Below are 144,179 nucleotides of genomic sequence, written 5' to 3' on the forward strand. Positions count from 1 at the left end.
CTATGATGAGACGTTTGCACCAGTAGCTAGGCTAGAGGCTATTAGGATTTTAATTGCTTATGCTGCTCACATGAATTTTAAGCTGTTTCAGATGGATGTGAAGACTGCCTTCCTTAATGGCTATTTGAAGGAAGAAGTATATGTGGAGCAGCCACCTGGTTTTGAAGATGCACTGTTTCCCCAGCATGTATACAAGTTGGATAAAGCATTATATGGCTTAAAACAAGCTCCAAGGGCTTGGTATGAAAGACTGTCCAATTTCTTGATGGCAAATGATTACAAGAGGGGAACAGTAGACAAGACCTTGTTCATAAAAACCAGGGGGAAACACTTGATTGTAGTACAAATTTATGTTGATGATATTTTATTTGGTGCTACTAATCAAACTTTGTGTGATGAATTTGCAAATCTTATGCAGAGTGAATTCGAAATGAGTATGATGGGAGAACTAGGGTTCTTCCTAGGGCTGCAGATTAAGCAAACAAATGATGGTATAATGATTCATCAACAAAAGTACTTAAAAGAGCTGCTGAAAAAGTTTGGCATGGAGAACAGCAAAGCTTATGATACACCTGTTCCCTCATCCACAAAGTTGGATGCTGATCTTAAGGGAAAAAATGTTGAAGCTACACTTTATAGAGGAATGATTGGTTCTCTACTTTACCTAACAGCTAGTAGACCTGACATTGTGTTTTCTGTTGGTTTGTGTGCTAGGTTTCAAAGCAATCCAAAGGAATCTCACTTGAAGGCTGTTAGAAGGATACTTAGGTATCTTGTGGGAACAGCAGATCTGTTTTTGTGGTACCCCAAAGGCAGTACCATTGATCTCATTGGATATACAGATGCAGATTATGCTGGTTTCCTAGTTGATAGAAAGAGCACATCAGGTATGGCACACTTCCTTGGCTCTTGTCTTATATCATGGGGTTCAAAAAAGCAAAATTCAGTGGCCCTATCCACAGCAGAGTCAGAATATATAGCTGCAGCTTCATGCTGTTCCCAGCTACTGTGGATAAGGAACCAGCTGAAAGATTTTGGTGTTATTTATAAAAGTGTTCCTATTTTTTGTGATAACACTAGTGCAATCAATATTTCAAAGAACCCCGTGCAACACTCCAAGACCAAACACATTGAGATAAGACACCACTTTCTAAGAGACAATGTGGAAAAAGGATTGGTGGAGATGTTGTTTTGTAAAAGTGAAGATCAAATAGCTGATATCTTCACAAAGCCTTTATGTAGAGAGTCCTTTTGTAGGTTAAGAGTCTTTTTAGGTCTAGTTAGATTTTAGGAGTTGGCTTCAATTATTTCCTTCAATGATTGGCTAGAATAGGTATGCTTTTGTACTGATTGTGTATATAACTATGTTGCTTACTTACAAATTTTGTGTAAATAACCTAAGTGGATTATTGTTGTATAAGAACAGGAGAAGTTATTTTGAAACATGCTGAGAATAGAATGACTGGTTCAGTACAGGTACCAGCAAGAGGAAACAGCAGTTCAGCTCTGATATGTCATCCGAAAATATTTTATTTTTGGAAGATTACTATAAGATAATTTCTTCTTGCAAAGAATTATCTTATTTCAGTTATTCTTATCCTACAAAGAGGCAAATATATTTAATTGCCTAATTTATAGTTGGTTGATTTTTTTTTTGGTAAAAAGATAATTACCATATTTTAAATTTTCAATTTTTGAAATTATCTTTTCCGTTTATCTTGATTCTCAACCGGCTAGTTTTTGGAATTCATATGTTGTGCAATTAATATAAATACACACTAACACATTGATACAGTTTCACATCACATCATCATTGAATTCATCCTCTCTCTCGTTCAAAAGTGGTACCCTAATCACTGTTCACTCCGTTTTCATCTCTCTCAAATTCCTACTAAATTTTGAAGCTTGTTTGCTACAATGGTAAGGAAATCAGCCAAGGCTTCAGCTAAGAAAGGAAAGGAGAAGACTCAAGCAAGTGAGTCCACTCAATTGAAGGAGACCACCATCACTGAAACTAACCTTGCTCCGACTTTATCGAGCAATTCACCTCCTACTACCACAAAGAACCCATCACCAACTCAGTCTCCATCTTCTAAATCTCCCTCACCTCCACCTCCCAAAAATGCACCTTTACCCAAAACCCCTGAGGCTGATGATTCCATCATCAAAGAACCTGCCTCATCTCAGGGGGACCAGCCCAAAAGCGCTGAAGAATTCTTCAATACTGTTGGAGAAAGGGAAGAGGAGGAAGTTAGAAGTGAAGAAGCGGATCTACAGATTATTGGGCAGAAAAAGGGGACTTCAAAACCCTTGGTTCACAGCAGAGTGACTAGGTCTTCCCTGAAAAACATTGGCGAAGTAGTAGTGGAGGAACAGTCGATGGACTCTACTGGTTCCAAACGAAAGAGAACAGCACGGAAGTCTACAAGAGGTATGTCAGTAGAATCTCCATCTGTTGGTATGACTGATTTAGGTTCTAGGGTTGTGCTATCTGGTTGTAAAACAGAAGTTGGTTATTTTGATGAAAGTGCCTTAAGTGATGTGAAAGAGTTGTTAGAATATCAAGGTTGGATGGCTTTGTTTGATGTCTGTGATGCTAATATTGATGGTGTTAGAAAGTTTTATGTAAATTTGAAACAAATGTTGGATAGGTCGTTAGGTTCAGCTGTGAATGATGTTGAAGTAAATGTGTCTGTTGCAAGTTTGGCTGGGTTGTTGAATATACCCAGAGATGGTTTTGATGAGTATTCTGGAGATGGATGGCCCACACTTATTGGGTTCAGTCCAGATGAAGTGCATGACTTTGTGTTTGGAGGGAAAGTTCCAAAGAAAGCTGGAACTTTTAAAACTGGTAGCTTGAAGGAACCAGTGATGCTGGTTCTTCATTCTCTGTGTAACAAGATGATTATTCCTCGAGCACAAGGTAGGGGTTTTGTGCGCATCATGGAAATGGTGCTTATATATTTGCTGATGAATAAGATTAAGATAAATCTCCCTTCCCTAATGATAAACTATATGATGAATTGCTATAATTCCTCCCACCATTCTCTTCCTTATGGTTCTTACATAACTAAGCTTGTTAAAGAGAATAATGTTTCTCTTAGTGGATCAACTGCTCCTGTAATAGTGTTTACCAAAGGTATTCTGAAACAAAAGGGGTTGATCATAAGTGCTGGGGTGTTGAAGTTTAGGGAGGAGGAACCAGTAGAGACTCCTAAGCCTGCCAAGAAGAAACAGAAGGCAGAGGAACCAGCAGGTCAGAAGGTTATTCTTAAGAGGCTGGAGAGTCAGGAAGAGAAGATGAGTGCTGTAGGGGATCAGCTTAGCAAGTTAGTGACCTTAGTGGAAAGTTTATCTACTTCGTTTATTATGAGGATGAGCAAGTTAGAGAAACAGGTTGCTGGTAGTTCTGGAATTGAGAAGGAACAAGTTGAGGAGGACCAGCAAACAGACCAGCAGGAAGATGACAATGAAGAGGAGGAGAACCAGGATGAAGCAGTTGAGGAGGCTGACACTGAAGAAGAGGAAGAAGATGATGAAAATGATGATGATAATTGAATCTGTTTTCTTTTTCATTTAGCCTACCTTTATTATATTATATTCTGAATAACTGATTCTGTTGGACTGTTTTTATTCCTCCCAATCCATGAATTTGTTTTGATATGGATTTGGGCTCTATCGTTTACTTTTGATGGTTTGTATTAAACTATGATCTTTATTGTTGGCATGGCTTTACTTTGACTAATCTAACCTTCTTTTGCAGCACTTTATTTGTATAATGGTTGATGCCATTGGATGGTTTAGCACGTTCCTTTATGCATGAGAGGCTACTTTTGCATATCTTTTTAATGATGCCAAAAGGGGGAAAATAGTTGAAGTTGAAGCCTATAGTCTTTACTAGTTTAGATTGAGTCGCTTTTGAGTCTTTTTACTTTTACTTTGACTTTATTTATTTTATGTTTCTGTTTAGGGAACCAGTTGGCTTAACTGACTTGTTCCATTGAGTCTTGAGTCCTTGAAGTTTTTGACTACTTTCTTTTGAGTATGTTCACAGGTGCAGAAACTTCAAATGTTTGTCATCATCAAAAAGGGGGAATTTGTTGAGTCCTTTAGGTTTTGATTGATAGTTTTGAATGATGACAAATAGCTAAGGGAAACAGGTCTTTGAAAGTGTTCAATACAGTTGGGGAAACCAGCTAAAATAGAACACTGTTTCCCTAGATAAGTTATTACTTATATGAGATATTTGTTGAACTAACTTATCTTTATACAGGGAACAGTTAGATGATGAATGAGCTATGCACTGGTAGGAAACCAGTATAAACTGTTTTCTCAAACTGCTTTTATGAAAGGCAGTTACTTATTTAGGATTGTACATTAACTTTGTTGAATGTGCAGTATCTAAGTTGATTTCTAAGACTGGAAGCTTGAAAGGATTTTCGATCAACTTAAAGGAAGGTCCTTTGGTCAATAATTGAGTTCATTCATGGAAGCTTTCAAGACTTAACGAATGCATGAAGGAAGACTACACTCAAAGAGTTATTTAGGAACTTCATGTAAATGCTCCGTAGTATAACTTATATAATTGAGTATATAAAGTGCTTTTAGTATATTAAATATCGTTATGAAATTTGGTACAAGGTTTGGAACAAATTTCATAACATATTCAGTTCAGGGAACCAGGCCAGGGAACCAGGTTAACTGAACAGATTATTCAAGCTGCCGTTTTTACAAAGATTTTATAAAAAGATATTTTCCGAAAAATATTGATTTAAAATATATCCAAGCAGCTAAGAATAAGATGATATTTTTGGTTAGCTAAAAACTAGGAAGTATTTTATCTTAAATTGATTTTATCTTGTGATCAAATCAATTAAGATAAATACTTACCATAAATCGTATATATTTTATATGCATGATTTAAGGTAACTAGGGTTTAGCTAACTAACCTATAAAAACACATCTTATTCTGAATAATCACACACGACTCTCACGCATTTTAATAGAGTTTTATTTTTGAGAGCTAAAAGAACTAATTCAATTATTAAGTGATATACAAGAGCATAATAGTGTTTTAACGTTTTTCTCTATTTGACTTTTGAGAGTTAGATCATTAGAGAGTTCTTGATCTTGTATTAAGTCTTTGACAGAGGGGTTGAAGACTTGGTGAGTGTTTGTGAGTTCAAACACACTAGGAACTTACGAGGGTAAGTTTAGAGCACATTCGGAGTAGAGTGTGGGGTTTACTGGTTCCCGGAGTAGGGAAACAGTAGAGTGTTCTTTGTCTTTATTTTTCGGAGTAGATTAATAAAGGACTTAGGATAGGAGGACGTAGGCCAGAGTTGGCTGAACCTCGTTAAATCTGTGGTGTTCTTTATTGCTTTGTTTTATTCCGCTGCATAAGGGAACCAGCACAACTGGTTCCTTACACATAATCCGAAAAGAAGCAAAAATCGCTAACGATTACTTAACACTCAATTCACCCCCCCCCCCCCTCTTGAGTGCCCATTGAACCTTCACTCTGGCAAAGGGCTAATTTCATCATACCCTATTCTAAAACAATGTGTGTCAATGTTCCAATATTCTAAAGCGGTATGTATGAAGTCTATGTCTAGATCTACCTCTTTAATGCCATATATTCCCCCCAAGTGAAATAAATCCAATTCTTTTCTTACTCTAGCATTGAGAGATCGACACCATTCATGAGAACATTGGGTGAAGGCTTTACTGGATAAAGACATGATTATTATTTTTTTTTCTAAAGAGAAGAATAATTTTTTCGCTGGAATTATGTGAATAATCGGCTGAGCAGGGGGCTATTTATGCACAAATTGCAAGGAATTTCAACCTGACTAGAATACGTAGTCAGTGTCAACTGGAGTCACAAACCCTAAATTGGCGTCACCCATCTGCTATTGGCGCCACACGCTAGAAATAGCGCCTAGCGCCAAGTCAGCAGGACAGCCGCGCGTGCTCAGTTTGCGTTTTGATATTAAATCGGAGTCGGTTAATGACTTTGTGGCCCCGTTTTAATTTCTTCTAAATATTTTTTCTATCCTTCTATTAATTAATTAAATATAGCAATTATTTTTAGTAAATTTTTATTTTTTCTCGATTTTATATTAAAAAACTCAGCCTTTCTCTCCGTTTTATTTTTCCTTTTTATTTTTCCTTTTTGGGGGAGAGAGTCGGATAATACCCTCCATCAATAATGAAAATGACGAAATTTTTGCGCAAAATTATTATCACATCTGCACACACTAACATACACTAACATAATAATAGATTTACAAAACAAAGTGTCTAAATAACAAGTCAAAGGCAAAGTTCTATAAAAAGTCAAAATAAAATACATATACAGAAATAAACTATGGCGCCGGAGGACGTAGGCCCATCACGCCATAAAACTGCGCCGTCCGAGGAGTCACCTCTCCACCAGCTCCAGCCTCAACACCAGCTCCAGTCTCCGTAGGAGGAGAGAAACTCAAAACAGGACCGCTCCAGCCAAGGTCAACCTGAGGCTGAGACCGCGGAGGCTGCTGCGATGACGAGCCAACCTCGTACATCCCACCACCTCTGAAAGCCGAGGTAGCCTCTCCCACCGGTGCAGCAGGAGCACCCTCAGAAGAAGACCCTGAGCCCTCAGCAACGTCGGCTTGAGCAGCCTCAGAACGGCGACCTCTACCCCCTGACGAAGTGCGACGACGTCTCGAGCTAGACCTCGCCGGCTCTCTTCGCCCCTCAGGCCTCGTACGGGTGTGAGAAGCAATTGGCTCACCCTGAAAAAAGAAATAAATCAGAAACAAGGTGAAAACTGAAGCATAGTGCAGATACAATAAGTAAAGAAAAGTTACCTCTCGGACAGCGTCGTCTCGACGACAGGTAGCCGTGTTCCTCATCCGGACGAGTTGGCTCCGGAAAGCATCAATGCATCGTGCCATAGCCAAAACCACCTCGCGTGAGAACTGTCAAGGAAAGGTAAGTCAGTAAAAATGCATGATAACTGAATACAAGATTCTGAATTAGAGCTAGACTTACCCTGGTCTGGTGACGAGGAATCGACCGCTCCACGAAGCGCTCGCCCTTAGGAGCCGGAGAAATCATCTCCTCGATCGACCCGTACATCCCCTGGTAGTGGATGGACATACGGGGTGGCACAAACTCAGTGGGATCATCCTGATGGAACAGAAAGAAATCAGTAAGGTATTACTTGGGGGCTACTCAGCGAAAAACAAAAAGTTAAGAATCTTACCCTCACATCCTCGGCCGGCACGGGGGCTGGAGCTAACAAAGGAAGCAGCTCCTCAGCATAACTCCGCCCAAGGATCACATGGGACCGCCAAAGAGAACCAGGCTCCTCAGCCATGCTCGACAACTCTCTTTTGTCAAACATGTGGCGTGGTGGAGGAGTGGGAACAACAAAGATATCGCAAGAGTGCTGTCTAGCAACTCTCTCTCCTAAATACGCAACCGCTCCGTAGGTCCCCAGAAAGTAACGGCGCTCAGCAGAGTACTGTGCAGCTAATCTAGGGACTGTCCAACCGCCCCATAGTCGGTATACTACCTCAGGTCCCTATAAAAATACCAATCGGATAAGAACATGTCTAAAATGTCGCAGAAGAGCAAGATAAGCACCAAAAATCGTACCGAGATGATCTGACTCCGGACACGTGCAGTAGACAGGTCCACATGGTGGCCGCCCCAAGAGGCGCTCACCGGATACCCCCTCGGCGATGGTCTCGCCGGCGCAATGGAAGGAAAGTATTCATAAAACCAGATCTACAAAAAGCTAAAGCATGAGTAATGTTTACCTCTACAACTTTCCAGAAAGTAGACAAAGCGACATTCGTCCTAAGAGACCGGTGGCGACACGAGTCCCTCAGTGCGCGAGCGAAGTTAGTATAGGCCAAGCTGGCCCAGTCATAAGTCCCGATCCGCCGGAGATCGCGAACAGCAGGGAGATAGTAAAGCAACGCCCTACTACCCTGTTAGGGGAGAATGTCCCTGACAACAACATCAGCACGAAAATGCGCACCCGCTGCTCTCGGGTGGTCGCATCGTCATCAAGAGCCGCTGCCAGCGTCGAGCGACGGATCCCTCTAGCACTGAACTGAGTCGTCTCGACCTCAGCTCGGGCCCCGGACAACAATCAGCCCCAACAGTTCCTCGACCTCGGGAGAAAAGACGTCGATACCGCCATCGAATGGCAGCAGCACAGAAGAGAACTCCAGTCCTGTGATGAGATTGAAGTTTGTAGGAGTGACCATCATCTCACCCCATGGAAAATGAAAAGTGTTGGTGGTGTCCCAGAAGAACTCCACCAGAGCGCGTACTACGTGGTGAACCCCGCTGGAGGCAACCATAGCCTCGGAGGTCTCAAACAGGGCAACCAATTCGTAAGACTCTCATAGGAGTCTCGTCTCTCGATCTCTGGCGATATGCATCCTATACAAATCGCCTAGGCCATCGCAGCCAGAGCCATGATGTCGTGTCCTCCCAGGCTCGGTTCCCCGTCTCACCCTCTCATAAATGTGGTGGACAGGGGCAAAGAACAAGGTCTGCTCATCCCACTCTGGGAACTGACCAAGCGAAGTGGACGGTGTAGTGTCGTCTTCCACGGGCTCATGCTCCCGTCTAGTGTTTCGGGACCGTGAACCTGAGCCTCGTTGTCTAGCCATGCTACATTGTGCAGAATCGTCATAAATTAAGGTTCTATAGTATCTAAAGGTTTGCCTAGCCACATGATACTATGTTCGCAAAAACAGAGTACGTAGTACTAAAACAGAGCACAAATTCAAATTGAGCATGACAGCATTTTTTCAAGCAATCAAACAATTTCTTGCAACACTATAGTGATTATTGTGACAAATTGAACAAGAATTGCTAGCAAAAACATCAAGAACGAGTCACATTGTTTTTCACGACCTTAGGAGGTCCAACAATGGTGGATTGCTGATTTCTTCACCAAATTGAGTCAAACAAGTCTCAATTTACTCCCAAGGCAATATACAAACATAAACAAGCAATTTCATGGCATAAAATTTGATAAACAAAGCAAATTGAGCATCATAAGTTTCAAATTTTCATGAAATTCGTGAATGAACATGCCAAAATTCGTAAAAACCGGTGTGAGTTGGAGGAAAACTTACATAGATCGGGAATATGGATGAAAAGAGCTTCGATTTGCAACAAATTTGAGCGAATTCGGTCGAGAAACGAATGAGCAACGATCAATTGAAGTTTTGACTTCTTTCGAGCAGCGTTCGCAACAAACCAGAGCACGAAATGAACTGAAAACGGCAATTTAAAGTGATTCCCGTGCTGGCGCCAGTCCCTAGGCATTGGCGTCACATTCTGTGCTTGGCGCCAGACGCCAATTTCAGCGCATGGCGCTAATGCCATAAGTCTGGCACTGATCGATTTTCAGCGACGCCAAAGCAGCCAGCCACCTTCTGGGGTTGTGCTAGCCTTCTGCAATATATTTTGGGTTCCTTGGTACGCCAGTTAGCCCCTCTAAGAAAGTTGACATGATTAGGTAATCGGCTTGATTACATGAAGTGATCGAGCTGATGAAAAGATCGTCTCACTAAGCTTAAAGCGCCTAAGCATTGGCTCATTAGCAAAAAGCACCGACATACAGGTTCATTAGCAAAAGGCACCGACATACAGGTTCATTAGCAAAAGGCACCGACATATAGGTTCAAGAGCAAAGAGCGCCGACGTACAGGCATAGCAAAAAGCAAAGTTCAGGCGAACTTTTAAAGATCGACGGGCGTGGATCTTCGGTATTTTCCTTTGGGAGATTATCGCATCAAATGAGGATGACTTCAAGAGAAGATGTCTTCGACATCATTCCCTAGCTTGTGGAAAGTTGTCACAAACAAATGAAGGTAATTTCGGGCGAAATTTTCTTCGATCATAGTTCCTGAGGCATGGAAGATGATCATAATGCGGATGAGAATTATTTCAAGAGAAATAATTTTCGATGATATTCCCTGGGACGTGGAATATTATCATTGCGGAGAAGGTAGATTCAGGCGAAGCAATCTTCTAATTTGGAAGCAGTTACAAGGCGTAGCGGTTTTCAAGCGGGATGGCATTCTCTAGCTTGCAGGAGGTCATCAAAACAGATCGGTTACTTTCAGAGACGTGTGCTCGACGGTGCAAGATACGCGTTTCTTAACTCTTTTATCTGTTTAACTAATGCTAAGTTTTGTAGGTATCGGCGTTATAAGATTGATTTAGGATCGCAGAACGTTCTGAATCATTCTCCGTCCCTATCGATACTTTGACTTTCGTTTTCGAAACTTGCGTTTCTCCAAACTCAGTCAAAGTGGGGGCTTCTGTAGACACCCATTTGTGTCTCCCCAAAACCAAACCCAGTGATGAGTACCTTTCATGTCGAATCATAATCGAATGAAACGAAAGTGTGGAAAGGTCTGGTGTTGCGGAAAGTTTTATTTCTTTTTATTTATTTTTATTTCTTTTCTCTTCTCTCTGTTTTTGAAAACTTTATTTTAAGAAAACAGCCAATCCAGTTTGGTTGGTCCATGATATGGGACCAATAGTGGTGTAGTTGGATGGGGCTTGCAAAGACCTTTCCAACGATATATTATAAGCCCAATTTACTAAACTAGGCCCGGTTTGAGCTTTAAGTACGGCCCAATGATCTAGGGGAGGGCCTAATATGATTTATCATTCCTAATTGTAATTAGGAATGGTTTTGGTCTTCTAGAACATTCTAGAAGGTTTTATCATTCTTAATTCAATTAGGATTCTTTAAAGTTTTAATCAAGATCAAATAGCATTTTCGACTAAAATTATATTATTTTATCTTCCAGTACGGGAATTTTCGACTAAGATTTTGCCGTGGCACGGCAGTCAGAAGATCTGACTGGTGCCCTGTTTTCCTTCGCGCGCAACCAAGTTATCCAATTTTTTCCTACGGGACAGACCTGAAAGCGACGTTAAAACGCCTATGCAGATGCAAAAATGCCAAATTAATCACAGGAATATTTTTTCAAGAATCTTTCAAGTCTCATCCACTCATCTTAATTAAATACCGATCACTCAAATCGATAAATAATCAAGAATCCTTCCCAGTGGAGTCGCCAAATTTTAGGCGTCGCTCGAAGTGCACCTACGTTAGAGCATGTGGTGAATATGCTTGGCACTCATAGGAAGTGGGAATTGATATAATACGATTAGGGACAGATAAAGTAGGGAGCCGCCAACAAGTTTTTAAGGAACTTGTAAACCGTTCACGGATCATTTAAGGCAACCACGATAAGGGACAACGATAGGAAACAACGATTGGCCCGTGAAGGGTTACACCCCATTCATAATCCATGAGATTACTAACTCCATATGGTTCGGAACCACGAAAGGAGGATCGGAGATGATGGTACGAAGTGAGTCATGGAGTCACATTTGCCCGTATCGGCCTCTACTCGATTCTTATATTGAAAAGCATTCCTGTGATCTCAAAGGCATACAAACCAAAATATTCAATTCGCTCCAAACTATTATTTAACTAAATTGGTTGAATATTAATGCAAACATAATTCTAAAATATTTGGTGATCACTTGAATTAATTAACAAGATTAAAAAGGAACCTAAACCGGTTGTCAAAATTATCTTATTAGGCGTGATTTTCAATTACATATTCCCTTTAACATGCAATATGGTGATCATAAAAATAATAGAATTACCATTAATATTGGAAGCAATTTAGCCACAGTTCCAACAACATAAAATCGTTAGAAAAATAATAGAAAAAAAAGGAACATGATTCTTACTTTGATTCTGTTTGTTTGCAACTACAAAATAATAAACGAGTTAGTAACTTCAAGGAAATAATAAAACAATAATTAAATTAAATTAAATTAAGTAGAGTTGATTTGGGGCCAAACCCTCAAACAGTTCTACCTTTCACGCCTTGGTTTAAGGACAGAACCACGAGTAAAGTATGGACTCCTTTGAGCACTTGAAGAAGGAATTTTGAAGTGAAAAGGGTAGGCTAGTGTTTAGGCTAAAGCATAGAAGAGAGAAAAAAAAAATCAGAGAATTACTCCGTGCCCCGTACATCAGAAATGAGGGGGTATTTATAGGGAAAATGTGCTGAGGGAGCACACGGAACCCTAAAATGATAAAAACCCTAAAAAAGTATCCCGTGACACGGTACATTTTTGGTGTGACGCAGGAAATTTTCAGAAAACGGGAAAGAAAACGTGTTAAGGGTTTACGCGGAAAAGACACGGAATGTCTTGTGTCACGTCAGACTTCCCGTGTCACGGGAAATCCCACCGTCAGACGGGAAGGATTCCCGTGACACGGTGGGTACCTGCCGTGGCGCGGGAATTTCCAACCTATTTTTCCGTCTAAATACATTTTTAACCCTAATTTCATTCGGCATTTTAAGTGCCGATTGATAATTTCGGGCCTTTTCTGACTTATTATTATTTGGTCTAAAATAAGAAAATAATTAAATAAAAATAAATAAAAGGTTTGGGCCAAAATTAAATAATAAAACTATAAAATAAAAAAAGGTTTGGGCTAAAATTAAATAATAAGTTTGGGCTGAAATTAAAACCAAACAACAAGACTAATCCATGGACTGTTCAAAAGTATGAATTTAATCAAATACGATTTTTTAAGCACTCTCGGGATTAAATACTAAACCCGACCAATAGTGGCGGTGAAAGGTTGTTCACCATCGGGTTTGATTTTGGGGAGACATTTTTAGGTGTCTACAACGTTTGAATGGTTATCACATGGAAACCGTTAATGAATATAAAAAGGATTATATGCACCTCGTTAAAATAAAATCTGGCAATAACGAGACTCTTGAAAAATTAGAAGCATGCTTCTCAGGATTGTACTTTACTTATATCAGTCCAATTCAAACATATTTGGTGTCTAACCACAAGGTACACAACTAGAAAATGTTTAATATATGGCATGACCGCTTGGGTCATCCTGGAACAAGCATGACGATAAAAATCATTAAAAGTTTAAATGGACATCCGTTAAATAATATACGAATCCCACAATCAAATGAACTTCATTGTAAAGCTTGTTCACTTGGAAAACTAATCATTAGACCTTCAAAAGGTAAACTTGAAGGTGAAAATCTTGCATTCCTAGAAAGAATACAAGGATCCATGACGAGGGGTAAGACTAGGTCGTTGACTACTCCTCCCTAAGTGAAACAAAATTTATAAACAACTTAAAAAACATGAATACAAGCATAGAGGCAAGTCAAGGGTCGAACCCAAAGGAACGGTAATGTTCAAGCGCTCTCAATTATGCGCCTAAGCTAGGTCGAAGACAAAGATAAAGAGAGAACACTAACAACTAAGAAACAAAGAACCAAACAAATAAAGCACTAGGGAATGGGGATCAACAAATAATCATAACAATTGTAGCAACTCGGGAATAACATGCAAATCAATGTTTGCGAAGACTAATGGTAAGAGCAATCAAAAGAGCTCAAGAAGCTATCTCCTAGAGGTCTAACTAGCGCCAACTACGAGAAACACTAACTAGGAATATCACTAATCAAACTCAATCGACAATTGCAATTCCTAAATCAATGGTCCGTATCATTAGTAATTACAATGCAATCTAGCATAATTCTCAAGGCCTAATCGAATTACACACATGCACAATTTCCATTAATCACTTTAATCTCAACAATTAATCAACATAATCCCCAAATTAAGCACAATCAATCAATCATACAAGTTTTACCCAATCCCTAGCCAAACAACTACTTTAACATCATCATCTAATCAATTAATAACTAAGGAAATCATGAATCATAAAATATGAAGAACAATTACACTAATCAAAGATCAAACATCAAAATCAATCCAAACAAACATGAATATTAAACAAAGCAATAAAATGAGATAGATTTAGAAATGCTCATTGATAATAGAGAAGATCTTCAACACAGTTGTCACCATTGAATCTTCAATCTCTCAATCACCATTGAAATTCCTTACTTTCTCTCTCTAAATCTACTCCTAGACTAACCCTAAAACTAGAGAGAGAAGCTCTCAACTAAGCTAAGAATATGATCAAAGATTATCTCTAATTGCTTTCTAATTACTCCCAAAATCAGGTACAAGTAAATATAAATAGGAGGCGCGAAACGAAACCGAGCAAAGCAGGGACCCAGAAGGGCGCGCCCGCGCAGCCAAGGAGGCGCGCCCGCGCTCCTCTGGGTTTCTTCGGTTCTTCTCGATGCTTCGTGAATTCGCTAAGGGACTTCGCATGACCGCGCAATATGATGATGATGAACACTAAGAGTGGCAAATCCAAAAAGCACTTGACAGTGGGTTCAACACACCATCTTCATGAGAGCGCGGCTTGAAAGCGCAAGAGCTAGAACTTGGAGAATCCACTTTCTTGCATCTTGAGCTTTCCTATTTCCATGAGCTTGCTCCAAAAGCGTCTCCCACCTTAGTAATCCATCCATATCAAGACCTGATCCTCGTACAATACCTATAACCACGAAAAGAGAACAAATAAGGGAGAAAAGACTAGAAAAACCATAGAAATGCACAAAACCAAAAAAAAAGAGAGAAAAGGTAAAACAAAGAGCAAAAGCATAAAAATAAGCATTTATTAAGAAGGAAAGCTATGAAAAGAAGGTAAAAAAAACCTAAATATTCATCAAATGGGTGCCATTTATGACACCCATCAAGACATTTGCGGGCCAACACACCCGACATCTGGACCGTTCAGATATTTCCTCGTGTTAATTGATGCCTCAACTCGTTAGTCACATGTTAGTCTTCTCTCCACCAGGAATGTTGCATTTGCAAAACTTCTTGCGCAAATCACACGTTTATGGGCTTAATTCCCGGATTATCCAATCAAAAGGATTAGGCTAGATAATGCCGGAGAATTTACATCCCGAACATTTAATGACTATTGTATGTCGATTGGGATAAACGTGGAACACCCAATAGCCCATGTTCATACACAAAATGGCCTTGCAGAATCATTAATAAAGCGATTACAATTAATCACCAGACCATTACTCATGAAATCAAGACTCCCATCTTTTGCATGGGGACATGCAATAATACATGCCACTGCTTTGCTACGACTAAGACCGAGCGCGACGCATAAGTTATCTCCAATGCAACTAGTAGTTGGAAAGGAACCTAGTCTGGCACATCTAAAAACATTCGGATGTGCAGTCTATGTTCCCATAGCACCGCCCCAACGTACTAAAATGGGCCCATAAAGAAGATTGGGAATCTATGTTGGCTATGAATCACCTTCCATCACACGATATCTTGAACCATTGACTGGTGATCTTTTCACAGCTCGGTTCGCAGATTGTCACTTTAATTTATCAATCTTCCCAACCTTAGGGGAGATAAAGAGGGCCCATGCTGAAAGAAATATCATGAAATGCCCAAAATCTATCATACCTTGATCCAAGGACAAATGTATGCAAACAAGAAGTGCAAAAAATAATACATTTCCAAAACATCGCAGATCAATTGCCAGACGCACTCACTGATAGAAAAGGAGTGACAAAGTCACATATACATTCAGTGAATGCTTCTACTAGGGTTGAAATCCCAGCAAAGAATACTGATAATCCACTTTCAGATAAATTTGCAGCACGCAAAAGACGTGGCAAACACCTCGAAGCTAAAGATCTGAAGCCGAGAAAATCTAAAAGAGTGGAAATGAGGAATAAAAAGAGTGAATACTCCTCAAATAAAATAAATCAAATCCAAGATGATGAAAATATCATCAACCCCCAAGACTAATCTAAAGAGTCGGATGGTACATCTGAGGAGGAGCGTGAAAACGAAATCGTCGACAATCATGAAATTTCAATAAATTGCGTCCACACTAGAAAACAGTGGGATAGAGTAAAAACCTATGTCAATGATGTATTCGCATACTCAATTGCCACATAAATCATCTCTGATGTTGAGGACACCGAGCCATCATCTGTAGATGAATGTCAACGAAGGAGTGATTGACCAAAGTAGAAAGAAGCCATTCAGGTTGATTTAAAATCTCTCGCAAAACGCGAAGTTTTCAGTCTTGCAGTCTTAACTCCAAAAGGAGTGAAACTTGTCGGGTATAGATGGGTGTTCATACGAAAAGGAAATGAAAAGGACGAAATTGTAAAATACAAGGTTAGACTTGTAGCCCAAGGTTTCTCTTAAAGACCGGGAATCGACTATGAGGAAGCATATTCACCTGTGGTGGATACCACGATACTAAGGTTCCTCATAAGTGTCTCAACATGCAAAGGACTACAAATGCGTTTGACAGATGTTGTGACTGCATACCTTTATGGGTCACTTGATACTGACATCTATATAAGAGTCCTCGAAGGACTTGAACTACCTGAACCTTTGAGGGCACAACCTCGAAAGCTACATTCCATAAAATTGAAAAAATCACTCTAAGTTTAAAGCAATATGGGAGGATGTGGTTTAACCATTCAAGTGAGTACCTACTCAAAGAAGGGTATAAGAACGACCAAATTTGTCCATGTGTATTCATCAAAAGGTTTGAAAATGGTTTTGTCATAATAGCGGTGTATGTTGATGATTTAAACATCTTCTGGACACATAACGAAATCGAAAAACTAGCTAACTGTATGATGAAAGAATTTGAAATGAAAGACCTTGGAAGAACAAAATTATGTCTCGGATTACAAATTGAACATCTAAGAGATGGTATCTTAATTCATCAATCCAATTATGTTGAGAAAGTATTAAAAAGGTTCTAATGGACAAAGCACAGCCATTAAATTCACCAATGATTGTTCGTACTCTAAACATCAAAGTTGATCCATTTCGACCCCGAGAAGAAGGTGAAGTTGTACTTGGTCCAGCGGTGCCATACCTAAGTGCAATAGGAGCTTTGATGTACCTGGCCATCAACACTACTAGGATAGACATTGCATTTTCGGTGAACTTGTTAGCGAAGTATAGCTTTGAACCTACAAGTAGACGGTGGAGTAGAGTGAAGCACTTACTTCGTTATATACGTGGAACAATCGATTTAGGGCTCTTCTATCCAAAAAAAAATGGAAATCCTACTCTCGTGGGATATGATGATGCAGGCTACTTATCAGCTCCAGTAAAATCAAAATCACAAACAGGTTATCTTTTCAGCTATGACAATACATCGATCGATCTCTTGGAAGTCAACCAAGTAGACACTAACAACAACTTCATCAAACCAAGCTGAATTGATTGCCCTTTATGAAGCTGGTAGGGAATGTATATGGTTGCGATTAGTGACCCAACATATACTAGAAGAAAGCGACATCAAAACAATCGAAGAAGGCCCAACTACAATTTTTGAAGACAACATTGTTTGCATTTCACAAATCAAAGGAGGCTACATCAAAGGTGATGTAACAAAACACATCGACCCCAAGTTCTTTTCTACTCATGACTTGGAAAAAGAAGGCAAAATCGATGTCAAGAAGATCCACTCATGCAACAACTCAGCCGATCTATTCACGAAGGCATTACCACCTAGCAAATTTTAAGAACTCATGCATTTGACAATTGACAAGCATGCGTCGTCTTTGTGATCTGTGTTAAACTTAGGGGGAGCCCTATATGTGTTGTACTCTTTTTCCTTCGTCCAAGTTTTTATCCCACAGGGTTTTTCTTGGCAAGGTTTTAATGAGGCAGGTAAACATATAGGTACAATAGCAGTAATATTTATTTTACATAAATGTAAATTTTGGATAGGAGTCATCCTATAGAAATCCGTTCAAGGGGGAGTGTTGTAATACGCATCGTATGCGTAATATGAATGGATTAAGGATACCGCCAAATATCACCGTTTAGCTTCCCATCCAAGAGTAAATATCGTCGCTCAGAACCTCATACTCGATTAGACATTTCACTGCATGTTTAATATATCGAGTAAACACTTTTCATGCAAGGCTACTATAAATCACCGCATGATCTGAAGGAAATATACAAAACAATTATCGGAGTATCTAAAAGCTTTCTTTTGATCTCTTTAAATCCTTTGTTCTAAAACAATAACAATAATTGTGTAGAAATTTTTACACTATAACTTCCTACTACTGTCCACAAAGAAGCAGCGATACACATTACAAGCAGCCATAGCTCTAGCATATCAATGATTACAGTCACGGAATACCTATAAAATTTTGATACCCACGAGCAACCACAAGGTATGGCTTGAATTACTAGTAAGCAGAAACAGGCATCCTCGCTTTCTCTGCCAAATTCTTTACGTACTCCTTTCTAACTGGATGATCTTCCTGTGGCCGATTATAGGGTGTCCACACTGGTTCTCCTATGAAAAGCCTCATTAACTGCATGTTGTTCATAAGTGTTCTCATTAAATCATATCAGCAATTTCCATGATCCTTTAGTGGTAGTAAACAGATATAGGTAACAAAGAGGGGATGCAAAGCTCAATAGTAGTGAGACTATATTGTCACACAAAATTACTACTGTATACTACGAAGTGTATACTTGCCTTCACATAGTTAGAGGTGTCAAGAGTGAAACGATGGTATATTCCAGCAGGAAGTATGATCATATCACCCTCTTTAAGCCAGATCCGAATCCAACGGTCTGCCTTGTCTCGTACATCAAAGTAGCCACTTCCCTCCAAGCAGTAGCGTATCTCTTCATCTGCATGTATGTGTTCTGTGAAGAAGTTCTTCAGCTTCTGCTCATAATTCTCCACCTTTTCAGGACACAAATCAAGAATATCCTGCACATCAGAATAAATCGTAAGAGCCCCTACAGAGAAAACGACCCTTGACTTAATCGGAAAGCATAAGATAGAGAATGTAAACTTTGCAAACTGTTGGGTTCAAGAGATAACGTTCCAGAACTCTGGTTTTATAATTTTAATCAGAATTAATACATAATTCCAATTCTTCCCCCGCCCCACCCTTCTGAACAAAAAGTAAAACACAGCTGCTGATTGCTAGAGTTACGTCTGCCCAGCTGCCCTGTCAGCAATATGTCAACTCCAAACCAAGTACGCTAGGATAAAAAGGCTCCTCATAAAGTGTCATAAGAATAGCCAGCCATTTGAGGGTTCGTGATGATAAATTTTTAATTACTGGTATGGCCAAGAGCACTTTTAATTGTTACTAGTAGGTGTTGTTTTGAGTTCAAATGTTAAATCCTGCAGAATAGGAAACAATAAGCTAATATGCAATTGCATTCTACTTAGAGGTACGTTAAAGCTTCACAACTGTTGAAGAGCAAGTCTTCTAAGGAAATAAATAATATCGGCTTAGGCTCTTAGCCGTAGTAGTGTAGCACCATATGTATGTTGAGAAGAAAAGAAATAAGAGAGATGACAGTGAAGACTGACGAGCATCATCCAGTTGATTCAATCAGATGTCAATGTGTAAAACATTAGATTATAGAAGCAAAGAGCTCTGCAGAAATTGGAGAGATTTAGATTTTTACCCTGCTAAGTTGAGACACCCTTTAATTTCCCCCCTATAGATTTTATATAACAACATTATACCATGTTAGCTAAGTACCAAGGACAACAGACTTTGATACAAATGGATTATAGATGGATATCCTGCCGCATATTACAAAATTCACAGTACTCGCACATAAAACCAGAACCATGAACTGCAGAGTACATAGTAACTCTTAACAAATTTAGAACGAATTACAATTATTCTCTCTAGATTGCTCCTCAACTCCTTGCACCTTAAGGTCCTTACAACTAATCAACTCTTACATTTCAATACCTCAACCTTAATCTAAAGCACTGAACCCAATGTAACTCTTTAACTCTCAAGCATCCTAATCAATTAGCTACAATTGTAAATACTACCTCTGCTTCATATTATGTGCTACATTTACTAAAAATGAATCCTTACACTATGTGCAATAAATGTTGTCTTTCATTTTAAGTTGCCATGTCCTATATCTCTTGTCTCATCACATGCATCTATATCTTTCTCCCTCCATTACACTCACAAACAAATTTTACCTAGTAGTCGGTGTCAAGGACTTTATTGCACATAATATGAAACGGCGGTAGAAGCATTTTTGCTTACTTCTAGCAATCAACTCAATCTCATGTTGATTATCCCTTAAAATTATTTGTAACCCACAAAGGCCACAATCCTAATGCAACATCAAAAAAACAGATTGAAGCCAATTATGCAATACATATACTCACCAATTTTCCAATCCAATAAGATCAGCATCATTCCAGTTTTTTTTTTTTTTTTTTTTTTTTTTTTTTTTGTAAGTTTTTTATTTGCGCTCAAAATCCATTATGGAATAATAATTTAGAAAACGCCACAACATTTTCCAAACATTTATTAATAGTACCTCCATTTTCTCCTGTTTGTCACATATACCATTTGTGTTCTAACTTCAAACAAAAAAAATCATATCATGAGTTAAACTCAAATACATAAGAAGAAATAGGTGAGATTGAGTTCATATTCAAAATATTAGAGTATAATTTGTAATCACCTATAATTAAATACTCCGTATATTATATAGTTCAATCATGTGTGTCGAAAACTTTGCAAAAATCAAATGGAACAAACACGGAACAGAGGTAGCAGTATTACTAGTATATGTGACTATTATTTCCGATATAGGGAGCAAACTTACCATATAGTTGTAACCCCTCTCATCTCTAATCTTCTTTAATTCAGGATCATTTTCATAGTCCTTAGCATTCAATTTCCAGTGTAAAACACCAATTTCTGCAACAAACCCCATTTTTATCATCAATAAATGGCCAAAAAATTCCCAGAAAAAAAAATAATGGGAAGGAGAATTAACAAACCAGAAAGGGTATCAAGGGAGACAAATTCTTTTGGGTTTCGATGATGAGGAAGCCTTGGATCCTCATTACTTTCATCCATATACCAAGCCTTCAAATTAACATTAAAATTAATCAAAATTATATATTAATTAATTAATTAGCGATTATATGATTATAAATTTATAAGTAGGAATTAATTAAAGGAAAAAGGGTATGAAATTGGATGATGTAGAAAACTCACCTCGATTGCCATGACTTCAGTTGAGTTCTGTTGGTAAATGAAGAAGGGTGATATATTTATAAAAATGAAGTATTAATTTATTAATTTAATTAGCTGAAAAATCATATTGAGGGAATATAAAATAGGAAGAGCATGAAAAGGGACAAAAACTTATGAGTGTGTGGTTAATGTGGTGCTTCTAGTTTCTACGTTTAAAAAATCTGGTATGAAAGTTAGCATCATAACATTTGGAGGCTTAAAATTTGTGGAAGCTTGGTTTTCTCAAGATTAATTTTGTGGATGCTTAAAATTTGTGGAAGCTTGGTTTTCTCATGATTAATTTTGTGGATGGATTTCAATTTTTAAAATGGATGTCTATTATGAAAATGAAATTTGGTTGTGCATGCCCCCGGTTTACAATATTTTACTATACATCGAATATTTTATAAAAAGTGACCATTTTTCTTTTACAAAAGTTACCCATATTTCACAAAAGTGGCATTTTTTTCACAAAAGTAACTTTTTTTTTTCACGCAAGTGACTTTTAATTTCACAAAAGTAATTAAGCTACATATGCAAAACAGAGTATCAAAATCAACAAAAATAAATGCAAAATTGACAATAGTCACGAAAAAAAACACTACAAAGTCTACAATCACTCAAACAAATCAAAATTCGTCGCCGAAACCACCGCTAGTAATGCCGATAGTGCTGAAACCATCGCCGATTCCATCATTTCCGACCATCTCACCGAGCAAACCGACGACGTCACGACGTTGATGACGACTGTGCACTTCAAGCTTATTAGCTGTGAAATTCCATTAAATAACAAAAATCAATAAATAAAAAAGTCGAAAACCTTTGAATCTCAAAATAAATAGAGATAAATCATGGAAGAAAATGAACTGTAGCAAAAAGAAGAGGAGAGGAAGTAAGAGTGGAGAGAGAACGTGAAAGAAGAAAGTACTCAAAAAAAGATGAGGATTTAGAAATGAAAAAAAAAACGGAAGAAGGTGCTCACGTGCGAGTCCAAACAAGTTGATTTACAATAATGATATTGTACATCGGATTTTAATAAATTTTTGTGTTTTGCTTGAGTTTGAGCTTTGAGGGATTGAGGATTGGAGAGAGAAGGAGATCTAATGAGGTCTAATAATGGGATTTGTTAAACATCGCCCACAAATTACTATATAAAGCCCACAAAATTCACTTGGTTTTCAAAATTGCCCTTGACCTTAAAAAAAAAACACTCACACTCTCATCACTCACACTCTCATCACTCACACTCTCATTGCTCATCTTCTTTCAACCTCTCTAAAAAAAAAAAAAAATTCAAAATAACGGCAATGTCGAGGCGGCAAGGCAAGGAAGTGGCGGCGGCGGCGGAGGGAAGGATGTCCCAAGGAGGAAAGGTATATTTTGTTTTAAAAAAAAAAAAAAAAAAAAAGGGGAAAACCGCCGTGAACGCGGTGGGGCGCCCTGGCTGGACGCCCAGCCGGCGGTGGTGGCGCCAGATGCAGACGCCGCCACCAGTTGGCTGGCGCCTGGGCTGGATGCCACCGCCACGGTTGTGGCGTTTAGTCTAGGCGCCGCAGCCGTGGCTGTGGCGTCCAGCCCAGGCGCCAACCAACTGGTGGCGGCGTCTGCATCTGGCGCCACCACCGCCGGCTGGGCATCCAGCCAAGGCGCCCCCCCCCCAAATTTTTATTTTTTATTTTTTTTTAATTTTTTTAAAAAATTGTTTTTAATTTTTTTTTTTTTTTTGTAATATAATTTTGAATTGTTTTTATATTTTGTTGTTTATTTTTATAAATTTTTTCAATTTCGTTGTATTTTTTCTACGTTTATATTTTGTTTACTATTATTTGTATGTTTTTAGTGTATTTGATTTGCGATGATGATTATTTATCGTATAAATTTTTGTATGTTTATATATTTTAAAATTTTGTGTAGGGTCGTCATGGTGGGGGGAAGAATATAGAGCTTCTTAGTAGAAGTTATTCAGTGGAGAGGTCGGGGCATAGACATGTCAGATCCCGTGGTATTTCGGCCTCAGTTCGTAGAGAACGGATCCACCGTCGGGATGAGGATGACGATGACGATGATGATGCTGAGGAGGGTGACCAGGAGGAGGAGCAGGAGGAGGGCGCAGATGAGGATGAGGATGTGGACGATGGCAGTGGACCGTATGATGATTACGGTCCATTCAGTCAGAGGGTTGATGACATGTACGAGACGCATATGGTGGAGGTGCGTAAGGGTAGGGGTGGTAGGTTTGTTAGTGATCTGGCACATCATCTGCGTCCACTGTATCTGGGGCAAGCAGGAAACGGTCGAGGGCGGGTAATGATTCTTGGGTTGTTAGGAGTGAGGTGCCCGGTGGGCCTGTTGACGGGAGTGTGATTCCTAGCTTTCTAGGACACATAGCTGCCCGTATTTGGGAGGACCAGGAGAGGCCTTCAGTTACGGGGTTGTTGAAATGTCATACCCGGGAAAAGACTTGTAGTTTTTTGCGTACATGGGCTGAGGCCTGGCCGGCGGAGAGCGAGATGTTCGAGCGACTGGAGGGCACTGGGGTGAAGCACGTTCCTGCCACCGTGCACGATAAGATTGACAGTACGCTGATCACGGCTTTCATTGAGCGATGGTAGCCGGATACAAACTCTTTTCACCTTCCGTTCGGTGAGATGACGATCATGTTACATGACATCGAGGCCATTCTGGGGATTCGTGTTGAGGGTAAACGACTTTGTGCTGTGGCTGATGCGGATCAGGCAGATTCGCTGGCAGAGTTGTTGGCGGTGGACAGGGCTGCACTGTACACCGAGGCTCTAGGTGTTTGGGAACACGGAGATGTGAAGATCGCATCCGTGTTGCAGCGGTGTTTGTACCCGAGTGCACGTAGGACGCCCGACGCACAGCTGAGTGCTTATGTTTTTCTACTCCTCGGATGTACCTTGTTTCCGGATAAGAGCGGCGGAAACAAGCTCAGGCCACGCGACATCGTAGAGGCGTGTGACCCCGACAGTGTAGGCCAGTTTTCCTGGGGATCGGCTACGTTGGCGTATTTGTATCGCCAACTAGGATTTGCGAGTCGGGCTGACGCGACAGGTATCACTGGGTGTCTGACTCTATTGCAGACTTGGATATACGAGTACTTTCCTGCATTGCGACCACATCGTGACCCAGTTCCTATTGATGAGGGGATGTCGCGTGCTTGTGCGTGGAGTCCGCGCTCGGAGAAGAAGTCCGTTGACCGCCTCCGATCGATACGGTTATTGCTGGACAGGCTGTCCCCCTTAGAGGTAACGTTTATTTATAGAGTCTACATTTTATTATTTGCACATATTATATTCATGTTATTATATTTTATATGTTGTAATTGTACAGGTGAACTGGATGCCTTTCGGCCCGAACCCTAGTGTTAGGGTACCCAGGACCCTGTACACGGGACTCATTCAGTATCGTGACATCGTCGAGGCGTACATGCCCCAGCGTTGTCTTCGCCAGCTTGGATTTGTCCAAGTTGTACCTCCTCCCCCGGCGTGCCCGATGAAGGCGGTCCGACCTGCATCGTCGAGGGAGTACGTCGTGGAATGGCCGGATATCATGACCGGGACGTGGGACCAGTTTCCGATGGTGGCTCGATTATGGTTAGCGGAGTTGCAGCGGCCGCCCTCTGGGGTTACTCCCATGTGTGACCATTACTACATGGAATGGTTCAACCGGTATTCGCACCCGAGGTTGATCGCTGATCTCGACCACAGCGATGATGATTATGTGCCACCGCCTACTGCCACGGAAGCGGTATGTCTTTTATTATATTTATCGTTGTCTTTTAATTAAGTTTTATTTGTTGTTATTGTATTTCATCTTCTGTTTTTTGTTGTATGTAGTGGATGGGAAAGATAATGCAAGACGTTCAGAAACTCTCTCTTGAGAAGGACAGCATGAGTGCAACAGGGAGAGCTGTTGTTGATAGTCTGGAACAGACCCTTGCGCAGTGGGAGTCGTCGTCGAGGAGGGATTACTGATGGTTATTGTATTTTATTTACAGAGCATTATGTTGGACATTATGTTGTAAAATTGTAACATTTTAGATTGTTCTTTTAGCTTCCAACTTAAACATATTATCAGTGCTGTTTTTAAATTTTGATATAACCGTTCGTGGATCCGCGCGCAACATATAGAATGCAGTAAGCAATACAATATAAAATATTAATGTTCTCATTAAAAGAGCAACGTACAAATAAGATTACAAATAAAGAATGTAAACAAGAAAAACTAAAATGCAGCTAGGGTGTTCCATTCGTGGATCCGGTCATTATATAGCGCATCCCAACCCTCTACGCTCGCTGTGCGAATGTTGTACCACCGAGGTATAATCGGTGGCACCGGAAAATCGGTTGACATGTCTAGTCGGATGAAATGTCTGTATGACGACCCAAGAAACGCAATAGCTAGCTCTCTGACCGGTGTGGTGACAGTCTCACGCGACCGCCAAGGGAGAACCGTGGTACAAGGATAATAAGCTTGACTATGCACTCCCAAGCCGAAATGCATGACTGCGCATTTGTAAATGTTTGCAACGGCAAACAGATCTAGGGGCGCGTCAAAATAATGATTTTCGCCGCAAGGTCCACCTCCCCACCGGATACGCCGGAGAGCGCCATCCAAGTCATCCTGGTACACATGACGATAAACATTTCGGTTAGAGGCAATTTCGCTGTACATCAACTCACGCACCAAACCGTAGTTGTCTTCGCCCATTTGAAAAACATCAGCCACGACCCGGAATCCGCAGTTACCATCTCCGATTACATCATTCCACCCTTCCACGTACGACATGATGATCGCAGGTATCCTTTCCTTGTACGGAAACTGATCAACATCGTTTCTTCCTATTCACCAAATAATTAATTATAGACAGTTAAGAAGACAGGAGTAACACTTTAAAACTATGTGCAATAAAAACAACCAAAACGTACCAGTTCTCAGGGGCATATTCACAGACGATGAAGATTGACTACGACTAGATGACGATGTCCGACCACGAGAACGACCACGACCAAGACCACGGATATACTCAAACGCACTCCTGTTCCGCCGTTGTCGACCTCGAGGACGGTCAACTCCTTCGGGTTCCTCATAATCTAAGTTAGACGGGTGGAACATGTCATGAAGCACATGAGTAGCGTCACGAATAATAAAAGGATGGCTGGAGGACACTCGGTCGTACATCGAACGGAACTGCTCCAACTCTTCCTGTTCACGGTCGGCCGTTTGATTGTCTGCATGCTCACCAATAACAAGCGTCCTCCAGAATGAATGGACCTGATCAACATGTAACGACGCCCTTTCTTCTGTAATAACGCGATGAATGGTGCATGCGCAAGGTAATCCATGAGTTACTGAAATAGTACACCCACACCGAGTATACACTTCGTCAGCCAAGTCCCTCACCCTGTTCAGCTCAGTGAGAATCAACCCCAAGCAGTAGTGCGACACACGACCATGGAGAATCTTAAATATAAAATGGCTATACATCGTACCATGTCGTCGTCTGGAGTCCTCTAGAGAGTTCCTGATGTCGTTCTTCTGAGTTTCAATTGACTTGTTCAGTCTAGCGAACAGTGTATCCAAAGCAGCGGTCGATGAATCAATCCAGTCCTTGGTAGCTCTATGAGCGCTCTCAACTCTACATGTTGTAGTGTTCCCAAAATGAAGTACCTGGTTTGTCCAATATTTGACAAACTTTTCCCTATGAGGGACCCATTGATGCATCACATAGTCCACCAGTGTCGGACACCACTGGTACGAATCCCTGAAGTTAGCCAATGCTCGCTCATACGCTTCCTCTGTGGTAGCCTGTAGGATCTTCCGCCACTTACCATTCACCAATCTCTCTGCCATTTCCAAATTCTTCTTGAAAAGGTTGTAGGCTTTCACTTTCACGCAGTTGTTGATGTGCCATGTGCACAATAAGTGGTTCGATTCGGGAAACAGCTCTGCTATGGGGGCAAAGAGACCTCCCTCACAGTCGCTGACGATGGCTGCTGGATGAACATTAGGCCCGATGTAGTTTCTCAGCTTCTCCAAAACCCAATAATAACTTGGAGCCGTCTCATCCCTGATGATTGCATGACCAATCAGAAAGTTCTGGTTCGTTGGAGCCATCCCAACCATCTCAACCAGAGGGAACTTGTACTTGTTTGTCTTGTACGTTGAGTCGATCAAAATCACAAATGGCCAAGACTTGATCATATCAGCACAATCAGGATGCACAAGGAAAAGATGAGTCACCTCCGCTGTATCTTCATCAGAATCAAACCAGAACAGGTAACCACGTGATTGTGCCTGGTGTAGCAGCTGCTGTATAGGGTTCCTTCCCTCTGACCGTTCAAACCTGAGTTGTTGTCTGACGTTGTAGATGTGTCTTCGGTTTGGATGGTCTTCTGGAAATTTCTCTAACACAGATGCTAATATTTTAGCAGGCTTCACTTGAGCATCACTCATTTCTTTCACAACTAGTTTCGCAGCAGGACTTAAGCCGCTCAGTTGTCGATGACCCTCTTCATATACTATCATCTCATGGTTGTGATACCCCCATTTAGAGTAACCTATCACTTCCCAACCGTCACGACTCCGTAGTTGTCGAACCTTTACTCTGAACTCACACCCACAACCTTTCCGCTTTGTGTCAAACCGAGTGGCTGTACGAAAATCTCTTTCTTCTCTTTTGCGATAACGGTCACATCTCAAAATGCGATCCATTCTACCATCCCGTTGAGATTTATGAGTTGCTACTACCAAGCAAAATCCAGCTGCAATTGCAACCTGTTTTGCCCAATCAATCGCTTGTTGAGCTTCTTCGAATGGACCATCATGTCCAAATATCTCACTGTAATCATTTCCGTCTCCACCATATTCCTGCATCAATTATATATTACAATAAATACATTTAACGGATAATACATTTAATTTCTATATTTCCACATAATTAACACAAAAAAAACATAATTATATATAATCAAACTTAATTTTTATAAAAACCCAATTCGAATTTTCAAACTAAATTTAAAAATATACCATTTCGAATTTTCAAATTTAATTTTAAAAAAACCTATTTCGAATTTTCAAATTTAATTTACAAAAAACCCATTTCGAATTTTTTTAAAAAATCATTTTCGATTTTTTTTTTCACAAAAAAATTAAATAAAAAACAACAACAAAATCAAAAAGGAAAAAATAAAAATTAATTATTAAAGGTGGCGTCTGCAAGGGCTGCCACAGCCACTGGACTGGCGTCTGGCAAGGCCGCCTCACCCAGTGGAGTGGCGTCTGCCCAGGACGCCAGTCTGGTGGTCTGGGCGTCTGGGCTGGACGCCACTCTGGTGGTCTGGGCGTCTAGCCTGGACGCCACTCTGGTGGTTCTGGCGTCCGGCTTGGACGTCCAGGCTACGGTTTGGGCGTCCACCCTAGGCGCCAGAGCCACTACGACGGTAAACCGTGAATTTTAGCGGTCACTTACCTCGTTTTCCGTCGACGACGACGTACCTCCGGCGTCCCCCGCATCTCCGGCCTGCCATCCGGTCTCCCCCGGCGAGCCAGTACGGCTCCACATTTTTTACACCGAGATTATCTCAATTTTACCGAAAGGGCATAATGGTCAAATCATAACATATTTGTGGGCTTTATATGGTAAATTGCGGGCGATGTTTAGCGTTTCACCTAATCTAGTGGCAAAGATTGAGCGCATATATACAGTAAGTTATATGTTTAAGCCAACTCCAACTCATGATCGTGTAAGCCATACAAGTTTCAAGGGATCAATACCTCTATTCGACTTGTTTAAAAAGACTTTGACATCCTTATTCCACAGGATATCCCTAATGCCAACACGTAGTGTTCAATGGTAGATACGCACACAAATAAAGTTAAGTTAGGGCCACTGTTTTAATATTTGGAGAGGATTGGGTGTTCATGTCTATTAGTTTCTTCGTTTCTCAAGTGAGAAGAGATATTCACATATGATAATTTAAAGGGGATTTTGGCACCAATCATATCATAACTATCTCTGTTAATACCATATTAGGATTTGCAAATTTTATCAAACTCGCGATAAAAGGTAAAGACCGGGTTAGGGTTCTTGGATTTTTTGGCTATTATAATAGATTTTTTTCCTCCTAATATATACTCCCTGTTTTATCGATTGGGTTTTAAGTTTTAATGGTTAATTTTGTTTAGACCTGGTTAATAAGGGGGTTGGGTCAAGGTCGGTGCATGTAATGTCAAAGAGGGCCAGATTTTGTAGGGTCGAAAGCGAGTTAGGCCAAGCATGTACAATATCTTAATATATAACTATGTGAAATTTTGTTATCGGATCATTTCAATGAACATTTTTTTTAATATTAACTAGTGTATAGCCAGGGCGTTGCTCCGGATAGCTACTTTTTTCAGTTATACAATTGTTAATTTTTTAAGAATTATATGTGTTTTCAATACTTTTGCAGTATAACATAAATTTGTGTGGAAAATTATAAGACAATTACTTGGATAGTTAAACAATGACTTTTCTTCTTAGAGGTTGAATGTTCGAACCTCTTCATATCACTATCAAAATTCCACATCAATCAAAAAGTATTAGAAGTATAAATGTAACTATTAGGCACTTAAAATAGAATTAAGGGAGCACCTAACAGTCAAAAGCTCACCAATTAAATTCATCTTGTTAATTCATTCCCATCTAATCACCTTTCTTGCCTCCTTAATCTTTACCCGTCCTCCACTTATACACTACTAATAAAGTAGTAAACCAACAAATGGTAATCGAATCATCAAATCAAAATCATATAAATTAAATATCTCCCTAATATCTAGCCTTCCTAAAACACACCAAAAACACCCCACCTTAGATCTAGTAATCTCACAACACCCCCAAATAAAAAATCATTCCCTTGTTAAATTTTCATTTACACGAACGCATAATAATCCCCCCTATCTCAAGAACGAACCATCCCTATGGCCCTATAGCACCATTAATCCCATTATAAACACACCAAAACAACACAACCATCTTGTACCAAAAGAACCAAAAACTAGAAACTTTTTTAAAAAACACACAACAACAACAACAACAATGTTGCAAAACCAACAACCACCATCACCACCACCAAGAGACAACTCCACAACCTTCTACTTCATAGCAGCCTCCTTCATTTTCTCTCTCCTCTTCTTCATCTCAACAACCACAACAACCCCAACAACCGCCGCAACAACCACCGCAACATCACCTGACCCACGCCTCTTCCCCAACCCTCAATATGTCCTCAACAACCCCAACTCACCCCCTCTTCCTTCTGTCCCTTCAATTGCTTACTTCATCACTGGATCATCCGGTGACTATTCTAGAATCTTCCGGCTTCTTCTCTCTATTTACCACCCTAAAAATCTTTACTTGCTTCATCTTGACCGTTTTGCCCCTCAGTCTGACCGTGACCGTTTGTCTCTTAGGGTGCACGGCCTGCCCGTGGTTAAAGCTGCCCGGAATGTCCATGTTATTGGTAATGCCGATTTTGCTTACCCTAGAGGATCTTCCCCTATTGCTTCTTTGCTTAGGGGTGCCTCTATTTTGCTTAGGTTGAATTCTAATTGGGATTGGTTCATCAATTTGTCTGCTCATGATTATCCCCTTGTTACTCAAGATGGTAAATTTCTATCTTTTGAATTCAATTTTTTGTGGGGTTTGCTTGGATGTTTGATTTCCTATTGTTTTTTGTGATTTAATGATGGTTGATCTTGTGTTATTGGCTTTTTTTTTTTTCCTGATTTGCTGCATTGGTTGTTAATTTGGTATAAGTTACTAGTTTTGTTTTTCAAGCCGCAAAGAGCAGTGATGTAGACGGATTTGATTCGGACTTGAATTGACTAAGATACTTAAGGTCTTGAAGTGTAGTTTTGTTGGGATTTCTCTTATTAGCTGCATTGATTGTTAATTTGGTGTATACTAGGATACTAGGTTTGTTTTTTATTGTTCAGAGTCGCAAAGAGCAGTGATATAGATGGTAATTGATGTCGGTGTTGTGTATTGCACCCTGACTTTAGGTTTTGCGCAAATTTGCTGTTCATTTCGCGGTTCATGACCTAAAGATTACAACTTTGTTACAATTCTAGCTACATTGGATGAGGAGATTGTTGTTATCTTATGATGTGTATTTTGGTTCAAGCTTTAATGTTTAACACTGATTTGATAATGTGGGTCTTTCATGGTTTTGTTGCATATATGCCTTGCTTGATTTGATAATTTGGTTCAAGTATTCAAACTTTTATTTAATTTTGATTATGTTGTTATGATTCACATTTGTACAGATTTGTTGCACATATTGTCATACACACCAAAAGACCTGAACTTTGTGAACCATACCAGCTACATTGGATGGAAAGAGTGAGTTACTTTCACTTGTTTAACATGAATCAATTTTTTGGTTGTTGATCAAGTCTATTCCCTTTTAGTAACTCTGGTTTCATGTGGCATTTTAGAGCTCGAAGGCTGAAACCCATCATTGTGGATCCTGGACTTTATCTTGCAGAAAAGACTGGGATGTTTTATGCCACTCAAAAGCGGGACTTTCCCAGTGCTTATCAGTTGTTCTCAGGTGAGTCTGCAGCCTCACTTGCATATTTCTAGAGCTCAAATACTAGTAAAAGTTAAATCTAGTGCTCCTTGGTTTGAGCTATTATGGATTTTTTTTCCAAATCTTAGTCTATCGCTAGCAGCTTCCCTAGTTGCTTTATACTCCCCTACCCTCTTGAAAAAAAGTACATAATGGGATTTAGTTTTGGTTAAATGAAGCTTTGAAAGGGATCTCTTTCCTGCATTGTCTGTCTCACCTCTGATGTTACCAGATAATCAGGGCAAGAATCAGGGATATGTATTGAAGCTTTGGTAGTATTCGTATTCTTTGAGAACAGTTACTTGAGATTTTAGGCCAGAAAGTGGTTATGTAGCTAGGACACAAGGTCTCGATAGCAGCTTGTTTGGATAATAAATTGGGAAGGGAAAGAAGAAAACTGAGAGGGGACTAGGGGAGAGAAAGGAAAATAGGAGGGGAAGCGAACTTTTTGGTCTTATGGTAGTGAATAGTTCATCCTTTACGCTTGCTATTCTTCATCAATGGAAGAAGAAGACCCACAAATTTGGAGCCCCAAAAAATTCGATTCTTTATCATTTACTACTGCCTACAACACCACGAGATCCTTTGCCACTTCCACTAAGACATCCACCTGAACTCCTGAAGGTGGCTTTTATCATCACTCTGACAATCTCCACCGCCAACACACAAAAAACTACAGTTGCTGATGAATGGGTGTGATTAAATGTTTTCTCCACTGCTGAAATAGTTGTTGCTTGTCTTTCCACTGTCATTTAAGTTATATAGGTAGTTTCATCTTCAAAATTCTTGATTTGAAATTGGGGAAGTCATGACAATTAAGGATGTCAATTATGTGAATCTGGGTTTCACATCTAAGAGAGAGACAAAGAAAGGTGAGGGAAAATGAAAAAAGGGGTTATTTTTTGGAAGGACTCTAGGGGGGGCAGGGGTAAGGGGAGAAAATCGAGATTTTAGTAAAGGTAAAATTGTCATTTCATGTTAATTGAATGTCTTATTCCCATTTTCTTTCCACATTTTTCCAATTTTGGAGAAATTTGTTTCTCAAATAATTAATTTCCTCCATTTTCCTCCCTTTCATTTCTCTCACCTACATAATATGCTATCCAAATTAGGGAAATTGCATCCCTAAACAATGTGCCAGTAGAAGTGATCATGTGAATTGACTTTAGATCCATATTCAGGTTACCTTCTGTCTGGTCTGAACTTTTTTAAAACTTTCCTTGATCCTGATGTATGATATTTTCCAAAATGAGACTGATGCTATGGGTAGTAATCACTATTGTTTACTAATTACCCTTGCTTCCCTTTGTCTCCCTGTTCTTTTGTCAAAGTGTCTAGGCCTCTAGTATAAGCAGTGAGAACAGCAACTTAATAACACCTTCCCTCTGACATATACTTGTTTACTTGCTGCATAATTCCATCAACGGAAGAATACTCTTGGACTTTATTGTAAGGTGCAACTAGGAGCATTGGCTGTTTGACGTTGTTGCTGGAATGGCTTATATTCTTAATATTTTATTGATGGCACTTTTCTTGTTTAGCAACTACATGAAAATGATGAAGTTGAAAGAAAGCTGTTATGTTTATTCATCTATTTTCCCTAATAAGCCCCGATTTTCAAGATAAATCGATGAGAAACTACAAAATATGTAGATGGAAATCTTGTTAACAGTTTTTTGTTCAGAATATGTCAAAAATACTGCATCTTCTGCTGGCATATTAAGCAATCAAAAAATGTAGATGGAAATCTTGTTTAACAGTTTTTTGTTCAGAATATGTCAAAGAAACTGCATCTTCTGCTGGTCTACTAAGCAATCATAAAATTCACCAGAAATTTTGAGTAATGAATCATCAGCTGATAATTGGTGTTCTATGTGCAGGGTCACCAACCTCTGTTTTGAATCGGAAATTTGTTGAATTCTGTGTTCTGGGATCAGATAACTTACCAAGAACTTTACTGATGTACTTGGCAAATTCCCCATCATCTTTATTGAGCTATGTACCAACCGTTGTTTGCAACTCACCAGAGTTCAAAGAGAGTGCTGTAAACCATAATTTACAGTATGCATCTTACTCTGCATCTTCAAGTGATAGTCCCAGACACCTGAATGGCTCTGACTTAAAAGACATGCTACAGAGTGGATCGGCATTTGCCACGCAGTTTCGTCCGAATGACCCAATACTTGATCGTATTGATAGAGAAATTCTTGGGCGGAGACGTGGGAGTGTTGTGCCTGGTGGCTGGTGCGTTGGTGAGAGGAACAACACTTGTGGTGAATGGGGTGATGCAGACATCTTGAGGCCAGGTCCTGGAGCTAAGAGATTTGAAAGACGTATCACTGAGCTGCTTAAAAATGGGACATTCCGAACTCAGCAGTGTTTGATTGAATAAATTCTTTACCCTATTTATCACACGATTTTCACCTGAATGACGCGCTAAGGAATTAAAAAAATTCATGAGAGCATTTTCAGCTTCAGCCTATAGAAGCATTTTTTTCCTCGGCTCATCTTAGCTCTGCTCTGAGGTTTATATAACTGTCAATGCTGCATCAGAGAGTGGGTTAGACGATTAGTGGTCAATTTTAATGTTGTAACAGCAGGTGTCCAAGCCTTTGTGGTTTATTGGGGATGTAATTGTTGTACCTTAGTTCCAATTGGTTGGGGTTAGCTGCACAGATCTAGGCACTCATGAGTTGCTCGTGTTAGTCATCTTTTCTCCCTTTAACTCTATTCAATGCACTACAACCCTGAAGATGCAGGGCTGCCAGGGGATGTAATTGCTGTAAAGTAAATTAACTTTTTTTTGTTTAGTTGAGAGGGTTGATTATGTTGTACTTAAGCGATGCCTCTAGTTCCTCGGTTGGCACACAGAGTAACTTTTTGTAACTACGAGTAATTGTTTGCACATATTGTTCTTGAATGATTCTGCTTACAATGAATAATAAACAATTATTTGACTAAAATTCCTGCCAAAACTACACAACTTTCTTACAAATTCTCTCTAATCAAGCTTATAGTTAATTTCTGTAACAATCTAACAAAATCACAAGTATACTTCCAAGTAGCTTGAGATTCAAGACAAACATACATTACTAAAATACTAAGTAATGGATTTCAGCAACATAGCAATCGCAATGCTTGACCACCCATCCAAGATATACCATCAGACATCAGTTCAGAAGAATTTCTATCATGAAACATGAAGATACATGCGTTGTTTTAAGAATAAAACCCCTCAACTGTTTCAATTGTGAATCATAAAGGCTGGATGAAACTATTCCAGGATCTTCATTTTATAGCTTTATTACTTGTAATGTACCAAATACTTGGATGACAAAATATTCATTGGTCCCATTCTTCACTCATCTTTGTCCGTATGGGTGTTGCTTCGGGTATAGTCACCAAGTCAGGAGTTTATTACTTGATCAGTGAGGAACTGAGGAACATCTTACGCTTGAATCATGATTTTACCTAAAATAATTAACTGAGCTCGAGGGGTATATGAGAATACTTACTCTGATAACAAAGTTAGTTACGAATACTTGCGAAAGAAAAAAGCTTGCAATCTTTCTCGATAAGTATCAGCAAATAGACAAATTAAAAGTACCTTGGGATCTACCACTAAGGGCCTATTCTCTTCGGTTTAATTTCAGTTCAATTCAGTTAAGCTCCGATCAGTTTAGTCCAGTCCAATTCAGTTCCTAATTTCCTTCTTTCATAAAATATTTAGTTAAGTTCAGTTTATTTCTGTAAATCATAACAGGCCCTAAACAGATATTGGTACTACCTCCACTTCATATAATATGCAACTTTGGAATATTGTTTTTGATATAAAATATTCCAAAGTTGCAAATAATATTATAACAGAGGTGGTAGTAGAAATTAGGAGTGATAAAAAATTCTGGGTACCCGGAATTGGAATTGGAATTGGAACCGGTTAGGAACTGGCGAGTCCGAATCTAGAATTGGACCCAGTGGTTCCAATGTCCAATTCCGAGTAATAAATTTAGAAACTGGTTGCAACCGGTTCCAATTCCAAATCCCAATTTTTTTGATCCAGAACCGGTTGGGTACCCAGTTACCTAATATATATTAAACTAAATATACTTTTTTCTTAAAAAAATATGTTAAATGTATCTAGTTAGTAAAAAAAAAAAAAAAAAAACATATTATTAATATCTAACCTAAATAAAATAGCTTCATGTAATCATGCATATATAAATATAAGTATTAAACGCTAAAAATGAAAATGGATCAAAATAAGTATTAAATTTGTATTAAAATTTAATAATTATGTACATAAGTTGGTACCCGGAACCGGACCCGATACCCGGCGGTTCCAATTTCAATTCCTAAAGTTTAGGACCTGGTTGAATTGGTTCCAATTCCAATTCTAAATTTTAGGTCTCGGTACCAACCAATTCCGGATCCGGTTCCTAAAAATTTGACGAGGTACCCGGTTTGCTCACCCCTAGCCCCTAGTAGATTTATTATCTTAGTAGATGGGTTTTGGACCACTTGACCATGGGGCCATTATATTGCTTCCAAAGCTTGGAAATGCTCAACACAAGCCTTTTAGACTCATCCCAGACTTGTGCCAATTGACCTTTGCACCCATATGGGACTTCGCTATTGGGCTCAGGTTTGATAGACCATCCAATTAGAAAAGCTATTTGGGCTCCAAAACAAGGTGTAATCTAAGCTAAACCCAAAAACTCACCTCAAACTTCCTATCAAACCTCCTTTTGATCAACAAGAGTTTTCACCCTATACACATGGATCATTGGGAAATTACTGTCAAGGAAGAAAGCACTTGGGAGCAAGTGTGTACAGAATAAAGAGTTTAGAGCACTTGAAACCAAGATTTGTGATTTCAGAGACGTCACAATTCGGGGGATGGACTATTATGACGTTTGTTCCGGTGACACTCTTTGAACTTTTTTGGCCATGGCAGCTTCAAAATTTGGGAAGTACACCAAATGGATATCCACAACGCTAGCCCTTCATGGAGACTTGGAAGATGGTGTATATGAAATCACCTCCAAGTCTAAAAACATGAAATCAGGATTATATCAATTTATTTTCCCTATCAATTCCTCATCCCACACTTAATCCTCAAAAGTCACAATTGTAAACCATCAAAACAAACTCTTTGCATCTGATAAAAATGATAAAAGGTTACTAAGGGATGATATTCCCAAATTCCATCCGATCTTTGACACACATTTCTGTATTGAGTAATATAGCTATATATGCCAAAACATGAAACGAATCCAAACTAAGAATACAATGTTTCTTACACTAAAAAAAAACTACACCATTTCATGGTAAATCATTATTTATACAAAAATGATTGTTGCAAAATGGTTATTTAAATACATGTCATACAAAGGAAGGTACAAAAAATTTATCAGTAACAATAAATACCTATTCTTCACAGGTTTCACTCTGTTTACCTGGTTATTGGAATTTGTCAAATTTCCTACTCAAAGTGTTCTGTTGCTAAAATGGCATGGTGAACTTGTATGAACATTTTCAAGCTGGCTATGAAGCTGAGAGATTCTACTGGTACGAACCGACTAATGTATCAGTGGGTAGGAGTTCCTGATCTGGAGAACAAATCTTCTGAAAATTTCCTTTTTTGAAGATAAACGTTTTAAAATCTCCTTCGACTCTGTTATGTCACGAGGAACTAAAAGAATCCAAAGAATGTTGCTACAGCAAAAAGAAGAAATAGGACTCCTCCCAAGTAGCCAACCTAAAGGGAAATATAGTGAGCATGATAAATAAGAGCAGCAAGATAGCAACCCTTAACAGCAGAAACATTTCAGCGACCTACCAGCTTTTCAGAAATGTACTTGGCAAGAAATGCTCCTCCAAGAACTGCGACAGATGTGGCAACTAGGTGTCCCACTATGGCTCCACTTGCCACGCCCCATGGAGACTGAAATTCAAGTAATTAAGATATAAATGTAAAACTTATGGATGCATAGAAGTTTATATCTATGAATGCTAGTTCTAATATCGTACCTGTGCAGCACCAAGGGCGATGGTAGCAAGCATTGAGCGATCACCCCATTCCTTTAGAAACAAAAGGGTTGCATGTTTCAGAGAAATAAACTACTAATAATACAATTACTAATGATTGTACTGAATACTCACTGTAAAGAACACAAGGCAGAATGATTTCCACATAATTTCAAATGGGTTTGTCAGTCGTTTTGAAGCCTGCGGAGAAAAAAATAGGATTAGTCAAATGCAATGGTTATCATTACAACTTTTTCACCTTTTCGGATTTTTTAAAGGAAAGAGGAAGGGGGGAAAAAGGGGGGGGGGCAGGATGATTAGAGATTGTTTGGTTTTGCAGCAAGACCTCGTTGTGTCAATACAGAGAAGTTAATTCTCGGAGGGAGGGGGCTAACATATTAATAGGATCTAAAATATCTAATCCATATTTCTATTCCAACTTGATATAGATTAAACAAAGTAAACAAAAAGATTGTAACCCCATAAAAAGTAGTGAATTTAATTTGTTTTGTTCAAGCAAACAAAGTCCTTATTAGAAACTTTGAAGGAAAATATATTTAATTGGACACAATGGAGTCAGAGATTCACTTAAGAGCATAAGGGTCCAGTACTAGGGAAGTAAATATATATTTGTTAATCCAGAAATGGTGCAAATGAGTCAGAGGTAATAGTAAGCTTAAAACAAGTGAGAGTAAGGTGTTTATTGAAGAATAAAAATATGCGATCATAAGTATCCTGAAAATATGGTGTTTCGAAATTCACCTTCACAAGCTCCTCAGCCTCAGTATATTCACCAAGTTCAGAGCCATCTTTATTTTCATCTTTGGAATCATCTGCTGGAAGGTCCCATGCATCTTTAATTGACTTCAAACGAAGAATAGCAGAAGAGTCACAGCAGCATACTCTCCGATGGGAAGAGCTGAAAAGGTCCCATGCATCTTTAATTGACTTCGAACTTTTTATAAGTTTAAAGTGCTGAATGCAACACTGACCCATTATCTAATAGATACTCCTTCAAATGAAATCTTCTACATTTTTTTTTATTATTGAATCTCTCCTCTTATGGTCTATATTCTCACTTTTCATTATGTTTCTCTCACATCCTTTCTTTCTAATAAAAAAAAATTACACCCACTATTCCCTATTTTATAAATTTTTAATTCCTCAACAAATTTCACTTGCATATTATTTTAATACATTTAATTGAACCTCCTAAAACTTCATGCTCGTCTAAGTGTTGCACTTAAAAAACAAAAATTAAAAATAGGTATTTGCGAAGTCAGTTGACTGTCCGAGTGTCAGCTAAATGTTAACTGCATCCTAAACACTACAGATTACTTGGATAAATATCTATATCCATGAGTTTCTGGATCATGATAGACACAAATGGCAATTTTGTAAGATACAATAATAAATCAGATGAGCTGATAAGAGTTAAGCTAACAATTTTAACAATGACCAAATCAGCCGCGTGAAAGGAAAATAAAAGAGTTATGCCAAATAGTACAAAGAAACATAGAATTCAGAGGTAATCTTTCCAAGTTGCAAATGGGCTGGAACAGAGGTCTCCACCTTGACCTTGACATGTGTTAGCTGAAGCCCGAAAATTCTCTCTCTAATAGAATGGAATGGACTGGGAACCCATACAAGATGGTGGATTTAGAATCTTATGGGATGAGTTAGTTATGAGATTTTAGGGGGTTGGAATGGAGTTAAATAGTAATATTATGAAATTCCAGAATGAACATTCAAATCGAGTTGACACCATTCCAACCCATTCCAAAAACCCTAACCAAACACCCCCTAAGTTCTCCAACCAAACACCACTGACCTCCATTAACAACACCCAGCCACCAGACCAGCCCCATTTCCTTTCCTCCATTAACACCTAAGTGGGAAGAGGGAGAGAGAGAGTGTGTGTGTTGAGGATGATAGGATTTGAGAGAGAGAGAGAGTGTTGAGGATGATAGGATTTCTTGTCGCTTTTGTTCTAGTTTTCACGCCTTCCTAGTTCCTATTGCTACTATATTAGGCCTCTTTTCTTCATCAATCATTTTTTCAAAAATTAATTAATTTAATTAAATTCACAAATTTAGCTGCTCCAATTCTTTTTCTGCTTTCTTAATTGTCTTTTGTTGTAGTTAACGGGAAATTGAAGGCTTTAAATCTTTTAAGGAAAATTGTAAACTAATAATCCCACCTTTAGGTGGTCTTCCACAAACAATCCCACCTTTCTAAAATCCAGAAACAATCCCACTATTTCCCCTATCTTCCATTAACGATCCTTCACCTGTTGAAACCGGTTAAAAAATTAGATTGCTTAGAACAACCGGTTTCTTCTAATTTAATTTCCATCCGTTAAAAAGCTTATACACCATTAATGCCTTCTCCCCTGTTCTTCTCTGAGAATTTTATAAATTGCCCCCCCCCCATCAATTAATTTTTTCATCTTTCTTCATCTCATCTCTTCTCTTGTACTCAAAGCTTTCTTTAATTTTTTTTTTCCAGTTCGCTATCAATGGCAAGTCATAATTCAATTGGCTCCTCTTCAAGGTCGAGGTCGAAGCAAACCTCGTCTTCTCAGGTGGTTTGCTACCACAATGAAATTGCACCACTGAGGACAGTGCACTACGATGGTCCAACAAAGGGGAAGCGGTTTTTTGGGTGCTCATACTGGCCTGTAAGTATTTGCGCACCAAATTGTTGTTTTTTTTTTTAATTTGCTTTGTTATTGCTGTAATAGCCTAATTTGGGTGATTTGTAGGAGCAGAGGACTTGTGGCTTTTTCAAGTGGGCTGATGAGGTGGATGATGTTTGTGATCTGCAGCATTTGGTTATGGAGAAGGAGACCAGAATCTGTGAGCTTGAGTATGAAATGGACATGATGAAGGATAAAGTGAAGAGGCTCAAGGCAAAGAAAGAGAAGCTGGTTGAAGAGGTGGAGGAAATGGGCATTGCAACGACTGAAACAATGTTTGAACTCAAGGAAAACAACACTGACAAAAGGCTAATGCTTACTCTGGTCTTCTCTTGGGCATTTTTCACCCTTGTGCTGTTGATGAAATAGGGTGTGTTGATGATGGGGTGAAGGTAGTTTTTTGGGGTTGCTGTGAAGGTGTAGTATAAGTGGGTTGTGGGTTGGTTGGGACATCTGTATTTTGGGTAGTTTTCAGATGTGAAAGTGTTTGGTTTTTTTGCTTAATTTGGCATGCTAGGATGGTATTCAGTAGGCTAGGCTTGACTTAAAGAAGGAAGTAAAGCTTGACTGTAGTGTAGGTGCTGACCTTCACTGACTTTTGTAACCATGGCAATTTCAATGAATATATGACTTATGTTGCTTGGTTAAATTGTTGTTGCTGAAATTCTTGCAATTTAATTGTTGTTGCAGCCACTGTTTTAAACACTTTAATACAACATATATACTATGAAAAAAATTGCACAAACAGAGAGCATATATAGCATAACATGAAATTCTTCAAAATACAAGACAAACTCTGTTCAAATGAAGATACATAAACATAGGTTTGAATTGCATAAACTTAGGAATGTCATTGATCTTAACTAACTAATATATCCTTATTACATGTTGTTCTAATTTGAGGAACCCTGACTGAAGTTGTAGGAGAAAGTAGTGGTGTATGCTGAAACATCTTGAGGTTCTGCACTTCCTGGTGGCTGCATTGAAAAAAAAAAAGGAGTTAGTTTTGTTTCCACATAAATAGGCTTTGTAATAAAATAGGCAATAAGTTACTGTCATACAGTAGTGAATGTAGAGCCATCTGATGTCAAATAAACACCAAAACCTTGGGGGACCTGATTTCTTCCTCTACCTCTTCCATCCCTTGATCCTCTACCACCCCTTGTTCCTCTACCATCTCTGTTACCTCCTGTTGTTGTGGTAACACCTCTTCCCATACTGCCTGAAGCTTCCCCTCCCCTACCAGTTCTTCCACCCTTACTAGTTGGAGCATCCCTTCCCCTAGCTCTGCCAGTTCCCCTTCCAGCTGAGTTGTCTCCCCTGCTGATCACTCTACCTCCCCTTCCTATTCTTGAAGGTTCAGCTGTTGCTGTTAGATGAGTAGAAGAGCATGGGTGCATAGGTTGGGAAGTTGTAGCCTCTTTCCTTGGCCTACCCCTTGCTCTCTTTGCTGGAGGCTCATCTGGGGTTTGTGGGGCTTGTGGCAGAGTAGTTCCTCTGTTAGGGCACCTTCTCTTATTATGGCCCTTTTGTTGACACACAGAGCATGTCATTTCCATGCCATGTTTGGTCAACTTTCCTGGCTTTTTAGGGTCCTCAAATGGATCCTTTCTTCTATTCTTCCTTGGCCTTCCTGGTCCTACTTTGATGGGGGGTGGATCCATACTCAACTCTGATTGAGGCCAATGCCTTTCACCTTCAATTGGAGGGATTGAATTCCCATATGCTTTCAAGTACATCTCCTTCTTATAACACTCATCAACATAATCTTCTGCCTTCTTATGACAGAAAAAAATTGCAGCCACTGCATGGCAACATGGGATCCCACACATGTTCCATTTTCTGCATGTGCAAGTTATTTTTTCTAGGTCCACAGACATAGTATCCAAGATATGGCTCACTTGAAACACACTCTGTGAAGAAGGAATGACCTCACAATTAGCAGCTTCCTCTTTCTCTGATTCTAACTTCTTCTAAATCCTTGGACATAAAACACTCTTCCATTTTTCCATTTCCTTCCTCTTAATCACCAACCTCCTCATTACAGATGCCCTTATATCCTCCAACATATAAAGCAAATGTTTTTCCCTAGCATTAATGATATACCCATTAAATGTCTCAGCCATGTTAGATGTGATGGCATCTGCCTTCACATCAGTTTTCAAAAATGCCCTGCAGAAGACATTTGGGTTGTAACTTTTGAAGCCTGCAGCAGCTGCAGCACTAGTTGTCTCCAGCTTATTAAGTGCATCTCTATAGTCAGCTTCACTATATGACTTTGCACAGCTCCAAAACATCAATTTCATTTCATCACCTCTGAAATTCTTGTGCCAATTTGAAAAAATATGTCTTGCACAATGTCTGTGCTCAGCTTGAGGGAGTGTCACACTAACCCCTCTTAGAATGGCCTAGTAAAGCAATATGTATTAATGAATTCAGCAAAAAAAACCAACATAACCAAATATATGTATTAATGAATTCAGGAAAAAAAAAAAAAAACCAAAAACAGTTGAAGTTTATACTTGATGCTCATCTGACACAATCACTGTTCTAGAACCATCACCAAGCTGAAGGCTTTTGCTGAGGTTATTCAGAAACCACTCCCAGGAAGTATTATCTTTACCCTCCACCACTGCCCAAGCAATTGGGTACATCTGATCATTCCCATCTCTGCCTACAGCAGACATCAACTGTCCCCCTAGGAATGTCTTCAAAAAGCAAGCATCAACACATATAATTTTTCTGCAACCCTCCATCCAACCTTTTTGCAATCCCTCAAAACAGACATACAACCTCTGAAAAATCTGTGGTGGCTTATTCTTGTCCATGTATGTGACTAAGTCCAACTGTGTGTTTGGACTGGACCTTTTCAAGGCTTCAAGATACCTGCCAACCTTCCCATAATGCTCTCTCATGGAGCCATGAAGCTTTTTGTGAGCATGCCACTTTACCTTGTAAGCAAACTCTTTCCTAATGATAACCCTGTAAGCTCTCCTGACTGTTTCAATGATCTCTTTAGCTGGCCAATGAGGCCTAGCCTTAAACACATCAAGTAGTTGTTCTGCCAACCATGACCCTTTTAGCTGCTTGTTTTTCTCCATAGTTCTGATGCAACTATGGTTTGACACTACTGTTTTAACTACAAAGGAACCTCTCCAGGAGTCCCAAGAGGCATACAACCTAAAAGGAAACCCTTCACTGCACCTCACACCAATTCTTTGTTGCCTACTTTTATTTGCTGTCACAATAGTTAGATTTCTACCTTGAAAAATTGCAAACTTAGCAACAGCTTGCTTGAAGTCCTCCCTAGTTGCAAATCTATGCCCAACTTTCCACTGAAACTGAGTAAAGTCAGTCTCAAGCCCTACAAGCAGACCTCTCCTGCTCTTTCTTTCCCCAATTGTCTCCTCTTCATCACTTCCCCTAGGTGTGTGAATTTCTTCATCAGATTCTTCATATTCAGAGTTGTAACCAGCCTGTTTTCCACCCTCCCCAGCTTGTTTACTAGTCTCCCCAACCTGTATACTACTCTCACCCCCTTTGTTCCCCTCCTGTTGTGCAGCTAAATTACCCTTAGCAGCTTGAACTTGTAGTGATTGTGCCAATTCTACTACACTACAATTGAAACCTTTCACTTTTTCCCTTGCCTCCCTTTTCTCATCATCACTACTATCAGCATCAAAATCCTCTGGCTCCTTCAACTCTTCAATGTCACTAACATCATCATCTTCCCCATCTAAATCATAGTTAGCTTGATAAATCTCATAATCACCTAGCCAATCCTCTTCCTCATACTCATTTCTGAGATTAACCTCATCCTCATACTCATCTGCATCAGACTCACCCTCCAAATCATCTTCTAACACATAATCTCTATCATCATCATCTTCATCACTTCCTAAACCATGCAGTAACTCATCTATGGCAATGGGGCTATTAGGTCTGTCTTCCTCCCAATCATAGTCCCCTGACACTTCACATCTAATGAATTCAGAATGAGGCTCTAATGTGTTTTCTGTTTGAGTTGGGGTTGCTGTTGTTTGACTAGGGTTTTCTGGTAATGAAATGGAGGTACTAGATCTAGGAAATGGTTGAAGTTGTTTGTTTGTTGTTAGAGTGGGGACCACTTCTACTGCTTTGCCTTTAGACTTTTCCAACACATGCAGCTTCTCTGAAGCTGCACTAGATGCCTGACTCAAAATGCCAGCTCTCTTAGGTATCAATTTTTTGGGCCTATTGGGCTCATGTTCTGTGGCAACAATGGCTGAAGTGGGCTGGGTTGTGGTATTGGATCCAGTCTGGGATTGTTTAACAAATTCAGGCTGAACATCATCAACAACTACATACAAGTCTACTGTTCTGTTCTCCACCATTACCCTACCCAATTCTCTGAATTCATCATCAGTAAATGCAGACTTTAACCCACCCCTTAAGTCAAGTGCAGGATTTAAGTAATAAAGTTTGAAATTTCCAGAATAATTACCACATTTAGCAACTAATTCCTTCATATAAAACCAACACAACTCATCAACATCAACATCAAAAGTTCTGAACTTCCCTCCCAAATAAACCCAGTAACCATTACTGTCAAATTTAAACTTCCCACCATGATATATTTTCAAACATGCAAGACCCATTACAATACGCAAACAGTCTCAATAACTACTTAAATTAATCTTCACTATGTTAATCGAAGCTATCTTCGTTTAATTGCTTTAATTCGCAAATTTAAGAAAGCTAGGGTTTGTCGAAAATTTACCTCTAATTAGCCCACCTTGAATTGTTGTGCTAAGGACCTTAATTTCCTTCAATCAATGAACAATTGCAGTCCTTTCGATGAAGATAAGTTTCTGAAAGTTAATTTTTTTTTTAATTGTTACTTTGTTTCATAAAAATGGCGAAACTTATGTTTTTTTTGGGGGAAAACCGTTGGAGAAGAAAGACTTTAGGGAGGGAAATAGAATAGGTTCACCGGTTTAAGGGGTAACCTGTAAAAAGGATCGTTAATGGAAGATAGGGGGAATAGGTGGGATTGTTTCTGGATTTTAGAAAGGTGGGATTGTTTGTGGAAGACCACCTAAAGGTGGGATTATTAGTTTACAATTTGCCATCTTTTAAATTGATTAAGAAAAAAATGGGCAAAAAGGTGTACTGTGCTGGGCTAAAAAGGGTCTTACTAACAAATGTATGGTGATGGTGGTTGATGTTGTAAAGTGGTGTGAGTAGGGAGAAAGTTGAGGATTGTAGGGCCATATAAGTAATTTATTAGGTAAACCACAATTTGCATTTTAGTGATAAATGGATTAGGTCTTAATAAGTGAATAATAAATGAATTAGGGTCATTTTGTAAATTGTTTTTTTTTTTTTTAACAAAAGGGGCTAGCAATCAAGCATAGCAATTTTTAGAGGCGACATGAGAATTTCCCAATAAAAAAATAGAAAAGGTGGTTTCATGAGCCTGACACCCTGACACATAGTGCAATCATAAGTTAGGCCAACAATTACAAACATGATTCCTCAAATGTGAGGTAAACACTTACTTGTCTGAAATTGAGCCGGTACAGACTGAAATACTCGTCCTATTATCACAGAGAGGATGGTCATTAGTCCAAGGGCACCCATTGATCCTAACAGAACCTGTTTCATGAAAAAAAGATTGTAACATAGGATTTCCATCAGTGGAAATACACTCAATTTTGCACTGGTGATCATCCTCTCTCTAGAAAATGCTTTAACAGTTAATCATGTCGCAGAAAAAGGACTTGTGAAAGAAAAGGCTATACTCAACACTGACATATGGTAGCTCTACAGAATGGCGACCCAAAAGATCAAGGGGAACAAAACTCAAGATACCTGGCAGACAGAAGTTAGTTAACATAACTTCTTGAACCTTCGAATAGAGGGATATTCACTGTAATAGATCTGGAGAAACTAGTGAGTAGTGACACTATAAACGCTAGCAAAACAACAATTTACTCAATTTCTTTTGACAATCTTGGTTGAAGGCTCTTTATTAATTTCCGGATAAGTAAACATGCACAAGCAACAGAGAGAGAAACAAGGTTCTAGTAATATATCTTATGCTTCTTTAGTTCATCAATCCATGTTATCATAAACCTTGGCACGGCCTAGTCAGATAAGCTTACTCTTTTCCTTTATCAGTTTCTCAAGCTTCACCAATTTTCTACATTACTTGTGGTTGTAAGGGCCAACTCATCATTGATAGATTTATGAAAAGTTAGACTAGTTCACTGCATTTTTTAATTATAAGATGTTCCCTTCAATCTGTCTTTTTTAACCCTATATGCTAGATTAGGGAGTATACCATCAAATGTCCTTAATAGATAAAAAGATGGTCTTTACATTGGGCACAGAATTCTTTGGTGTCATGCAAATCTCAGGAAAGATCCTCTTTGACAAATTCAACCCTAATTGAAAACAATAGACCCTCCACTCTGCTCTTCATGATACTTGGCAAAGCATATCCTTATTACAAATATTCAATATTTCATGCCTGAATATTGATAATCAATTTTCAACACGCAGAAAACAGGTAAAACTAGCTGGCATCCTCTTGATTATCCTGAGAAAAAAGCACATTAGAAACTATGCCTAAATTATGCTGCTTATACACAGAGGAAACAGGAAACTTCTTTGTAGAATGGCTAAAAAGTGCCACCTACACACAGTAATTCTAAGAAGGTTATCATTTAAAATTCAAATTTTATTAGAGCTCACTGGTAACAGATCTCAACTTTCTAATCTTCCATGAATATTTTTCATTAAGTTGGTAGGCCATCCACCTTCTGATGAGATTGAGCATCAATATTAAGTTGGTAGAATACATGAAAGCATCAGACCTTAGGATGAGAGTATGAGAGAGAGAGAGAGAGAGAGAGAGAGAGAGAGAATCATACCAGTCCTTTTTTATACTGCATGGCCAGGAGAGCAGCAATAAAAAATGTCTGTTCCACAAACGCAAAGCAACTTATCAACATTTCCATTTCACAAAATAACATTCCAGAGGCAGTCTAAAGGTATATAAAATGGAAATATAACATTTGTCCTTTAAAAAAAATAAAATAAAATAAAAATCTGAAAATTGCACGAGTTATTTGATCTCAGGCCTATTACAGGTAAACATTATACTGAACATTGACACTGCATTATGTAAAGACCTTCCATAAAAAAATATGCATTTTATGAGGACAATAACTTGATTAAAAGGCTCATTTTTGTTCACTTTAACAGCCTGTAATCCTGCCTATGGATAAGTTATAATCGCGATTGAAATCATAGAATCTTTACGATTTTTGTATGGCCATGAGGTCCTACTTGAAAGCCAAACAAAAGCTCAAACATAATTGTAATAAATATCACATCTACTAATATAGCAGCACAGTAATGCTGGTTAGTTCATATGGAAAAATATTTATCCAGATGTTTCCAAGAAAAAAAAAATCTTGGCTTCAACATTATTTTCAAATATAGGTTAGCAAAGTAACTAGCCATCTGTAATTAACATTATATACTCAAATCAAAAGAATATGTGATCAAGGAATGTGATATGCTCCTGGTGATTATTCTAATTCAAATCACGGACTCAAATGACACTGCAGACCGATACAATTTCAAAAGAACGGATAAAAGCTTTGTTACAAAATGTATACCTTGTCCCCAATTTCTGAGACAAACATTAATGTGAATGCAGCAGTAAATCCGGTCTTTGTAATTGCAGCCAATATTTATGAAGGCCCTCCTTTGACAAACATTACAAGGGAAAATGCCAGAGCACACCCACCTAGAACCATAGCTATAGAGAGAGGATAAGGGATTCGGCTAGGACGCTTGTCACTGCCAAACAATCGAAAATTGAACATAAATTGATGTCATCCTAATACACATTGCAACAGATCATACACGATTAAGATATGACATATTCTGCATGAAAGGCTAATCAGAAGTCAAAAGGTGAACAATGAAAAGGTTGTCACATCGAAGTACAGGAGCAGGAATCACAAACATGTTATTCTGATTGTCAGACACATCACAGCACATTTTCAGATACAGCCACATGAGACATTATCTTATAGGATACTAAAGAGATGGCAAAATTCATACAACAATCATGAAACACCTTCATGCGTGGAATAAGGCTACCCTTACCAAAATCCATTTGGCATTAGCTGACAGAAAGGACAAACTTTGGGTCAAATGAATTCACATATATTATGTCAAGGATAGGGATGTCTCCACTATGCCTATTCCACACTTCATGGCTTGTGAGGAAAATTTGGATATGTAGACTACATTGATAAGGTTGGTGGGTGGAATGCAGTTAACAGTTAAAGTGGCTTCTCATTCAAAATTTCAAACTTATGTAACAAAAGCTTCAAGAACCATACGAAAAGGTGGTGTGGATAAGGGTGATCTGTAATATTAAAGCTTGTCATAAAATTGTATTCACTTTGTGGATGACTATTTTGCATATAATACACACTAAAGGCAGAATCACAAGTTGGGGCATTCAATGTGTGCAAAGCCGAAGTTAAATGATCAGGCTCCACAGAGCTTTGACATTAGTTCTTCTCTTGCTCTTTGTCAGCTCATCAGCTGAAGTCTAGAAATATGTGCTCAATGTGTTGCAGCTGAGAAGGCAGATTGTAATGAATCACCATACGGCCCAACCCGTCAAAGTGTACACCCGTAGGCCCAAGGTTGAAAAACCGTAGGTCAACAGTCAAGAAGCGGCAACAGATGAAGGGACAGCAGAAGCAAAGAAAAGGAAAACAAGCAACAGCCTTAACAATGTCTAAAAATGGCTTTGCCATTTTAGCTAAGGAGTCACATGTATCCATCTTTAGTCTTAGATGTCTTGATTATAAATAGGGTAGTAAACTTAGTAGTTAGATTATCCAGAAATTAAGTGAGTTCAGTGAGTTCTTCATGAGAGTAGTAGCCTCAAGCTACCTTGAGATTTATAGCCTAAAGCTATAGTTATCCTACTTAGTTTGTATTCTAAAATCATTAGCAATTAATTACTCAAGCTTTAAGCCTTAAATTACTGTTCTTAGTGTTAATCTTGAAGTGGGAAATCTGGTTTATAACACAGATGAAGTCTTTCAGAGAAAAAGTGCAGAATGAAAATAAGATTGCCAGGAAAATGAGTGCAAAGGCATTTGGATCTGGAGGAATGCTATAATTATTTATAGAGTAAAAATACTCCTGCATAGAGATATAAGGAAGTCATTGTTGGAGTCTACTGATAGTGATAGATGCAATTAGCTTAGTTTTTTTATTGCTTTATAGGAGTACAGTTTTTAGAAACCATGTAGACTATATAGGCTAGATCGAATAGGACCGGACCAGGACCAGGACCAGGACCAAGCCACCAAAGTAAATGGGACAGCAATGTAGTGCCCTTAGCCTATATTATTATGGTGGACTGCAAGTTGGTGCGCAATATTAATTTTTTAAGGGTTAGTACCGTTAGTTGTTCAGTAAACATAACTACCAAAAATGGCCAATTCCTCACTCTTAACATTTTGAGGCTCATGCCTCCTAAAAAAGTAATGCCGGTAAACCATTGCCAAACCTTAGGGATAAAGTGGTGGATTAGAGTGGCATTTAGAAGTTGGAAGGAATCACAGTTCTCCTGACCGGTGAGAGCCCTCCAAAGACTTACGACGATATATTTGGGTGGCAAATTGTGAATACAATTAATGCTTAGGCCGAAAGTTCGAGCGAACTCATTCAAACTCATCAATAACTCTATTTATTAATCTATAGTACAAGGTGATATCACCCCCTCTAGATTTCACAACACTTAAAGAGCTCAAAAATTCACAAGTAATTTGGGAAAAAGTGTAATAAGACAAACTAAATATTTGACTTGACACATTAAAACAACATTTTAACCTCATTATCAATTTCCATATGATTTAAAGAATTTCTATATATGAAATGAGTAGGAATTAGTTGACGAATAGGAAAAAAAAATTCCCCCTGTAAATGAATGTAGAACTTTCAACTTTAAACTCCCATCTTTTTTTATTGTTATTAAAAAGCTTTTTACTTTTTATTATAAATCAGTTTTTTTCTATATATTTAATATTACCTCTTTTTTTTTAGTTGACACTAGGGGTGGGACTTCGGTCTGGCAGTTCGGTTTGACCTCAGTTTGAAACGGTTTCGGTTTGAAACGTTTCGGGTTAAAACGGTTTCATTTAGACGGCGGGTCGGTTCAATTCGGTTTTGATTAGTCACAGGTCGGTTCGGTTTCGGTTTATTTTTGTACGATTTAAATTCGGTTCGGGTCATAAACGGTTCGGTTTATAAACAGTTCGGGTCATAATCAGATCGGTTAGAAATGGGTCGCTTCAGGGGCGGATTTACTCGGGTCAATGCCGGTTCGGTTTTTAAACGGTTCGGTTAATAATCGGGTCGGTTTGAAACAGGTCGGTTCAGGGGCGGGTTTACCCGGGTCAATGCCCGTTCGGTTTATAAACGGTTCGGGTCATGATCTGACCGGTTTGAAACAGATCGGTTCAGGGGCGGTTTTACCGGGTCAACGTCGGTCCGGGTTCATATAGGTTCGGGTCATGAACGGATTATTTTGAAATGGGTCGGTTCAGGGGCGGGTTTACCCGGGTTAATGCTAGTTCGATTCATATCGGTTCGGTTTATACTCGGTTTGGTGCTAAAATCGTTCGGGTTAGTTTGGTAATTAGTTAAATAGGATCGGGTTGAAATCGAGTTCTAAAAAGTGGTTTTGACCAGTTAGCGCGCTTTGTTTTATATCAAGTTGGGACTAGTATTTCCATTTCATTAGCGGGTCGGCATAGGTTGGTGAAAAAAATAATGGATCGAGTAGAAATTGGGTTTTAAGAGATTTTTGACCGGTTAGCTATTTTCGTTTTATATAAAGTTGGGACTTCGTCACTTTATTTTCAGACATCGGATTATATACAATTACACAAATCTTCATTTATTCAATTATTCTATATCATGTTAATATGTTATGTTTCAAGTTTGGTTATACTCTTGTTGTTGTTTATTCGATATTATCATATTAGTCTATTACAAATTTATAATGTATTAATGTATTATTGTTTCATTATTAAATATATATTATTAGGTTATCAGCTTCTTGTTGGATTGTTTTAGATATCGCGTCATGACCATGTTTTGATGAATTGCTACTTTGAATACGATAAATCGATTCAGATATCAGATTATATAGAATTACAGAAATTCTCATTCATTCTATATCATGTTAATGTTTATGTTTCAAATTTGGTTATAGTCTTGTTGTTGTTTATTAAATATTAGTCTATTACAAATTTATAAGGTATTAATGTATTATTGTTTCATTATCAAATATTATCAGGCTATCAGCTTCTTGTTTTAATTGTTTTAAAGATCGCGTCATAACCATGATTTGATGAATTGGTACTTTGAATACGATAAATCGATAATTGATATTGTAATAAACTAATAATTTAATGTTACAGAACTATATTTGGATGTTTAATTAAAATCACGATTATTCAATTTCCCATTAGTCTAATAAAGTAATAATTGACAATTGTTTGTAACTATTCCATAATTTTGGTGTTAAAGTTATATTGTTGAATTACTTTGTTGTCTTACCCTCTCTAATCACCTTTTAAGATTACGTGCCTACAAGGCTGCAACATATATATGTTGCAACTTGCAAGTTAAAGAAAACGGGTGGGGAAGTAGAAGTATTCAATTAGATCGATCATCAACTGTTTTAAGTTTTAATAATTAGATACATTTATCGATTATCTATACATACCAATGATAGTATGATACCAATCGTACCATACATTATTATTTATTACATATACTGATATACATATAACTAATATACATTAAATATGTCATATTGAATCAATTCCAATTTCCAAACATTTGTGTTTCTTACAATTTATAAGTTACATAAAGTTAAGAGTAAAGTAGTGTTTTATTAGTATGTAGCTATGAATAAAAAAAAACATACTATCCAAATCCATTATCCCATGATCCGTGTCACCGTCTTATATTAAATATCAGCCATTGATTTGCATGTCATCTAACGGCCTATCATCGCACACATTCCAATTCACGATCCGTGTGTTTTCTTTTCCACCAATCAGATCACTCTTACCATCGTCTCTTTAGTACTCTTTTTGATTTCTCTTTCGTTTTCTTAATCCTCTTCTATAATATTATCAATTTTTTGAAGCCATGGCTGCTAATATGCTCACTGCTCTCTCGTTTTCTCTCTCATCTCCTCTTCCTTCTTCCTTTCTTCTTCTTCCTTCTTCTCCCTTCTTCCGTCTATGTTCTCCTTTCTTCCATCTCGTTTCTCCGTCTCCGTCCACCGGCACCACGCACGACGGTTTTTATGATCAAATTCGACCACGAAACTCTTGATCTAGTTGTTTCATGATCGAATTTGGCCTTTTAAAACCAAATTCGAGGCCAAATTCAGGATTAATATATAAGGTGTTTTCGTTCTTCCTTTTTTTATTTTTTGTTTTTCTTTTTAATTTTTTTTCAAGTTGTGGGCAACGGAGGGGGCCGAGTTAGGGTGGGTGCGGCGGCGGTTAGACTGGGTTCGGGTGGGTGGGGAGGGAGGATTTTTCGAGGGAGGGAGTTTTATGGTGGGTGAGCAATTAGAGTGAGTTGGGGGGTTTCGAGGATGTTGGGTTTCGTGGGGGTGGGTGGGGTGGGGTTACGGTGGGTTTGGGTTTTTTTCGATTTTTTTGTATGGGGTGGGGTGGGGTGTGTTACGGTGACGGTGGTGGGTGTGGTTGGGTTGGGTCTGGTATTTTTTTTTTTTTTTACAGTGACGGTGGTGGGTGGGGTGGGGTGGGGTTTGTTAAGGGGGTGGGGTGGGGTACGTTACGGTGATGGTGGTAGGTGGGGTGGGGTATGGGTCTGGGTTTTTATTATTTACGGTGACGGTGGTGGATGGGGTGGGGTAAGGTTTGGGTCTGGGTTTTTTTATTTACGGTGGGTGGTGGGGTGGGGTGGGGTGGGTTACGGTAATTATGGTGGGTGCGGGGGTGGTGTTAGGGTGGGTCTGGGTTGACGTTGGTGGGGTGGGGGTGGGTTACGGTAACGGTGGTGGGTGGGGGGTAGTGTTAGGGTGGGTCTGGGGTGACGGCGGGGGTGGTGTTAGGGTGGGTTACAGTGGTGGGTGGGTGGAGGGTGGTTGGATTGGGTGGGTGGCCAAATTTTTTCATTTTTTTATTTAATTTATAACTCCTAATTTAGTTATACAAGAATATAATTTTAAATTTATAATAGCAAAAAAATTTAATTTAAATCAATAATTATATGTAAAAAAAATTGTACTGTTAAATTACATTAAACATCAAATATATTTCGTGGAATTCTAACAAATTGTTAAAGGCTGTAAATAGTTCAATTTGAATGGAACGGGTTGTAAACGGTTCGGTTTAAATATTTGGAATCGGATCGGTTTAAACGGGTTGCGGTTTGAAAATAGTTCGGTTTAAACGGTTTAATGGGTTATAACAGTTCGGTTTAAACGGTTAGCGGGTTGTAAATGGTTCGATTTAAACGGTTTTTTCCTACGGTTTAAATGGTTTCGGTTTATAAACGGTTCGGTTTAAACAGTTAGCGGGTTAACATTAATCCGTTCAAACGACTTCGGTTTATAAACGGTTTGGTTTGTTATTGGTTTACGGTTCGTAACGGGTTAACATTAATTGGTTTGGTTCGGTTTCAGTTTGACATTATACGGTTCAGTTCGGTTTTCGGTTTAAAATTAGCGGGTTATAAACGGTTCGGTCCGTGATGGTTCGGTTCGGTAACGGACGGTTTCACGGTTCGGTTTGAAAAGTCCCACCCCTAGTTGACACGTATTTCTTTTTAAGAAGTTTATTTTTAGTTGTCACGTTTTCTTTTTGGGTAAGTTTTATACCTTGTTTTTTTTTTGTACCCCACTTGCTTTATCATTCTCTCCCATTCTATCTCCTCTCCTTAATATGTGTGTTTACATTGAATGCGTCAAATAAATAGAAACGGCGGAAGTACTAAGAAAGCAGTATAATAAATATATAAAAAATTTAAAAAGCGCCTCATATACGAAAGGTGCACATCTACGCCTTTTGCCTAACGGCTAAGCTCTCAGTGCGTCTCGTGCCTTTTAAAACTAAGAATGATTGAGATATACCCTTTAGAATTCAATGACTATGTCCAAAAGGTCTTGTTAAATATCTAATTGTGGTTATCTCGAGCTATCAGAGCCAGTCTTGACCTTTTTGGTGCCATATTTGAGTAATTGAAGGTATTTCTCTATAGGATATTTGAAACTTGTAAACTATGGAGAATGAAGATAAAGTAAAGTGTATTAGACAGTAGATGTAACAAAGATTGAGAATTTGAGAGATTTGAGGAAGGGTGAGAGATTTAAAGTTTGTAGAGTTGAGAAGTTAGGGTTTGGAAAGTAGAGAGAGAAAGTGAAGAATTGGGGAAGAAGGGAAGAGGGGGTTAAACCCATGAATCTTGATTAACCAAAGGGGGGCATGGTGATTTACTTTCCATGTTTTATGGGGAGTTGGAATTCCCATGAATTCCCACTTCCTCCATTTTGTTTTTGTGTGTCAACCAAACAATTATTGAACTAATTAATTTCCATGAATTTTCACTTCCTCCATTTTATGTTGTCAACCAAACAAGGCCTTAGTATTTATCATTCCCTATTCAATTATTGTCTTAGTTTCAATTATTCCAACATCAAAACACTCGATCCCATAAATAATAGGATCAAAAGGACATCGTATGACTCTACTTCCCTCACTACCTTGTTAGTGGATTTTGGGATTATTTTAATTAGGTGATGCCTATCACTCTATCAGTCATACGTGTTTTCAAATAAATTCAACTGTTTATGACATAAAGATTACAAACAACAGTGTACTTTTTATGACATAAAGATTACAAATAAAAGCTTACTTGGTAGCAAGCTTGCAACAATGAAAATAGATACTTACATTTGAGAGGAGCTTTCAGTGGATGAGCTATTTGAAGATATATTCTGACTATTAAACTCCTCTCTTCCATCAAAGTCGCTTGATCCAACACCAACATTTGAGGCTTGGCTTCGTACTGGACTGAAGACTGGTTTGAACTTCCTTGTTTCCTTGTGTTTTACTTCAAAATATAAATAACATTTATTTATCATTTATCATTAGTCAAAATTTAATGTATTTCTTCAAAAATAAAATTTAGTGTAACAATGTGCAAATACCAAAATTTAGAATTCCAGAAAGTAGGTTTGTATTAAAATATGTCAACATATATTGGGGATTCTCAGTAGAAATATATGTTTCTTATAAGAGTCGGTATAGAAAACAAAGGTATGCTACCAATTACACAGTCAAAATGCAAGGATAAACTAAGTCTCACCATTTCAGCAGCGGAAGGAGAAACATAACGTCCTGACAAGAAAAACACAAAATTTCAAGTAAATAGCAGACCATATCAGAAGAGAAAGACACCTATAGGCCATGGTACATGTTTGATCTCTTAATACGTCATCATTCAAACAAGGAATGCAGTTCCACTTGCTTCACCAAGCTCTTTCAGTCAAATATTATCGAATTCTACAAAATTATGGTCCCTTCTTCATTCAATGTGATATTTATACAGAAAAAATATAGATACTAAAGACCAAAGTCAAAACATGTACACCCTTAGTTCACTAAAACTTTACCAATGTTAGCAAAATTGACTGTATAACACTATAATGGCATATAGGAGTATCCCATAACGATATACATATCAACATTAGGACAAATTGATGGTCACACGCAAATAACTCATGCACTTTGAAAGTGAAAATCACCAAATATAACAAACAAATGAACAATATTAACAGCCTTAAATATCTCTTATGTAACGACAGGGCCAACAGACACACAGAAGCTGACAATATAACACTATCCTCCCATCCAATATTCTGTACAAGTATTTTTACACCCTTCTGGACCCTCCGACCACACAACATGTCAAAGACAACTGAACTAATCACAACAAAATAAATGCATATGAGAAGATACAAGAGGTTGGCAAAAGTAGATTACTGTCTTTCACAATTTTAAAACTATGATAGGATTAGTTGTTAAGAGTACCTTCGGTTCTAAATGTTAGTAACACTTCATATGGATACCACAGACCAACGAGAGGTGGAAAGGGAATTTGAGAGGTGGGATATGTGTAACAAGAGTAGGAGAGAAATTGTTGTAAGTGGGGTTTTTGTAAGAAAGAGTAGAGTGGTTGTAGATTAGTTAATGTGAGAAAAGTTTGCCAAAATAGGATAAAAGAAAGTGTACCCAAGAAAAAGAATGGATGAAAATAGAACGTACAACCAACAAAATGTAATATGAATTTATGCATCTTCCAACTTTTATGAGTAACAATGAGACTTTTTGTATAAATCAAACAAAGACGCAATACAGAACACACATTTAACGATATATGGAAATATTAAATCCAAGACACCAACTTTGAGGTGTGCTACATTTATTGATTCTAGCTTGTGCCCATCATCAAATTGGTACCAACTTGCTAAACACATAGTTGACATAAATTACACCACCATCTGACCCATTTGCTAGATAAAAAATTGTTATCCCTTTATTTCTCATTGAAATCCTATTTGGGGTCGGCTAACATAAATCGTCGTAAAGAACTGTCTGATATAGAAAAAGGGACATAACAAGATAATCCGATGAAAGAGTTTGAAAAAAGAAGTGTAAAAGTAAGGGGAAAAAAAAGAGCATCCAAGTAAAAATTCAAAGAGAAGAATTCATAACTAAGGGTTACCGTTGAGAAATTCCTTTTTTTTCTTCAATAGCCTCACCAAATAATCAGATTTTTCATGCTAAAACATTCTCCACCAACCCAACATAATGTAACCCCCTAGTTATTCAAATCATCTATTACAATCTCATAAGCTCAATTAAATAACAAGGTGTAGAACAAGAGCTAATTCCTACTAAAGATTCAAGACGCATAACAAGGGAGAAGTTCAATAAAAATGATTACACTTTTAGCACAAGAAGACTTTTTTGCCTTGGAGAGTTAGCATAAGAATAACCTCAACACCAATTAGAGAAGTATCCTCAAAACAAAAGGCAAAATAGCATCCCAACTGATAGATCAATTAAAGAGCGGGAGAAATGTACATATTGGAAAATAGGGAAAGAGGAGAGACAAATTATATGAGATAGAGGCATGTAGGTAAAGAGGGAATTGAGTGGACAGAAAATAGGACAACTATGGAACCAATCTCCCACCATAGATAAAACTAGACTGAGAGAATATTTATCAGGGACCAAAATTCAACAGAGAGCATATCTATGTACACTGGTCCCAAGTATGCTAATTCGCAAGTGCTCAATCTTCCAGCATTTCAGTTCTGGATTTCAAAAGTGTTAGCCAACTTAGTAATTATTTTTCTAATCACCAAACACCGTTTATATAGCCGTCTTCTAACAAACCTACTACCCCAGCTTGCTAGTAAAGTCTTCTAGTTGGGAATGGAATATACTATTGTCTGCACAGTGTTATATTGACAAACAAGGCCCAAGTATTCTGTATTGTCAAAATCTATTAGTATGCCAAAGCTGATGGAGTGATGGTTTTGTTGAATTAATAGGCAGCAAAAATTCCTAAAGTGTTTATAAAAGGGTAGCTTAAAATTTTTTAGTGGCTCAGCTGCAAGAGGAGAATAGTAGGCAGAATGTTCAAAGGTAGACTGGAAATAATCACTTACAAGTCACAAGAGTCATTTCTGACATTAACATATATACTACTATACTCTGACTTAATTTTTCCCTTAGATATACTTGACCCGGCAACTTTATTACTCGAAGTCTACTAACACCCCTTACAAGTTAAATACTAATATTCACATATGTAGATGCTACGCTTAAATTCCATAGAGCATACAACAAGATGGTAATTTATCTGTGTCCATTTTCTCCACAATATGACAGTTTATCAATCTTAACTTAGTTTCTGAGCAATTTTGTCAATGTTCTAGGCCATAGATATCAAAAATGCTGGATGCTCATAAAGATATCAGTTTCAATTATGCTCATGCATCAAAATAATGACCGAGAACTTGCATAGTCACTTGTGCTACAGAAAAATCAAGGCAAGACAAACTCTTAGACCCCTTTGGTTTGATATAACATGTTTTTCGTGGAAAATGGTTTTCCCTTTTTTTTTCCCCATTTTCCTTTGTTTGGTTTGTGAAGGGTGAAAATCAATTTTCCCGGTGGTGGAAATCGTATCCGTAAAGATAAAAATCATTTTCTTTTACAGGTAAGCCACATTTTCCTCCCTCCTCCTTATCTCCCTTTTACTTTCCTATTATTGATGGGTTTGAGAAGTGTGGAAAATGGTTCAAGAGGACATAGAGATGTGCAATGCATTCCCTCCCAGAACCCGTGACACTTGTTTATTGCAGAAGACAAAGGCAGGGGCAGCAAATTACCACCAACAACAATATGACTTAGCCAAGAAAAAGGAGAGCAGAGAACCGTTGTAGCAGCAGGGGACAGGAAGCAGTAGCCTTTTGTTTGTAATGGACTAAAGTAGTTAAATGCCAATAGTAGTAAGTTGTAGTAATTAAGGCTTGTTTGCCAATTTGAGGCTTGTATTGGTAGTATAAGTTAGAGTAGTCTAGTATTGAGGAGGTATCCAGAAAATTTGTAAGTGAAAGTTGGAGAGTCATGGCCTAAAGCCATGGAAACACTTCGAAAGCTTTTGGCTTAATTATCAATCAAACACTTAATCCTTCGTCTATTATTATTTTTATCTTGTTCCACGCTAGTTCGCTGCAGTTGGTATCAGAGCCGACATGCCGCCAACATCACTGACCGCGACGCCGGAGAGGGTAGCGGCGCTCGAAGAACGGGTGGAGGAAATATTGGAGAAGCTTGGAGATGGAGAAAATTCCCTTCAGCAAACGTTGCTGAAGCAACAAGAAGAGGCCATGGACAAAATGAGACAGACGAACGACGACAAGATGGATAGGTTCCGGCAAGATATTACCCAGCAAATTAACACGATGACGAGTAGGCAGGACAAAGTTTTGGATGAAATTCGAAACACCCTCAAAGCCATTAATACGCCACCAACTCCACGACACATTCCGGTGACAGAGGAAGTAGAGCAACCACAGCTCGGTGGGTTTAATGGCCTAAGGTTCGGGAATTGGGAGGCTGGAGGTGGGGGTGACTACCGCAACCTCGGCGACCAGCAAGACAGTAGAGGGTCTTGGAAATACAGAAAACTCGATTTACCGACGTTTGATGGATCCGACCCAGATGGGTGGATATTACGAGGAGAGCAATATTTTCAGTTTTACAAGTTGTCGGAAGTCGAGAAGACTCAGGCGGCCGTGGTGGCTATGGAAGGTGATGCTCTACGGTGGTACCAATGGGAAAATCGCCGCCGCCCTATCATTGGTTGGGAAGACATGAAACAGAGAGTTCTAACTCAATTTCGACCGGTCAATGCCGGAACCCTACATGAGCAGTGGCTTGCCGTTGAGAAAACCACGACGGTGATCGAGCATCGCCGCGCATTTATTGAGAAAGCATCGCCGCTGACAGACATACCAGAAAGCCTCCTCAAGGGGCAATTCATTAATGGTCTAAAGGAAGATATAAGGGTGGAGATCCGAATGTTGAGTCCGCATACCCTTGAAGACGCGATGGATCTGGCAATCCGGGTCGAGGAGAGAAATCGGGTTAGCGGGCCAAAAAAATCGGGTGGAGCCTTTGTCAAACCAGGGCCTTATTCATACTTCAACAAAAGCCCAGCTACAACCTTGTTTGGAGGTGGGCCGACCCAGACTTCACACACCAACATCCCATCTTACACCCCCAGCCAAATCAAACCCATCTTTTAACCCACCCAAAACAAATTACCAACCCAGCCATTCTAGCCAAGGGTCCGTTGCTTCAGTCACTCAACCCAACAACAATTACCAGAACCGAGCATCGTCAAGCACCTCACGTTTCAGCGGAGAGGTCCAACGACTGACCGACCGGGAAATACAGGACAAGAGGGCGCGTGGCCTATGCTTTAGGTGCGACGGCCGATGGACGGGGCCCACGCATGTTTGTTCGGCCAAGGGGTTGAATGTGCTGATGGTGGAGGAAGAAAACGAGGAGGAGCAGGGTGAGTTTGCCGCAATTGAAGAACCCGAGGACGGTGAGGCGGAGATTCCGGCCTCAGTTTCTATGAACTCTATTGTGGGGCTCTCGAATCCCAAGACAATGAAATTAAGGGGATCCATCAAAGGGAAGCCCATGGTAATTATGATCGACCCGGGAGCGACACATAACTTTGTTTCATTGCAAGTCATCGAGAAATTGAGACTACCGGTCGTGGGAAGGAGCATTTTTGGAGTTTCCCTCGGTAATGGGGGGACCATCAAAGGACAAAGACAATGCAAGAACGTACAATTGAAGCTCGGGGATGCAATTGAGATTGAAGAGGATTTTTTACCACTTCAACTTGGGAACTCAGATGTAATCTTAGGAGTGCAGTGGCTCGAAAAGTTAGGAATGGTGATGACGAATTGGAAGCTTCAAAAGATGTCCTTTACGTGGGAAGGGCAGCCTGTCACGATTAAGGGGGAGCCGAGCCTATCGAAGTCCGGTATCAATCTCAAGGCAATGATTAGAACCTTAAGGAAAGAGAATGGTGGAATGCTTGTGGAATTAAATCGAATGGAAGAAGGGGGAAAGGAGCAGGAGGACAGTGAGTTACCCACTTTTTTAGAAGGGGTGTTAAATGAATTTGAAGGGGTGTTTGCTGAGCCCAATGGGCTTCCTCCTACTAGGGGACATGAACATGCTTTAGTCCTCAAGGATGGGAGTAACCCGGTTAGCGTGCGACCATACCGATACCCTCAGTTTCAAAAGGATGAAATTGAGAAGCTCATCCGAGAAATGTTGCAAGCCGGGATCATTAAGCCCTCCACGAGCCCTTTCTCTAGCCCGGTTCTATTGGTGAAGAAGGACGGTTCGTGGCGCTTTTGTGTCGATTATCGGGCCCTTAACAAGGAGACGGTTCCCGATAAATACCCGATCTCGGTGATCGATGAGCTACTAGATGAATTACATGGGGCGCGGGTTTTCTCTAAGCTCGACTTAAAGGCCGGATACCATCAAATTCTTATGAGGCCGGAAGACATTCACAAAACGGCTTTCCGAACTCATGAAGGGCACTACGAATTTCTTGTGATGCCGTTCGGATTGACCAACGCCCCGGCCACCTTCCAATCGCTCATGAATGAGGTATTTCGTCCTTTTTTACGCAAATTCGTGCTTGTTTTCTTTGAAGATATACTCATTTATAGTGTAAACCGTGAAGAACATGTCAAACACTTGTCTATTGTCTTAGCTACTTTGAAAGAACACACATTATTTACTAACAAGAAGAAGTGTGAGTTTGGTAAAACAATTGTGGCATACTTGGGCCACGTAATCTCAAGTGAAGGTGTGGCGGTGGACCAAGAGAAGGTCAAAGCCATGTTGACTTGGCCCACTCCAAAAACCTTAAAAGACTTAAGAGGGTTTTTGGGCTTGACCGGATTCTACCGAAAGTTCATAAGGCAGTACGCTCAGATTGCCCACCCTCTTACTGACCAACTGAGGAAGGACAATTTCGGGTGGTCTGAAGCAGCAGAAGTGGCATTCCGGCGGCTGAAAGAAGCTATGAGCAATGCACCGGTGTTAATCATGCCTAATTTTTCGAAAATCTTCGTTGTTGAGTCGGACGCCTCCGGGTTTGGTCCAGGGGTCGTGTTGTTGCAGGAGGGGAGACCGGTTGCGTTCTACAGTAAGATCCTAGGTCCGGGAGGTCGAGGCAAATCAATCTATGAAAAGGAGCTCATGGTCGTTTGTTTATCGGTGACAAAATGGAAACATTATTTGTTGGGTCGGCGATTTATTGTGAGAAGCGATCAACAAAGCCTCAAGTATATCACACAACAAAGGGAAATTGGGGCCGAATATCAAAAATAGGTGAGAAAGCTGATTGGGTTTGATTTTGAATTACAATATAAGCCGGGAATTTCGAACAAAGTGGTTGATGCCCTGTCGCGGCGGGGGGAGAGTGAGATAACGACAAATTTTGGGGCTTTGTATGTCGATCAAGGAATTAATTGGGGGAAGTCTCAGCCGTGAGATTGAGGATGATGCTGAAATTCAGAAAATCCGAGCGGAGGTAGACAAGGGAGAGGGACCTCAGGGGTACTCTGTTGATAACTTGCATCTAGTGTATAAAGGGAGGATAGTCATTCCCAGGAAGTCCAAATTCAAGCTTGCGTTGCTGAGGCTATACCACGATACCCCGGAGGGTGGGCATACGGGTGACACAAAGACATATTTAAGGCTGGGGAGTGAGTAGTTTTGGGGAGGAATGCGCAAAGACGTGGCAGAATTTGTTCGCAATTGTTTGATCTGTCAGAGGAACAAGCACACACAACAATCTCCGGCGGGTTTGTTGCAACCTTTGCCAATTCCGAAGCAAGTGTGGAAGGATATAAGTATGGATTTCATCGAAGGGTTGCCTCGATCGAAGGGGGTTGATACCATTTTGGTGGTGGTTGATCGGTTAACCAAATATGCACACTTCCTCGGCCTTAAGCATCCGTTCACCGCTTACTCAGTGGCTGAAATTTTCATCAAGGAGATTGTAATGCTACACGGAATGCCAAGGAGTATAGTGTCGGATCGAGATCGTGTATTTGTTGGTACCTTTTGGATGGAGCTTTTTCGAATGCAAGGGACTGAGTTGAAGAAGAGTACATCGTATCACCCCCAAACCAATGGGCAATCAGAGGTGGTGAACAAGAGATTGGAGACTTATTTACGGTGTTTTGCTGGGGAACCACCCAAGGCTTGGGCAAAGTGGCTGCCATGGGCTGAATTCTCGTACAATACTACTTCGCACTCGTCTACATTGATAACTCCTTTCAAGGCTCTTTATGGCCGGGATCCTCCTAAGTTGGTGAGGATAGGAGGAGGTCACACTACAGTGGATACCGTGGAGGAAATGCTGAAGGCACGAGACTTGATGCTCGATGAACTGAAATTTAATTTAGCCCGAGCCCAACAAATTATGAAGCAATACGCTGATGGAAGCGCAGGGAGGTGGAGTTCCAAGTCGAGGATTTTGTCTTTCTCAAACTCCAACCGTATAGGCAGAAATCACTCGCCAAGAGGCCATTCGAGAAATTGGCAGCAAGGTTTTATGGACCTTTCGAGGTGTTGCAACGAATTGGAAAGGTGGCCTATAAGTTATCCCTTCCCGAGGATTGTCGTATTCATCCGGTCTTTCACGTGTCACAACTCAAGAGAGCTCTCGGGGAATTACCAAGTTCACCAACCATCCCTGCTCAGATCACGCCGGAGTTAGAGCTTGTGGTGGAGCCAGAGAGTGTACTCGAGGTAAGGTCAAAAGCTGGTCACAAAGGAGGGTCTGAGGTCTTAATTAAATGGCAGGGCCTACCGGACTTTGAGGCCACATGGGAGGATGCCGCAACTATCAAGGAGAGATTCCCGGAGTTTCACCTTGAGGACAAGGTGGCTCTTTTGGGGGGGAGTATTGCAATGCATTCCCTCCCAACACCCGTGACACTTGTTTACAGCAGAAGACAAAGGCAGGGGCAACAAATTACCACCAACAACAATATGAGTTAGCCAAGAAAAAGGAGAGCAGAGAACCGTTGTAGCAGCAGGGGACAGGAAGCAGTAGCCTTTTGTTTGTAATGGACTAAAGTAGTTAAATGCCAATAGTAGTAAGTTGTAGTAATTAAGGCTTGTTTGCCAATTTGAGGCTTGTATTGGTAGTATAAGTTAGAGTAGTCTAGTATTGAGGAGGTATCCAGAAAATTTGTAAGTGAAACTTGGAGAGTCATGGCCTAAAGCCATGGAAACACTTCGCAAGCTTTTGGCTTAATTATCAATCAAACACTTAATCCTTCGTCTATTATTATTTTTATCTTGTTACATGCTAGTTCGCTGCAAGATTCATACACTATGGATTGTGTGCTTGGTGCAAAGCAACAATGAAAGGCATAGAGATCAAGAAATGTTATTGAGATGATTCAGGTGATAGCTCATCTCAAGAGCTTTCTAATGGTCATAAGCTCGATTAGGACAAGAATCGAGGAATATATGGCCATTTTACGAAGAGTTGTTCACTTGTTTGCAAAGCGCGGGAGTTTGCCCGAACCTCACGTAGGTTCGCAACTCAAAGAAGAACAACATTTGAAGGTTACTACCAAGGACTTCACCCGAACCTTGTTTGGTTCGCTCGAACCTCTTGCTTCTGTTTTCTACAATTTTGCGACTTAACAAACGTGGCTTATTTAGGACCGTAGGATTGTTTTATTATGCCTTAAACTATATATACTTATATTTAATCATTGTAGGAAAGATGTAGAGAGAGATCCTCAAATGTAAAAGCCCTAACTCTAATACAATGACTAAACATGAGTATATATAGTGCAAGGCATAAAAAACAATCCTACGTTCAAGACCACATCACAAAGAGGGTGAAACGGGCTACAAAACAAAGCAGGGGGTTCGCCCAAACCAACAATCTTCACTGATTCAGCCGAACATCAAGACAGTAGCTTCGAGCTACTTTGCTTCACAATGTTTGGTCGAATACCAAGTTCGGGCAAACTTGCTTCAAACCTTCACGATCCTTTGCAACACCTCATGCCCTTGAACCGTTCTCAACACTTCTCAAACCCACACTTGTCTATCCTCACATTCTCACATTCCTTAACTTTCCTCACCAAACAAAGGAAAACTAATTTACAATTGTGCATTTGCCAATAAATGGCACACCTCATCTTTCTCTAACCAAATCATACTTTTCGTAAACCAAAATGACTTCCCTTTCAGGTTCAGGGTTCACTATTCCCCTATTTCAACTAATTTCTCTCGGGTTTATCTTCGCCGAATTTACAAGTTAGACAAACCGTATTTAGTTATAAAAACAACCCCACATGTTAAACATACAAAAGCATAAATTTGGTATGATTTGAGGGAAATTGAACTATAAACAATGAGATTAATAAGTATCCAAAATCACAGTAAAATTAAACAGCAATTAAAACATGAAATTGAAAAAGAAAAAAAGAGAAAGGAGAGAGAATTATTACATGAGAGAGAAAATTGGCGTCTGGGTAAAGTGGGATTTGAGCGGACAGAAGAAGAAACAGCTAACAATGGAAGTAATCCTCCGCCATCAATGCCAATTTTGGATGCCATAAGCTGCTGCTTCACCACCATTTTTATCACTTACTTTATGTAATTTCTGCTTAATTATGCTTCAAAAACAATTAATTCTTCATCTTGGATAGTAGTTGAAGCACATAGAATTTGGGGGCTGGGTTGTAATTGAAGGAATTTGAGTTTGGTGATTGGTGGTATCACTACTGCTGATGTGATAGATGATAGATGATGAAGAAGAAGTAGGAAAGCTGTAGTGTTTTGGACTTTTGGAGAAACTGATGACAAATATAATTTCAATACCCCCTCCTCCATACGCCCATACCCGATCCATTATTTACATTTAGGGTATGTTCTCATTAAATGAAATAAGGTGGACTAAAAATACAAAATTTGTGGGTGCTAAAATACAAAATTTCCTTATAAATGGTAAGACAAATAATTTCATTATAAATGTTTTAAAAATTAGGGAAAAAATTAAAGGATAGTGTAATATGTCGCATTATTAGTTTGAGTTGCTATATATTACGGTATAGATTTGAAGAGATAGGCATACAACTATTCAATTCATTCCAAATTAGGCTCTTTGTTTGTTCACCTTATTTTCACTTATTTTAGTTGTAATAAGTTCAGATAATTTTAGATAAGTTCACTTCGAAAAACTAGTTATGATAAGGGCTACTCAAATACAAATTGCAACTAAAATAAGTTTTAATAAGTTCAGGTAAGATAATATAAGTTTAAATAAGTAAATATCAGATGAATTTATATTAAGTTGGATGAATTTTATTACACTTATAAAATTATTAATTGTCGTGAACTCGTGATCACTTTATTAGACATGTCCATTTTGTCTTTTTGGTTATGACATTTAAATACCAGTTTCTTCAATAAATAAGGTGATCATAATATAAAAGCAATAAAACAAGCATAATAGGCAATAGCTAACATGAAATAGGATAGTAAACTCGGGCCTTTGTAGGAGATTATAGGTACTACGCAGCGGAAAAACATGAATCATATTCATACAGTACCTAATCCCAAAAATAATGCATAACACATAAAGAACATATAATCGTACCTTTGAAGCGTGATTCCACGTGCGATCGAGCAAGAACATTGGGAGATAAAGAAACTCAAGCGTGATTCCTCTACTTGGTCCACGGGCACAGATTAAGACCTCCACTAATACTAGTTAGTTGCAATTGAACTCTTCAATTGACCTTCTACAGAGAAGTGCGAGCAACGAACCATCATGAACCACCACGAACCACCATACGCGCCACCAAAGGGTGGCAGGCCGTGAGTCCAAAGGGGGGGGAGAGGGAGTCGTGAATTAGAGAGGGAATAAGGGTTTTGGGATTGGTTGCCTTGATGTCAAAATTCACTGTGTGTGAATTATGACTACTTGCAAGCAACCCTAGGCATGTATCTTATTTATAGATCTCATCTCTAAATAAGAGCCCATGTCAAAAGCCCAAAACCTAATTCTCATCTAACTATGATAGCTCAATCCATTTCATGATTAGTTAATTGCTCATGAGGACCATTAATGGGCCTCTTGAAAGGAATAGTGTCCTTCGAACAAGTGTATTATTCTGATAGCGGGTTCAGAATTATTAGAAAGCTAATATATTCAGTAAGGTCAAGTGATCGGAATGCTTGGGTGGAGGCCGCTTCCGATCAGTAATATTAGTGTAATTAATATTACAGCTTAATCTTGACTGAACCCTTCGGGTCACACCCAAGCAAATATATGCGAACCAACTCGACGAATTAATTCGGAAGAAATTAATTCGTCGCCCGAGTGTTAAATAATTAGACGTCGGTAATTCGAGCTTAGAGCGTCGAAACCGATCGTCGGAAGTCGAGTCTAAATGATAAAAGACGAGACGCGCAAAATAATAATAAATCAACAATATTCCCGAAAATACCCCTAGCATCGGAGTGCCCCGAGCATCCGAATGCTAGGGGCAAGACGAGTTGGCGCACCGTGCTGGCAGCCACGGCCAGCCGCGGCTAGGCACAGCAGCAGCCGCGCCGCGCCACGACAGCAGCCGCACCACGGCAGCAGCAACAGCCGCACCGCGCTACAGCAGCAGCTGGTGCGGGCTGGGCTCGGGCCGGGCTCGGGCTTGGCTCGTGACTTGGCTCGGGCCATAGGGTCGTGAATACGGGGAAGCTTAGATTATGGGAGTAAGTGGGGTTGCCATGTGGCACAAGGTGAGGGAGAGAGTGGGGAGCAAGTTTGGTCCCCATTTCCAAGTGGTCCTCACCTACTCTCTCATGTATGCTTGACACTTGTTGATTTATTACTAGTTTGCTTAATAATTTTATTTTAGCTTTAAAATAAAATGTGAAAATCTCATTGTCCCACATTGATGGGAGAGACTTTCATACTCCCATCATTCCCTATAAATACCCAACTTGGGGCATTGGAAATGATGCTTGAGTGGGAGTTAAAAAGAGCATTCCATAATTTTGGGAAAACTCTTAAACTCATATAACACTCGGGTTTTGGTCGGACCTTGATAACCCCCAGGTAGTAGACCTTAAAGTTGTGTTCGCCTTTTTGTGGGTGGATACCGTCGAAGGCGCGGCGCTTGACGTGCTCGTAGCTTTCAAGTAAGAGCCCCGGTTTTTTGGGCGAAGCTCGCTTCGAGGGTAAGATTCGTTATCTTTTCTTTGTGATTATTTATTTATGCTTTATGATTTTAATTATTACGAGTGGTTCCTCGGGTAGGGGTTTGTTTCCGCGGTGAGTCGGACTCACCAAACCCCAACAGCGATATCAGAGCCCCGCTCGTTTATTTTTATAATCATGTTTTTCAAGGTTTATTTTTTTCCCAAGGGGACTGTGATTTTAGCCAAATTCTGACCAGAAATGCCTTTTTCAAGGGGTTTTTCGTTTTTGACAAAAAAATTTAAGTCTTTTCTAACCTTGAAATTAATGGCATAAATTGTTGATTATATGGTTGATTATTTGCATTATTTTCTGCATTTTTATGTCCCCTTAAAGCACACTTGGTAGTATTTGATGCTTAAAGGTTGATTTATTTTCACATAATTGCAAACTAATTGCTTTTTAGTGTGAAAGTTTTATTTTTGAGGCTTCCTAAGTGTTAAAGATTCAATCTTTATTTGTGATAAGTGATTGAAACTTTAAAAACCACTAAATTCCATGTTATTTTGTGTTAAACTTTGATGTTTTAATCATTTTGAGTTGATTGGAAACATAAAGTTTCGATTTTTGTGATAGAAATTTGGTTATCTTCATGTTGGAAGATATAATTTTCAAGGATTCACAAAATTTAGATGTTGGAATTTTCATTTGAACATTAAAGTTCATATTTTTCCAACTTCCCTTTACTTTGTCAAATTCTCAAGTTTAATTTAAATTGATTAAATTGAAAGTGAGAAATTGTCTCAATTTTATGTTGCACCAAGCTAAACCAATTTAATTAAGAATGGTTCTTGGAATTATTTTGGTTATTTGCACTTTGAAAATTTTATTAAGTTAGACTTGTTTAAAATTTTATTTTGCTCTTTAAATTAGTTCTAAAATTAATTTAGAATTAATTATTGTTGTCTCGCGAAAAGGGATCAAATCCCGAGGCCGTGGCACGCAAAACGAGGTAATGCATCACTTTGGCTAGCCGGGCTGCATAGCAGCCCATATGTGGCTGCCAAGGTGGCAGCGCCGCCTTGCTTGCGGCCACACGCGCGGCAGCAGCCACGCACGGCAGCAACACACGCGCGGCAGCAGCACGCGGGCTGCAGCAGCCACGCGCGGCTGTGCCGTGGCAGCAGCTCGCGGCCGTGTGCCGTGGGCCGTGTGTTCGTGGTCTTGGCGTGTGTGTATGCTTGGTGCAGTGAGGTGGCTAGCCGTAGTAGGCTTGATGTTGCTTATTTTTCCGTTTTATTTATTTTAATTAGTTTTGTTTATTTTAATTAAAATTTTGGGAGGCTATGCCTCGGTTTTGAGCGGCACTGGCAAAATTTCATTTTGACAAGTTTGGGTGCTACCGACTTAATTAATTAGATTAATTAAGGAAATGCGGAATTTAGTGGGAGCTTCAATTATTAATGACGTAAAATATATAATCGGTTAAACAACTTTGACTAGTTTTAATTAGGCGTGTTAATCGGATTAAACACCTAGATTAGTTACTAGTGCGCGCGTTGTTTAAATGCATTTTATTTTATTTTAATTTGTAAATTGCATGGGCCATTCACAAATAGTGAATGGATGAATGGAATATATATATTCTCTCTCACAGGTTTTATGAAATGGCAACTAGTGGGACCCGACTAGGATAGAAAATACGGACTACGTGCCGTTATGTATTTTTGTAAATCTAAATACGGTCTACGCACCGTTAAGTATTTTTGTACTTTAATATTTAGATCATTCCTAGTTGTAGACACTAGTTTTTGCATAGTTTGGTTAAGTCTTGAAGACGGCGTATCTTGGAAGACAAAGCCTTGAATTGCAAATGAAGACCTTTTGAAGATATGAAGATCTCAAGGGGTCATGCTAGTTGCCAATATGCATCTATAATTTCGCTTTATATTTTATGCTTATATATATGTGTGTGAATTATTCGTTAGATGCATGTTTAGGTTTTCTTAATGTTGCGATGATTAGTTAAGTTCACTTAAATCAACCAACATAGAAATCCTAGGTCCCTAATAATATTGAGTCAAACTTGCCTTTCCAAAACAACACTTACTAACCGAACGAGAGTGATGGTAGGCTACGCCAAAGCGAGGTGCCATCACTTCTCCAAGGGGCATAAGGCACACCGGGTGTGCACGTTGGTTTTGGTTTAACTCATCGGTATGAGTGAGGAGTCCTCACATACCGTGGCAAAAGAGATACTTCGTCAAAGATGCATTAGATGCGACGATTGTCTAACCAAGAGTGGCTTAGAGCCATTAGCAAGGCAATGCTTACCCTAGAAGATTGAGTGTTTAAGACAAGCCAAAGCATGCTTAACCACTCTTTGTTTCTTCGGATCTTGGAATCGCCTTATTTTGCCAAATAGGGACAATTATTATGCGTAAATAAGACATTTAATAAGATTGAAGTTTGCATGAATGCTATTAAATTTCAAACTTATTATGTTCTTGATAAATGGTTATACTTAGCACTTATATTTATAGTATTCTAAATCAAATAATATTGTTTCCATGATTGGTAAAGGACATCCTTGAGAATAGTTCTCAAAGAAAGGAAAAGCATTTCTAAAATACAATTCTCATGAATGACTTTTATAATTAAGTCCGAAAGGACGGTTGGACATCATGTATTCAAAATACTAGGTAGTTTTGATAAAACATGAGGTATTGAGTTGCAAACTCAAGATTGTCAATGTTTGACAACCAACGTATCTTTTCGCATCACAATTGAGCAGGACTCATTGATGTAGTAATTCGAGTAAGAATTAATGGAAAAGATGAAACTTTGTTTAACGGCGCACTAGGTGCTTGATTATGCCTAACAAAGTATAAGAGTCAAGGTACTTAAAGAAATTATTCTTAAAGTAATATTATGAGATGTTGTATGATAAGAAATATAGGAAAGAAGGAACAAAGAAAAGGAATTAGATTTCATTTCAACTCATGAGTTCATGTTATTTACTTAGCAATTTGTTATCTTCACAAGTATCGGATACTGCTTGAGTGTTCCACTATGATAGTGACCTCAAACTATTGAAGTTAAGCTAAGTTATCGACTTACAAGCTTAGAATGAAGCAAGAAGAGCTACATCAGTTGTAAGGTCGTATGTTTTGTTTAAAGACCTTTTAAGCCAAAGGCTGGAGCAAGTAATGGTTATTATGTTCCATAATCAGCAACTGATCCATTTACACACGGAAAGACTCACATTCAAAGTAATGGGCAATAGTTGCGAGATTTATTTGAATGGGATGGTTATCCAAGCGTTGAGTTAAGAATGCTTGATTATAAACAAACATTTCTCTAACATGATAAACTCACTAAGTTCAAGTCATGGGCTTGATTTGCGTTCCAAACATCTTTAGCAATGTCACATCGACAAGAACGTACTCAAGGATCTATTAAATAGGCTCTTGATAGTTGCTTGAATTGGAATCGTTCTAAGATAAGAAAGTCTTACTTGTTGAAACCGACAAAGCAGAGAGCTATTGTTCTTGGTATAGACAATTGACTCAGAAGGATAAAGAGGATTCAATTACTTCAACGTTTCACAAAGAATTTGAAAGGATATGGCTATATTCATCAAATGTGAACAAACTTGACTTGAGTAGCTCAAGAGTTCGGTGAAGTATAAAATCGACTTGGCAAGATATCAAAATGTCTAGATTAGATCGAGCGATGTTTGCTTGAGCCAAGCGTGACTATCTCAAAGTTATGAATGGAAATTTTCATAAATAACTCCACAAAGAACATGGTGTGTCTTCACGGAGACCTCAGTGTCATTTGAAAATGACTCGAACGATGATGGTTCACAACCCTTCCTATAAAGTTCTTAAAGATTTGCACAAATGACTAATGTTACACTAAACAATGTGTCGAAGCAAAGAAAGGACGCCATATTCAGTTATGGATAGAAATAACTTCTAAAAGTCTTTTCAAGTATATGTCTAAGGCTCTTAGTCTCAGTGGGAGTTCACTAGCTCAGTGGGAGCAAAGTGGCTCAGTGGGAGCTAGGTGACTCAGTGGGAGCTGAATGGCTCAATAAAGACTAAGATAGCTCAAGTAGGAGCTAACTGTTTGTTTCACAACGAACTTTTACCCAAAGACAATATACATGTCTCTTTGTAAGCATTCAAGTGAGACTACGGGTATTACCTCTACATCCTAATTGAGAACAAAAATTGTTTGTTGCTCTAAGTAGTGTCTTTCTTGAAAGTAACACGTTTCCAAAACGACAAGTGGGAGGAAAATTAACTCGTTGACCATCGATCTTAGCAACAAACTAGAACTGAGAATCTCGGAAGACCTTAAAGGACTTCGTGATAATACTTGATCAAGAATACTCAAAAGGACTTTACAAGTGACTTAAAAGAGAATTCATTACTCACAAAACATTAAAGATGTTGGAGTAAGATCAACATAATAAAAGGGCTTTGAAAGCACCTTAAAACTCAGTGTTTGATGCCCCGTATAGGTATAGAATTTACCAAAGGCTTGGATTGAATCCTATAAATTTTCTATTAAGTTAGAAAAAAACCTAAGACTTACAAGCATACTATTTACTATTAGATAGTAAAGGAATAATGTCTTGTAAGATAGCTACGACAAATCCAAATTCCGAATAATGGTTAAAAGCCATGAAAATCCAAAATAGACTCCATGTTTGAAAATCATGTTTGAAACTTGATTAATTTGCATGAAAGGTGAAAGACCCATCGATTGCAAATGAGTTTTCAAGGAGAAAACTAACAAATGTGGAAATGTATATGCATACATAACTAGATTGGTTGTAAAGGATATAATTAATTTCAAGGAGTTGATTTTAATAAAATCCCATTCACCAATCGGAATGCTCAAGTCTTTTCGTGATTGATCTAGCAAAATTGCGCATATGAAATATGGCAAAATAGATACCAAAACCGCCTTCCCAAAATGGAATTTTGGAAGTGACTATGGAATAGTCTAAGGGTTTTGAAAATCTAAATAATGCTAGATTTGAAAGCAAGCACATGGAATCCGTCATGGGATTAAAGGAAGCATTGCATGAAGGAATTGGAACGTGTTTTGTCAAATCTCCACATAAAGCCCACAAATCTATATTGAATTTACCTTATTGCCCTAAACCTAAAATAAAAAAATCTAACCCATACCCACACTCTAATCACCCGAAAATACGGCAATGTTGAGGCGGCAAGGCAAGGACTTGGCGGCCACAGCGGCGGAGGGAAGGACGGCTCACGGTGGCAGGGTTTTTTTTAAAAAAAAAAATTTAAAAAAAAACCAGAAGAGGTGGGGCGCCTGGCCCGGACTCTCAGCCCCTAGTGGTGGCGTCTGCTCCGGCCGCCGGAACCAGGGGGCTGGCGTCTGACCTGGACACCTAGCCACGGTTGTGGCGTTTTCCAGAGGCGCCACCGCCGTGGCTGGGCGTCCAGGTCAGACGCCAGCCCCCTGGTCCCGGCGGCCGGAGCAGACGCCACCACCAGGGGCCGGGCGTCCTGGCCAGGCGCCCTACCACTTTTTTTTTTTTTTTTTTTTTTTTGTCTAATATTTTTTTTTTTTTGGAAAATCAGAATTCTTTTGTTAATGTTTAATATTTTTGTTTTATGTGTTAATGTTATTATTTCTAATGTATATATTTTTTTTTAAATCAGAATTTTTTGTGTTAATGTTTAATTAAAAAAAACAAAAACTTTAAATAAAATTTAAAAAAAATTACAAAAAGTTTAAATAAAATTACAAAAAAAAAAGAAAAAAAAAAGAAATAAAAAAATAACAAATTACAAAAAAAAAAAAAAATTACAAAAAGTAGGGGTGGCGTCTAGCCAGGACGCCACAGCCATGGTGGCGGCGTCTGGCCAGGACGCCACAGCCATGGTGGCGGCGTCTGGCCAGGACGCCACAGCCACGGTGGCGGCGTCTGGCCAGGACGCCACAGCCACGGTGGCGGCGTCTGGCCAGGACGCCACAGCCATGGTGGCGGCGTCTGGCCAGGACGCCACAGCCATGGTGGCGGCGTCCTGACCAGATGCCACCCCTACTTTTCGTAATTTTTCCCCCGGATTATCTCGCTTTCCGGCGACGATGACGGCTCTTCGGTGTCCCTCGGCGATCCACTCCAGCTCCACATTCTTCGTGAGAGTGAATTACGGTTTCAGTAAAAATTAGAAAAGGGCAAAAGAGTCAAAGTAAAAATATTTGTGGGCTTTATGTGGAGATTTGCGGGCGACGTTTAACAAATCCCTTGACTTATGGAGAAACATAAAAAAAAATCTGATGAACAAGAAGTTTAGTGGGAGCAAAAGTAATGGTCCAACAAGAAGTTTACGGACTCTATTGTGAAACAACCATCAAATGCTAAATGTTTAGATTTGAAAGTATTTTCGACAATGGACCGAGCTAAAGACGATACTTAGTACATGTTGGGAATTAAGTTCTATGGTATAGACTTAATTAAATGTTTAAATGAGTAAAATAAATTACCATGTTAAACATGAAAGACTTTGAAAGGCTTTCGACCCATATGTATGAAGCTAAGTAAATGTTTGAACTAAGTATAAGCTAGGCTAAGTACTAAATCAAACAAGAAAGACTCTAGTAAGAGACTTTCAATCATATCATACAGTGAACAATTTGGCAAGACTTAGTGTAACTGTATGAGCTAAATGTCACATGGATGGAATAAAATTGAGAATCATTCTAGAATTAAATCCATCATGTAAGGCTATGATATGGAATCGTCAGATGACTTACATGCTTAGAGCATGGGAAGTACGTATATAATACCAATCGACATTAATCTAAGTATTAGATCATTAGATTATAGTCAAGAACATCCAAAGAACTTAGATAAGTAGTTGGATGAGTTCTTGACGCATGGAAACAAATATAATTTGAGTTTTGATGTTGCAAGCACAAACCTTAACAAGGATTAGATCCTTAGCAAGGAAGCCATTTATAAGCACGTGGCAAGAAATGTCGTGGCTTGAGAATGGTAACATGGATGTGCATCCATGTATAATGTGCGGGAATTTAAGGAAAATTTCCATGATCACAAGTGATTAGGGTATCCCAAATCGTTGTGAGTCGCTTGGAGTAAAACCCAAGCAAGGCATCATCGGGGAGTCTACTAAAATATATGTTGAGAATATTGTTGCCTTAAAGGCAATAATAAGATAGATGTTAAATGGAAAGGTTCGTCGTTGAACATTAATGATTGTAGGTTGTCAAGTAGAAGGTCTCCAATCATGAAAATGAGTGGGAGCCATTGCTTGGACAATAAATCCTGAATCACATGTAATCCATTAACACTCTCAAAATTTTATCATCTTATTATGGAAATGGTGGATAATGAAGATGCTAAGGTTTTCAAAGTAATTTTAACTAAACATTTGCAATAAGTGAACGACAACATTCATAATTGCATGAAAGAAATCAAGCATATCAAATATGGGTGTGATTTCTATGAATGTTTTATGAAGAGTACTACTCTTTAAACATTTGGGAAAAACCATTTATCATAAGATGAAACATTGTGAAGTTTCATAGTGGAATAAAATATTTCTAAATATTCCACAAAACTATTTAATTGTGGTTTAGAATTAAATAATGAGTCCATTCGATTTTAATAAATATTCAAAATAGGGTATCAAGTCAATGGCTTGGATAAAGAAACACCTATTAAGTGAACATTGAATATTTTAATCGAAAATTATCCCTAATCAAGGTCATATTTTGTGGACGATTGATGACCATCAGAGATTAGTGTGTAGTATGATTTGTAGCACCGTTTCTTGTGCTATGAGGATATAAATCATTTGCACAGGTATTGGTTTAGAACCATACTGGATCGACCTATGAGGATACTTTAAGAGATTTAAAAATCGTCATAAGTATTTTCTCATTATTACTATCGGAACTCTTTTCCTTTGACCATGAGTAGTGGGAGATCTCTTGTTTGAGTACTGGTCCGCTTTGGTATCCGCCAAACGTCTACCGTAACTGGGGATTATAAAGACATATATTGGGCGGGTGAGTCCTCTTAGTAAGAGAAACTACATTACAAGACTGGAAATGTCTCCCTACTAACAATAGGGAACATGTCTTGTTGTTTCCAAGGCCTCTCGAAGAGCGAGACTGTGAAAAATGCATGGCCGTGCTCAGATGGATTTTAGAAATCATCTGTTTATTAACAGAAAAACTCGGATTTCGAGAAACACTTCTGGACGTAACAGAGATGACTAGTAATCTTAATTTGTAGTTCATGAAGAGACATGAAGAGACATAGGATAAGGGCTATACACTAAATGCACACTTGTCCGGAAGGACAAGTGGGAGATTGAAAGGAATAGTGTCCTTCGAACAAGTGTATTATTCTGATAGCGGGTTCAGAATTATTAGAAAGCTAATATATTCAGTAAGGTCAAGTGATCGGAATGCTTGGGTGGAGGCCGCTTCCGATCAGTAATATTAGTATAATTAATATTACAGCTTAATCTTGACTGAACCCTTCGGGTCACACCCAAGCAAATATATGCGAACCAACTCGACGAATTAATTCGGAAGAAATTAATTCGTCGCCCGAGTGTTAAATAATTAGACGTCGGTAATTTGAGCTTAGAGCGTCGAAACCGATCGTCGGAAGTCGAGTCTAAATGATAAAAGACGAGACGCGCAAAATAATAATAAATCAACAATATTCCCGAAAATACCCCTAGCATCGGAGTGCCCCGAGCATCCGAATGCTAGGGGCAAGACGAGTTGGCGCACCGTGCTGGCAGCCACGGCCAGCCGCGGCTAGGCACAGCAGCAGCCGCGCCGCGCCACGACAGCAGCCGCACCACGGCAGCAGCAACAGCCGCACCGCGCTACAGCAGCAGCTGGTGCGGGCTGGGCTCGGGCCGGGCTCGGGCTTGGCTCGTGACTTGGCTCGGGCCATAGGGTCGTGAATACGGGGAAGCTTAGATTATGGGAGTAAGTGGGGTTGCCATGTGGCACAAGGTGAGGGAGAGAGTGGGGAGCAAGTTTGGTCCCCATTTCCAAGTGGTCCTCACCTACTCTCTCATGTATGCTTGACACTTGTTGATTTATTACTAGTTTGCTTAATAATTTTATTTTAGCTTTAAAATAAAATGTGAAAATCTCATTGTCCCACATTGATGGGAGAGACTTTCATACTCCCATCATTCCCTATAAATACCCAACTTGGGGCATTGGAAATGATGCTTGAGTGGGAGTTAAAAAGAGCATTCCATAATTTTGGGAAAACTCTTAAACTCATATAACACTCGGGTTTTGGTCGGACCTCGCTAACCCCCAGGTAGTAGACCTTAAAGTTGTGTTCTCCTTTTTGTGGGTGGATACCGTCGGAGGCGCGGCGCTTGACGTGCTCGTAGCTTTCAAGTAAGAGCCCCGGTTTTTGGGCGAAGCTCGCTTTGAGGGTAAGATTCGTTATCTTTTCTTTGTGATTATTTATTTATGCTTTATGATTTTAATTATTGCGAGTGGTTCCTCGGGTAGGGGTTTGTTTCCGCGGTGAGTCGGACTCACCAAACCCCAACACCTCTTACTTGCTTAACCCAATACCCTTGTTGTGTGACCTCATAGGATCCATTCTAGTAGGCTTTGGACTATTTGACTAGCCCAAAGATCATTGATCATAGTCTAGCAACAGATAATGACGACCCAAAAGAACGAACTTATTATCTCCATAATAGTGATCCTTGATATATCTAGTAATTGCATTTATCGAAGAAAGAACTCCTTCAATCTCCCACTTGTCCGAGACAAGTGCACAATATTCAAATTCCTTAAGTCATTGTGTGTCGATTTGATAATATGATTGCATCTCATGTCATGATCATATTAATCTACAAATATTTTCTCAAAAACTGAGTAGAATTACAAAACAAATGATTACTATGTAATCCATTTGAGCACGGCCATGCATTTTCTGAATTCTCCCTCCCTCTTCAAGGGGCCAAGACACATTCCTAATTAAATCGGTAGACTCAATCCAATCTTGTGGCAACCAAGGGTCTCACTCAAATCATGAGGTAACCAGGAAACACCCTTTATAATCTCCAGTTACGGGTAGACGTTTGAATGTACACAGTTACATCAATCATTGAATGAAATCAATGTTCCACTCATGTCAAAGAAATCCACTAATATATCCGGAAGTTCTATACTTGAACTTCAAAATAGGTCTATAGTTCGATCATGCATCATTCATGCATATCCAAGTGATTGACCGAGCTTCACTACGCTCCTATAGCCCAAGAAACAACACTATCCAATCAATCTTACATGCTAGTCCATTTAAAGAGATCATTTATGTCCACTTTAATGACTCTAGACTAGGAACTGGAATAATGTATGGATTTTGTTCACCTGTGGGGTTTCATTCACCAGGTTATTTAAATAAATTAACCTGATGAGCCCATCAATCCATAATTATTTTGGACATTTTATTTAATCTTGAAACCACGATTAAATAAGATTGAAACTTTGTTTCAATTGATAAACATAATTCTTCAAATGAATGTATTACATATGCAACTTGTTTTTCTCCAAAGACAAATACAACTTCTAATTACATCATTTGCCTCAATCCAGTTTCATTAGCATGTTTCTCATGCTTTGGAAATGGAAGGGGTTTACTAAGTAGAGTTCATGAGACATTCTCATAAACATGAATTTTGCAATTTCTAAATTTTATAATCATATTCATCTCCATACATTAAGAATTTTACTTCGCCCTTTTGCAAGGAACTTAGTAATTTCTAATTTATATTCCAACGTTATATTGGATTTCGATCGAAATCTATCATCACTTGTTCTAAAAACACGTTAATCAAATAGATGATTATAGTCCATGACATGCATGATGCATCCTTTGCATATTGCATGAGGATCATCACTCAAAACCATAATTTCATCAACCTTTCTCAAAGCATTGAATCATTAAGCAACGTGTCATGTTATATGGGATTGAAACTCCTTTCAATATAATGTTGAACCTTATAAGAACTTATCAATTTAAGATTCTTAACCAAACTCAAACATCCTTCGAGACATATCTCTATAGATCTTGAATCCCAAATGTACTCATCATTCTCTTCAAGGTTTTTTATACAAAATGCATCAGCCATTACTTGACCCTTCAAGCAATGAATAATTTCTCTTTATACTAGACCAAGAAGACTTCATAGCTCCCACTAAACATCTTGTACACACAAGAAATTTTCTTCATTTTACGAGAACATCAAACGATTTGATTAACTCACAAAATTAAGAGCAACAACTCCATGATGCTTACTTCCATCCATTAATGAATCTTTTATGCATCCTTAGGATTATTGGATTCTCTGATTGTATCACATACAAATCTTCTTTCATGAACAATTTCAAGAAAGTGTTTAGAAATCCATCTACCAAATCTCATAAGGTAGTAATCGCTAAAATGTATTTAATAGATCTTTGCAACATGACTAATGTAAAGTTTTCGTCGTAGTCATAGTCATACTATGAATTAGTTGAATCCTTTAGCAAGTCTTTGCTTTAGTTAGAAAACATTTTTCTATCTTATCTGTTTTGCTTATAATGGGTCTCACCCAATTAGGCAAATTATTCAAGTGCCATACACTTGCTTACATACTTAGAATCTATTTTAGATTTCTTGGTTTTTAAACCACTTGGAGTCATAACCTGTCAAATCATCTTTATTACTTGCATAATCATCATGTTCCAAAATGAATATTTTAGAACTCTTAATCAATATGAAATCATATTTCTTTGACTAAGTTTTACATATGCTAGTCATCATTGTGGGTTTTTATGCAACAATTGAGACTCATACGACAACTTTGTTTAGTTTTCAATGAGAAACGACAATTTGAGGATGTGCACTTGGAATGTACTACCTTCGACACATGGTTATTACTCCCATTACACTTAATGAGACCACGCATTGTCATTTGTAACATGAGGTGAATCATGTTCATATTGTTGCTTTGATTCGATTACTTCTCAAATTTCTTCAAGATTTTCAAAATCATTTTTCTTGAACTCTTTCAAGGCTCTCGAACTTTTCGAGATTCTTATACTCCCACTTGCCTTTTTGAGGAGGCACTTTTAGCATAGGGTGAACCAACCATGGTTTGAACCACGTTTGTTTGTTGCTTTTCTCGAACTCTTTTGAGATTTATACTACTCCCACTTGACCTTTTGGAACATTTTCCATAAGGGCACCTACTTGAGCAACAAACATTTTGTGCTAAGTATGATTTGTGTAGTAGTACCCTGTGCTCTGTGTAGGAATTCATCGTGCATTAAACGCTTTAATACAATATTTATTCCTTGCTTTGTAGAAAGACTTGATGAGAACTCTTCTTATCCATATCATATATGGAGTCTTTGCTACACTTGATTTGACATATGTAGTTTGTTTAGTTTTGTAGCTTATCTTAAAAGTATATCCCTTGAACAAAGGTTGGAAGATAGGTCATTATCAAAATATATCTTATATATATTGATAGCTCCCTTCATAAACACTTCACAAGGTTTTCTTTCGGAGTTTGTTGTAAAACGATTTCACAACTCTTGGATGTTCATCAAGGTCTTGGCTTAAATTTTCATTATTACGATCATATCGCAATATTTTGAATGTGTTGCCAAGTAAATGTCTTGACTTAAATTTTCAGAATTACAATCATATTGTAATGTAATCATTATCTTGTCAAGTTGATACTGAACTCCATGCTGAATATTTTGAACTTTTCAAAATTTTCACTTTTATACTTCAACTAAGCACAAGTGGTGATCGTATCACAAATGAAGTTTCATTGTCCGTCTATAGCCTTTAAACCTTTGGTTTTCTTACATCGATATGTATTCGACCTCGAGTTTGCATCATCATTTCTCTAAATGGTGACTTTTTAAAATTTCAAATTAGAATGATAATTACATATATCAATGGATTCATAATCTAATGATATTGAAAGTCCATCCCTTTGGATCTTTCGCATGCAATATTCATTTTCGTTCGAATTTTTGACATTTTAGAGACAATTTATATATATAGAAATGGTTTAATTATTTCTATCATATAGAACTTTGAACCTATTTAGCAATCTCAAAACACATTATGACTCAATGTAGCATAAAATAACATTTATTCCACGTTTTTGAATCTTCGATGCTTAGTCATTACTAACATTGAATGGTGTTTTGATAATGGCAAGAAGGAATAACATGTATTTAATTATAGCCAATAACAAGGTAAGGTGAAATATAGGTTCTACTTGTAAAGTTGCAACTTTTGCTTCCAGACTTGTAGATTCTACTAGTGAAGTAGCAACATTTGCTTCTAAACCTGTAGATTTATTTCTCCCTTAGCCATACTTCTTCATTTAGTTCAACCTCATTCTCAATGAGAGAAATTAAACAAGACATCATATGTCCAAGAAGTAGAAATGTGCTAAATCAATTTCTATAATATACTTCTTAAATTGGAACATTTCCATTCTTTTACCTTCCAACTATATGAGGTAATTTCTAATCAATTGGAATTGGTCCATTTAATTTGAAACATTTGTTGTTCATAACAACTTTTAGCATGTAAGTAGTTCTAGGTTTGAGAAGTAGCAACTTGTTTGCATTTCTTGGCCCATAACTTCTTAATGCAATCCTCACATATTCCTAAACATTTCCCATTTGAGCCACTTAGAACACTTCTCTTAGGTTCAAAATGATGCTTTGCTTAACTACTTTAAGCACATTTCATGATTTTGCTAAGTCTATTCAATTATCATTCATATTAGAGTTCGTTTAATCAACTATTTAACTCTTATATAAAGTGGATGAAGAATAGAGTCATTTGATCAACTTTTGATCATAGAGATTTCCAATCACTTTCTTATATTCAATCATATTGAAGATAAGAGATTTTATTGGACTTCTATACTTGTCTGTTAGAGGGTTTGTACCTCCCATCTCATTATATTCCTTCAAACACTTTTCAAAATGAAGATGTGTTGGCATTTTACTCAAACATTTTGAATAAAACCATTCTAGACATGTGACATGGATTTCTAAAACTTGCCTTTTAGAACCATCTTAGAAAAATTGGAATATAGGTTTATGGATTATCTTTTAACCTTTTGAGAACGTTTCTCAACTTTATTTTCAATCGAGGAGATTATATATAATAATAAAATTAGAACGACATGTTACTTGTAAGTAAACGCAAAATTCAATTATGTTTAATAAAAATTTAAAGTGCCATAAGCGAATTACATTGGCAACTTTAAAGCATTTATTCAATTGTAATTGATCCCTATTGAATAGAATGATTCTAAGATCCTTTATTTGTGCAATAATTGGCCGGACTGAGGCCCTACCATTAAGTATTGCATTTTCAAGGTGAGTAAACTCTTTACTGATTACAACTCTTTGTAATTCTTGGTTGAATAATTATCCATCACATGTTTAATTATTACCCTTAGCTTCAAGGTTCTAAACTCTTTAGGTAACCTTGTTGAGTATAACCAATTAAAAGTGTAAAACGTGATGTACCCTCACTCCCCTAAGATATAGTATGACACCCAGCTGAGGCATGACCTGTCATAAATATCGAAGGTTTTATCGGGTTTTTAATTGGAAAAGCAACCTCAATATTACTGGGACCTAGATTTATTATGCTGTGATTAAATAGTGAACTCTAGCGCATCATCACAAAACATCAATAAAATCTAACATGCATAATAAACTGAATGCATAAACAAGACATAGCATGGCCCCTAATCCTAATAAACTAATAAAGCAAAAAACTCCTACTTGAACCTTCATGGATCTCATCCACCTTGCTCCTTTGGGCCTTTACTTCATGGGCTTCTTGGATTAACTGCAACCTGTAATTTTACTCTATTCTATCTACTACTTAAATAAAATGAAATAAAAGTACAAAAATACTTTATCGGTATGTAGACCGTACTAAGATTACAAAAATACATCACAATGCGCAGATCGTATTTAGTAATTTACTGGGCCATACTAGTCATTATATAGCAATAAATAACATCATATATTATAAAATTGCCACAATATAAATCACTCATCATGCTTTCCTAAACTACAACATCGAATGTTCATAATTAAGGAAACATGGCACCAAAATATCTCATATTTTAATTAATGCAATTAGATAATATCATATATTATTCATGACCATAAATAAAATATCATATATTCTAAATTAGTCATGAGATAGAATCAAATCTTATTTTAATCTTAAAAGATAAATCATATTTATCCTCAAAGATTATTCTAACAAAGTTAGGAAATTTTATCCTAATTACTAGCCAATCACAAAATTTTAAATCAATTATTATCCAAAAATAATTATGGGATAATCACATTATTTAAATCAATTATTATCCTTTTGGAATATGCTCAGAATATCCTAACAAATCTTATCCAAAATTAACCACTTTAATTATGGATAATTACCAATTTAACCACTTTAAATATGGATAATATCAAATATAACAACTTTTGAATATTTGATTTTATCCTAAAATAAAAGATTTTATCCATATAAAATCGATTTTATCTTTCAAAATAAAAGATCATATTTTCAAAATATTTTATCTCATCCAAAATAAATTATATTTATCTTGAAATATTTTTAAAGTAAAATAATAATAATAATTTTAATTTTTTTTTGAAAATCGTGTACCACCACACCGGCCACCGTGGTTGGCCAGCCGAAGCTAGCCACGGTGGCTGGCTGTCAACAGCAGCCACTGCCGCAAGGGCAGCAGCGTGGCAGCAGCACAGGTAGCCGTGGCAGCAGCCGTGCAACGCTTGCACGCTGCTGCCCACAGCCACCTTGGACCGCCGACCTCCCCTACCTCCCTCTTGGACTGCCACCAGGTCGGCAGCCGCCGTAGCTGCGCCACCCAGCCGCGGCTGCCGGCCTCAAAACTATTTTTTTTTGTTTTCAATTTAATTAAAATAACATTTATTAAAATTAAATCAAATCAGTCCAAAAATTAAAATTAAATCAACATTCAATCTTAAAATTAGGGTTCATCATAAAATTAATCCCAATTTAATTTTAACTTTTAAAATTAAATCGATGATCATACACAAAACGTTTTTATGCATAAATCAATCCGATTAAAATTATGAAACATAAAACAAATCGAATTAAATCAAAATCAAGCTCAAAAATCACATTTTAGGCTAGGAATTTTCGAAATAATTCGAAATTAGTTTAGGGTTTTCGAAAATCCGAAACTAGGGTTCTAGGATTCGAAATTTTCGAATGGTCTAGGGCTTAATTCAGTCCTGTTCATGGATATTTTGAGCATAATTAAATCACATTTAATCAATTCTAAGAGTTAAATCACATTTAATATAATAATTGACCCATAATTAAATTATTCTCCCTCCTAATTGAATTAAAATTGTGGACTATCAAAGAATTATAGTCAATATGCGTAAATGCAATAGGCTAACTGATACCACTGTAGGGAATTATAGGTACTACGCAGCGGAAAAACATGAATCATATTCATACAGTACCTAATCCCAAGATCTAATGCATAACACATAAAGAACATATAATCGTACATTTGAAGCGTGATTCCACGTGCGATCGAGCAAGAACATTGGAAGATAAAGAACCTCAAGCGTGATTCCTCTACTTGGTCCACGGGCACAGATTAAGACCTCCACTAATGCTAGTTAGTTGCAATTGAACTCTTCAATTGACCTTCTACGGAGAAGTGCGAGCAACAAACCACCATGAACCACCACACGCGCCACCAAGGGTGGCCGGCCGTGAGTCCAAAGGGGGAGGAGAGGGAGCCGTGAATTAGAGAGGGAATAAGGGTTTTGGGATTGGTTGCCTTGATGTCAAAATTCACTGTGTGTGAATTATGACTACTTGCAAGCAACCCTAGGCATGTATCTTATTTATAGATCTCATCTCTAAATAAGAGCCCATGTCAAAAGCCTAAAACCTAATTCTCATCTAACTATGATAGCCCAATCCATTTCATGATTAGTTAATTGCTCATGGGACCCATTAATGGGCCTCTTACTTGCTTAACCCAATACCCTTGTTGTGTGACCTCATAGGATCCATTCTAGTAGGCTTTGGACTATTTGACTAGCCCAAAGATCATTGATCATAGTCTAGCAACAGATAATGACGACCCAAAAGAACGAACTTATTATCTCCATAATAGTGATCCTTGATATATCTAGTAACTGCACTTATCGAAGACAGAACTCCTTCAGCCTTGACTTTGAAATGGACTTAATGAACTATGAACTTGGACTTTGCAAAAATTAGTGGCCCTAAGACCTTGGATTGGATTGAGCCTTTTGAAATTGAAAAACTTACGTAGTATTTCATTTAGAAAAGGGCCCTTTATTAATTTTTTAAAAAATGAGCTTAGCTTGTTGGGTCAAGGACTTTACAAGGCTTGATTTAAAGTTGGACCATGCATGACTTGGGTCAAAAGTTAGACCATTGTTAGAAACAACAAAACATAAGGTTAGAAGTCTTGGCCTTCGAGGTTAGACTATGACACAAGAAAGATAGGAGTCGAGAAGATAGCGTAAGAAAACAAAGAGGATAAGGAAAAGTAAGAAAATGAGGCTACTGTAGACCCCTAATCGTGTCTTCCCAACTCAAATCCGATGATGAGTAATATTTCACTGGTATTTTGTCGAGATGCGTATCGGATTTGAAATCTACAAATTATTTTGACCTAATTCTAACTTGATTTGAAAGTAGACTTCTAGATTTCTAGTGCTTTCCAACGATATATTATATGCTTTATTCCGAGTTACATATCAAAAGTTATGGAAATTTTGAAAATTGTGAACTATAAAACTGTCGCGCAACGTCAATTTTGCTGCGCAACGTCAATATTGTCGTGGAACGACAATTTTGCCGTGTCGCGATAATTTTTTGCCTTTTAAATTTCTTTTTAGTCCCATTTTATAAGAATTCTAAACTTTTAAGAGCTGGACCAGCCATTTTCAAAAGAATTAATTTATGACCCTTTAAGAGCCTACCCCATATATGTTAAGGGTCGGGTTTGATCCTTGGATTTTAGGCTAAATCGGGGCTTTAAATGAAGTCCCGCCCCATTACACAGCGTACATGTGTTATTTAATGTCTAGGCACTTCTGATTTAGTGTAGTTCAGTTCAGTTTTAATAGTTTCACTTCAATTCAATTCAGGTCGTTTTAAAATAATTCAGTTCTAAAAATTTCAGTCCAAAACAACGAGACCTTGGAAAAGTGTAGATGCACCAAACATATCTTTCATTATCGCAAGCCAAACGCAAAGCCCACATAAACCATAAATCAGGAAGAGAAAAAAAGTCAAATAATTGGATAGTTGTAAAAGCATAGATACTTTGTAGGCCATTGCATTGCATCCACTATGATTTAAGCAACGAATTTCTTAATTGTAATCATATGCATAGCCATTAACTAACAATTGATTCAATGAATTCAATAGTGTCAAAACCCATCAACTTGTTTCTCGTCTTTGTCTCAAATAACCTGTTTATTCACATGACACATCGTTTACTTCCAACTATTGCGTCCCATCCCTATCTTTGTTCTTTTCTCATATGAGAAGAGTTTGGCCTCCATCTTGTCTTTCCCTACTATTCCAACTATGTCACTCACCCACTTTCTACATTCTAGAATTTTAATTATACCTTTTCTGTTTTTCTATTCTATAAGTATTGCAATGTGCTAACTTTACATTATGTATAAACTTTCTTGATATTCATAATCATAATCATGGTACAAACTTTGTTGAGTTTATCTCAATGTATACTTTTTAAATATAATATTTTATATTGTTTAAATTTGTTGGTTGAAACAATAAAACTCTACATGCTATAATATTTATGGAATAGAGGAATAACACAATAAAAAAAATGAGGAGAGGGTATTATACTATAACGTGAGTCTAAACTCGCAATGAGACATGTATAATAATTAATTAGACATTTTATTATATAAGTTTTTGAAAATCTCGACTTTTAAATTTAGATATAATAAGTTTTAAGATATTTCATATAAATTTTTGAAAATTTTAGACTCCCTTTACCTTTTTTGTAAGTATTCCATGGAGACTTTTGCACCTTTCTCCTAATATTAATGATTTTTATAAGAGAAAAACATAGTCTTATAAGTTATTGTTGAAAATCCCTATAAATAGTTTATTAATATTAAATTGTTATAATTTATACTTATTGATAGTTAGATACGAAGTATATAATTGGTCAAAGTTTTTCATTGGCATACATTTCCAGTTAAAGTGGAGCACTTAAACAAACATAGAGGGAGAATAAGTTATTGAACATTATATATTCCCTCTATTTCTAAAGAAGTGCTCCAATTTGACTTTTACACTGTTTATATACGAGTACTCCACTTTAACTTTCGTTAATGCTTTATAGATAAAATATCCGTCATGTGTCATGTGCCATGTGCGTACTTGTTGGATTGCCTTAATTAATGTATTCCTTTTGAATATCAACTTTTTACAATTTATAATAATTGACACTTACAGATATAAGTGGTCAAAATAGTGTGTTGATAAATATATCAATTAATTGATTGGGAAATTTATTTTAAAATAAAGGAGTATCAATTTTTTAATACAAGACATATTATATCTATCACCCAATACTTTGTGGGAAAGGGATAGGAGTACGTTCAAAATGAGAGATACAATAGTTGTTTTTTAATTTTATAATTTTTATTTATTTTTAAATAGGGTAAGTGGATGACTTCAATTCTAGTAGATAAAGGCTATTGAGTAAGTTGGGATGGCATGAATTATCCTTTTCATGAAGACAGCATCACAACCTATGCATATAGTCAACTAGTCACTAGCTAGCTAGATCACATGTTTGAGATGTTTGGTGGATGGAAAATTAGAGCTTTGAATTTTATCATACTTCAAGATAAGATTAAGTAGGTGTTTTTAATTTTTACGGTATATATACAATGAAAACAATTAGGCAATTTATTAAACATGACCAACAATTAGCCAGCACATGCATGAAAGTATCATGGTTTTATGCATAATTTAATTGGTTTGAATGAGTGTTTCTATTACATTTCTCACAAGAAAACCGTGTAAACGAAACCACTTAAGTGAAATACTAAGGTCGAGATAATTTATTTTCATGACGATGTTATTAACTACATATGCAATTTTGTTTGAATAGTAATTTATAGTTAAGCATAATGTAAGTTTTAAATAGTCACTTAGGCTCGTATATCTCCACGGCTGCACCTAATACTTGTATTAATTAGAGGTGTCAATTTAAATCATTTGTTAGATTCGGATCAAGCCGGATTTAGTCGTATAGGGTTTAATCATATTAGATCATTTTATCCTTACAAATCAATTATAAACTGAATAACTTTTGATTAAATTAAACCAGATTGTTTTAAGTCGGATTAAATTTTGATAGTTTTACCTAATTTAATATGTCATGTACGTATGGGGTGGGAATGTGGGATGGTTACTTAAAATTAACAAGTTCTCCTGCTCTTAATTGAGTTGTTTCTATAACAACGTTATTTTAATATTACAAAGTAATGTGGTACGGAATATATTACTAGTAGGAGTATAATATTGCGACGGTGCGACACCGATACTGATAGTACGAGTAATTTGTGTGAAAGGAAAGGCGGAGGAAGGATGAAAGTGTTGTTGGAGATCAAAGAACGAATATTTACAGATCACATCGAGATGAGTTGACTGTCGAGTCAACAATATTTGTCAACATTTTAATCCTTATTTATAACACCTAATTCAAAGATCTATTATCTAGTACTACTGGTTTTTTGTTACCATAATTTAAAATCAACTTGAAGTTATTAATAACGGTTTTTCTTCTTCCCTCAAAAAAAAAAAAAAAAAAAAAAAAACGGTTTTCTTCTTCTTCTCTAATAAATTTGCTGAGCCTTGATTGTCCTTTTAAGTCTTTATATTTAAAAAATACGATTGATTATCATAGATATGGTTAAAAGAACTCAACATTTCTCAATTGCTCTACTTTTTATTAAAATAGCTACATAGTATATACCGTTCACGTCGTCGTCCAACCTCTTGAAGTATATATTTTTTTTCCTAGTTTAGAGCAAAACCGTAACCACTAATTCTCAATTTGTGGTATAACGATTTAACCCACAATTTTTAATATGGTGATTTTTTACTCATATAAACCGCTTATAGTATTAGCGATTTTGTTTTACACAAAAAACTCATATTTAAGAGCAAGTTTAGCCCCAAATCTTAAGACTTGAATGTGACATCATTTTTTGTGGTCCCCATTGAAAATGATGTCATCAAATTCTTGTTAAGACTCACTAAGACTTAAATATTTGACATATTATATGTAGAAAAGTGTAAAAATAAATAAAAAAGGATAATAAAAATAAAAGTGAGGTGGGTGAAGTAGGTCTCAATCTCAAGTCTCAAGTTGAGTTTTGAAGAAAAATGGGAAAAATCTTAAGCATATGTCTTAAGACTCAAAATGATGATGTCACCCCAAATCTAAGAGCAAGTTTAGCCCCAAGTCTTAAGACTTGAATGTGACATCATTTTTTATGGTCCCCATTGAAAATGATGTCATCAAATTCTTGTTAAGACTCACTAAGACTTACACATATTTATCACTTTAGCCCTAAAACTTAAATATTTGACATATTATATGTAGAAAAGTGTAAGAAAAAAAAAAGGATAATAAAAATAAAAATGAGGTGGGAGTAGTGGGTCCCAATCTCAAGTCTTAAGTTGAGTCTTGAAATTTCAAGACTCAACTTGAGACTTGCTTGAGATTTTTGAAGAAAAATGGGAAAAGTTTTAAGCATAAGTCTTAAGACTTGTTAAAATGATGATGTCACCCCAAGTCTTAAGACTTGGGGCTAAACTTGCTCTAAGTTGGATAGATGACATGGATGTAGAATTTTTTTTTTAAAAAAAAGTAGTGTAATGATTATTACTTTTAGAAGACTAGAATTATGATTATTACTTATAGAAGAGTAGAAGTACATAGAAGGGTTTACCAAATCAAAAATTAAACAAGATGGCTGACTTTAAAAATAGAACAGTTTTGTGTCTTGGCAGTGCCCAAATTGTTGATAAAATTTTAAGATAAATTTTTTGGCTTGAATGTTAAATACGGTTCTATAATCCCTTTTGAATTTTTGAAATTTTGTTTGTAAATAATAATCTATATTATTATTTACTTGAATTTTTTTTTATATAGAATTAAAACTATTTTTACACTGAAATGAAAGTATTTTTTTTTAGCAAACTAAAATTATTTTTACTGATTAGATCTTATTTTTACATATTCTCTATAATTTAATATATTAAATATATCTATGTTATTATTAACTTCAAATTGATTTTATTAAAAGTATTTTGTACTAATATTCACTATTATTTTTAAAAATAAATTAAAATATTATAAATGGATCTTAGTTAAAAAGTACTTTTCAAAACAAATTTTAGGATGAAAATAGAACCGAGCTGAGTTATACGATATTTATTCAAACTTATGATTTATTATGAAATATGAAATATTAGATGTATATTGACAATGAAACTCTATAAAAAATTTAATCTATCCAAAAATTCACTTAGTTAGTATCATATGTGTCATAATATACCTAAATTTTCGCTTACGTGGTGTGCCACATGGCGAATAACTTGAATGCTAAGTGTCACTCTTTTGTGGTCTGGCTGCGAGACTGGCTTGTAGTATGAAAGGAATTAGCCACATTTTTGTGGAATTATAAAAACTAAGCTAAAGGAAATTAAAGTCACACAAAGAGATTTTAGCATGGAAAACTTCTTGACCCTAAAAAGAAGAAAAACCACGACGACTTGGGATTTTTGGAAAGATTTTTTTACTAGAATAGGGCAATCAACCTATTACAAGCTAAGATTCTATCTCCAAGTTCCTCAACGAACTTGGAGTTGCCAGTAGCAAGTCCCTCAACCTACTGCTATTCTCTTCTCACTCTTTCTCGATTGACTTCTCTAGAGTTCAGTCAAACTCTCAATCCCCAATTACAAATCTTGAAAGAAATAGTACGTCTAATGAAGGAAAATAAGAAAGTTATCAACTAAAATAGAATGCGACTCTTGACTCTTTTTTAAAACAAAGAAGATAGAAAATGTGATTGAGCAAGGGTGAGTTTTTCTAGAAAACAACTTAGATATTTATAGAAAAACTTAGCTTAATTAAAACTCCATAACTTCCTCCACTTACGCCACTACTGCTGCATATCAACACCACCACTCTCCACTACTTCCAGTGCTTCAAACATGTCCTAAAAATCAGGGCATGTTGAACCACTTAGAAGCAATTTCCTCGTTTAGTGGAGGACTTAATCAATCACCACTTGCGCAAGTACGGTTAAGGGAATCAATTGAACAAGCTTTTGAAAGATATTTTTTTTCTGAAAATAAAAGATATTAATTTGAATAACAAATCAGAAAAAGATATTTTCAAAAAAAAAACTTCCCCATAATTTAGCAATCTTTAAGTTATATCTAAAACAAATTTTAATCGCATTCTACTAAGCATGCAACTTCAAATTAGTTTCACTTACATATATCCTAAAATATAGAATACTTTAGACTTTATAATTTCTCTTAGGATGTCTCTGCTCCGAGTCTTCATTCTCCTGCTTCTACTTCGAAGCTTATGTTCCTTCAAAGGAACACTGCAACTAATCTTCAGTTTCTCTAAGCTCTAGTTCCTTTGTCTTGAATAGCTCTGCAACTTGACTTATCAAACTACACAACTTATCAAGACATTAGTCCAATCATAAGTTTGACTTGTGTTATCATCAAAACATCAAAGGCAACACTGACTTTATATATTAGTGATAGTTTTGTGCCTGGGTGATGCCTAGATCTTAAATAAAATTTTAGAATAAACCTTGAATATGAAATACGATCATATAATCCCTTTAGAAAATGAAAAATATTTAGGCATATGATATCATATCGCTTATTTATATAACAGTGTACTTTTGGTAGTTTTGTTTGTAAATACATATCTACTCATGTTATTATTAACTTGATATTATTTTTATGAACCTAAATTAGTTTTTACTAAACTAGAAGTATTTTTTTTTCAAACTCGAAGTACTTTTATTGATTAAAACTTATTTTTATTGATTTTAAATTACTCTATGCTTTTAAATTAAATTAAAGATCAAATTTTAAAACACATCTTTAATTTTCTTCCACTACGTACTCACCAACTCTAAAAATTCACTTGATCAGATTAACTAAGGGTCTGTTCTCTTACGTTGAAATTCAGTTCAGTTCAGTTCAGCTCAGTTCAGTTCAGTTCAGGTCCAAATTTCCTTCTCTTATAAAATATTTAGTTCAGTTCAGCTCAGCTTAGTTCAGTTCAGTTCAGTTCAGTTTAGTTCAGCTCAGTTTAGTTTAGTTCAGTTCAGTTCACTTCAGCTGAGTTCAGTCAATGAGAACAGACCCTAAATCATGTGCTTTCACAATAAATATGCCAAAATCAAATCACCTATAAATCGAACGTTGCCAACAAAAAACAAAGGAGAAAGTATACGACATCAATGACATGAACTTATTACAAAATGCATGACGAAACATAAATTGAACATTGTCCAACATTTACAACTCTCAATTCAATTAATAATTGCAGATAAATTATAGCAGGGCAGGCCCATTGATTTTGTGCATTTATTAAATGATATGATCTGATTTGTAGAGAATTAAATAACATTAATTATTTAATTATACTTGTAAAAAGTTAGAAGTGGTATTATAATGGGAGTTTAGGTTCTTCTATCGACATGTAAGCTGGTCTTTAAGGAATCCCACTTTTATAAAATACTTTGTATTATAATTAATGCAGACGTGTCCTAATCCTGTAGACAAACGGATCTTCATTAATAGAATAACATGTTTTGCTAAACCTAGCCGTAAAGTATTTGCATTAAAAATAAATATTACGCCCTTCAATTCCTTCTGAAGTTCTTATTTTATTAATATTTTAAGGAAATTTTTAAAATTATTCTTGTTTTTAATAGCTTTTAAAATTATTCTTAAAATATAAGAAAACACGTAGTTATTTGTAATTATATTTAATTTACCTAGATAAGTGATTTAAAAATATCAAGTTTTGATAATCTTTACTACAAATAAGTAATTACACGAGTTAGGGCTTGTTCTTTTCAGCTTATTTTCAGTTCAGTTGAGCTTCAATAAGTTCAGTTTGACTTTAATAAGTTCAGTTCAATTCTAATCTTAATTTTCTTCTTTCATAAAATATTCAATATAGTTCAGTTCAGTTCAGCTCCAATAAATTCAGTTTAGCTCACTTCAGTCAATCAGAACAGACCCTTAATAATCATGCATTTATAAATAGTGCACAATCTAATCAAATTCATAAATAGGAAAAATGTTGTACATACAAACTTCATTCTTTATTATTTGTTGTATTTCCTTTTAGCATAATTTATCCATTTACAAATTTTTCATGTTAAATAATTTTTGCCTAAATAATATAAGAAAATCTATAATTTTTTTTTATTATTATATTCGCTTATCTAAATTTCAAAATAACCGTTAAAATCATGATTTTTGTTGATCAATATAATAAAATCGAGTTGAGATCCTCTAGAGTTTGAAAATTATAGAGTTGTAGAGTTTTGAGAGTTTTTAATTATTTTTATTGAACTTTTATTTTTTATTTTGAAATGCATGCAAGATGAATATTAGCCATTGATCTTTTGTGGAGGGTCTAAATTTATTGAACTCTATAGAGTTCAACTCTAAAGGATCCAAACCCAAGCAAATCTCATCTATTTAGGGTATGTTCTCTTACGTTGAAATTCAGTTCAGTTCAGCTCCTGTTCAGCTGAGTTCAGTTAATGAGAACAAGCCCTTAGTCCTCTATGTTTTTACTTTTCACTTATGATTGTATTTAGAAAATATATTATCTGAAAAAGTTTTTTTTTTTTTTTTTTTTTTTTTTTTTAAACACGGAGTAGTATTGAAAATGTAGGATGAAAAATAATTACATCATATGACAAAATAATATGTGTTCATGTTGTGTCAACTTGTCAGGTTCTAATTTCTCTTTCCATTAAATATTGCCATTCTTAACGACGGATAATCATGATGTAAACGGATTCAATTTCAAGTCCGGAGCTAATACTCGGGGCCGCCGCCGGGGTAACACCCAAAGTTAGATAATAGCATTATTAGTTTAATCTCATAAAGTAATGGGGGTATTTCCTTTAATTAAAAAAGAATCTACTCTAAAAAGCTACTTGTATTTTACTTCCCAAAAAGTTAGTATAACCTTTCTAGCTTTCTCAGCTATCTTCTCTTCAATCAGCACTAAAAAAGAGGAAGAGAAGAAGCTGCTGATAGAGAAGCCAAGGAAGGTGAAAGCATGCTTTGTCGGCCATTAAAGCTTCATCTAAGACCTTTCATCCATCCTCTTCGATTTTCCTAAAGATTTTTCACCATAATTTTTCATTTTGACCCAGATTTCATTCATCTTATTTTATTTTTATTTGGTGGGATCACAGAATAAAATCCCTTCATTCATTGCATTTTGAGTGTCTTTTTTGCTTCTTAGAAGGTTACTATATCTTCACCTTGGGAAAAGAAGAAAAACCCCATATTATTTTTCATTTCTTTTTCTCTTTTTCAGCTCTAATTTTGCCTTTATTTCATCAATTATATGATTCCCACAAATCTTGGGAAAAGTTGAATTTATGTGTTTATGCTTAATGGGTTGCAATTGTGGTTGTATTTTTCCTCCTTATATCAGCTCTCATTCATGGTGGTTTTCTTGCCTCTCCTACTTCTTCTTTACAAATAATGGCCTTAGTGGTATGCTTGTAGCCTTCTCTTGATCCTTTCTTGTATCTTGTTTTCGGGTTTTCGATTTTTCGGATTATGTTGCACCCATCATTGTTCTTTAACTTGTGATATTGATTACTATTAGGTTGTTAGAATTGAAGGAGGGAAAAGGGTTATGTTAGCAATTTTTGTATGAATAAAGGGTTTTTAGAATGCCAATGTTTTCTAAATCACATAAATTTTGGGTTTGGGGATTTCTCATTGTTATTGCCCATGTAATTTACTTGTCTGAAGGGTTGAATTCTGAGGGTTTTTGTCTGTTAGAACTGAGAAATGGACTTAATGATAAATACAATAATCTGAGTAATTGGAATCATAGTGATCAAACACCTTGTAAATGGATAGGTGTGACCTGTTCCAACAGTACTTACCAGCCTGTTGTAGTATCTCTTGATCTTACAATGATGAATCTTTCGGGTTTGTTAGGACCGAGTATTGGCTGTTTAACCCACCTCACTTATCTTGATGTTTCTTTCAATTCATTGGGTGGGAGTATACCACATGAGTTAGGGAATTGCTCGTTGTTACAGTCTGTCTCTTTGAACAATAATCAGTTTGAAGGTTCAATCCCTGCTTCATTGGGTAGTTTGTCTTCTTTGCAATACCTGAATCTGTGCAATAATCTGTTGTCTGGTCCCATTCCTGATGAGTTTGGGAACCTTTCGTCGTTGGTTGAATTTGTGGCATACACCAATAGGATTAGTGGTCCATTGCCTCGGTCGCTTGGGAATCTGAAACAGTTGCAAAAGTTTCGTGCTGGGCAAACGTCGATCAGTGGAACCTTGCCTGCTGAGATTGGCAGATGTGAAAATTTGGAATATCTTGGACTGGCACAAAATCAGCTTGTTGGGAATATACCTAAGGAGATTGGGAAGCTTACTAAGCTGACTGAAGTGATTCTTTGGGGTAATCAACTTTCGGGTAATATTCCGAAAGAGATTGGGAATTGTACTAATCTTGAAACACTTGCTTTATACCAGAACAATCTTGTTGGGGAAATCCCTGCAGAAATTGGGAATCTCAAGTTTCTTAAAAGATTATACCTCTATAGGAATCAGCTCAATGGAACCATTCCAAGGGAAATAGGGAATCTATCTTTAGCATCCGAAATCGATTTTTCTGAGAATTTATTGACAGGGGAGATTCCAGCTGATTTTGGCAACATAAAGAATCTGACACTTCTGTATCTTTTCCAGAACCAGCTTACTGGTTTTATACCAAATGAGTTGACTTCCTTGAAGAACTTGACAAAGCTGGATCTTTCAATCAATCATCTCACTGGTCCTATTCCAATCGGCTTTCAATACTTAAATCGGATTATGCAACTTCAGCTGTTCGACAACGAGCTTACTGGTACCATCCCTCGAGGGCTTGGGATATACAGCCCACTCTGGGTTGTTGATTTTTCAGCAAATATGTTGACAGGGAGGATTCCGCCATTTCTATGCCGTCATTCTAATTTGATATTGTTGAATCTTGAGTCGAATAAGCTTTATGGGAATATTCCAATGGGGGTTTTAAACTGCCCATCCTTGGTACAGCTTCGTTTGGTTCGAAATAAGCTGACAGGGAGCTTTCCTTCAGAATTGTGCCAATTGAAGAACCTCTCTGCCATTGAGCTTGGACAGAACAAGTTTAGTGGTCCTATTCCCCCTGAAGTTGGAAATTGTAATAAATTGCAGCGACTGGATCTTGCAAACAATAATTTTGTCTTGTGGTTGCCGAAAGAGATTGGTAATTTGTCTCAGCTGGTGACTTTTAACATCTCATCCAATTTTCTTACAGGGAGTATCCCGATTGATATCATTAACTGCAAGAAGCTTCAGCGGCTTGACCTTAGCTTTAACAGCTTTGAAGGTAATCTGCCAGATGAACTGGGGACCCTTTTGCAGCTGGAACTTCTCATGCTTTCAGAAAATAAGTTTTCTGGAAATATTCCTGCTGTACTGGGCAATCTTACTCGCTTAACTGAGCTGCAGATGGGTGGAAACTCATTGTCTGGTCGGATACCATCGTCTCTGGGATCTCTTTCAAGCTTGCAGATTGCTATGAATCTTAGCTATAATAATCTGTCTGGGACAATCCCGTCAGAACTTGGAAATCTTATTCTTCTGGAATATCTTTACCTGAATAACAACCAACTGACTGGTGAAATTCCAAGCACATTTGGAGATCTTTCTAGCTTGTTGGGTGTAAACTTCTCGTATAATGACTTAACAGGGCCAATACCGTCAATACCATTGTTCCAGACCATGGAATTGAGCAGCTTTCTTGGAAATAAGGATCTTTGTGGCCAGCCTCTTGCTTCAGCCTGCAACGATACATCAGCATTTCATCCGTTTCTGCCCCAAAAAAATGCTGAATCTTCTCAGGGAAAAACTGTTACTATAATTGCAGTTACTGTAGGTGGCATTTCACTCATTCTTATTGTAGTTATATTGTTTTACATGCGCCGGCCTGTTGAAACCGTGGCTTCTGTGGAAGAGAATGGTGATGATTCTTCAGTCTCAGATATTTACTTTCCTCCAAAGGAAGGCTTCACTTTCCATGATCTCATTGTGGCAACTAGCAATTTTCATGAGAGCTATGTTATTGGAAAGGGTGCTTGTGGTACGGTTTATAAGGCAGTAATGCATACAGGATTGACAATTGCTGTCAAGAGACTAGCTTCTAATAGGGAGGGGAACAACATTGAGAACAGCTTCCGAGCAGAGATATTGACTCTTGGAAAGATTAGACATCGAAATATAGTGAAGCTTTATGGGTTTTGCTATAACCAGGGTTCAAATCTGCTGCTGTATGAGTACATGTCAAGGGGCAGCCTAGGCGAGGTTCTTCATGGGTCTTCATGTAGCTTGGATTGGCCTACTCGGTTCTCAATTGCACTTGGTTCTGCTCAAGGTCTAGCGTATTTACACCATGACTGCAAACCGAGGATTATTCACCGTGATATCAAATCCAACAATATCCTACTAGATGATAAGTTTGAAGCACATGTTGGTGATTTTGGCTTGGCAAAGGTTGTTGACATGCCACAATCAAAATCAGTTTCTGCAGTTGCTGGATCATACGGATATATTGCCCCTGGTAAGATTTTTATGTGACTTGGACATATTCGAATTATAAGTTTTTTTCTCTTTTCTTTCCTTTTTCCATTTTCAATTCTCATTTGTGTACTTGTTATTTCATCATCTGGCAAATGCTATTAACCTTTAGCGAATGTATAAAATGAACGATAGCCATAACAACTTTGTCGGTACCCCCTCCACAAATTTTCGGTGATTCATTCTAGGATATTATCTTCTTCTCTTGGAAAACGATTTGCCTATAATATGTTCATTAGTGACGAAAATGGTCTTGACTTGCCGTTAAGAATTGCGTAAGTTGTGATGAGTGTCTATCATATATTATGGAATGCCTTGCAAGCAATTAATGTGAAATAATCGGATGAAATTATAATGTTGCTTTTGTTGGCAGATAATTAAGAAACATAAAGAAAAAAAAATGGTTATTAAATACCATGCATTACCATTGAAAATTAAAGGTGTTTCCAAATATAGGGAAAAATAACTAATGGTAATAAATATTGCAGGCTAAATTTTAAATGGTTTCGGTTGTTTTAGGAAAACTATAAATTGAGCATTTCCTTCATTTGTATGTAATAATTTCAAGAGAAAAATCTGAGAGAAGAAAAATAATTCAGAGAAAAGAGGGGTTGTGTTTTTGCACTTTGGTATAAATAGACATTTTGTTTATGTAATTTATTTCTCCCTCAAATTTGATTAAATAGAAAATTTGCATTATTTTCTTAACAATTGGTATCAAGAGCTTGGTTGACAATTAGTCCACATTACGATAAAAATAAAAACGATCCTAAAAGAAAAAGTCAAATTTGAGTGGGAGAAATGGCTGCAGACAAAGGAGAAGTTAAACATGAAAAATTCGATGGTAAAGATTTCGGATTTTGGAAAATGCAGATTGAAGATTATTTATACCAGAAAAAACTCTATCAACCTCTGGAAGAGAAAAAGCCAGATGGCATGCAAGAAGCAGAATGGAAGCTTTTAGATAGACAAGCACTCGGAGTTATTCGATTGACGTTATCACGCAATGTGGCGTTTAACATTGCAAAGGAAACCACAACGACATGTCTCATGAAAGCTCTCTCTAATATGTATGAGAAGCCATCAGCCTCCAATAAAGTTCATTTGATGAGGCGGTTGTTTAGTTTGAGGATGTCGGAAGGTGGATCGGTAGCTCAACACCTTAATGAACTCAATTCTGTCACAACCCAATTGAGTTCTGTTGAAATCAAATTTGATGATAAAGTATTAGCGTTAATACTTTTATCTTCCCTTCCAGATAGTTGGAATGCAACAGTCACAGCTGTGAGTAGCTCATCGGGAAATAACAAGTTGAAGTTTGATGACGTTCGTGATCTGGTTCTTAGTGAGGAGATTCGACGAAGAGAATCAGGTGAATCTTCATCCTCTTCAGTATTGCATACAGAGTCAAGAGGAAGAAATTTAATCAGAAGGAATGAACGCGGAAGATCAAACTATCGAGGACAATCCAGAGATAGGAGGTCAAAATCCAGGAATCCAAATAATTTCCAAAACTCAAAGACTGTGGAGTGTTGGAATTGTGGAAAGATTGGGCACTATAAAAATCAGTGCAAGGGAACACCAAAAGGCAAAGAAGTGAAGGTAGAGGCAAATGTCACTTCTACCGGAGAAGGTGATGATGCGTTGATATGCTCATTGGAGAGCAAAGAAGAGTCTTGGGTATTAGACTGTGGAGCATCGTTCCATGCTACTTCTAATAAAAACTTTTTTGAGAAGTATGTCCATAGAAACCTTGGACATGTATACCTTGGTGATGACCAACCTTGTGATATTGTTGGTCAAGGTAATGTCAAAATTAAGTTAAATGGGTCAGCTTGGGAGCTGAAGGATGTCAAACATGTTCCCGACCTAAGAAAGAACTTGATCTCAGTTGGGCAGTTGGCTCGTGAAGGTTACACTATAATCTTTCAAGGTGATAATTGGAAGATTTCAAAGGGAGCAATGATAGTTGCTCATGGTAAAAAGAATGGTACTCTCTATTTGACAGCTGGAGCGTGTTATTCGATTGCAGTTGCAACAGAGAATGAAAATTCCAAGTTATGGCACCAGAGACTTGGTCACATGAGTGAGAAAGGAATGAAGATCATGCATTCAATTGGAAAACTCTCTAGTCTAAAATTTGTGAATTTAGACATGTGTGAAGAATGCATACTTGGAAAGCAGAAGAGGGTAAGCTTTCAGACATATGGAAGAACTCCAATGAAAGAAAAATTGGAGCTTGTTCATTCTGATGTGTGGGGACCAACAACCACCCAGTCTATAGGTGGAAAACAGTACTTTGTGACTTTTATTGATGATCACTCTAGGAAAGTATGGGTTTACTTTCTAAAATACAAGTCCGAAGTGTTTGAAGTTTTCAGGATATGGAAAGCTAGGGTTGAAAATGAATCAAGTCTGAAGATCAAAAGATTTAGGTCCGACAATGGCGGAGAATATGAGGACACCAAATTCAAGAAGTTAGCTGAGCGGATGAACTGAACATTGACAGAAAGAGCCAGAAGCATTCGTATACAGTCAGGTCTACCAAAACAATTCCGGGCAGAAGCAGTCAATACAGCAGCTTACTTGATCAATCGAGGACCATCAACCCCATTGGAGTACAAATTACCAGAGGAGGTATGGAGCGGCAAAGAGATCAAATTGTCGCACTTAAAGGTATTTGGTTGTGTAGCTTATGTGCACATTAGTGATCAAGGCAGAAATAAGCTTGATCCTAAATCAAAAGTTTGCACTTTTATCGGTTATGGCGAATATGAGTTCGGATACCGCATTTGGGATGATGAAAGCAAAAAGATTATTCGTTCAAGAGATTTAATTTTCAATGAGAGAGTCATGTACAAAGATAGGCATAAAATTGAGAGTTATGAAACAAATCAAAAAGAATCTACATTCATTGATGAAGATTATGTCCCAGACAGTACGATGCAAGAGTACACTATCATAAGTACTCCGCAACAAGAAGAACAGACTGTACAGGGCAGTACATCGCAATCAAATGACATACAACAACCTTCTTGTCCAACTCCTACACTAAGAAGGAGTACTCGACCACATGTGCCTAATAGAAAATATATGAATTATTTGTTATTAACTGATGATGGGGAACCAGAAGATTATTATGAAGCATCCCAGACCAGAGATGCTAGCAAGTGGGGGCTTGCAATGAAAGATGAAATGCAATCCCTGATTTCAAACCAGACATGGGAACTAACTGAGTTACCCATAGGTAAGAAGGCCCTTTATAACAAATGGATATATCGAGCAAAAAAGGAGCACGATGATTCCAAGAGGTATAAGGCTCGACTAGTTGTCAAAGGTTTTCAACAGAAAGAGGGAGTTGATTATAATGAGATATTCGCTCCTGTTGTGAAACTCAATACCATTAGAACAGTGTTGAGTATTGTTGCAATTGAAGATCTTTATCTCGAGCAGTTAGATGTGAAGACTGCATTTCTTCATGGAGATCTTGATGAAGAAATATACATGCACCAGCTAGAAGGTTTTATAAAAAGTGGGAAAAAGTAGATGGTATGCAAACTTAAGAAAAGTTTATACGGGCTAAAACAAGCCCCAAGACAATGGTACAAAAAGTTTGATAACTTCATGCACAAGGAAGATTTCCAGAAGTGCAATGCTGACCACTGTTGCTACTTCAAGAGATATCAATCCAGTTATATCATCCTATTACTTTATGTTGATGATATGTTAATAGCAGGTTCTGATATGAATGATATTATAAAGTTGAAGCATCAATTGTCAAAGGAATTTGACATGAAGGACTTGGGTCCAGCAAAGAAGATTTTAGGAATGCAAATCACAAGAGATAAGCAGAGAGGCACTTTGCAGTTATCACAATCAGAGTACATCAAACGTGTTCTTCAGAAATTTAATATGGGTGATGCTAAGCCTGTTAGTACACCGTTGGCGAGTCATTTTCGTCTATCAAAGGATCAGTCCCCTCAGACAGATGAAGATAAAGAATATATGGCCAAGGTTCCTTATGCCTCGGCTATTGGAAGTTTGATGTATGCAATGGTTTGTACAAGACCAGATATTAGACATGCAGTGGGAGTTGTAAGCAGGTTTATGTCCAATCCAGGAAAAGTCCATTGGGAAGCTGTTAAATGGATTTTGAGGTATTTACGAGGTACAATTAATAAGTGTTTGTACTTTGGTAAAGGTGAATTGAAAATACAAGGTTACGTTGATGCAAACTTTGGCGGTGAATTCGATAATAGAAAGAGCACAACGGGTTATGTATTTACAGTTGGAAATACAGCCGTAAGTTGGATGTCCCAACTACAAAAGATTGTTGCTTTATCCACTACAGAAGCTGAGTATGTGGCAGTGACCGAAGCTAGTAAAGAGATGATATGGCTTCAAGGTTTGTTAGATGAGCTGGGGTTCAAACAAGTGAATAATATTTTGTATGGCGATAGTCAGAGTGCTATACATTTAGCAAAGAATTCGGCGTTTCACTCAAGAACAAAGCACATCGGTATTCGTTATCACTTTATCAGGTCTCTTCTAGAAGATGAAGTGTTAACTCTTAAAAAGATTCTTGGCAGTAAGAATCCAGCAGACATGTTAACGAAAACAGTGACGATTGACAAGTTGAAATTGTGCTCAACATCAATTGGTCTTAAAATGACACAAGACTAGTTGAGGTTCTACTCCTTGGTGTGAAGACAAATTGAAATCAGTCTTCAAGTGGGAGATTGTTGGCAGATAATTAAGAAACATAAAGAAAAAAAATAAATGGTTATTAAATAACCCTGCATTACCATTGAAAATTAAAGGTGTTTCCAAATATAGGGAAAAATAACTAATGGTAATAAATATTGCAGGCTAAATTTTAAATGGCTTAGGTTGTTTTAGGAAAACTATAAATTGAGCATTTCCTTCATTTGTATGTAATAATTTCAAGAGAAAAATCTGAGAGAAGAAAAATAACTCAGAGAAAAGAGGGGTTGTGTTTTTGCACTTTGGTATAAATAGACATTTTGTTTATGTAATTTATTTCTCCCTCAAATTTGATTAAATAGAAAATTTGCATTATTTTCTTAACAGCTTTGATGTGTCATTTAATTTTTAAAGAACAGCCCTTGTTCTTTGTTCATTGATTTGTTTTCCGGCTGTAGTTGGACATGCAGAAATGCAGAACTGGTAATTTTCTACACAGTTCCTTAGGATATGTTAAACTTAACTCGTCTATTGACTCAATATGCGATTTACTGAGCCTCTTAATTTGACTGAAAATAGTTACATCTTGATGATTTCATTCTATTGAACTTGAATTAATCAAGTAAACTGTTTTAGACGTGGTGGATATATAGCTAAGATTTGATCATAATCAAAATTACTCCTTATAAATTTCTGAAAAATCATACTAAAAAAATAATGTAGGCTCTTCTATGAGATAAAAAATCAGGTTGCTAGGTCTAGATATTAGGTAGAGAGCAAAAACTTGTTACACAGGTTATGTTAACTTAGCCCTCGGACAAAATACGGTACTATGTATTATATATCCTTGGGACAGGAGTATTTACTTTGTAAGGTAAGGTTAGAAGCATATTTAAGACTGATATACTGTAATAACATGAATGTCTAAGGCCAGTAATTGCATCGCCAGTCAATGAGGATTACATTTTGATCTAATTCTACTGAGTTATGGCTTCTATTGGGAAAAATGCAAGTATAGCAGAGTTATTTTTCTCAATATATGGTTTTTTTTATGTCCTTGCAGAGTATGCATACACCATGAAGGTTACAGAAAAGTGCGACATCTACAGCTATGGAGTAGTTCTTTTGGAATTGCTAACTGGAAGAACCCCTGTACAGCCAATAGAACAGGGAGGCGACCTAGTTAATTGGGCCAAAAGTTATATCCGATCTAATTCATTAACGCCTGGGATACTTGATGATCGATTAAATCTACAAGACCAAGCAATTGTTGATCATATGTTAACTGTCATGAAACTTGCTTTACTCTGCACTAACATGTCTCCTTTCGACCGGCCATCTATGAGGGAAGTTGTGTTGATGCTAATTGAATCGAATCAACAAAACGAGAAGTCAGATTCTCCTTCATTTCATGATCATGATATACCTCTCAAGGAAAATGCAGTCTGAACACTTACACATGCAGTAATGTGGCTAATTCTTCTTTCTAATTAATATTGTTATTAGAGATTAACTAATCTTCATGTATATTCTATATATAAATTTTCTTTCCCCCATTTTGTAAGGTAAAATATAATTATTCTGCTCCTGATCAACATGAGCTTATAGGAATCACTGTATTCTAGAAACATTATAGCCTTCCCATAAATGATTCAATGGTGGCCTTAAATTATCTTGGTCACCTGATTAATAATCAAATGCTGTTGCAATTTACCTTCTTTCAGCTGATCTATGAGTTCTATAATCTCCATTTCTATATCGCCTTTTCGTTTTCATATACCTGTGGTAACTCTAATCATATATATGTGAGGCCAATTTCCATGGCTCTACTAGTGAACTGCAGGTTGGCATCTGCACTAACACTACCCAAACTGACAAAAAATCTTTTTTATCTGTAAGCTGCTGGTGTGAGGCTATTTTGTCCTGACTCCTGAACCACTTACTTGCGGTCTGAAAACACTGCTTTCAGTCATCTACATAGTCGAGTCATCTGCAGCATATGATATTGAACTTGCAACTAATCTAAACTGTTATAATTTCTAACATGTTACATACTGTACTACTTAGACAACTTTCTAAGAAGGGGGGAAAAAAAAAAAAAAAAAAAAAAAAAAACCCAGAGAAATCATAATAATAAATTTGTGATACATCAGTTTAAGATATTGGAAGGTGTTACACAATTCTCAAGAAGCATTATCCAAATAACTGTGAGTGCTCTAAACACAGTTCACTGCGATTTGAAGTAGTACTGCAGAAGTGCAGAATATGGATTAATCTCCTCTGTACATTTCTTACATAAAAAATTCCAAATATGTGCATAGTACGTAGTCAGATATGAACCATTGTACGAGTAAAAACACGATTCATGGTTTTACTTTTACACTACCTAGAGCTTGAGGTGCCAAAAGGTCCTCTTTATCATTTGTATTGCTTAACAATGTGTTTTTTCCAAAAATTAATATACATAAAACATCAACTTACTTGTCTTTGCTTTGTGTAGTGGATCTACTGTCCTATTTATCCATTGCAGAAATTGGAGAAGGGGGTGCAGCTGACGAGTATTTAACAATTGTGCATGATCATCATCTACATATGAAGGAGGTGGACAATTACTTGGCGTTTTCACCACTTCCCTAGATCATTAGCCATCTCTTCTGCCTGCAAAGCATCATAATCGGAACTCTCTATCCTATTTAGTGAATCCAATATCTCATCCATAGATGGTCTGAATTCCTTGTCATGTTGTAAGCACTGGAATGTGAGCTCTGCCACCAAAGTAGTCGTCCTCTTAACGTTGAAGTCTGAGGCAAAGCCTAATTGCGGGTCTACCAACTCATCAAAAGCACATGTTTGAATCCTGTTCATCGCATAGTTAAACAAGTTGATCTCACTTCCATTCCTCTCCGAGTCAATTGCAGGCAAAGAAGAAATAGGCCATGTTTGGTAATTGGCTTTTTAATGGCTTTTTGGTTAGCTTTTGGCTTTTTAAGGTGGTCAAACAGCCAAAAAATGTGTTTGGTAATTGGCTTTTTAGTCAGCGAAAAAGCTGGCTTTTAAGTCAAAATGAAAAGGCTGCTTTGAGTAGCTTTTTTGTTGGCTTTTGGCTTGTTGGCCCACAAATTATCTAATAAACAGCCAACAACCACCAATTAATTTACCAAACACTTTTGTAAACAGCCGATTTCAAAAGCCATTATAAACAGCCAAACATTTCAACTGGTCAAACAAGCCAAGTGAACCAGCCAACAACCAACCGCCAACAGCCATTTGCCAAACAAGGCCATAACCTCAATGAGAACAACCTCAAAGCTGCAAACCTCACTTCTACCAGTTGATAACATTGGTGATACTCCGGGTCTACGTACCCAGGAGTTCCCTGTGATGCTGTTGAGACATGAGTTACATCAGTTGGAAAGAGTCTAGAAAGTCCGAAATCAATCAACCTAACTTTGAAGCTTTCTGTTAAAAAAAAAAAAAAAAAAAAAAAAAAAAAAAAAAAAAAAAACTTTGAAGCTGCTAGCTGTCTAGGAGAATGTTTCTAGTTTTGGCATCAACGGTGTATGATATCACAAGCATGAAGGTATGAAAGTGCACTGGCTGTTTCAATCAGTGGCGGATTCAGGATTTCCAAGTAGGGGTAGCGAGCACGTAGTTGTTTAAGAAAATTTTAAAATAAAATTAAAACCGGACTTTATTTTAGCTATTCATATTGAAAAATTCCCACAAAAACGATTAGCAAAATAATAAACTGAGTGGTTTTATTGATGCAATGCAGTATGTTAGTATATTGTTGTGCTACTTATTAATTGACAATGTGATTTTGGACATGCATACATTTGGCCGAGAACTTAAAGCAATTACTAAGATATATTATACTTATAAAAAATAATTACGATAAAAAAAAAAAACCTACATAATGGTATGTGGTATCAAATTAACTATTTTTAGAAATTAATACTAGTGAATTTTATTTGTACTTTTATTTTAACAAACAATTCGTATCTAATTTATCATTATAGTTCATAAAATACTCCATACATCATAGATAATTTATGAAAATGAAATAAAATCTTTATCAATAAGAGTAATGGATTATTTTAAATTATTATTAATCTTATTAATGCTTTACTTATACATGCACATTATGGTATAATTGGTAAATTCTCTCTTACCACTGCAGCATTGATAAGCATCTAGTATAAATGTCAGTATTAATAAATTTATACCGAAATTCTGGGGTATGGATCCGCCATTGGTTTCAATGGCAATTCTGAGGCGAATGGGCCATGTGAGTGATCCGGGTTTTGCCTTTTCAGCAAACAGGTGATCTGCCACAGTCCCATTTTCCACATACTCATATACAAGCAGTAATTCCCTGCAGTGCTGAGAAGTGCATCCATAAAGAGTTACGAGGTTTTGGTGACTCAGACGCGTGAGTATCTAAATTTCATTCATGAACTGTTCCACCCTTCTGAAGTTCTTTTCATACAGTTGCTTTACTGCTACTTCCCTACCATCTTTTAGCTTTCCTATGGTTGAAATTTTTATTAGCTACTTAATGATGAGGTTAAGGCTATCTTTTTTGGGTATACAGATGTACTAATGTACTTCCACTACGAGTACTCTAGATTACTTGCATCTCTTTGATAGTTTGATGGGATACGCATGCCAATGCACAACTTAAGGCTCATACAAGGCAAAGCCTAGCTTAACTTGTATGTTTCTGCTTAAAATGCACTAAAATATGTTGTTGTGGATGAATTGATAGAGTAATAGCTTGGTTGTTGTCTAGTTGTTGGGTAGTATATATGAGTGTGGACTGATGTGAAGCTTCTACTAAGTGTGTCATACCTTAGTAACACTTTGTGGATTGATTGATATGATAATTGATTGCTCTTTGTTCTTGGTATGTTAATTGAGGTCCCTTGTTTTTACTTGCAGGATCTGTATATACTGGTGTATATTTTGTTGGGCCCAGGTCACCCACCTTGTCGGGATGCACGCACACTCAACTCCACATTAGTACGACATTGTCCGCTTTGAACCTAACTCGCATGGATTTGTTTTTGGACACCTTCCCAAAATGCCTCATACTATTGGAGTGTGCTTCCACTTATAAGGAGCTGTTTACTTCCTTAATCTTTCCATGTGGACTTGGGATGAACACCCCAACAGATTTCTACAAGAGATTATGTAGGGTGTCCATTATTAGAAGGTTCATCAAAACCAATGGATATAATCCATTATTTCTAACTTTCATTGGATTTATCTTTCAGTTTCTTATAAGGTGGAAGATCAGCTAAATAAGATGATTGTATATCTTGCTTATTGACATAATGACAGTAACATTTATGTTTTTGTGAATTGTTGACATTTAAGCTTTGTAGTAAATTTATAAGCTAAATTAAAATATGTGAAATAAGGGTTAGACTATTGATATTGATATTGAAATTGATTAGACTTAGGACCTGTTTTCTTACGTTGAAATTCAGTTCAGTTCATTTCAGTTCAGCTCAGTTCAGTTCAGTTGAGCTCCTAATTTCCTTCTCTTATAAAATATTCATTTCAGTTCAGTTCAGATCAGTTCAGCTCAGTTCAATTCAGCTGAGTTCAGTCAATGAGAACAGGCCCTTAGTTCATGAAGAATCTCGGTAGAAAGAATTGTCAAATTGTTGAAGAATAAACCTCTCAAGTGTCACCACATGTAAGTGTCCCACATTGTTTGAAGAAGAGAGAGTTAAACACTTTATAAGGCTAAGGAGCTAATCCTCCTATTGTCAAGTGGTTTTGGAATGGAACCTCCTTCGATCTTGTGAAGTGAACTCTCTCTCTTGGTTTGCGGGTAATTCACTAGGCCAACAGTAGGTCCATGTGAGGAGGAGTGAAGAAGCACTCTAGCCCGAAAAATCACATGAGACAAAGTTAAAAAGGGACCTTACATGTGAGGGGGAGTGTTGAAGAAGAGTTAAACACATTATAAGGCTAAGGGGCTACACCTCCTATTGCTATGTGGTTTTGGAATGTAACCTCCTTTGATCTTGTGAAGTGAACTCTCTCTCTTGGTTTGCAGGTGCGGTCTAGACCCGCGTTTAACACAAATGAAGCTGCAATTTCAGTTTTGGATTTAATTTTTTTGGCTGTGTTTTGGCTTTATTGAATGACTGGCTTTATTGACTGACTTGAATATGCTGCCATGTTGCTTTCCTTCTGCTACAGACTGTGTTGCCTTTGATGCTTCACTATTTGCTCTACTTGAGCTACTGCTACTTCTGCTCTACCCTACCAAGGTTGTTGGTGCAGCTAGTCTGGTAAGGGTGCAATTATTGCTGCCTTGACGAGGCTACTGCTGCAGTTGGCCTAGCAAGGTTGCAGATACTGGCCTCGAAAGGTTGCAGCTAAGTACCTAAGTATATATATAAGTGTCTGTCAATCGTGCTTAGAGAAAAATTAATAATAAAAAAAACCATTAATGGCTATGTTCACTGGACTCTGCCAAAGTCCAGAAGTATCCGTGTCGACACGACACGACGCGGACACGGACACGAAATTCGTGTCAAATTCGGTAGTGTGCACTCGGACACTTCAGATAGAGGCTGAAACTCCATTATTGCCAACTTGAAATCGTGAGTTGGTATAAACTTTTTGCAGACTCCATTGTTTCCGGCATGAGTTGATCGATATTAGGAAGAGAAAATGAAAATTTTGGTATTTACTCTGATATCAGTGAGGAAAAGATGGAAAAGTGGGACAACTATTAATTAATAAGGGTGGAAAAGTGGGACAACTGTGTGGTAGCTTTTGAATTTAGTTATTTTATTTGTCCTTTGACTTTTGACCACTCATCCTCTCTCTTTTATATCAGTACATATCTTTTACATATTTTTTTTTTGTTTTTTTATATATATTAAAAGTTGTACTACACATACTACAGTACACTTATTACTACGTACTTACTTTTACTACAAGTATTTTTTAATCTATATTGTCTGTCATGCTACTGTATTATTTAAATTAGTTCATTTTAAATTATTTTAAAATATAATTATATTTTAATTTCCTAGGTATTAGACAAAGAAAATTAATGAAATATTTAAATAATTTGTTATGTATATTTTTTTTGCAAAATATGAAAGTGTCGTGTCCCCGCACCCGTGTCCAAATATAGGACAGAGTCCCCGTGTTCTAAAATTTTGGAAATTGACGAATCGGACACTCGGACACGTATCCATATGTTGACACACGTAACCGAGTCCATGTAACATAGATTAATGGCACCTATTAACCGATGCACACTGGTTAACTGGTACTCTTGTGGATTATTTGCATTGATTTTGAACCGGTGTAAAAAATCAGTTTTCGCACCCCTCAAATGAGCACCGGGTCAAAACCGATGCAAAAAGCCTATTTTGAATCGGTGCTCATTTGCTTTTTTCTACTAGTGTAACAAGACATATGTTTTGGGCAAAACAATTTGGTCAGGACTTTGACCTTTATTTGTGGATTGAAGACTTGATTCAGATTGAGTGAGATTGGGAAAAAGAACACCTGCACAAAGAAGCACGTTAATTGGCCTCGGGGGTGTGTCGGGGTGAGTCCGAGGAAACCCCTCCGATGCCTATCTAGGTTAGTACGTGTGATCGGTACTCAAGGAGAAAAATCAATGCATGTAAGGCCATGTTCACTTCACCTTATTTTAGTTGAGTTGAAATTATTTTTACTGCTTTGAAAATATTTTTGCATCACTTATATTATTTTTAGTGAATTAAAATTAATTTTACTAAACTGATATTAATTTTATTGATTTTTTATTAGGTTTCTTCTTTAAAGTTAGGCCCCGTTCACTTCACCCATTTTTGCTTAACTGAAATTATTTTTACTGAAACAAAATTATATTTGTTGAACTTAAATTATGTTTACTGGACTTAGGCCCTGTTCTATTCACCTTATAAAAATAAAATTAAGTAAAAATAATTTCAGTTCAGTAAAAATAAGTTCAGTTCAGTAAAATTAATTTCAGTTCAGTAAAAATAAGTTCAGTTCAGTAAAATTCAGTTTTCTTGAAAAAGAATTATAATAGAAAATCAGTAAAAATAATTTCAGTTTAACAAAAATAATTTCAGTTTAGTAAAATTAATTTAAGTTCAGTAAAAATAATTTAAATTCAGCAAAAATAATTTAAGTTCAGTAAAAATAATTTTAGTTCAGCAAAATTAAGGTGAAGAGAACAGGGCCTTAAATTAATTTTACTAAATTATAATTATTTTTGCTGAACTGAAATTATTTTAACTGATTTTCAATTATAATTCTTCTTTAAGAAAATTGAATTTTACTAAACTGAACTTATTTTTACTGAACTAAAATTAATTTTAGTGAACTTATTTTTGCTGAACTTAAATTATTTTTACTTAATATTTTTTTTAAGGTGAAGTGAACATGACCTTAATAATTCTTCTAGCTTATGATACTGGTCAAAATGACTTTTCCTGAAATTGAAATTAAATTTATTGAAGTAAAATTAATTTTACTAAGTTGAAATTAGTTTTACTAAATATTTACTTTTTAAGGTTAAGTGAATAGAGTCTAAGACCATGTTCACTTCACCTTAAAAAAATAATATTTAGTAAAAATAAGTCTAGTTCAGTAAAAATAAGTCCAGTTCAGTAAAATTAATTCCAGTTCACAGTAAACATAATTTCAGTTCAGTAAAAATCAGTAATTTTAAAGAAGAAATATAAATGAGAATTAGTAAAAATAATTTCAGTTTAATAAAATTAATTCCATTTAATTTAGAATAATTGAAGTTTAGCAAAAATAATTCAGTTCAATAAAAATAATTTGGGTTTTTCTATATAGTAACCCTGTTTTCTCACTTTTCTATGTTGTGCCCCAAAATATATCACTTGCTACACTGTAACCCCAATATATTTTTTGTTTCCATACGGTAACCATACCGTTATCTTGTCGTTAAAAATTTCGTTAGTGGGGCCCACTCTCCATTATTAATATTTTTTTTATCGATTTGCGCGTTGAAAAATATTTCGTCAAAAGTTTCGAGGGCTATTTTGGTCCTTAGGGATCCAAATTGAGCTCACATTTGGTAAGAAAATAACGTAAATGGAGAGTGGGCCCCACTAACATAATTTTTTAACAGCAAGATAACATCAAGGTTACCGTATGGAAACAAAAAATATATTAGGGTTACAGTGTAGAAAGTGATAGTTGTTGGGGCACAACGTAAAGAAGTGAAGAAAAAAAAACAGGGTTACTATGTAGAAAAATCCAAATAATTTTAATTCAGTAAAATAAGGTGGAGTGAACGGGATCTAAGTCGGCTAAGTGTAAAAATGTGATAGTGATAGTGATAGTAGATAGTTAGAATGTTAGATACCTTGTTTGGTGATTTGCGGATTATTAAAACTAAGCGAAGTGGGCCTCATTGTAGATGGGCTGACTTGATCTAAATGGGCACTGGATTGCATCAAGGACTTTGGGCAAGTGAGACTTGTAGGCTAAGAGGAGGTTTCTTGGACTTTGATAGCTTTTGGGCCATTAAATTGACCGGCCTAAAATGATGATTTTGGAACCCCATACAACATATATAATTGAAAAGTTGAAATACCATTGATATTTGAATCTCCATAATATGTATGAAAATGATATACTTCGTATTAAGCTAGGATGTTATAGTTTGATTCCATTGACATATAAAAAACATCATTGATCTAATTACTGAATCTCCATGATATATATCAAAATGATATGTTAATCTAGGAGATTATAGTTTGATTCCATTGCATATAAAAAACATCAGGCTGCAAAGTGAGCTTGTTATTATAGGCATGAGCTCCTTCTTGGTCTATGCTCCGTAAACAATATCACAACTCTTATTATTTTTCTATCCCTATGATACTTGTAGAGACAGCAACCTTTTGATCCTACATTCCTTGCAAGGTTACATAAGTAGCGAGTTTTGGGCAAACCTGACAAATTATGATAGTATAATACTCTGTGTAATTCTCATTAATCACAATGGCCACATACAATATTTATATATTAGGTATACTTGGAGGGCAAGACCAAATAACCTAAAATAGCTCACAATATTCTATAGGATATATTTGACAATATTCACAATTATCTTGTTTCCTAAAATATATCCCAATACCCCCCCTCAAGTTGGAGCATACGGGTCACAAATGCCCAACTTGCGAAGAAGAAACTCGAATTTAGCTTTTCCAAAAGCCTTTGTAAAAATGTCAGCCAACTAAACCGTCGTAGGGACATACGAAGGTATAATCGTTCCATCTGTAATTGCATCCCGAACAAAATGACAATCTGACTCAATATGTTTTGTTCGCTCATGAAACACTGGATTCTGCGCAATGTATAACGCAGACTGACTATCACAATAAAGATGCATCCCATTCTCATGTTTAACACCTAAGTCACCAAGTAATAGTTTCAACCACTTTAATTCACAAGTCGTTGCATTCATACAACGATATTCGGCCTCTGAAGAAGACAGGGCAACAATAGATTGCTTCTTGGTTTTCCATGACACTGGGGACAAACCGAGAAGCACAAACCAACCACTCAAGGATCGTCTAGAGAGAGGACAACCTGCCCAATCTGAATCACACCAACCTTCCAACTGTAAAGCACTGTCAGATCTCAATAAAATTCCCTGTCCCGGACTTTTCTTCAAATATCGAACAACTCGCATAGCTGCTTCCCAATGATCAATCCTGGGATTCTGCATAAACTGTGATAAAATGTGCACAGAGTATGCCAAATCGGGTCTCGTAACAGACAAGTAAATCAGTCGACCTATAAGACGATGATATTTCTCAATATTCTTCAAATACTCTCCCTGAGATAAAGCCAACTTGTGATTTTGTTCCATAGGGAACTCTGCAGGTTTAGCATCAAGTAAACCTGTCTTAGAAATAATGTCCAATGCAAACTTCCTCTGGCAAATAAAAATTCCCTGCTTATTCCGGGCTACCTCTAGCCCCAAAAAATATTTCAACACTCCAAGATCTTTCATCTTGAAACAGTTTCCCAAATATGATTTAAAACTGAGCATATCATTTTTATCGTTGCCCGCAACAATTAAATCATCTACATATACTAACACATTGAGTTGCATTTTACCCTTTGTTAGAGTGAATAAAGAATAATCATAATATGACTGCTTAAAGCCATATTTTTTCAAAGCTGTAGCAAGTTTCGCAAACCAGCATCTTGGAGCTTGTTTAAGCCCGTACAACAATTTCTTCATCCTGCAAACTTTGTCAGAATTATTTTTCTCAAACCCAGGGGGAATTTTCATATATACCTCTTCTTCCAAATCACCATGAAGAAATGCATTATGAACATCCATTTGATGAACTTCCCAATTTTTCACTGCCGCTACTGCAAGAAAGGTTCGAACTGTCACCATTTTTGCTACCGGAGCAAAAGTCTCATTGTAGTCTAATCCTTCAACCTGATGATTTCCAAAGATGACTAATCTTGCCTTCAATCTCTGCAAATTCCCATGCTCATCGTATTTCTCTTTGTACACCCACTTGCTCCCGAGTGCCTTTTTATCGGGTGGTAATTTTTCTAGCACCCAAGTACCCTGTTCTTCAAGCGCCTGTATCTCATCTGCCATTGCCTTCCTCCAACCCTCGTGTTTCATAGCCTCCTTGAAACTTTTGGGTTCATTTCCTCCTGTAATAGCAGCAATATATGTTCTATGCTTCACAGAAAAACGGTGAGAATCAATAAAATGTGTTAAAGGGTAAACAGTACCTAAGGAAAATGATGTCACAGGTGAACTTTGAGATGATGTAGATGGACTTATATCTCGGATCGTGTGTGTCACATAGTCACGGAGCTTCACATTCGGAATTTTCAGTCTTATACCTTTACCCATAGCTTCGGTGTCCCTTGGGGCAATGCAGTCCGTCTCACACAGCCCATTTTGAGCTTCTAACCGCTGATGTTCTTCCCCCTTGTGCGTGCTGTCAGCACCCCCAACAGCACCCGGCTGCGTGCTTCCAGCACCCCCAGCAGCCTCTTGTTGCACGCTGCCAGCAATCCCATCAGATCCAGCAGCCGCAGGAAAAGCAGCGAGCTGGTCAAGAGGTCTGGCAGACTCCTCCGCGACCTCCCTGCCATCTGGAGCTACCTGCCGCGGGTGTGTTGCGGAGCTGTCTGCCTCCCTTTCCACCCCCGCATCACACTCGGCTTCACTCATACACTCCCCTTCCATCATCACGCACCACTCATCATCACTGTCCCCAACATCTTGAGCACTGGCACTCACCATTTTGGGCTTCTCACTAGGCGCAATAAAAGGGAATTCGGTCTCAAAAAAATGTAACATCTCTCGACACGAAAATTTCACGAGTGTCCAAGTCGTACACCTTCCATCCCTTTTTCCCGAAAGGGTATCCTAGGAACACACACTTCCTACTACGAATTGCAAATTTATCACCTTTACTCTTCAAATTATACGCATAACACAAGCACCCAAACACCCGAATATACTCATATGAAGGTGTTTTGCCAAATAACATGTCACAAGGGGTTTTATAAACAAGCAAACGGGAAGGGGTTAGATTTATCAAATGACAAGCCGCTTGCACACACTCCCCCCAAAATTTGAGAGGTAAATTGGCTTGAACTCTCAAGGCTCTAGCTACATTTAAAATGTGTTGGTGTTTTTGCTCAACCCTCCCGTTTTGTTGAGGTGTGCCTACACATGATGTCTCAAAATATATCCCACTCTTAAAGAAATAATCTTTCAAAGAATTGAACTCCGTACCATTATCGCTCCTCACAATTTTAATTTCTTGAGAAAATTGACGTTTCACAATATTCACAAAATTATAGAACATGTATTCAACTTCCGTTTTATTTCTCAATAAATAAGTCCACACACCCCTAGAATAGTCATCAACAATAGTTAAAAAATAATGAGCACCACAAGACGATGGAGTCTTGTAAGGCCCCCACAAATCTAAATGCACTAGTTCAAATATCCGACTAGCTTTATTTTGACTCAAAGGGAAACTACTCCTATGTTGTTTTGCCCGAGGACACACATCACATGATTTAAATTTATTACTACTACTACTCACAAATGGAAGTTGTTGAAGTACTTTTCCCGAAGGATGCCCCAATCGTTTATGCCACAACTCTGTCGAATGATCCCCATCTATCTTCATAGTCTTCACCATAGGAACACCCCGGAAATAATATAGTCCATCCACTCGTTCACCCGCTCCGATCACATTCCTCGTCATTAGGTCCTGTATAACACAAAGTTTATTAGTAAATTGCATTACACAATTTGATTCATCACATAATTGAGTCGCCGAAATTAAATTGCAATTTAATTGAGGCACATAAAGAACATTGTAGATAGTCAAGCCTCCTTGCAATATCACCGATCCAATTTTAGAAGCATTTGCATAGTTCCCATCCGGCAATCCCACTGGACAATGACCCACATTCGTCACATTCGTCAAAAGAGAAATATCACAAGTCACATGATTTGATGCACCCGTGTCAATAATCCAACCCAAATCATGCTTACCATTAGTCTTGGATTTAAGACTATTCAAATGGTCTAAAAGCTGCTGAATTTGAGGTGAAGTAAGCCCCGTAAGGACTGCCCCATCCCTTGTTGAAGAAACAGTGTTATTGTTAGAGTTATAGACGCGCACAGAAGCAACTGATTTCTGGCCTCGGACCTCTCCATGAAAATCAGGAAGACACAAACACCTAGCCGCATCACGACCGTCACGATGACAGTGATTACAAAAGGAATCTCTAGCCATCACCATCACAACTATAATGTCACAGCAATAACGTAAGTGGCACAATTAATTTAACAATTCCTTTCAAATAAAGGAATTAATCTCCTTCCTCACAAATAAAGGAATTAATCTCACAATTCCTCACAAAATTTGTGAACCCTCACAAACTCACGTAACTCACAAAATTTGTGTATGTATAAATCTCAAAGCAATGAACTCTCACTCACACTCTAATTGTACGTGAACAATGAATGTTACGCACCAAAAAAAAAAAATTAATTTGGATTTCGGATCTCACTGAGACTCTTGATACCATGACAAATTATGATAGTATAATACTCTGTGTAATTCTCATTAATCACAATGGCCAGATACAATATTTATATATTAGGTATACTTGGAGGGCAAGACCAAATAACCTAAAATAGCTCACAATATTCTGTAGGATATATTTGACAATATTCACAATTATCTTGTTTCCTAAAATATATCCCAATAAAACCCGAAATTGGTAGTAAGTTCCATTTCTATATGGTGACACTTATTTTTCTTAAAAAAAAAAAAAAAAAAAAAAGAAAAAAAAAAGAAAAAAAAACAAATATGTTGACACTTATTGGTTAAACTTATGCCAAAACTGTTTATAGTATGAACCACACTTTTGGCAATCAAGAGTAACAAAAATTAAGATTATTTGGAGTTTGTGGGGATAATGATTTGCCATTTTCAGATGAATGTGATGATGGGTAATATAGTTAGCAAGGTGTAGATGATGAACAAGGCATCAATTAAAGCCATGGGATGTTATCTTTATACATATCTATATATCTATATCACTATATCTATCTATATTATAGATAGTATAAGCCAAGGGATGAGGGGGAGTAAAATCCAACTTTTGGACTACCCATTAGGCCATTACCCAATTGCCCCTAAAAGAACAAATACAATAATTAAAATTAATACAATATTTTAATAATACTTCTCATGTTAGTTTCCAAAATTTTACCACAATTTAGTCACCATAATTGCATGAGAAGTGACTAAATTGTGGTAAAATTTTGGAAACTAACATGAGAAGTATTGTAGATGTGACTAAATTAAAAAAACCTCTGCCTTCAAGAAATTTCATAATTAATTTGATAATCGTATACAATCTAAAAAATTTAGATTTCAAATAATTGAGAGGGCCCTAAATTTTCAAAATACGGTTGGGCCTTGGGCAAAAAAACTGGTGTGAAAAAATTTAACCATTTTTTATGAGGAGAAAGTTGGCGGTTGTTACGGTTCATACCAAACAATTGGTCAGGGTGCAGCTACAATAGATGCAACACCAGCTCATTGAAAAAGCCCAATGGTAAATGTGCCCAATTGCAAATGCAACCCAAACGAAAATGCAGCCCACCCACACAAATTTTACAGAAAAATCATCACTTCCCAATAGCCATATACTAAAAAAATAAAAAATAAAAAAATAAAATAAAAAAATTAATAAAATAAAAACTGTGTAATCATTTCAAAATTAAATTTTACAGAAAAATCATCACTTCCCAATTTCTTCTCCCCTGTGATTTTTTCTCTCTAACAATCAAACAAAGTTCATTCTCTCTCCACTAAATAATTTAAATACCTACTAATTGGTTGTTGGTGTAGTGGTGATTGGGACTACACTTGGTAGGGAGGACCCGTGTTCGATTCCCCGCAACAACAATCGGGAGGGGACTGGAACCTAACCACCCAGAACTGATCCCCGAATCCGGATTAGCCCAAAGGGTGAACCGGATGGAACACCAAAAAAAAAAAATTTAAACACCTTACCTTCATAAAATGTTTTGCAAATTTACAAAAAAACCGTCACTTCACAACCACCATATTTTTTTTTTACAAATATACTACCTCTGTTTTTTTAGTTGACACGTTTTGACTTAATCACTATTCACACATCTCTCTTTGACTGTGTTTTGTGATTTAATCGTATTGAAAAATATAATCATGTGGGGTCTTGTTAGATTCATCGCGAGATATATATTTTTTCAAGATACCAAATTTTTTATGATTCTTGCTTTTCTGTAATTAAAGATATTAACGATTGAAGTTGTGCTTGTGCATTGGCAAACATGACTAAAGAAACGTGTCAACTAAAAAGAAACGGAGGAAGTATATTAAAAAAAAAGCGTTTAGCCTTTTTTTTTATGGAGATGAGGGGCAAGCTCTAGTTTAGCCTATGCATGTTTATTATTTGGATACCTCATGTTCATAGAATATTTTGAAATGTTCATAATATAAATATTTATTGTTCATATAATAAATATTATTAAGTATTAATGTTCATTTATAAAATATGTGTATATTTTCAATACTTATGTTTACTTTCTGAAATGTATATGTTCATATTTTTTATGCATATTTGTCACTTTCTCAAATATATATGTTCACTTTGAGGGACTCAATGCATATGTTCATATTTTAAATGATTATGTTCACTTTATTAAATGCATATGTTCATATATGCATATATTTACAATCTGAAATGCATATTTTTACTTTCAGGGAACCATTACATATGTTCATATTTTGAATGCGTATATTCATTATCTAAAATGCATATATTCACTTTCAGGGAACCAATGCATTATGCATATGTTCATATTTTGGATGCATATGTTCATTTTCTAAAATGCATATATTCACATTTGTAATGCATATGTTCATATTTTTTATACTACCTCCGGTTCAATTTAGTTGCAACAATTTCCATTTTGGGGTGGTTCAAATTACTTGCAACAAATTTATTTTTTTCCTTATTTGGTAACTTTTAGCCTGTAAAATGACATATATGCCCTTACTTTTTGGTTACTGTTTAAATTTAATTAAGGTTGTGTTTTTTTTTTTGTTGGATTAATAGTTAAGCATATACCCTTATTTTTCCATAATCATGCTTTCAATCTTTTGCCTTGGTTTGTGTAAAGTTGTCCTTTGTTGCAACTAAAATGAACCGGAGGTAGTATTTATAATGCGTATGTTTCAATTTTATTAAAGAGGTAGACTGTGTTTCATACACTAGAAACTGTGTTTTAAGGAAGTTGCAGTTCTAGCTGCAAAAACATTATGCGGGCCAACTATTATTTTTTTCCCAGCAAAATTCACAAAATGCACTACCTAATTTAATAAGGAACTCTTTATTGGGAAAAAAAATAATAGTTGGCCCGCATAAAGTGGGTTGCGTTTAATTCAGTAAAGGCTGCGTTTTGTGTTGTTGCAGCCATTCTAGTTGTACAAGCATGCAGCTATGTATTTAATCGTTTTTAGCTTTTTCTCTATCTATTTATTTATTTATTTTATATGATTTTTAATTTGGCGATAAGGTTAGCGGATAGCAAATTCTTGGCTGCATTCTAGTGCAACCAAGCTAGCTGCAACACCATTAAATGTGAACATATAGTACGTTAAAATGAACATACGTGTTTTTTTCTTTCTTATATTTAATTCTCTTTCTTCTTCTTCCTTAGCTCTATTATTTTTCTCTCTCTTCAATTTTCTTCTCAATTTAACATTTTCTCTCTCCTCTTTACCTTATTTTCCTTCAATCTTTAAAGTTTCTTCTTCTTTATATAAATTTTTGAGTTACTAATTCGTGTTTTGATGGGTATACTTCTTTCTTTCTAAATCTATGAGTTTTAGATTCAATCATTTGGCTTTATCAAAGAGGAAAGAAAAAAAATGGAGGAGAGAGAAAGTTGAAGGTCAAAGAAAACAATGGAGGTTAGATTTTATCAATTTGTAATTGTATTTTGTATGATTTCGTTGACCATGCATGATGATTTATTGTTTGAAATTATTATGAGTTTGTGATGAATATCAATTAAATTGCTTAATTGTTAATGAATATCAATTGCATTGCTTAATTTGTAGTTATTTTCTCTCCCCCCCCCTCTCTCTTTCTCTCTCTTTTTCTTTTGATTTTTTTTCTTTTAATTTCTAATCATGTTACAAATCAATAATCAATTTCTGGGTTTTTCTAAGCTATACCCCTAAGGTATTCGAGTATCTAAGGTGTACCCAAGCTTTTTCAAGTTTCTAAGTTGTGCCCCTTAACTCACTACCATTACTGAATGGTACCCTACTTGGGACTTCCACGTCACCTAAAGTTAACAATAAATTTAATAGAAAGATGATAAAAATGTAAGGAAATGGTAGGAGAAAGAAATCTTATCCACCGCAACCCTAATAATGAAAACTGGTGCAACGAAATCACACTCTCGAATAACTTTTAAACAACTAATAAGGGTACATTTTAGTATTGATAAGGAGTTGAAGGGTAGAGCTTAGAAACTTGAAAAAGCATGGGTACACCTTAGAAACTCGAATACCTTAAGGTATAGCTTAGAAAAACCCTTAATTTCTCTATGATGAATCAAGATTAGATTTAAGGTGTATATTCAATTTTTTAGAGTTTTAATAATTACAATCGATCTTGAATATAATTTCTGTAAAAAAAAATGAACACGTAGGAATTTAAAAATGAACAACTTTTAGAAAATGAGCATTTAGTACACCGAAAATGAATATTAAATACATAAAAAATGAACATATTTCAACAATTTATTTTATCATTATTTTTCATTAATAATTATATACAATGAATTTGAACCTTTATGAAAATCATGTTCATTTTAAATGTTCATAACTTTTTGTTACATGTTCATTTTATAAGTGTTTATTTTTTAATACTAAATGTTCATTTTTATTAAGTTAAAAGTAAAATATAATACGTTGAAAGTTAAATTATCTGAACATTTAGTGTTGAAATTCTGAACAATTTATTATGAATATATATGTTTCGTTATTCATTATGAACATATTTGTTATTGATTATGAACACATATGACATATAGAGTGATAATAATTTATATTTTTAACTTCTGTATTGATGATTATATATTATGAACATTCTAAATAATTATTATGAACATATGTTGTGATGGTTATGAATTTTGATTATTTGTTATATTTTAGTGAGTACAGATTAATTGTATTTGTAGAAGACAAAGACTCTGAATTAGTGAAGAAACAAGTAAGAAGTGATGAAGAAGTATATGATATTACAACGAATTTGCCTTTTTTTTTTTTTTTTTTTGACAGCAGAGAAAAAGGGAAATTATCCCCCAGGTAACAAACTAATACAGAAGCAGTGAAACAAAGGCATTAGACTTGGTATTTTGGTAATAGATCCTTGGGGCAATGACGTAGCTAGTGAGGTAATAATCGAATTTGCCTTTAAGTTGGAGAATTTCTGATGCCTTTAAGTTGGAGAATTTCTGATGTATATGATCCCAATCTTATGGTTGTATGATAAATGTTCATTTCTAATATATTAAATGTTCATTTTTTTTGACATGTTCTATTACTAAATGTTCATTTTTTTTACGTGTTCATTTTTATTACTGAATATTCTTTTTTTTTTTCTTTTTTTTTATGTGTTCATTTTTCTAACTAAATGTTCATTTTTAAGGTCGTGATCTAGCAAATATATGATTATATGATAATCTGATTCATTTTTAATAAATGATCATTTCCTTATAACATATAAACTTTTTAGTATTTAAATGTTTATTTTTTTACGTGTTCATTTTTTATTAAATATTCATTTTTTTCAAGTTCATATTTTTTAACTAAATGTTCATTTTTTATTTGGGTCGCGTGTTTTGGGCCTCACTTGTTGTAGCTATCTTGGCTGCACTAGAGTGCAGCCAAGACCAATTGATTTTTATAAACTTACATTGTCCATGTACACAAATTAGACAATTCAAACCGTAATAAGCTAAAAGTCGAGTCTATGATCACATTATACCCCAAAGAAATTAGAACATAACAAAACACCTTAAATAAGGTGAAGAGAACAAAGATTAACGGGGTGTTTGACATGTAGGAATGAGAATTTGTTGTTGGGATTCATGAAAGGGAATAAAAATCCATAGTTTGGTAGTTACTAGGGATATGTTGATATTTACTAAGAAATTACATCAATGCCCATACTCATATCTTTCCTAAACTTGGCAATCCTGACCCGACCTGATTGACCCGACCCGAATGATCCGACTCGACCCGTAACCCGGAAGTTGACCCGAAATCATTGACCCGAACTAACCCGACTCGACCTGAACATGACCCGAAATAGAGTTGACCCGGACATGACCCGATGACTAGAAGTGACCCAACCCGAATGACCTGACCTGAAAACCCGAAACCCGAACTTGACCCGACCCGAAACCCAAAGTGACCTGACCTGATTTTAACCCAAATTGATTGACCCGAATCGACTTGAGTTGTAGTGACCCGACCCAAATTGACCCGAATCCTAAGTGAAATGGGTCAAACAGTGAATTACTTAGTTTAGGGCTTCTTTATTTCCTACGTAATAGGTACTCGTGAATTTTTATTTTATTTTTTTGACAAAATTTACTTTATTTTTCCAACTATTATTTTTAAGTGAATTTATTTTGGTGACCCGACACAAACTTGACTCGAATAGTCCCGACCCGAATTGACTTGATCCGAATTTGACCCGACCCAAAATTGACCCGACCCAAAATTGACCCAACCCAAAATTGACCCGAAAATTGATCTTAAAAATTGACCTGACCCGAACATACCCAACCCGAATTGACCCGACCCGAACTTGACCCGACCCGAAGTGTTGACCCGACTCGACTCGAAACCCGAATTGACCTGTCTCGACCTGAACCCAACCCGAACATTTGCTGACCCGAACTTGACCCGACCCGAACCCGACTTGAATGACCTGTTTGCCAGGTCTAATCTTTCCCCTCTCTTTTCAGTTTCCCCCCTTCTCATTAATGGCAATTTGGTCATTTCATACCCTTCTCAATTCCCTTCTCCAATTCCCAGGCCCCCTAGCTCTAGGTAATAAAAATGTGGGAATTGATTGGGATTTTATTTCCCATTCCTTTAAAACAAACAAGAGAATTAGTCATGTTAATACATATATTCTCATTCCCACCTTCTTAATCCCACATACCAAACACCCCCTAAGAGTCTTTGATCACATTATACCTTGAACATTTATTTGAAGCCTGCATGTTGTACATTATCATAAGCATTGATAGAGAATGCTAGACCTCTCATTGTCATCGGCCTCACTAATAGACAGGAAAATGATGATCCTCTGCTGTTGGCTGATTTACTTTACTTGTTCATTCTAGTACTCTTACCTATTTGTATTGACTAATTTTATCAGCCAAAAACAAGTATTAGCCAAGTTATATTACTCCCATGACTTACATCTCCCATATGAACCAAGCTAATTAAGTTTCCACTCTGATAATATAAATTAGGAAGACAATGATGACTAGATGTAATATTAGATCGATATCAAGGTATCAACATTGTCATTGTTGGCTACTTTCGTATACAATTTGTTTCCCATCATATTAACTAGCACCTCTGATGCGAATCAAAGGCGTCAAGTTCGGAATTTAATTGCTTTATACTAATTTTTGCTCTAGTTGTCCATTAATCGTGAGATTGAGTTTCGTCAATCCAAAAATTTTACGCATGGTTAATGAAATTAGTGTTTGTTTTCATAATTAGTTTAAGGTTAATCTAAATTTTATCTTTTAATAAGATATAATTAAGGTTTTCACTTTCCTAGGGTTTATTTTTATCTTTTAGAGTTCTAGTTAACATGGGGTTTATGTCCAGCTTAATTTCAATTCAGTTCAGTTTAGTTCTATTCAGTTACAATCAGTTCAGTTCAGTTTAGCTCCTAATTTCTTTCTATCATAAAATATTCATTTCATTTCAGTTCAATTCAGTTCAGTTCAGTTCAATTCAGCTCCAATAAGTTCAGTTCAGCTCATTTCAGTAAATGTGAGCAGACCCTTAAGTGCATTCATAATTATTTTCACTTACTCTCTTTTCAGTTTTACTTGCCCTATTATCAATGTACTAAATTAAATGAGACGAGTAAACTGTAACAAGAATAGTACAAACATTATTGCTGCGGCGAACATATTTTGTGATCAAGTTGTTGGTGTTGGAATAATGTATCACTACTATTGTATAGGAAAAATTAAGGCTAAAATGTAGTCAGAAATTCTCAATGCCAACCTACTTATTTTGGTGTGTGGTTGAGGTATCATTGCCAAGATCTTTTCCCAACTCCAAATCTCATCTATACAAGTGGTTTGCCAGAGCTTGGGACATAATATAGCATGAACAATAGTACATGGAATATTTGATAGACTCTGTCAAAGGCTACGATGAAGCAGGCCCCAATAGTTTTGATGGTAGTGATAGTGGAATGCATACCACCTTATCTCCAACAATGCAAAGGATTGCATACCTTTATTGGTGAAATATTATCCTGTCTCAATTAATTCAGCAACTTCAGAATCTACGGACTTGAAGCTAATTTACAGTAATTATGTTGCTAATCTATTGTTTGTCACCTTTTGTTATTCAGTGATACTATATATATTGCATCCGTTTTATAATGTTTTCGATATTTATTATTTGTACATGGATTAGGAAAAATGAGGTCGAGTGTATAATTAGAGAGAATAGTACAAAGGTATTAAGGTAGGCAAAAGAGATATAGTAAGTGAAAAATGTGTAATTATAGGGTAAGAGGGGCAACCTAATAGAAATGTGTAACTTAAGTTTAATCATCGTTTATAATTATTATTTATACTTGAGGAAAGTGGAAAAAATAAAATAAATATAATGTGCATGCAAGTTTTAATACTCCTTATTTAATTTAAATGATTCATTCTCTTTATTTCATTTTAACTGTCCTATTATTACAAATTTAATATACTATCCTATATTAAAATATCTTAGGACTTGTTCTCTCCACCTTAAACAAGTAGATCTAGTTTGAATTTTTTAAGGTATTATCCGGTTTGATAAAAAAAATTTAGTTCTTGTCTACTCTGATATGATTTAACAATTTGACTAAACTTTAACCGCATTTTGATACTAATTTATAAAGAAAAATATTATCAAAATGGATCTTGTTAGATTCGTCTTATTATTAACTTTTTAAATGTGTAATTTTTATAAATTTTTTAATCCGTAATTAACAATATTTTACGATAAGTAAATGATAATCAAAAGTTCTTATTTGAATCTTTCTGATCTAGTCTAATTTGATATAAATTTATTAAGTAATAAGTAATAATTATCTAAAATAAGTTTTAAAATTTATATAATGAAATAGATTATGGACACAAAACAAATAAGATTTCATATATTGATATTGGTATTTATACATATTTCGTGTAACATATAGACAAAAATTGGTTTATGTATTCTTCCTCACATAAGAGTTATTATTGGGATATAATATGTGATAGAAACAACTCAACCAAAATGGTAAAGCTGATAATTAAAGCTCAAGATTAGTTTATATACTCTATCAACATTCAAATGAGAAATTATAGGTTAGTTACTGGGCTTCTTACTTGGTATAACAAAATAATTATGATTGTTGTTTCCAAAGTTCGAAATCTAGATAGCTTCATCAAGTAATCAAACACATTGCATGTTCAACGACCAAGCATGATACTCCTACTGAGCAAGTGATGTAAGCAGCTCCGTACCGTAAAACATAAGTGGCAATAACTAGTGAGCACAGTTCATACCATTTTTGCATCATTTAAAGTGAACTCAAACTGCAAGAGATTCCCTCTAGCTAGCTAGGACGGAAATGAAGCTTAATTATGGCAAAAGGTAGCAGGAAATAAGTGTGGAAAGACTATCTTACACTGAAAATGACTTCTCATATGCATTTACATGTTATACAGATTTTTTTTGGCGGGTAAGAAGAGTGTGTCTATCGGAAAGGAATATCTCACAGGGCATCCTAGTTCAGGTTAGCAAGCACGAACCCTAGAGGGGGAGGGGGTTTATTTTGGAGAAGGGTAAGAAAATATACACCCTCAAATTCTTGGTATTGGGATTGATCAAATAATCTTATGAGAGTTATGACCGAAACATACAATCATTACCACTAAACAAAATACTAATGGGGGGTGTTACATAGCTGATTTTTTAAATAAAAGACTTGTATAATAAAATTGATTTGAATTCCTTGTAAATAAATATGGAAAATTTGTCAATAACAATACGACCTTTCACAAGTCTTCTAATAATGGAACCACCTTTTGATTATCTCAAAATAAAACGACATTTAACATGAATTTTCTCAAAAGGAACAAAAAATCGGTAACTTGTAGAAAGGTTAAAATCGACAGTGTCGTTGCATTGTGATTGGTTATGATTTTTTTTTATAATTTTTAATATTTTTTTAAAAAAATTGTTCAACTTTTAATTAATTTTATTTTTATAAAATCTTTAAAAATAAAAAAGAATTTTTTTTTTCTCTCTTTTCCCTTTCCCTTTCACAACCACCTGAACCCCACCACCACCTCTCCAGCCTCGTCCCCTTCATGTTATTGTCATTCGCTTCCCTTTTCACGTTGAGTCGTTGTCCACCCTCTCCCTTCCACCCCCTACCGGTTAGACCCTTTACTGATAGTCGCACGCAAATACCCTCTAAAACTCACTCGTCCCAAAGTTTGAGGCTGGAGAGGAGGTGGGGCTGGCATTGGGGCATGCAGGGAGGATGGCCAAAAACGAGGACGGGGAGATGATGGGAGGCCGAACGTCGGTGGTTTCATGTGGAGGAGGTGGTCAGGTGGGGTAAGCTTTTTAATTTTTTTTTTTTAAATTTTAAGGTTTTTTTTTAAAACAAAATATCAATGACAGTGTGACACGTGTCACTGGTAACCTAAAAAGGTTACCAACAAGTCACGGTTCTATTTACGGAAGATATGTGACAAAGGTTAGATTATTTTGATATAATTAAAAGGTCGTCCCATTTTTAGAAGACCGCTAAAAGGTCATTCTTGGCAAATTTTCTTATAAATAATGATATGTTTAGACTTTAGATAGTACCTCCATTAAGTATTATTTGCAACTTTCCAAATTTTTTACATTTTTCATCAAGTTTTATAAACAAAATTACTAATAAGTCCTTACATAATATTTCTCAAACACTATTACTAATAAGAAAAATACACTTTAATAATCCCAACTTTTCCCGATTTACTTAAAATAATCCAAACTTTCGATTATTTCAAACTTTTACCAGCGTCTTTTTACTTCAATCCCAATTACCGGTAAGCTGGAGAAAGGGTTATTTTTTGTAAAAAAAAATATAATTGCCACATGTCACTCGTTTATTGGTCCAAAAAATAAAAAAAAAAAAAGAAAATCAAACTAACATAAGAAAAAAAAAAAAATTAAAGCCCAAGCTTGCCATGGCCACCGCCTCCCCAGCCCAACCTATTTTTGACCCCAATTTCTAACGACTACTTTATTCCCCCCACCGTACCCTGGTAACCAATCCCCACCCCAACCTAGCCCCAGGGCAAAGCAGATTTCAATGGGAGCTTGGGACCGATTTCAAAGATGGGTGAAGGGATGGGGTCGGTTTCTAGGTTAGGGAAAGGGAGGGAGCACTACTTCAAAAACTAGAATATGAAACGCACGATACAAAACGGTTGTCAAAGGTAGGCGATCTCTAGGATTATATAGAATGCCTATGTTAGAGGGACGATGTGTATGTTGACTAATACAGGACGCCTCTTTAGTCAACCGATCTATTTGATTTCTTTATTTTTTTATTAAAGTTTGACTTCACAATAGAACGCCTTCCTTAGTTAAACGTTCTATTTGATTTTAAAATATTTTTTTTTTAAAAAAAAGCACTGGCTGGCAAACCCTATTTTACTCGATTTAATTTTTTCTTTTTTATATCTAAGTTCATTCTCAACCAGCCGTTCATAGTTAAAACCTTTCGGCTCTTTCTCTCTCCTTCTCAGATCTGGCCCACTGAGAGAGCTCCTCCATGGTTCTAATCTAACCCTAACTCCAATCAGCACAATCTCCGCTCCATCACCTTCTCCAATGGCTTGAACTTCTTCAGTACGACGCTCTAAAAACAAGCAGAAAGATAAATAAAATTGAACAACACTCCAGCCGTCCAGCGAAGAACTTCGGCAAAATAAAATCGATGAAGGCTTGAAACTTACTGTAAGTATCACGTTACGATTTAATTTTATGATAATTTTGTGAAATCTACCTTGATTTTGCTACGATTAATTGAATTTGGTTTGCTTAATGTTGAAATCTGACCTAATTTTGCAACAATTTAGTTCGATTAATGTTGAAATCTGTCCTATTATTGATGTGTCTATTTTAATTATATAGTATTTTACCCCCGTCCCTTGGTCATAAGTAGTAGTGTTTTTGGCTCTTTAGAGCCACTTTTATTACTAATTGGTGTTTTCTAGTGTTTTTGTAGATTTGGTTGACTTTTGCAGGGATTTGCACTTTTGGAGCATTTTTCCGAATATTATAGAGCAAATACGATCACTGGAGAAGCACGACCAGTTTTTATAGCCCAGGGCCGGTTAGAGCCATCGAACCGGTGATTAAGGGCTCGATATATGTGATACCGGGGCATTTGGACCGAGTATTCAAGACCCGAAGAGGAAACCCAGATTGGCCCGAAAAATTGGAGCCCAATCTTAGTCCAATTAGTCGCCCAAGAGAGCCGCCCGGCCAAAGAGGCTGGCGCCCGGAGGCGCGCCCGGCCGGGCGAGAGAAGCAAAGGTCGACGCCCGGTGACGCGCCCAGCCGGGCGTGTGTAGACACCCATTTGTGTCTCCCCAAAACCAAACCCAGTGATGAGTACCTTTCACGTCGAATCATAATCGAATGAAGTGAAAGTGTGGAAAGTCTAGTGTTGCGGAAAGTTTTTATTTTCTTTTCTCTTCTCTCTGTTTTTGAAAACTTTATTTTAAGAAAACAGCCAATCCAGTTTGGTTGGTCCATGATATGGGTCCAATAGTAGTATAATTGTATGGGGCTTGCAAAGACCTTTCCAACGATATATTATAAGCCCAATTCCGATGAATATTGAGGAAGTTATGGCCAATTTACTAAACTGGGCCCGATTTGAGCGTTATGTACGGCCCAATGATCTAGGGGAGGGCCTAATATGATTTTTCATTCCTAATGCAATTAGGAATGGTTTTAGTCTTCTAGAATCTTCTAGAAGGTTTTTTTCATTCCTAATTCAATTAGCATTGATAAATTGACTTTTGTTGACTTTTCAGAGTTTTAATCAAAATCAAATAGCATTTTTGAGGAAATTATATTATTTTATCCTCCAGTACGGTAAACTTATTGGATTTTCGAAAACGCGTTGGAATCAGGCTTGGCGCCTAACCCCAGGCCTGGCGCCTGGCGCTAGCCATTGGCGCCTGACGCTAGTGGTGGTGCCTGGCGCCAGCTAGCAAGGGTTGGCACCAGCCCTGTTTTCTGAGCGTCAGTCTCTGTTATGTTAATTTATCTTTTTGGCTGATTTTCTCTATAAATATCGTATGAAAAAATCCGTTCACTCGTCATCTACATCTATCATTCACCAATAGTCACCACTCATCATCAATTATCATCAACAATCATTAATTCTTTAGCATTCTCTAAATCATTCATCTCTCTTAAAACATTCGATTCGTTCTTCTTACTTTATTTTCTCATACAAAATTCCGCATTCACAAGATCTAGAAACACCTAGCCATATTCGATGTTGCCTTCGCCCTAGACGTGAAATGTTTAATTTCTGAGGGTTTGGTCCCAAATCTCTCTTTCAATTATTTAATTTAATTGTTTTGTTTATTATTTTCCTTGAAGTTACTAACGTGTGTATTTTGTAATTAGAAAGAGGTACGAGGCATCAAAGTAAGTACTTTAATTGATTTTATTGATTATGATGTAGAAATCATGTTTACATTGTTATTATGATATTCCTATTATCATGTCTAGGGTAATTTTAATATTAAATATGATTGTTATGATGCTTCCTACGTTCTTTCTAATATTTATGATTGTTAGTATCATGTTACGGTTAAAGATTTGATTTTTAATGCTTAGTGACATGCTAGGGTTTGTTATTAATCTTGTTAGTATCATGCCTAGGATCTTGCTATTTTTATTATGCTTTAATATTAACATGAACATGATTATGATTATGATGATTATAATTTATGATGATTATGAATATTATGATTATTATTATTATTATTATTATTATTATTATTATTATTATTATTATTATTATTGTGATGATGATTATTTTTATTGGTATTATTATTATAATTATTATGATTTTATTATCATGTTGCTTGATATTATTTTTATTGCTTGATCACGCCTTTTATGCATGTTTAAAGGGAATTTGTACTTGTAATCACGCTTAATAAGATATTTAATAATCTTGTTTAGGTTTAATATGATTATAATTTCAAGTGATCGCCAATAATAGATTTATTTGTGCATTAAATTAAACCAAAATAGATTAAAAAGGTTTAGGGTTAATCCTATTGATTGCATGTTAATCAGAAAGCGCACATGAATACGATCAGAATAAAGTAGAGGCCTATTATTAGGGCAGGTTCAATCTCTTTTAGGTTGGATTTGTACCTTCATCCCCAAACCCTTATTTGGTTCATGACCTTATGGAGTTGACGATCTCTTGGATCGTTAATGGGTGTAACCTTCACCTCGTGAACGGTTTACAAGTTCCTAAAAAACTTGTTGGCGACTCTTTTGCTCTATCTTCTTCCCTTTTGGACGCCACCGTACTTTAGTGTATGATCACAGTGGGGTTCAAGCTAGTGGGATTTTAAAGGCTTGAAATTATTCCCTACAGTTTTTGGCGACTCCGCTGGGGAGGATTTCTATTTTAATTCCTGAATTTATTTCGGCAATGATTTAGAATGAGTGGATGAGACTCGAAAAGTTCTAAGTATTTCATGTGCGTAATTTTGATTAAAATTATTATCATATGCATAAAAAAGATCTCATTGGAAAGACCATCCGTAATGAGTTAAAAACATAGGATTTTACACGTAGGAAATTTGAGGAATATCTTTCACAACTAGGACTGAAATAACACCGTGCGAAACTGGAAAATTTTATCGAGCACAGAAAGTTGCTGAGGCATGTGGGAAGTAGCGTCAGGGGCCAGAGCTTGGCGCCAACATTTTAGTCGTAGCGCCAGACGCCAATATTGGCGCCAGGCGCTACAGTTAAAAGCTGGCGCCAGTCTCTGATTGTTGGGGCCAATTTCCCCAATACCGAGCCAGAAATATACTATCTAATTTTGACCGGTTTTTCGTATTGTTTGCTCGATCCTACTTCCTGATTGAATTTTTTCTCACTTTTCTGAAACCCATATGTGTTCTACATATGGACATAACCCTTTGGGAATTCATGCTCCATCTTCCCGATTGAACGCTCCGTGCAACAAAGGGTACATCCGAGATGTTGAATTCACCAAACCATGGAAGCGAGTTTTTTCTAAAACTCGCGGTGTCCCATCCACTCGCGCCAACCCTTCACGGTTAGGCTTCCGCGCGGTGCATCCGGACAATTAACCATGGACCCTCTATTGAATAAACCATATCCAGAACTTTAGAGAACTAGAGCCATGTTTAGGTTGCGAACTCATTGCATCATGTCGTGCCTACTTGACTAATTGTGTATTATTTGTTGTGCATATATATTCTATGTTTCTCTTAACCGTTTGTTGACTTGTGTTGAGACTAAATAAATTAATGGCTTAAAGAACTTTGCCTAATTAATTAATTAATTAATTAATTTGAGTCAATAAAGTCTAATATTTTAATCAGAATTGACCTAGTACGATTTTAGGCATACCCCATTTGACTAATAACACCGAAAACAGTCCCAGACCGAAGCTCCAATATTGACGCCGAGGTCTGAGCTGTAGCGCCACACTATGGAGTGTAGCGCCTGACGACAACAATGTTGTCTGGCGCCAAGCTCCACAGTGTGACGCCAGTCCTGTCGCTTGGCCGACAGTTCAGATTATTTGTCGAGTCATCACCTAGTGTCTAATTAACCAGTTTGCTGATTAATTCGGTTAATTTTCGCCGTCAGTAACACCTTGTCGAGTCATTAATCAAGTCTTAGTCACATAGTCTAGCCACATGGTCATGACACGAGTCTTAACACACCATCTACACTCACTAGTCTTAGCACACACTTTGAGTACATCACCATGACCATGTCTTAGGTCCAGGCATGAGTCGCTCTTTCCGTCATTTGAGTTGGGGGTACATTCTATTCCTAATCCCTCATATCCCTCCATCTAAATCTTCTTCACATTCTATTCCAATCTTTCTTCACTTCCTCCATCCATTGCATGTTGAGCAAAGTTTGAGTCAAATAATTAACAATAAGTATCCCCAAATTCCTTTTCCACATTACTTGGTCAAGGAGAGAAGGCCGATTAATCAAGGACAACCTCTTTATTCAGGTCTTGCTTTTTGATAAACCGATTCGTCAAAAGAGGAAGGCTAAGAAGATAATGGCAACTCAAGAAGAAGTCAATGATCTTAAGAACCAACTGGCTACCGTGACTGAAACACTGAAGCTTCTCGCACTCAAGGTTGATGATCCCGTGAAACAACAACAAATGAACCTCATGCAAGAAAATTTGAGGAAGCTATCTAATGACTATAAATTTCAGGGCATGAGTTCACAAGGGGTCTCGCTGGACAAGGAACTTCTTCCGCATAATTTCAACGCCACTGACATCCCTAAATTCAAGGCAACATATAACCCTTATTTCCATCTAAGAGCTTTTGAAACTATAATGAGCATTAAGGGTATCGATAAGAAGGTTTTCCCCTCTCTGTTCCCGCTATCTCTCAAAACCGTTTGCCAACAATGGTTCTTCTCCCTTGACAAGGAGAAAACCTCTACCTGGGAATCGATAGTAAACGCTTAGGTACAAGTGCAATATCCAAGTTGAAACCGACCATAGACAACTTGAGGTGCTAAGACAAAAAGAGAATAAAGGCTTTACTTATTTCTTTAATAAATGGAGAGAAACTTCCGCCAAGATGATTGAGGTCCCCACCGAAACGGAGTCTGTGAGGATGTTTATCAAGAATCTCCAAGAAAAGTATTCAAAGCATTTAAAATATAAACACAACTTGAATACTTTCAAGGCCGTTTATGACATCGGAATTGAAATCGAAGACGACCTCGCAAAGCAAAAAGCTACTAACAATAGTAACCACGGTGGCTGGAAAGGAAAGAAGAACGACAATCCTTCTTCTTCCGAAAACGCCCACTCTTGTAATAATGTTAGTACCTTTGACCATAATGGTGTCTTAGCCATGGACAATCAAGGATATAAATGGAAACCCAGGCGAGAGTTTACATCCATTGGAATGACCTACGATGTTGCTTTCGATCGTCTCTATGATCGAGGATTAATCAAACCTATTGGCCCTACCGAGGATCCAACACCAGAAAATCGATCTTTGAGATGGAATCCGAACTCCTACTGCAAGTACCATCGAGGGCGCGGTCATACTACTGATGAATGCTACAGGTTTCAAAACCTCATTCAAGATCTCATAGAGGCAAATAAGATCCCATTGCCTCTAGCTAGCGAGAAGACTGGGTGATGAAGAAGCGAATGACACAAGACAAGAGGCGAGCTTCAACGATAAGATTTCATGACCTCTTTTTCTATTTCTTTTTCGTTTTTACACTTTCCCCAATAAGTCTAGCATAAGCACCTTTTTATTCTCCTTAGATTTATTTTGTAGGATCATTTTTTTTTCTTTTAATAAAATGAGCATTTATTTCCTTGCAAATGATCATTTCATTGCATTGCATAAAAAAAATGTCGAATTAAGCACAAGGTATACCAATGATTTGAGGCACCCTTTGTGCCACATCATATCTCCTTTCACCATTCAAATATACAATCCTTTCTTCATAAGCCACTTTGAGCCTCGTCTAACGATATACCTTTCTTTTTTTCAGCCTACATCTACCTAAACTTGGGATGGGATGGTGTGTAACTTATGCAATTCTAAAAAGCTTGAGTGATTTCAAAAGAAATAGCAAAAATAAGCATAAGCAAAAAATGAAAAAAAGTGTACAAAAGGGTAAGTGTTCCAATGTCTTTGATGTGAAAATATCTTTGATAAGAACACGTCTCATATTGCGTCTCTTATCGAGTGCTCGGTACCGTGCCTGAGAAACATGAATGCCAAGTGAGTGATAGACCGCATGATCGGGATTGCCCACACTTGCAAAAATAAAATAAATGCTAAAGCAAAAAAGAGCTAAAAAAGAATAGAAACTCAAGCATAAAAATATAAAGATTCAAAAGCGAGGTTACACACCTTGGGGGCTTATCTAGGGTCTTGAGCCTTTATCCCCTTCTTCTTTAAACCTTTAGCCTAACAACTTTACAACCTTTAAAAAGACCTTTTAGAGGTATACACACTTGTGCGAGGTTTGGCTAGAGCTACGTTCGACCTGATTCCTAACGGATACGTAGGCAATCTCACAAAGAGGTGCGGCCGTAATAAACATGCATTCATATTCATATTCACATTCACACACATACACCATGATCATATCAAGGGATCTCCAATGCTCATCCCTATTCACTTAGAGCTATACTTGGGGGCTTGATCCTTATATTATTAGCTTATCTAGCCTAGGAGTCACCATCATTTGACTCTTTTCAATATATCTTTCCACACTTAGCTCTTGCGGCTTAACTTTAGTGTCACTTTCACACACATCACAGATACATGACCAAATATACTTCCCTTAGGAACCCTTTGTCATGAAATCTTAACAAACGTTGAAGCATACCTTATCATATCAACATCACTCATAATTGTCATTGCATCACGAAGTATGAAGTGCTTAGCCTCCGTGCCTAAGTTACCCAAATGCTTTCATCATTGAGTCAACAATTGAGATAGCCTAGGATGAATTAATCCTTGCACCTTGAAAGATAGTATCAAATGACATTTGACTAAGCTCATTCAACATGCAACTTCAAAATATCACTTCGATTCCTTTTTTGCGTCTTTCTTTTTCGGGAGAAAGTCGGTATCCTCCACAAAAATGACGGAAAATTTTTGCATTTTCAAGTCGCACAATCTACATTATGCACACACGGGTCATGAGTCACATGTGTCATTTCACTTTGAGTCGAGTCAACCTCGAGTCAGTCAATCACAGAGAATCAAGTTTATACCTTGAGTCGTGTCAAGTCGACGATTCAAGCAATGCTAAACCTTAAGTCAACCCTAAGATAATTGAAAAGATTGGCAAAGTTTTATAGTAAAAAATAAATACAGGTGCAACAGAATAGGGAAGACCTTACTACAATTCTTGGCTCCAGAGATATTTCAGCAGCGACAGAGCTCGAAGCCTCTCAGAAAGGTGATTTTGACCTCATACAACGATTTCGGGTTCCTTGGTACACCAGTTAGCCCCTATAAGCAATTTGACATGATTAAGTAGTCAGTTTGATTACAATCGCAATAAGTGATTGACCTGATGAAAGATCGTCTCACTTAGCTTAAGCGCCTAAGTATTGGCTCATTACAAGCACCAAAGCATCAGCTTAAAAGCAAGCACTAAAACGACAATATTTCCAAAAATTGGATTGCCATCCCCAACTGACAATATTTCCAAAAATGGATTGTCGTGTATCTTCTTCAACGAAAATTTTTTCAAGATTGGATTGTCATCTCTGGCAAGGTTTCCAAGCATGGATTGTCATGCTCCTTCTTTATTGGCAAGTTTTTCCAAGCTCGGATTGTCATACATTCATAGATCTTTGGCAAATTTTCCGATATTGGATTGTCATACACCCAGTTCCCCATAGCAAAATTTCCCAAAGGATTGTCGTAGGTCTCTATTCTTCATATATTTTGGCAAAGTTCCTCAACGTGGATTGTCATTCATTTTAGCAAGTGGCAAATTTTCCCGAAGTGGATTGTCGATCGACTCTTTTGCAAATGTTCCAAGACACGGATTGTCAATAGTGGCAATATTTTCCCAAAAGGATTGTCGCATAGCATTGGCAAATTTCCAAGGTGGATTGCTTTCAAGAGTTATATTCCAAGATGTGGATTGTCGATCGTAGCAAAGTTCTTATGAAAGATTGTTACGAGGCATTGGCAACTTTTCCAAAAATTGGATTTTGGCAAATTTTCCGAAATACAGATTGTCGCTTCATCGTGGCAACGTTTCCAAGGATGGATTGTTACGAAGCATTGACAACTTTCCCTAAATCGGATTGTCATACATCAGACAAGAGTTGTGTTGGCAACTATTCCCAAAGAAAAGAGGATTGTCATCACAGCAAAAGCACCGACATACTGGCAGCAAAGTGCCGACGTACTGGCATAACAAATATTAAAAAGCAATGATCTTTTCGAAGACTATCATAGCGGGAAAAAGAAGCTCTTTGTTCAGAATGTCAAAGCAACAAGGTGGAATTCCCTAGATTGTGGAGAGTTGTCACAAACAACTGAAGGTAATTTCGGGCGAAGTTGTCTTCGATCATATTCCCTTAGGCATGGAAGATGGTCATAATGCGGATGGAGATTGTTTCAAGAGAAATAATCTTTGATGATATTCCCTTGGACGTGGAATATTATCAATGCGAAGGAGGATAGTTTCAGGCGAAGCAATCTTCTAAATTGGAAGCAGTTACAGGCGTAGCGGTTTTCAAGCGGGATGACATTCTCTAGCTTGCAGGAGGTCATCAAAACAATCGGTTACTTTCAGAGACGTGTGCTCGACGGTGCAAGATACGCGTTTCTTAACTCTTTTATCTGTTCAAATAATGCTAGTTTTGTAGGTATCGGCGTTGCAAGATTGATTTAGGATCGCAGAACGTTCTGAATCATTCTCCGTCCCTATCGATACTTTGACTTTTGTTTTCGAAACTTGCGTTTCTCCAAACTCAGTCAAAGTGGGGGCTTGTGTAGAAACCCATTTGTGTCTCCCCAAAACCAAACCCAGTGATGAGTACCTTTCACGTCGAATCATAATCGAATGAAGCGAAAGTGTGGAAAGTCTAGTGTTGCGGAAAGTTTTTATTTTCTTTTCTCTTCTCTCTGTTTATGAAAACTTTATTTTAAGAAAACAGCCAATAAAGTTTGGTTGGTCCATGATATGGGTCCAATAGTAGTATAGTTGGATGGGGCTTGCTAAGACCTTTCCAACGATATATTATAAGCCCAATTCCGATGAATATTGAGGAAGTTATGGCCAATTTACTAAACTGGGCCCGGTTTGAGCGTTATGTACGGCCCAATGATCTAGGGGAGGGCCTAATATGAATTATCATTCCTAATGCAATTAGGAATGGTTTTAGTCTTCTAGAATCTTTTTTTCATTCCTAATTCAATTAGCATTGATAAATTGACTTTTGTTGACTTTTCAGAGTTTTAATCAAAATCAAATAGCATTTTTGAGGAAATTATATTATTTTATCCTCCAGTACGGTAAACTTATCGGATTTTCGAAAACGCGTTGGAATCAGGCTTGGCGCCTAACCCCAGGCCTGGCGCCTGACGCTAGTGGTGGTGCCTGGCGCCAGCTAGCCAGGGTTGGCGCTAGCCCTGTTTTCTGAGCGTTAGACTCTGTTATGTTAATTTATCTTTTTGGCTGATTTTCTCTATAAATATCGTATGAAAAAATCCGTTTTCATTCGTCATCTACATCTATCATTCACCAATAGTCACCACTCATCATCAATTATCATCAACAATCATTAATCTTTAGCATTCTCTAAATCATTCATCTCTCTTAAAACATTCGATTCGTTCTTCTTACTTTGTTTTCTCATACAAAATTCCGCATTCACAAGATCTAGAAACACCTAGCCATATTCGATTTTGCCTTCGCCCTAGACGTGAAAGGTTTAATTTCTGAGGGTTTGGTCCCAAATCTCTCTTTCAATTATTTAATTTAATTGTTTTGTTTATTATTTTCCTTGAAGTTACTAACGTGTGTATTTTGTAAATGGAAAGACGTACGAGGCATCAAAGTAAGTACTTTAATTGATTTTATTGATTATGATTTAGAAATCATGTTTACATTGTTATTATGATATTCCTATTATCATGTCTAGGGTAATTTTAATATTAAATATGATTGTTATGATGCTTCCTACGTTCTTTCTAATATTTATGATTGTTAGTATCATGTTAGGGTTAAAGATTTAATTTTTAATGCTTAGTGACATGCTAGGGTTTGTTATTAATCTTGTAAGTATGATGCCTAGGATCTTGCTATTTTTAACATGAACATGATTATGATTATGATGATTATAATTTATGATGATTATGAATATTATTATTATTATTATTATTATTGTGATGATGATTATTTTTATTGGTATTATTATTATAATTATTATGATTTTATTATCATGTTGCTTGATATTATTTTTATTGCTTGATCACGCCTTTTATGCATGTTTAAAGGGAATTTGTACTTGTAATCACGCTTAATAAGATATTTAATAATCTTGTTTAGGTTTAATATGATTATAATTTCAAGTGATCGCCAATAATAGATTTATTTGTGCATTAAATTAAACTAACATAGATTAAAAAGGTTTAGGGTTAATCCTATTGATTGCATGTTAATCAGAAAGCGCACATGAATACGATCAGGATAAAGTAGAGGCCTATTATTGGGGCAGGTTCAATCTCTTTTGGGTTGGATTTGTACCTTCATCCCCGAACCCTTATTTGGTTCATGACCTTATGGAGTTGACGATCTCTTGGATCGTTAAGGGGTGTAACCTTCACCTCGTGAACGGTTTACAAGTTCCTAATAAACTTGTTGGCGTTTCTTTTTCTCTATCTTCTTCCCTTTTGGACGCCACCGTACTTTAGTGTATGATCACAGTGGGGTTCAAGCTAGTGGGATTTTAAAGGCTTGAAATTATTCCCTACAGCGTGAGACACGTATCTGAGGAGCAAAAAGGCGCTCCCGATCGGGCGGTGCCTCACCCGATCGGGCGCGTGTTATTGTTAGGAGACGATTAGCGTCGCTTAAATTTGTTTTAGTTTAGGATTATTACGGAGTATAAATACTTCTCCGTAAAACGAGTTTAGTACTCTTCTTTACCTTATTTTACTCTTAATTATTTTCTTAGATTTTCTCTCTCTATTATACTTTTGTTCTCAACTGTATTCTTAATTCCAGATTTATTTTTGGTAACGATTTCTTTTCTCTTAATCTTAGTTGTTTACTTTATTCTTTTGATCATGTCTTGTTTTGTTGCTTTGATTAGTTTAGTTTCTATTATGTGTGAGTAGTTCTATTTCTAGGGTTTGTGGGGATCCATAAATAATATGAAGGGGTAATTTATTGTTGTTGTTTGTCAATGCTAGATTAATTTCCTATTGATTGATTTAATGCTCTGTAACTAGATTAGGCCTGATCTTTTATGCATGAGTTTGACAATATTGCTTCGAGATTTGACAGATGAGAATTAATGTTTAGGTCTAGTTTCAATAGGCAGGTTAATTTATAAATGGTTAAGTCGAGATTCGAAAGATGAGATTTAATACTGGTAAATTAATTGTGTGATTGTAATACGTAGCGAAAGCCCTTTATGATCTGATTAATGTATGCATTGATGAATGATTATTATATTCTACCCTGGAGTATTATTTATTGGTGAACCTATGCCCTAGATCCTTTTATTCATTGTTTTCTCCCTATTCTTAATCTTCGTAGTTTAGTTTCATATTCAAATTTATATATTGGTTACTTCATAATCTAGATTATATTAGTTAATTAGGAATAAAAAGACTCGTTTCTCTGTGGATTCGACCCTACTTCCCTATCTACATTAGTTAGAGGATTTAGGAATTACTTTTGATTTGGGGATACGACTTTACCCTGCCAAAATTTGGCGCCGTTGCCGGGGAAACGGTTTTACTTTTATTTCTGATTATTTTTGTAGTCTAGGTTATTTCTTTTTGTCCCAAAGAATGTTAGTTCTTTGAGGCAAATCTCATATTTGCTTTTAGTTTTTTTTGTTTATGCCTAGGTGTTCCAGATCAGGGTACATGCCATTCGATCCTGAGATCGAACGATCCTTCCATAGACAAAAGAACCTTTCCAAGCAAATTCTGGTGGACTATGGTGATAATAATAATCACCGCGATCCTCCTACTGGTTCTAGCGATTCAGAGGTATCATTAGATCCAGAATCAGAGATGACGGCTCGAAAGAAGCTTAGTGATTACTCACTACCAAAGCTTACAGATTTTCCACATCTCACTCCCACTCTGGCTCTTGATGGGGTATAATTTGAAATTAAACCTCAATTTATAACGATGATAGAGTGGAAGCAATTTAGTGGAGCTAAGGGTGAAGACCTAAATCTTCACATTGCAGACTATTGTCAATATTGTAATACCATCAGGCAAGCCGGGGTCACACAAGACCAAATCAGGGAGATTCTCTTTCCTTTCTCTTTAACTGGAAAAGCCAAATTATGGTTTAATGGTTTAAATAGAACTACACTTGGTATAACTGACTGGGAAACTCTTGTTTTGAATTTTTATAACAAGTATTATCCTTCAGAGAGAACATCCGTACTATGGAGTGCGATTCAAAACTTTTCCTAAGAAGCCGATGAATCTTTATATGAGGGGGGAGAGGTTCAAGGACCTACAAAGAGAATGCTCCCACCATAATTTGGCACAATGGCAGTTAATCCAAGCCTTTTACAATGGCATTGGAAATTCATCTAGAATAATTTTAGATTCTGCAGCTAGTGGGAGATTTATGAATCTTAATGTTGATGATGCAGGTCAGGTTATTAAAGATATGGCGATACATAAATCCCAATATGGGAATCCTAGAGGCTTTGCTAACAAGGGGAAGCATAGTGTTGACTTTGTATCCTTTTTGCAAGCTCAATTGACCTCTATCTGCCAAAAATTATATAATCTTAGCAGTGCTAATGTAGCTAATGTTTCAGCAATTAATAATAATGCTAATGAGGCTTTATATGAAAATTGTGGAATTATAGGTCATTGAAAACAAGATTGCAGGAAATCTGTGGAGCAAGTTAATGCCTTTCAAGCTTATAGGCAGAATAACCCATACTCCAAAACCTACAATCCTAGGTATCAGAATCATCCGTACCTTTCCTACCAGAGTACTAATGTTCAGAATCCACCACCACAAGAACCATAGGCGCCGCAACAACAACAGTAGAAATATTACCATCCCAATGCTGGCCAGAAAAACCAACCATAACAATCCTACTCATCCTCCGACCCGTCTTTGGTGGAAATTAGAGCGATGTTGGTTAATATGCAGAAGCACATGGAGAGTAGAGATGCGCAAATTGATTCAATTCTAGCACATAATAAAATTGTAGATAATCAAATTGCGCAACTTTCCGCTACTCTACAAGCCCGCCAACAGGGAGCTCTGCGGGCACCGCCGACCAGGCCTACGGATCAAGCCTATGCAATTACTCTAAGGAGTGGTTCAAACTATGAAGGGCCCCCCATGCCCAGAGTTGATGAACCTGTTTTATTAAATAATGCTAATCTTGATTCCATTAAACCTGACAATGTAGCTAATAGCCCTGTAGGGCTTAATCATAGTACTAATATATCTAACTATACATTGCAGGGTACGGCTCCAAAGAAGGTGGCTACTCCAAATAAGAGCAATAATGCACCAAAGCCAGTTATCAAACTTCCATTCCCCAATCGTCACTTGAAAATAAATTTGGATAAGAAATTTGGTAAGTTCCTGGAGATGGTAAAAGACTTAAAGGTAACAGTTCCCTTCACTGAATTAATCACACAAATTCCTTCATATGCAAGATTTATGAAAGAAATATTGACAAGAAAAAGGTCTATTAGTGAGGTAGATACAGTAGCTTTCACTGCAGAGTGTAGTGCCGTACTTCAGAATAAATCTCCACCTAAATTAAAAGATCCGGGTAGTTTTTCTATCCCTTGTCATATAGGCAATCTAATATTGATAATGCATTGTGTGATTTGGGTGCTAGCGTTAGTGTTATGCCATTATCTGTGTGTTCCAAGTTGAATATGGGTAAATTAAAATCTACTAATATTACTCTACAAATGGCAGATCGTTCTTTCAAATACCCCTTAGGTGTTTTAGAGGATGTCCCCTTTAGAGTAGATAAATTTTATATGACAGTTGATTTTGTTGTTCTTGATATGGCTGAGGATATGCAAACCCCAATTATTTTGGGTAGACCATTCCTCAACACTGCAGGAGCAATCATAGATGTGAGAAGTGGCAAGTTAACTCTATCAGTAGGGGACGATAAAATTATTTTTAATCTTAATAATACCCCTAAAAGCCCCATGACAGAGGAGAAATGCTTTAGTGTTAATGTTGGGGTTTGGTGAGTCCGACTCAGCGAGGAAACAACCCCGACCCAAGGAACCACTCGCAATTAATAAAACCATAAAGCATAAATAAATAATCACAAGAAAGGAAGAACGAATCTTACCCTCGAAGCGAGCTTCGCCCTTACAAAAACGGGCTCTTACTTGAAAGCTTCGAGCACCACAAGCGCCGTGCCTCCAACGGTATCCACCCACAAAGGACGAACACGACTTTAAGGTCCGCTACCTTGAAGTTAGCAAGGTCCGACCAAAACCCGAGTGTTATATGAGTTTAAGAGAATTCCCAAAAATTATGGAATGCTCTTTTTAACTCCCACTCAAGCAAAGTATTCTCAAGCCATGCCATGACTATTTATAAGGAAGTATGCCTTGTGAATTTCACTCATCTTTTAATGTGGGACTTTTCACAAAAAGATCCCACATGGAAAGATTGGTGAATTCAACCCTTAGTTAAATAAACAAAGGAACAAGTAACAAGTGTCACATGGTTAGGTGTGGACCACTTTCTCACTTGGTCCCCAAGGCATTTCACATGCAATGTGAACTAACAATGTGTCACCCAACCTTGAGCCCCAAGTTGGGTTCGGTTGGCCCATTTTATTTTGGCCCGTGTCCATGACCCATCAACCCGGGTCCACGGCCATTGCCACATGTGTCGCAACCGTGGCGCGGCGCCACCATGGCGATGCCACGTGGCACGCTGCCAATGTGGCACGCTGCCACTTGGTGTGCTGCCACATGGCGTT

At 37.1% G+C, this 144,179-nt stretch overlaps 4 protein-coding genes, 1 long non-coding RNA gene and 1 pseudogene across 6 annotated transcripts; 2 read left to right on the plus strand and 4 right to left on the minus strand.

Annotated features, from left to right (window-relative positions):
- Positions 1 to 17,931: 17,931 nt before the first annotated feature.
- LOC110692471 (1,2-dihydroxy-3-keto-5-methylthiopentene dioxygenase 1-like) lies at positions 17,932 to 22,209 on the minus strand. Its single transcript, XM_021869478.1, has 6 exons — positions 22,057 to 22,209; positions 21,057 to 21,843; positions 20,837 to 20,924; positions 20,659 to 20,753; positions 18,527 to 18,766; positions 17,932 to 18,359 (listed from the first exon to the last, which is right to left on the minus strand). The coding sequence occupies exons 2-6, from the start codon at positions 21,066 to 21,068 to the stop codon at positions 18,231 to 18,233; spliced, it is 564 nt and encodes a 187-aa protein (XP_021725170.1). The 5' UTR covers positions 21,069 to 21,843; positions 22,057 to 22,209; the 3' UTR covers positions 17,932 to 18,230.
- A 7,488-nt stretch (positions 22,210 to 29,697) lies between these two features.
- On the plus strand, positions 29,698 to 34,671 carry LOC110692472 (beta-glucuronosyltransferase GlcAT14A-like). Its single transcript, XM_021869479.1, has 4 exons — positions 29,698 to 30,742; positions 31,404 to 31,479; positions 31,575 to 31,690; positions 33,589 to 34,671. Exons 1-4 carry the CDS (start codon positions 30,175 to 30,177, stop codon positions 34,098 to 34,100), a joined length of 1,272 nt encoding a protein of 423 aa, XP_021725171.1. The 5' UTR covers positions 29,698 to 30,174; the 3' UTR covers positions 34,101 to 34,671.
- Positions 34,672 to 37,373: 2,702 nt separating this feature from the next.
- LOC110692474 lies at positions 37,374 to 37,791 on the minus strand. The gene is made up of 3 exons (XR_002505472.1): positions 37,739 to 37,791; positions 37,548 to 37,652; positions 37,374 to 37,466 (listed from the first exon to the last, which is right to left on the minus strand). It is a non-coding gene; the product is annotated as an uncharacterized LOC110692474 (long non-coding RNA).
- A 5,135-nt stretch (positions 37,792 to 42,926) lies between these two features.
- On the minus strand, positions 42,927 to 57,431 carry LOC110692473. Of its 2 annotated transcripts, XM_021869480.1 has the most exons (6): positions 56,606 to 57,431; positions 55,881 to 55,912; positions 55,466 to 55,625; positions 48,104 to 48,287; positions 47,351 to 47,398; positions 42,927 to 46,070 (listed from the first exon to the last, which is right to left on the minus strand). In XM_021869480.1, the coding sequence occupies exon 6, from the start codon at positions 45,068 to 45,070 to the stop codon at positions 42,950 to 42,952; it is 2,121 nt and encodes a 706-aa protein (XP_021725172.1). In that variant the 5' UTR covers positions 45,071 to 46,070; positions 47,351 to 47,398; positions 48,104 to 48,287; positions 55,466 to 55,625; positions 55,881 to 55,912; positions 56,606 to 57,431; the 3' UTR covers positions 42,927 to 42,949. The 2 variants fall into 2 exon arrangements, with proteins under 2 accessions (XP_021725172.1, XP_021725173.1); XM_021869481.1 differs by having other exon boundaries at positions 55,881 to 57,431.
- Positions 57,432 to 94,516: 37,085 nt separating this feature from the next.
- LOC110692475 (probable leucine-rich repeat receptor-like protein kinase At5g63930) lies at positions 94,517 to 105,354 on the plus strand. Its single transcript, XM_021869482.1, has 2 exons — positions 94,517 to 98,514; positions 104,299 to 105,354. The coding sequence occupies exons 1-2, from the start codon at positions 95,580 to 95,582 to the stop codon at positions 104,682 to 104,684; spliced, it is 3,321 nt and encodes a 1,106-aa protein (XP_021725174.1). The 5' UTR covers positions 94,517 to 95,579; the 3' UTR covers positions 104,685 to 105,354.
- A 358-nt stretch (positions 105,355 to 105,712) lies between these two features.
- Positions 105,713 to 107,902, minus strand: LOC110692545 (annotated as a pseudogene).
- Between the last annotated feature and the right edge of the window lie 36,277 nt (positions 107,903 to 144,179).

This window comes from Chenopodium quinoa, unplaced genomic scaffold (genome assembly GCF_001683475.1).
Source record: "Chenopodium quinoa cultivar QQ74 unplaced genomic scaffold, ASM168347v1, whole genome shotgun sequence".
In the NCBI taxonomy this organism is placed as follows: Eukaryota; Viridiplantae; Streptophyta; class Magnoliopsida; order Caryophyllales; family Amaranthaceae; genus Chenopodium; species Chenopodium quinoa.

Bases quoted from the DNA above. Each gene is read 5' to 3' on its own strand.
- LOC110692471 (XM_021869478.1), bottom strand. The intron at 18,767-20,658 runs GTAAGTTTGCTC...TCTGATGTGCAG, and splicing joins AGAGGGGTTACAACTATATG to GATATTCTTGATTTGTGTCC. The intron at 18,360-18,526 runs GCAAGTATACAC...AACAACATGCAG, and splicing joins ACACCTCTAACTATGTGAAG to TTAATGAGGCTTTTCATAGG.
- LOC110692472 (XM_021869479.1), top strand. From the start codon at position 30,175: ATGTTGCAAAACCAACAACCACCATCACCACCACCAAGAGACAACTCC. The intron at 31,480-31,574 runs GTGAGTTACTTT...GTGGCATTTTAG, and splicing joins AGCTACATTGGATGGAAAGA to AGCTCGAAGGCTGAAACCCA. The intron at 31,691-33,588 runs GTGAGTCTGCAG...TTCTATGTGCAG, and splicing joins TGCTTATCAGTTGTTCTCAG to GGTCACCAACCTCTGTTTTG.
- LOC110692473 (XM_021869480.1), bottom strand. From the start codon at position 45,070: ATGGGTCTTGCATGTTTGAAAATATATCATGGTGGGAAGTTTAAATTT.
- LOC110692475 (XM_021869482.1), top strand. From the start codon at position 95,580: ATGCCAATGTTTTCTAAATCACATAAATTTTGGGTTTGGGGATTTCTC. The intron at 98,515-104,298 runs GTAAGATTTTTA...ATGTCCTTGCAG, and splicing joins ATACGGATATATTGCCCCTG to AGTATGCATACACCATGAAG.